Source organism: Oncorhynchus kisutch, linkage group LG2, assembly GCF_002021735.2.
Source record: "Oncorhynchus kisutch isolate 150728-3 linkage group LG2, Okis_V2, whole genome shotgun sequence".
NCBI classification, from domain to species: domain Eukaryota; kingdom Metazoa; phylum Chordata; class Actinopteri; order Salmoniformes; family Salmonidae; genus Oncorhynchus; species Oncorhynchus kisutch.
The window spans coordinates 16,023,793-16,167,971 of record NC_034175.2 but is presented as its reverse complement, the minus strand read 5'-3'; the positions used below and the strand labels follow the sequence as shown (position 1 = coordinate 16,167,971).

At 43.0% G+C, this 144,179-nt stretch overlaps 5 protein-coding genes and 1 pseudogene across 10 annotated transcripts in view; 3 read left to right on the top strand and 3 right to left on the bottom strand.

Annotated features, from left to right (window-relative positions):
* Positions 1 to 43,079, bottom strand: part of LOC109908026 (atrial natriuretic peptide receptor 1) — a 58,915-nt gene extending 15,836 nt beyond the window's left edge. Inside the window, exons 1-5 of the mRNA XM_020506399.2 lie at positions 42,150 to 43,079; positions 40,310 to 41,084; positions 14,494 to 14,681; positions 13,451 to 13,564; positions 11,018 to 11,153 (exon numbers count right to left, since the gene is read on the bottom strand). Of these exons, the coding sequence (XP_020361988.2) occupies positions 11,018 to 11,153; positions 13,451 to 13,564; positions 14,494 to 14,681; positions 40,310 to 41,075 (1,204 nt within the window). The 5' untranslated portion in view covers positions 41,076 to 41,084; positions 42,150 to 43,079. The remainder of the gene's footprint in view (positions 1 to 11,017; positions 11,154 to 13,450; positions 13,565 to 14,493; positions 14,682 to 40,309; positions 41,085 to 42,149) is intronic.
* An 8,194-nt stretch (positions 43,080 to 51,273) lies between these two features.
* LOC109908020 (interleukin enhancer-binding factor 2 homolog) lies at positions 51,274 to 61,113 on the bottom strand. Its single transcript, XM_020506386.2, has 14 exons — positions 60,853 to 61,113; positions 60,320 to 60,484; positions 59,952 to 60,014; positions 59,751 to 59,793; positions 59,401 to 59,505; positions 56,122 to 56,199; positions 55,884 to 55,986; positions 55,517 to 55,582; positions 55,259 to 55,375; positions 54,947 to 55,025; positions 54,696 to 54,783; positions 54,091 to 54,267; positions 53,588 to 53,678; positions 51,274 to 53,487 (listed from the first exon to the last, which is right to left on the bottom strand). The coding sequence occupies exons 1-14, from the start codon at positions 60,864 to 60,866 to the stop codon at positions 53,324 to 53,326; spliced, it is 1,353 nt and encodes a 450-aa protein (XP_020361975.1). The 5' UTR covers positions 60,867 to 61,113; the 3' UTR covers positions 51,274 to 53,323.
* Positions 61,114 to 68,573: 7,460 nt separating this feature from the next.
* On the bottom strand, positions 68,574 to 73,402 carry LOC109908010 (cyclic AMP-responsive element-binding protein 3-like protein 4). Of its 3 annotated transcripts, none has more exons than XM_020506363.2 (10): positions 73,040 to 73,402; positions 72,140 to 72,295; positions 71,709 to 71,973; positions 71,365 to 71,507; positions 70,861 to 70,950; positions 70,540 to 70,646; positions 70,200 to 70,268; positions 70,017 to 70,101; positions 69,838 to 69,934; positions 68,574 to 69,746 (listed from the first exon to the last, which is right to left on the bottom strand). In XM_020506363.2, the coding sequence occupies exons 2-10, from the start codon at positions 72,290 to 72,292 to the stop codon at positions 69,415 to 69,417; spliced, it is 1,341 nt and encodes a 446-aa protein (XP_020361952.1). In that variant the 5' UTR covers positions 72,293 to 72,295; positions 73,040 to 73,402; the 3' UTR covers positions 68,574 to 69,414. The 3 variants fall into 3 exon arrangements, with proteins under 3 accessions (XP_020361952.1, XP_020361962.1, XP_031644539.1); XM_020506373.2 differs by having other exon boundaries at positions 72,155 to 72,295; positions 73,040 to 73,331; XM_031788679.1 differs by having other exon boundaries at positions 71,365 to 71,973; positions 73,040 to 73,331.
* Positions 73,403 to 73,458: 56 nt separating this feature from the next.
* On the top strand, positions 73,459 to 79,359 carry LOC116353413 (zinc transporter ZIP1-like; annotated as a pseudogene).
* A 222-nt stretch (positions 79,360 to 79,581) lies between these two features.
* Positions 79,582 to 100,776, top strand: LOC109907993 (CREB-regulated transcription coactivator 2). 3 transcript variants are annotated; one of them, XM_020506343.2, is made up of 14 exons: positions 79,582 to 79,869; positions 83,404 to 83,505; positions 83,717 to 83,827; positions 84,040 to 84,101; positions 85,204 to 85,272; positions 85,681 to 85,781; positions 85,974 to 86,000; positions 86,146 to 86,275; positions 87,164 to 87,402; positions 89,153 to 89,631; positions 90,329 to 90,847; positions 95,282 to 95,356; positions 95,496 to 95,697; positions 95,951 to 100,776. In XM_020506343.2, the coding sequence occupies exons 1-14, from the start codon at positions 79,696 to 79,698 to the stop codon at positions 96,148 to 96,150; spliced, it is 2,490 nt and encodes an 829-aa protein (XP_020361932.2). In that variant the 5' UTR covers positions 79,582 to 79,695; the 3' UTR covers positions 96,151 to 100,776. The 3 variants fall into 3 exon arrangements, with proteins under 3 accessions (XP_020361932.2, XP_020361923.2, XP_020361939.2); XM_020506334.2 differs by having other exon boundaries at positions 85,974 to 86,024; XM_020506350.2 differs by lacking the exon at positions 85,204 to 85,272 and having other exon boundaries at positions 85,974 to 86,024.
* Positions 100,777 to 100,860: 84 nt separating this feature from the next.
* Positions 100,861 to 135,843, top strand: LOC109907982 (DENN domain-containing protein 4B). Of its 2 annotated transcripts, none has more exons than XM_020506314.2 (27): positions 100,861 to 101,292; positions 115,710 to 116,027; positions 116,542 to 116,794; positions 116,911 to 116,980; positions 117,194 to 117,363; positions 120,802 to 121,043; positions 121,198 to 121,264; positions 121,938 to 121,996; positions 122,182 to 122,326; positions 122,636 to 122,811; positions 122,934 to 123,034; positions 123,331 to 123,546; positions 123,755 to 123,900; positions 124,137 to 124,270; positions 124,468 to 124,582; positions 125,465 to 125,800; positions 125,919 to 126,063; positions 126,309 to 126,461; positions 127,773 to 128,010; positions 128,127 to 128,409; positions 128,569 to 128,849; positions 129,271 to 129,421; positions 129,521 to 129,760; positions 129,877 to 129,976; positions 130,086 to 130,251; positions 132,524 to 132,582; positions 132,684 to 135,843. In XM_020506314.2, exons 2-27 carry the CDS (start codon positions 115,729 to 115,731, stop codon positions 132,827 to 132,829), a joined length of 4,491 nt encoding a protein of 1,496 aa, XP_020361903.2. In that variant the 5' UTR covers positions 100,861 to 101,292; positions 115,710 to 115,728; the 3' UTR covers positions 132,830 to 135,843. The 2 variants fall into 2 exon arrangements, with proteins under 2 accessions (XP_020361903.2, XP_031644514.1); XM_031788654.1 differs by having other exon boundaries at positions 124,134 to 124,270.
* Positions 135,844 to 144,179: the final 8,336 nt, after the last annotated feature.

The following is a 144,179-nucleotide window of genomic DNA, read 5'->3' as shown; positions in this document are numbered from 1 at the left end:
TATCGGCCCTTTCCCCATCTCCAAGATCATTAGCCCCTCTGCTGTCCACCTTCTGTTGCCCCGTACCCATCGTATTCATCCTACAACTCACAGCCCTTTGTCTTCTATTTCCAGGCCCACCCCTCCCCCCCGTGTCATCGCTGGCCTTTCGGTGTACACGGTGAGACGCCTCCTCAGGGTTCGACCACAGGGCAGGGGTTTCCAGTACCTGGTTGACTGGGAAGGTTTTGCCCCGGGGGAGAGGTGCTGGGTCCCCGCTAGAGACATCCTGGACCCATCCCTCATCACCGACTTCCACCGCCGGCACCCCGGTCAACCAGGTATGCGCCCAGGATGCCAGGTGGCGCCCCCGGGGGGGGGGGGGGGGGGGGGGGGTACTGTCACACCCTGATCTGTTTCACCTGTCTTTGTAATTGTCTCTACCCCCTCCAGGTGCCGCCCATCTTCCCCATTATCCCCTGTGTAGTTATACCTGTGTTCTCTGTTTGTCTGTTGCCAGTTCGTCTTGTTTGTCAAGCCAACCAGTGTTTTGTGTCAGCTCCTGCTTTTCCCCAGTCTCTCTTTTCTCATCCCCCTGGTTTTTGACCCTTGTCTGTCCTGACCCTGTACCCACTCGCCTGACCACTCACCCTGCCCCTGACCCTGAGCCTGCCTTCCGTCCTGTACCTTTGCCCCTGTTGCTGTAATAAACATTGTCACTTCAACACTGTCTGCATCTGGGTCTTACCTTGATACCTGATATTAATAAAGAGCAAGACTAAGTATTTAATAATTATTTATCCTTGAATGGAAATGTTGGGGGGGGGGGGGGCTGAATTCAGTGGGCTGCAGTGATGGATGCTCAGTCCACCAGAGCTGTATTAGTCTGGTAGTGCTGCAAAGAACAGAGCAATCAGAGCAGGCATTCAGAGCATGTGGAGAAGAGTGGCACATTGTGAGCTACAGTACAGCTCAGTAGCTTGACAGCTAGTGTGTTAGTTTGGTAAATGGACTGTATTGATGTAACTTCATGAGTGATGCGTATTGGAAGTACAGTATATCAGATGAAGACTGTATTGTCAAAACATGCTGTTTTCAATAATGAAGAAGCAAGTTCTATACATCTTCCACTGCCCTCCTAAAATGTCTGAATCTCTCTCACCCATCCAGGCCCATTAGTTAATGGAACAGAAGCTAGAGAGAAAAGCAGCTGTAACCTGATCCTTCCATCTTGACATCCTCCCCCTCTCTATGTATACGGTCTATACTGGCTGCCTCCCTTCATGTACTGTATCCATCTTTGTACATTATGTAAATTCATATATCATCAACAACAGTAAAACACCTGTATGTCTCATCTTATTCCCCTCACTGTTCAAATCCTTGTAATTACCTAAGCTAAAACGGGAATCAGTTTCCCCACTGCGCCTTTCCAAGTATTTTTGATTTGCACAGCAGTGTGTCCCTGATGGAGGAAGTTCACATCTGATTGAAAGAACATTGCATGACCCGTTCCGTACTGACGGCTAACCTGGTGAAAAGTCACCAGGCACATGCTCCTGGGCTGTCTATTCCTAAATCAGGTGTCAACTCCTTCCATCCAAGACTGCACAACGCACATCACTTTCGTCTGGTCCTCTTTTTGTTGAGGTATAACAAGAAGATCTTGCAGTCAAACAAAGATTCCAGAAACATCTTGACAAGGTAGAAAAAAAGGTCAAGTGTCTGAAAGAAAATGTCCATGAAAAAGCCAGAGGTGAGTCCACATTAGTGGCATGTTGTGTTTTTTAGGGTTCTAGCCAATAAATGCACAAGGCAACTGTCAAGGCATTTGAAAAGGGCACACGGATGGAAGACTAGCAACACAATGCAGGTTGTCGCAGTGCGCCCCTAGACATTCATGAAACCTACAATCAAACACTCCTCTGATTCAGGGCAAAAAGTACTGGAAAGTACTTTGACTTTAAATCTGGGGAAAGCACAGAACACTCTTATGAATAACAATAACCGTTAACAAAGTGCACAGTGCACAGTGGAAGTGTCATGGCACCATTTGATTTTCCACTGAGTCACAGCGTAGTTTATGGATATGTATGGTGCCAACCAGGTGATTACAATCCATAGCTGCTGTGAATCCATGAGAGCAGCTGCTGATAGAGCTCCAATAGAGCCACATAAACGGCCTATGTTCTTATCTAAAGAGTGAACACATGGGAATAGGTGATATTGTGTATTTATTATCACTGCTGCTAAACGTGAAGTGGGAGCACTCCTGTCACATACAGTATATGCAAATATTGACCTTATTGTACACTCACTGTAGTGTGATATGATATTGCAGCTCTACATCAGCTAGACCAGGAGGTTAACTTGCAGGCTGTTTTTTGTTCACTCTACTTAGTCGTCTGATGTCTGAAAACACAGGCTTGGAATTTTGGCCTTGCATTTAACAAGCACCTCTCCTTGAAATAATTGCACTTACTGTGAGAAATAACTAAGGCATTCTTCTACCCAGGCAGCCGTGAAATAGTCTGCAAACCACCTGCGGCTTATGTCCCTGGATCAAAGTGTGTTCTGCATACATAACAGCCCCTGCCTAACTAACTAAGGATGGCACACACCTGTTGTCATGTCCAAAAATCTACAGCAATCTATGTGTTTACTTTGAACCTTATCATATCAGTCAACAACAGTCATCAAATAAACATAGTTGTTTCATCAAATATATAGGTAACTAAGGATGGAAAAAATTTACTATTCTAGGACTTACTTATGAATAATGTATACTATTCATTATTCATCTAGACTTATGTGATTTTCCCCTTAGTCTCTGATGGAGAGATAGGGAGTAAGGGAGGGAGAGAAAGAAAGAGAGATAGAAATAGAGAGCAAGACCTCCAGTTATGAATGACATGAAAGGGTCTCTAACACTAAATGCTATTAGACTAAGATCTGTAGGGTCTCTGTCAATCCTTTTTACAGGCACTCCATTGCCCACTAATAGCATTGACAAGGTTCTCCAGTTACCAACGATTTCTGGGACAATGGGGGCCTACCATGTACCATGGAGCTGTAGAGTTTTAGTACATATGATTAACAAAAGGGCACAAGCACAAGAGTGCTTCATTCTTTCTCTCTGTTCCTATCCCCCTCTGGCCACCTGTCTGCCTGTCTCCTTTCTACAGTGCACTCAGGTGTAAAGGCTTCAGATTCACACAGCTCATTATCAGCTCGACCCAGGCCAGACCTACCGTTGGAAATACCAGCTGCCTAAGTGACCAGGGCCACTGCACAGAAGACAGAGGCAGAGAAAAAGGACAATGAGTGATGGATGGTGGGTAGAGAAAGGGAAAAGAGAAGGAGGTGGAGACAGATGGAAAGAGTGACACGGCCACGGGAGCTCTGGTTTCGCCTAATTAGATTACTATCCTATTTTAGGGATTTCCTCTTTTTTTCCAGGGGGATTTTTTGCAACATGACAGCCAAAAGAGAAATTAGATCTTTCCATGGCAATGGACAGAGAGTTTAGATGAGACAGAGAGGTCATGTAGGAGGAGAGGGTAAAATAAGAGTTTGTTCAGGAGGATAAGACACGTTGAGACAGTAAAAATATGACAGAGATTGACAGAGCAGTGAAGTGAGGAGGAGCACCTTGATAAGACAGTGAAAATATGGACAGATTGGTGGAGGAGGAAGGAAAAAGAGGAAGGCAGATCCCGTGGGATGGAATTAGAGAACTGTTCACAGAGGAGAGGATTGAGAGCAGAGGCGAGGAGCGCTAGACCAGGAAATAATGAGACAAGAAGAAGGTGTGAAGGAATAACACTGAGTAAGGACAACGACTGATAGAAAAGAAAGGGAGACTGGCATTAACAAGCTGGCATACGCAGCAGGACATCCACCTCTGACACTGTAATATTCTTTTCACACATTTTCACAAGTTTACAACGTACAATTACTCATATACTGTAGTTTATCTGCTGAAGTCAAGTTTCAGATGAAAGGTTTGTATTTCACTAGACCAACTTAAAGCTGTCTTCACTTTCGAACAAAATATAACACAGAATAACTAAAAATCACTGAATCGGAAGCATAACAATGAACTAAAGCTACCAAACAGCTTACGTTACAGTATGCACTGGTGTGGGCAAAAATAATAAAATAAGCATTGTCCTCGCATGCAACCAAACAAATCCCTCAGCCTTTCAATGCCTATGTTCGGATGGGCTAACAGAATCAGTGTGAGGAGACTCCACCTGTTCTGGCTGCTGCCCGCTCTGCCCTCCCACTGTCTGTCTGAAGTGTTCATCTCTGTTGTTTGTGTGCTCTGGTCCAACTCATAGTGATTGAGGAGAGAAGGATGCCATTTGTAAAGAGAGGTCAGCCAAGGAGATTAAAGGAAAAAGAGGGAGCAGGCGGACAGTAATGGAGGACAGATGGAGGGAATAAAAGGGAAATGGGGAAGCAGGGTGAAAGAGAGAAGGAGAAAGGAGTGCAGAGTAAACAACCTAGGTACTTACCTGATGAGATGTCTCTGATGACTTATGTCACCTCCTCAAGTATGTGTACTGTTCCAATGATTCAACGTATTTGTTCTTGCCGTTACCTTTGACTTGTTGTCAAGCGCCTTTCACTGTCTCCTGTGACCTCACACATAATCTGACTCTGTAACCGCTTGACTCTGTGACAAACCAAACAAACGTCAGCTCAACAGCCCAACCCATCAAATTCCCCTCAAGTCCCAATAAACAGAGGTTGCTAGGACTTGGCATCTGTCTTCAGGTTTCTCACAAAGGACTGGGACAGAAGGGGTAATGACAACCTGCTACAAGGTTTGAGACCACCATCTTCTATATCGGCCATTAGTAATGTCAAACACTTGTGAAACCCACAAGTCTGGGTAAACACATGTAACCTCAATGCTTAGTCAGTGAGGTGTGTGTGTTTGGGGGGAGGGGGGTACTGGCAGAGGAAACACAATGGAGGCCTTCCTCAGAAAGTAAGATGCTGTGTCTAACTCTTCACCCCAAAAATGTGGTAAAAAGAACAATGTATGTGTTATGAACGATAGATGAGACTGTCTACTCCATGTTGAGCATTATACGACCTCGTCAATCACCTAAGTTGCCACTGAGTTGTGTGTGCTGCGTTTTATGGAAGTTTTACAAACAGAAGATTGGTCATATTCATCAACTTTAGGTGCACAGGAAAAAGGTCACCTTACTGGATCCAGATGTATTTTTCATCCTTAAATCTATACTCTCTTAGGTCAGTGATGAATAAAAGGATGATTAAATACTTGAATTTAGAAATGTGCATGTTCAGCAAGGGGACAACCTCCTCCAGAATGTATAACACAGGGGAAAAAGTCAAAAATATTTTGATGTTTTGTGGTCATAAAGATGTTATTTTATGGATTAATTTGCTTTTAAAAGACAATGATGTCACCTGATTGACACAGCTAGTGACATTCCAAGGACTCTGTGATTTTTTTTACTGAACTGGACACAATTAAATTAATTTGAATGGCTTTGAGGGACACATTCATTTGTGGTGTCCAGGAATGTGTTTGCTCGAAGTCGAACGTGAAGATGAATTTACTTCCGCTACAGACCTTGGCTTGGCTACAAACCAGCTGCCAGCGGAGATGAAAAATGTTGTTCAATAACAATGTTGGCATGTTTTGTTTCTTTTTGACACTCTTTCTTTCTTTTCCAATATCTTCAAAAGGCCAAATGACACAACCATGGCCAGCTAATGTATCTTTTCCATTTAATATTTTCCCTGCTTTGAGGAGATCTCTGTTTTTGGCAAAAGTAAGTCAGTATCTGGTGTGGCCACCAGCTGCATTAAGCACTGTAGTGCATCTCCTCCTCATGGACTGCACCAGATTTGCCAGTTCTTGCTGTGAGATGTTACCCCACTCTTCCAACAAGGTACCTGCAAGTTCCCGGACATTTCTGGGGGGAATGGCCCTAGCCCTCACCCTCCGATCCAACAGGTCCCAGACGTGCTCAATGGGATTGAGATCCGGGCTCTTCGCTGGCCATGGCAGAACACTGACATTCCTGTCTTGCAGGAAATCACACACAGACGAGCAGTATGGCTGGTGGCATTGTCATGCTGGAGGGTCATGTTAGGATGAGCCTGCAGGAAGGGTACCACATGAGGGAGGAGGATGTCTTCCCTGTAATGCACAGTGTTGAGATTGACTGCAATGACAACAAGCTCAGTCCGATGATGCTGTGACACACCGCCCCTGACCATGACGTAACCTCCACCAAATCGATCCCGCTCCAGAGTACATGCCTCGGTGTAACATTCATTCCTTTGACGATAAATGCAAATCCGACCATCACCCCATGAGACAAAACCGCGACTCATCAATGAAGAGCACTTCTTGCCAGTCCTGTCTGGTCCAGCGACGGTGGGTTTGTGCACATAGTCGACATTGTTGCCGGTGATGTCTGGTGAGGTCCTGCCTTACAACAAACAGGCCTACAAGCCCTCAGTCCAGCCTCTCTCAGACCTATTGCGGACAGTCTGAGCACAGATGGAGGGATTGTGCATTCCTGGTGTAACTCGGGCAGTTTTTGTTGCCATCCTGTACCTGCCCCGCAGATGTGATGTTCAGATGTACCGATCCTGTGCAGGTGCAGGTGTTACACGTGGTCTGCCACCGCAAGGACGATCAGCTGTCCGTCCTGTCTCCCTGTAGCACTGTCTTAGGCATCTCACAGTACGGACATAGCAATTTATTGCCCTGGCCACATCTGCAGTCCTCATGCCTCCTTGCAGCATGCCTAAGGCATGTTCACACAGATGAGCAGGGACCCTGGGCATCTTTCTTTTGGTGTTTGTCGTAGCTGAATCAGAATTAGTTGGGTAACATAGATAAGATCAGAATATGCTTGTGAGATACTTGTCATTAGAATGTTTCCCTTTGGACTATAGGGTTGGCAGTTTGCAGTTATCCCTTCTCAGCTAGGCCTTAGTCACTTGGGGCCCAGAGAGGGGAGAGGTCAGACTTGTCTTCATATGTGAATGTATCTGTTAAACCATGTGATGCTATGCAGAATATCAGAAGGGGAGGAGGACAGAATGGAACATTGTCTTCTTATGGGAATGTGTCTGTAACTATTCCTAAACCATGTGAAGGGATGGCGAGTCAGTAGAAAGGCCTCTTTAGTGTCCTAAGTTTTCAAAGCTGTGACTTTAATTGCCTACCATCTGTAAGCTGTTCGTGTCTTAACGACCGCTCCACAGGTGCATGTTCATTAATTGGGAAACAGTTAATGATGGGAAACAGTGTCTAGGTTAACCTGTCTAGGACTTGGGTTCCGCTAGCGGAAGGACACGGAGGACGCATGGCTTTCGACCTTCGTCCTTCTCGAGCCCGTACGGGAGTTGTAGCGATGAGACAAGATAGTAACTACTAACAATGGGATACCACTAAATTTGGGAGAAAAGGAGTTTAAAAAATAATAAATAAATGTTCAATAATGTTCCAACTGGAGAATTCCATTATCTGAAGAAAAGCAATGGAACGCAGGTCGCTCTCATGTGAAATGCTCGTGACCAGCGTGTGGCTCTCTGCCAGACCACTGACTCAAAGAGCTCTCATCCGGTCCCACTTCACAGTAGAAGCCTGAAACAACGTTCTAAAGACGGTTGACATCTGGGTGGAAGCCTTATGAACTGCAATATATCCCATATCCCACAGTGAATTTGATAGGGGCTGAGTTCAAAAGCTACAAACCTCAGATTTTTGCCTGCCATATGAGTTCTGTTATACTCACAGACATCATTCAAACAGTTTTAGAAACTTCAGAGTGTTCTATCCAATACTAATAATAATATGCATATATTAGCATCTGGGACTGAGTAGGAGGCAGTTTACTCTGGGCACGCTATTCATCCAAAAGTGAAAATGCTGCCCCCTATCCCAAGGAAGTTAAACCCTTTACAATGAAGATCTGTGAAGTTATTTAGATTTTTACAAATTATCTTTGAAAGACAGGGCCCTGAAAAAGGGACGTTTCTTTTTTTGCTTAGTTTATATTTGCATGTAACCAAATAATTGATTAAAATACACTGTTTTCCAAGAAGTTCTACAGCACTCTGTAGGACAGCACAGTCATTGGTGTAGAGAGGATTATGAAGGAGGCAGTCCCAGGTTTAGAACTACAGAATTTATTTAAGCACCATAGATCAACGCGGGATGAAACCCCAACGCTGTTGTGCTCAAAATATATCTCCATAAACAAAAAGGCACAGGGTGAACCCAAAGTGAAAAATATAAAGTACTCAGGAAATAGTAGGAGAGTCCTCTCAGGAAAACAAATAACATTTACAATGACGGACAAAGACAAATGGCAGAGGGAGTATATATACAGTGATAGAGTGGGGATTGGAACCAGATGTGTGTTATGATGACGAGACAAGTCCAGGGTTGATGAGTGAAGGCTGTTTGCCAGCAGTAGGTTCGGCAGCAGCTAGAAGAAGGCCGTCGACGCCGAATGCCTGAGCTGGACAGGAGGGGGAGCCAAACCGAAGGCTGGTGTGACATGCACCATGGTGTAGCTGGAGGACAACTAGGTTCCGTCCTCCTCTGGGTACATTTGACTTCAATACAAAACCTAGGAGGCTGGTGGTTCTCACCCGCTTACATAGACGTACACAGAAATGACAACTTCCAGAGGACGTCATCCAACCTATCAGAGGTCTTTCAGCATGAACTGACATGTTGTCCACCCAATTAAAGGATCAGATAATGAATCTAGTACTAAAAGTATAAGCTACAACTAGCTAGCACTGTTGTGCACAAAATGTGGTGAGTAGTTGACTTAAATAGAGAGAAAGACAACAGTTTAAACATTTTGAACAAATTAGTGAGAGAGAGAGCTAGCTATATATATATTTTTTTTTACCTTTCACTTCCTTAGCTAGCTAATGCAGCTAGCTAGTTTAGTCTACTCAAACACCCGGCTCAGAGAGTTATGCTATGTTACCTAGCTGGCTATGGCTATCCTACACTGGAACTCTTCCAGGTCAAGGTAAGCTTTTGGTTTTCTTAATTTATTGCCACCGGGGCCCACCGGTGTAACTGCTAAACTACTTGTTAACTGTACACTGTACTGCATGATTGTAGCAGGTTTACTAAGGCGTTAGTTGTAGTAGCTATGTTTTCTTGACGTTAGCTAATATGGTGACAATGCAGAGTGCTGAAACGCGTAGCGTGTAAAAATCATCTGTCCTCGGTTGCAATACTCACTACCAAGTTGCTTCTGGAAGCAATGTCAGCACAATAACTGTTTGTTGGGAGCTTAATGAAATGGGTTTCCATGGCCGAGAGCCGCACACAAGCTTAAGATCAGCATGCGCAATACCAAGTGTCGGCTGGAGTGGTGTAAAGCTCGCCACCATTGGACTCTGGAGCAATGGAAACGCTTCTCTGGAGTGATGAATCACGCTTCACCATCGGACAGTCTACGGACGAATCTGGGTTTGGCGGATGCCAGGAGAATGCTACCTGCCCCAATGCATAGTGCCAACTGTAAAGTTTGGTGGAGGAGGAATAATGTTCTGGGGCTGTTTTTCATGGTTCGGGCTAGGCCCCTTAGTTCCAGTGAAGGGAAATCAATTTTCTATAAAAAAAAATTACCACGTTTTCTCCCCAATTTCGTGGTATCCAATTGGTAATTACAGTCTTGTCTCATCGCTGCAGCTCCCGTACGGACTCGGGAGAGGCAAAGGTCGAGAGACGTGCATCCTTCGAAACACACGCGACCGTGTCAGCGTGCACTGCGCCCAGCCCGCCACAGGAGTTGCTAGTGCGCGATGGGACAAGGACATCCATTCCGACCAAACCCTCAACTAAACCGGACGACAGTGAGCCAATTGTGCGCCACCCCATGGGTCTCCCAGTCGCGGCTGGCTGCAACAGAGCCTGGACTCGAACCCAGAATCTCTTGTGCCACAGCTAGCACTGCGATGTAGTGCCTTAGACCACTGCACCACTCGGGAGGCAGTGAAGGGAAATCTTAACACTACAGCATACAATGACATTCTAGATGATTCTGTGCTTCCAACTTTGTGGCAATAGTTTGTGGGAGGCCCTTTCCTGTTTCAGCATGACAATGCATGCCCCCGTGCACAAAGCAAGGTCCACACAGAAATGGTTTGTCGAGATTTGTGTGGAAGAACTTGACTGGCCTGCACAAAGCCCTGACCTCAACCCCATCAAACACCTTTGGAATAAACTGGAAGACCGACTGCGAGCCAGACCCAATCGCATAACAGTGCCCAACCTCAATAATGCTCCTGTGGCTGAATGGAACCAATTCTCTGCCACAATGTTCATAATCTATTGGAAAGCCTTCCAAGAACAGTGGAGGTTGTTACAGCAGCAAAGGGAGGACCAACTCTATATTAATGCCTATGATTTTTTTTAAATGTTTGACAAGTAGTTGTCCACATACTTTTGGTAATGTAGTGTACTTGTCCAGCATGCTGTTGAGAGACATATGACTTTTTATGGCCTGCAACTAAATCAATCTCTTGTCTTGAAGAGCTCTTGAAGAGGTGTACATCTCATTTTAAAGGCACAAAGCACCCAATAGAAGAACCCGATAGGGACCCTCTGTCAATGAGAAGTATTGTTACATTGTGCTGGTTCTCTCTCATTCTGCCACAAATCACTCAATAATTAATCTACCGAGAAATTGCAAGGAAGACATTGAATGTGTTGTTGTTGTTACAGAACTACCTCCTCAAATGTGGTAACTGACAAGAGATCGTAAGCCAGAGCTCTGAGTTAATCCAGTGACATGAAACATTTTGTTTTCACGCAAATCTTTTGAAATTGTCTCTGTGACAAAACGCAGACCACTGTAGTTACCAGAGACAGAGCACAGAGCTAGTGCTAGACTGAAAACATGTTCACACATGTTCTAAAAAAAAACTAGAACCTTCCTGACCCCTGATTCAATGGAATAAAGATCCAGGTTATGAACTGAGGTCCGTGGAGTGGACTGACCGTTGTAGGTGCGGTTCCACATCCTCCTGGTTACGGTTTTCCCCACAGGTCTGTCCTCTGGTGAGGTCATGGTCTCATTCAGGGCGTGGGTGTACAGCATCAACCCGTCGTAGAACCCTCCGGAGATTATGTTCATCTGCAGGGAAGCAAAAGGAAATTGTAGAATAGTCATTAAATCTATCACCTATTTTTTTGAGATGGCTTAGATCAACCATACCATACATGTATTAATAGTACATCTATATCCCTCATCCTCATAATTTTCTATCATTAGAAAGCTACTGCGTATGTCTAGCTATATTTGTGCCACTGCCATGGAGAGCAGAACTTATTCTGCTAACTACTTGTCTCTTCTACAAGTTTCTCTACAGTGTTTGATATATTTCAAGTTAATGCCACTTTCCTATTTCTCACAACTATAATTATTTCCTATCATCTCCGTTACCTATTTCTACCCCTTTATTAATTTCACAATTCTGCCTGAGAAACAATTTCCTCTTCCATCTCGTCATCTCTCCAAACAGTGGCCCCAAACCAAAAGAGCTGTCCACGTCAATCACATAATGGAATATGAGGACAATAACCCAGACAGACAATCCACTCAGTTCAGTTGCATCAATTGGAAACGTACAGACACAATGTCCAGACAGGGTGAATGAGGACCAGGTAGACCAGGGCAGAGCTCTCATGCTCTGTGCCTCTCTCTCATCCTCCAGACTCAGACCTGTCTATTTATTACATTAACTGCACTTAGCTGTCTGTTACAAGTGATTCATCGGCTTGTGAGGGGTGCCAGACAGCCCTGTCTGAAACCAGGACCAATGGCGAGTCTCCCTTCCTCCCGGGGATGGAATAGAAGCCCTGACGTACAATTCTGGATTTGTGTGCATCGAAAGGGGAGGGCAGTTAGATGACGTGGCCTGTCAAGCTCTTTATTTTGCTTCCCCTCCTGAAGTGTAAATTGTCAATGACATGAAAGCACACACATGCATGCAAGGACACACACCTCCATCTGGAGTCAGAGATGAACGATGGATTCGAAGGCAGTCAATCTACCATATTGAGGATACATGGATGTATCGTGCCAATCTTTGTGAGTGTGTGTGTGTGTGCACACACACATGTGTCTCCCTCTCATCTCCTAAACAAGACACCAGTGATTCAGCTGCAGAAATGTGTAGAATATCATCATTGTGCACCTTTGTAGGGAACATAATAAGAAGATAAGCTCCACTAACTAAATTAGCTTTTTTCTGCCAAAATAAATAGAATCAAATCGTCCAGGCATTGCACGTGAGCCAATTACGTATAAGCCTACTTATCGCAGCCTCTCCATCTTTCTACGCACAAACACACTCTAAGATGTGCAAACACCAATGAACTAGTACTACTGCTGAATGAACTAATACTACTGCTAAATGAACTAGTACTACTGCTAAATGATCTAGTACTACTGATAGTTCTTTGTATGTGTTGCTTTGCCTGTCAGACGTGGCTCAATCAAATGTTTCATAATGAGATGTTCTCTATAATATGATAGCCCTACACTGAGTGTACAAAACATAAGGAACACCTTCCTAATATTGAGTTGCACCCCTTTTGCCCTCAGAACAGCATCAATTTGTCAGGCATGGACTCTACAAGGTGTCGAAAACGTTCCACAGGGACGCTGGCCCTTCTTGACTCCAATGCTCCCCAAAGTTGTGTCAAGTTGGCTGGATGTCCTTTGGGTGGTGGACCTTTCTTGATACACACAGGAAAATGTTGAGCGTGAAAAACCCAGCAGCGTTGCAGTTCTTGACACACTCAAACCGGTGCACCCGGCACCTAATACCATACCCTGTTCAAAGGCACTTACATATTTTGTCTTGCCCATTCATCCTCTGAATGTCACACATACACAATCCATGTCTCAGTTGTCTCAAGGCTTAAAAATCCTTCTTTAAACTATCTCCTCCCCTTCATTTACACTGATTGAAGTGAATTGAACAAGTGACATCAATAAGGGATCATAGCTTTTACCGAGATTCACCTGGTCAGTCTATGTCAAGTTCATAATGTCTTGTACTCTCAGTGTATAGATTATTATACAGAGCTTTATTCTGTGTAGTAGATCTAAGTCTTCATGCCTTAGCATGTCTTCTCCTTCATATTGCCTCAAGTCTGCCATGTTGAGATCAAGTTGTCTTTTTTAAATAAATACTCCTTTTGATCTCAACTCTCTCTCTCTCTGTCTGTGTGTGTGCAGACACTCCTCCTTTTTCACTGGCTCTTCATCTGCTTTGTTCTCTCTGCATGTTTTTCTCTCCTATTTCCTGCTTATAACCTTTTCTCTCTCTCCTTTCAGTTATTGTCCTCTTGATCACCCACTTTCTTCCTGCAAGAGAGCACGCCCCCACCACACACACACACACACACACTTCAGCCTCTTACCAGTGAGTCCTCCACCGTAAAGTTGAACATTCTCTTGGCATCTGTCTTCAGGTCCCTCACAAAATCTTTATATTCAGGGTTCTGTGGTTCTCTATAGGTCAGGATTTTCACACTCTGAGACAGACAAAGATATTTTTTTATTGTGATTCATAAGACAAAGGTTTCACTGAATTATACAGAATCATACCATATGATGGGGTCAGAAAATCAAGTTATCAATTTCTGCTAATGAATGAATGAGAAACACCATTTCTGTGGTAGAAATTAACAGTAAGTTCCTCTTTCCCAGGCCTGTCGCTTTTATAAACATGCAACTGTTATTAGAGCCTAGTCGCTCTATTATATGTTATCAATGTGACCAGTCATCCAGTAGACATCCTCCAAAACACCTTATAACATTAATCAAACCATCTCATCTCCCATTCCTACAGTCTGTGTAGATACAGGTCCAACCTAATTCAAGCAGAAAACTAAGGTCTGAGAAGGCTAACATGTAAAAACACAGCAGTGAGAGAAGTGTTCATATGTATGGGTTATGGCATTGGTTCCCAGACCATTAGGACCCACTTAAAATCTGTGTCAACCAAAGCGAAATGACCACGACCCACCAGAAGGGCCGTATGTTGTGCACCACTTATGTACAGTATGTGCATCAGTTACATTTTCAAAACTCAGGCCCTATGTTTTGCTCTTTCAGGCTTTGTGAGATGAGACTGATATCAACACATTGATGGGATGTCACGAAACATATAATTATGTTGCCTCTCTCCCCCTCGATGGAGAGTCTGTTACTCACTAGGGAATTGAGAAGAAAATTAAAGTACTTCACAGTGAGAGAATGGAAAATCAACAAGATTAGATTTGTCATCTCATCTACCTGGCAGCACATTTAACAACAATGACAACCATGGGGAAACACAGGGACATCAAAATATGATTGCTTCAGGGCCTGCTGTGTAAGTCAGTGGAGAATACAGCAGATACCTGTTTCCAAGGTAATGATGGGAATGAGATGATACACTCGACTCTGATCCGAGGCTTACCTGGAAGGCCTCCTTGGCGACAAGGTCGTCTTGGTCCCCTCTGGCCCACGGTTGAGCATTCTGGGAGTCCAGGCTGTGTCCAAACATGTCAATGTAGAAGAAAACAAACTCCTCCTGAGGAAGGCCTGCCCGCCGGAAGTGAACCATCAGCTGCCTGAATGTGTCCGGAGAGCAACACACAAACACCACTACGGGGGCAGAGAGAGAGAGAGAAAGGGTTATAAAAGGGTTATAAAAAGAAGAGAGTAAAGACAATAGGAGTGTAATGAGTTTTTGCACATATGGTCAAATATTTTTGTTTCTTGCAAAATACACAACCCACAAAAATCCTGACTTTAAATTATAGACCTGTCTAATTAAGAATAATATTGTAAATGAAGGCGAAATGTAACAAATTCTGAAGCAAAAGCATGTAAGGTAATACAGTGGGGCAAAAAAGTATTTAGTCAGCCACCAATTGTGCAAGTTCTCCCACTTATTAAAAAGATGAGAGAGGCCTGTAATTTTAATCATAGGTACACTTCAACTATGACAGACAAAATGAGAAGAAAACAAATCCAGAAAATCACATTGTAGGATTTTTTATGAATTTATTAGCAAATTATGGTGGAAAATAAGTATTTGGTCAATAACAAAAATGTATCTCAATACTTTGTTATATACCCTTTGTTGGCAATGACAGATGTCAAACGTTTTCTGTAAGTCTTCACAAGGTTTTCACACACTGTTGCTGGTATTTTGGCCCATTCCTCCATGCAGATCTCCTCTAGAGCAGTGATGTTTTGGGGCTGTTGCTGGGCAACACAGACTTTCAACTCCCTCCAAAGATTTTCTATGGGGTTGAGATCTGGAGACTGGCTAGGCCACTCCAGGACGTTTAAATGCTTCTTACGAAGCCACTCCTTCGTTGCCCGGGCGGTGTGTTTGGGATTATTGTCATGCTGAAAGACCCAGCCACGTTTCATCTTCAATGCCCTTGCTGATGGAAGGAGGTTTTCACTCACTGTATCTCACGATACATGGCCCCATTCATTCTTTCCTTTACACGGATCAGTCGTCCTGGTCCCTTTGTAGAAAAACAGCCCCAAAGCATGATGTTTCCACCCCCATGCTTCACAGTACGTATGGTGTTCTTTGGATGCAATTCAGCATTCTTTGTCCTCCAAACACGAGTTGAGTTTTTACCAAAAAGTTACATTTTGGTTTCATCTACCCATGACATTCTCCCAATCTTCTTCTGGGTCATCCAAATGCTCTCTAGCAAACTTCAGACGGGCCTGGACATGTACTGGCTTAAGCAGGGGGACACGTCTGGCACTGCAGTATTTGAGTCCCTGGCGGCGTAGTGTGTTACTGATGGTAGGCTTTGTTACTTTGGTCCCAGCTCTCTGCAGGTCATTCACTAGGTCCCCCCGTGTGGTTCTGGGATTTTTGCTCACCGTTCTTGTGATAATTTTGACCCCACGGGGTGAGATCTTGCGTGGAGCCCCAGATCGAGGGAGATTATCAGTGGTCTTGTAAGGGTTTTCTTGTGGTGAAGGAGAGTCGGACCAAAATGCAGCGTGTAGATTGCGATCCATGTTTAATAAACAAACGTAAAACACGAATCAATTATAAACACTACAAAACAAAGAACGTAATGAAAGTAACGAAAACCGAAACAGCCTATACTTGTGTAAACTAACACAGAGACAGGAACAAGGACACTAAGGACAATCACCCACGACACACTCAAAGAATATGGCTGCCTAAATATGGTTCCCAATCAGAGACAACGATAAACACCTGCCTCTGATTGAGAACCACTTCAGACAGCCATAGACTTAATTAGAACACCCCACTAAGCTACAATCCCAATACATACACACCACATACAAAAACCCATGCCACACCCTGGCCTGACCAAATAAATGAAGATAAACACAAAATACTTCGACCAGGGCGTGACAGGTCTTGTATGTCTTCCATTTCCTAATAATTGCTCCCACAGTTGATTTCTTCAAACCAAGATGCTTACCTATTGCAGATTCAGTCTTCCCAGCCTGGTGCAGGTCTACAATTTTGTTTCTGGTGTCCTTTGACAGCTCTTTGGTCTTGGCCATAGTGGAGCTTGGAGTGTGACTGTTTGAGGTTGTGGACAGGTGTCTTTTATACTGATAGACAGAGGAGCCTCTTAAAGAAGAAGTTACAGGTCTGTGAGAGCCAGAAATCTTGCTTGTTTGTAGGTGACCAAATACTTATTTTCCACCATAATGTGCAAATAAACTCATAAAAAATCCTACAATGTGATTTTCTGGATTGTTTTTCTCATTTTGTCTGTCATAGTTGAAGTGTACCTATGATGAAAAGTACAGGCCTCTCTCATCTTTTTAGGTGGGAGAACTTGCACAATTGGTGGCTGACTAAATACTTTTTTTGCCCCACTGTATGTCACTTTTCTTTCAAGTGTATTCAACAAGCATCCTAAAAAGCATCCTTTAACCAGAGCATATAGTTGTAGGATCTTGATTTGATCACTCTTTTGTTGATGAGAATATTCCTGCGCAGCAGAAAACTTGTAGTGTATTCAAGGTATCAACCCCTACAAAAAAAAAGTCCAATAATTATAATACACATAATAATTCACATTTCCTGTCGCTGCAGGGTTATTTGCCTGCTGTAGCAAACTGGATCAAATTAAGATCCTGCATCTGTAACAATGTGACAGGTCTTCAATGTAGTTCATCCTGCAGGCCAATGTTGTGTGAGCAGAATGAGAAAAGCAAAAACACATGTCTAGCTAAATTGATAAGGTTAAGAATCTCTTAATTGTATTTGAAATGCTTTATTAGTTACTCTGGTTAGCCTAGTCACACTTATCATCTAACAGCAGGAAAATAATCCGGTAGCAACAGGAAATGTTAATTATTATGTGGATTATAATTAATGGACAATTTTGGAGTCGATACATTTATCGTAAAGGAAAATCAAGCCTGAAATTTCAAAGTGGAAATTACAAACTTTAGAATCCTTGTTAAAGCTCAAATACACTACAAGTTCAACATTTCCTGCAACAGGGTGATCAAATTATGATCTTACATGATGAGAAAATAATACACTAAACGCTTCAAATAACTGAATACATTTTTTAATTGGTGAATTTTAAACCAGCAGACACTGCAATCCTTGGGACCAGGAGTTGTGCACCAAGGGCTTATTGTGTCAACCACCCATTTATCATACATCAATATCCTAATCGGATTGACCCAGTACAATGATAGCATAGATGGCCATCTATTTATTTTCCTTACACAACAACCACTGGCCACATGACATCCAGATAAACAGACAAACAAACAGACAAACAAGACAGACCAACACCTAATAGGCACTTCAAATCACACTTTTTCAAAGACACACACACTTCTTCAAGACTGTTGGAAAAGCATTCCAGGTGAAGCTGGTTGAGAGAATGCCAAGTGTGCAAAGCTGTCATCAAGGCACATGAGGGCAACTTTGAAGAATCTCAAATATAAAAGATATTTTGATTTGTTTAACACTTTTGTGGTTACTAAATTATTCCATATGTGCAATTTCATAGTTTTGATGTCTTCACTATTATTCTACAATGTAGAAAATAGTAAAAATAAAAAATAAACCTTGAATTAGTAGGCGTATGCAAACTTTTGACTGGTATTGTATGTGAATGAGATATTTTTGTATTTCATTTTCAATAAGTTTGCTTAAATTTCACAAAACGTGTTCACTTTGTCATTATGGGGTATTTATTGTGTGTAGATTGGGTGAGAGATTTATTTTATTTTATTCATTATAAATCCAGGCTTTAACACAACAAAATATGGAAAAAATCAAGGGGTATGAATACTTTCTGAAGGTACGGTAAATAGGGGTAATGAGAGAAAGGAAGGGGGACAGTCAATGCTAGCCCGCAGGCTAATTGTGCTGGGGTATAGTAGTGCCTGTGGCGGTGTGTCCAAGACAGTGATCTGAAACAGGGCTCTATTAGCTCTATGATCAGCTCTGCTCCCATCCAGAGGTTAACTGTCTCGGTCAGACCCTTCATTAGCCTGGGTAATTACTGCAGGCTGCCAAGTACCTGGCACTGCCATGGCAGCACACGTTAAGTGTGTGTGGATGTCAAACCGTGTTCAGCATTCTCTGTGCGCCATTGTGTTAGTTTTGCCTGGTCCAAAAACAACCCTTAATAAGCTCTATACCCCATAAGCAGGTTGTGCTGCTGTGATCCTGTGTGGCCTGTTCTAGTACAGGTAGGTCTAGGCTTATCTAGTCTAATCTATTCTAACTTGTCATAGTGTATTGTGTTCTGGGCTGGTCAGGTCTGATGGGTTATTGTGTTATGGTCTACTTAGGGTCTTGTACAATGACGGACTGGCTATCTGGAGCACTGGGAGTTTTCCCGGTGGGCCGCTTGATAATTGGGGCCGATGCAAATCAAAATCAAAATAACCCCAACCCCCGCTTAAATAAAAATAACCAAGTGCTCTGTGTCTGACTGGCCCAGGCGAGTGGGCTGCCGGCCCACTGCAGTTGGGTATTACATCTGTCAGCCTCTCTCTCCCAGCCAATTACTTTTGGTCCAGTCCATTCTAACTTTACCTGAGCCTCGCCCCTTTCCCATCTCTGTTAAGTGGTGACATTTGGATAAATAGTGCAGTGGAGCAAGATGGCCAAACAAAAAGAGAAAAACGTAAAGGTGGTGCTAAAAAGCGGAGAGAGAAGAGGTTGAAGTTCCTTGAGGCTGATGCAGCCAAATTTTTTAAAATAACAAATTATTAATTTGGCGCCGTTACCAGTCAATCATCTCAGCCTAGTGAGCCTGAAGGCACTGGCAGCAGAGAAAAGAGAGAGCAGCCCATTGAGCCTAGCGATACCAGTTCAACTGTTAGTCAAGGTTTGCAGCTGAAGCGGTAAAACAGAAGACAATAGGGATAAGATAAGCAATGTTTGGGTTTCGATAGTTGGCTATTTAGCTATATCGGGTGCCTCTTGTTGAAACAAGTGTTCGTCAATGTCACTTTTCGTGAACCGACCAATCACAGCCTGGATGGGGCGGGCCATAAAAAAGGTTGACGTGCAACTGAAAACTTTCAAAATGTTGAACTCATTGATATGCATGAATGGTTAAGATTATTGACAAGTTAGTACTTAGCATTAACAAATTAGAGACTAACCACCAATGAAATGTAGATAATTTGTCTTGCACAAGGATTTAATGATGGAACAAAACCTACAAAAATGATAAATATTGGTTGTGTATTTCTTAAATTGCTGTATTGTCCAATTGGAATTAATATTATACTAGTGGTATATAGTATACTATTACATGAAATTATGAATATACTAACATTATGTAATTAATATTAATATTATACTAACATTATACTATTATATCAACATTATACTTTTTATTTAACATTAAAATATTATACTAATATACTAATTTATACTAATTACTCATCCAGGTTGAGGATAGTGCATCTGCAGTGGACAGATGTAGATTGAGCCAGAGCGAGGGTGCCACTGCCACCCCAATTTTGGATTATTTTAAGAGGCCGAAGTCAGGGGACCTAGATAAGTTTTTTAGTTTCCACCCCCAACAAAAGTGTGAAAAGTCTGTGGTGCAGAAGGTTTTATTTTGTAAAGATGGGATCAACTGGAAGTGGCTGTCATACAGTGAAGAGAACCATGCTTTATTCTGCTTAATTTGTATGGCATTTGCAAAGCCCTTTCATGAATGGAATGTCAGACTGGAAGCATATCCATCAGAGAGACAAAGAGCATTATGCATAGAGATTATGCTGAGGCCAACTTTCTATGGTCCTCCAAAGGTAACATTGAGAGCCTGTTCATCGGCAGTCAGATGTCTTCTCATAGAGAGCAAGTGAACAGAAGAGGGCAAGTGCTAGAGCGCATTATAGATGTTGTTAAAGTCCTAGGCAAGAGGGATCTGAGCTACAGAGGCATGCAGTCTGAAGCAGCTTATACGCTAGATGACAGCAGCATTGACCATGGCAACTTTTTAGAGATGATCATTCGGCTGAGAAAGTACGACCTGTGTATGAAAGAGCATCTCACTGCCTGCATAGAGAAAAGCAAAACACTGCATGAGTCTGGGTCAAGAGGGGGCAGAGGCTCTCTAATCACTCTATTGTCAAAGACTACCATCGATAACGTCAATACCACCATCCAACACACAATACAGGCCACCATAGTAAGTGAAATCCAGGAAGCTGGCATGTTTTCAGTCCATATTGACACTACGCAGGACATTACAACACAAGATCAATGCTCTGTCATAGTCAGATATGTGACGAACATCATCCAAGAGAGTCTTGTGGCTGTGGTGAAATGTGAGGCATCCACTGGACAATACTTTGTCCAGGTACTGAGTGAAGTACTGGAAAACATGAAGCTTGACATCAGCAAGTGCATTGGCAATTCCACTGATGGAGCCTCCAGTATGCAAGGCCAGTATAAAGGCTTATCTGCCTTGCTCTCTGAAAAGTCCACCAATCAAGTGCATGTGTGGTGCTTTGCACACATTTTAAACCTTGTTTTGGCAGGCAGAACAGAGTGTTTTGGCAAGTGGGTCACTTTTTTCTCTCATTAACAACATAGCTGTGTTCTTCAGTGAATCCTACCAGAGGATGAACATTTGGTGCGAAGGAGAGCAAGGATTGGAGAGACACACTGGTGGGATAAAGACAGTGCCTTAAAGAAGGTCTTTGGAGGTTTTGGAAATCCAGATGAGGGCCTCTATGTTGATGTCCTTCTCACTTTTTCAACCATACAAAATCAGAAAGACATCAACACTACTGCACGTGTCACGGCACAAGGATACATTGAGGGGTTGCTGAAGTATGAAACAATACTTACAGCTCAGATATTCCTCAGAATATTTCAGGTCACCTCATCAGTCTGAAAACATCTTCAAACAAGTGGACATTGTGTCTGCGCATCGTATGTGTCATGTCCTGATCTGTTTCACCTGTCCTTGTGCTTGTCTCCACCCCCTCCAGGTGTCGCTTATTATCCCAGGTGTATTTAGCCCTGTGTTTCCTGTCTCTCTGTGCCAGTTCGTCTTGTTTGTCAAGTCAACCACAGTTTTCTCAGCTCCTGCTTTTCCCAGTCTCTCTTTTCTCGCCCTCCTGGTTTTGACTCTTGCCAGTCCTGACTCTGAGCCCGCCTGCCTGACCACTCTGACTGCCCCTGACCTCAAGCCTGCCTATCGCCTGGTACTGTTTGGACTGACCTGGTTTATGAACTCTCGCCTGTACCCGACCTGCCTTTTGCCTACCCCTTTTGCTATAATAAATATCGGAGCTCAACCTTTTGCATCTTGTGTCTGCATTTGGGTCTTGCCTGGTGTCCTTATAGTACAAACTGGCCATGACAGACCCAGCAGACTTTGACCAGCTCTGTCACGTTGTCTCCCTGCAGGGAGCCACCATTGGGAGGCATGACCATTGGGAGGCGGGACCTTTTGGAAGGGCTTCGTTCCCTGACGGAACGCCTACAAGGGTTTCTACACCTGTTTCTACACGTGCTTCTACACCTGCATTGCTTGCTGTTTGGAGTTTTAGGCTGGGTTTCTGTACAGCACTTTGTGACATCAGCGGATGTAAGAAGGGCTTTATAAATACATTTGATTGATTGATTGATTGATTGGTTTAAGGCGATAATGGATCAAATTCCTGAAGCAGCTCATAGGCAGCACGCCACATCTGAGACCTCCCAACCACCCAGTAACCGTTCAACTAGTTGTGGATTGGTTCAATCTACCCCGGCTCCCCGAGAACCTCGCTTACCTCCCCCGGAGCGTTATGCAGGTGATCCTGGTACCTGCCGGGCATTCCTTTCCCAGTTCTCCCTCATTTTCGAACTCCAGCCCTCTTCGTTCATGTCAGACTGATCGAAGATAGCGTATTTAATCATGCTAATGTCCGGAAGGGCCGTCTCCTGGGCGACGGCTGTGTGGGAGGAGCAATCCGCTGTGTGCCATAGCCTGGAGAAATTTAAGGCAGAGATGAGGAAGGTTTTTCATTCTCTGGTGCCTGGGAGGGAGGCGGCTTGAAAACTACTGCAGGTACGTCAGAACTCCTGCAGTGTGGCAGACTACGCATTAGATTTTCGCACATAGGCTGCCGAGACTTCCTGGAATCCGGAGGCTCTGTTCGACACCTTCCTCCACGGACTGTCGGAGGGGATAAAGGATGACCTCGCAGCTTGGGAAATACCACTGGACCTTGATTCCCTCATCGCCTTTTCGAGTAGGATTGATGGGCACCTATTAGAACTCCGGTGTGAGAGGAGGTCGGGCCTCGGGAACACTCGTTCATCTGTTGATGCTGGTGCACGCCCTAAGGAATCCGGAAATCCCCGAAGTGTGTATTTCCGAGGAGAGCCGAAAACACCAGAGGTTCCTCGAGAATCATCGGCGACGGGTGAGTTGGATACTCTAGAGCCCATGCAACTGGGAAGAGCTAGATTATCGGTTGGGAAACGCTCGCGTAGGCTGAGTTCTAACTGTTGTCTGTACTGTGGAGGTGTGGGACATTATATAGTCACCTACCCTGTTAAGAAACCATTTTCTCTAGTGGGTACAAGTACTGGGAGTCCCCTAATTCCCATCACCCATACACCATTTTTTGTGATTCTGCTGTGGGGAGACCAGTCTAAGACCAGTCTAACCCGTATCTGAATGGGCACTGTGCTATGGGTGACTCTTCCAATTGAGCAATGACTCTGGTGCTGATGAAAGTGTTATGGATGCTACCATGGCTTCTGAATTAGGTATTCCCACTCAAACTCAATCTGTCCCCATGGATGCAAGGGCACTGGACGGCCCCTCAATTAGAAGAGTCACCCATAGCACAATGCCCGTTCAGATACGGGTTTCAGGAAACCACAGTGAGACCATACAGTTCCTCCTCATCAATTCAGCACATGTTCCTGTTGTTCTGTGATTTTCTTGGCTCCAAAAACACAACCCTGTTATTGACTGGGTTGGAGCCCGTTTTGTCATTCCCATTGTCTTAAAGCGGCACAGCCGTCCCCGAGAAGTCCTCCTCAGGGCATAAGCAAAGCCTCGGATGTCTCTGCCGTTCCCACTGAGTACCATGACCTACTGGAGGTATTTAGTAAGGCACGTGCTACTTCTCTTCCCCCGCACCGTCCTTATGATTTTGCCATTGATCTCCTCCCCGGCATCACACCACCTCGTGGTCGGCTATATTCTCTATCCGGGCCAGAGACCAAGGCCATGGAAGAGTACATTGAGGATTCTCTGGCTACTGGAGGCATCCGTCCGTCTGCATCTCCTGCCGGTGCAGGGGTTTTCTTTGTGGAGAAGAAGGACAAGACCCTGCATCCGTGCATTGACTACCGGGGTCTTAATGATGACTCCTCTCTTCAGCTTTCGAACCTCTCCAGGGGGCCACCATTTTTTACAAGCTGGACCTTCGGAATGCCTACCACCTGGTTCGGATACGCGAAGGAGATGAGTGGAAGACAGCATTTAACACAGCCAGTGGACATTATGAGTACCAGGTCATGCCGTTTGGACTCACCAACGCCACCGCCGTCTTCCAGGCCCTGGTAAACAATGTGCTCCGGGACATGCAAAATTGTTTTGTGTACGTCTACCTTGACGACATCCTGATTTTTTTTCCGGTCTGCCCAAGAACACGTTCTCCATGTCAGACACGTCCTTCAGTGCCTCCTGGAGAACCAGTTGTTAGTGAAAGCCAGGAAGTTTGAGTTCCACCGCTCTACAATCTCCTTTCTGGGATATGTCATCGCTGGTGGAAATGTCCAAATGGACCAAGAAAAGTTGAAAGCTGTGGTAGATTGGCCTCAACCTACATCCAGAGTGCAGTTACAACGTTTCCTGGGGTTCACTAACTTCTACCACAGTTTCATTCGGGGCTACAGCACCCTGGCGGCCTCCCTCCCTGCACTCACCTCTCCCAAAGTACCGTTCACATGGTCGCCAGCTGTTGACAGAGCCTTTGTGGACCCGAAGCATTGGTTCACCACAGCACCCATCCTCGTCCATCCGGACCCGTCCCATCAATTTGTGGTGGAGGTTGATGCTTCTGATGTTGGAGTGGGGGCCATCCTATCCCAACGATCTGCCCAGGACCAAAAGCTTCACCCCTGTGCCTTCCTGTCTCATCGTCTCAATCCTGCAGAAAGGAACTACGACGTAGGCAACTGAGAACTTCTGGCGGTCAAGATGGCACTGGAAGAGTGGAGGCACTAGCTGGAAGGAGCAGAACATCCATTTTGGTTTGGACCTACCATAAAAATGTGGAATATCTCCGTACAGCCAAGCGCCTTAACTCAATCTTGTTATTTACAAGATTCAACTTCACCATTTCCTACTGCCCAATGTCCAAAAATGTGAAGCCTGACTCCCTCTCCCACCTATACAGTTCCTCCGCCACACCCTCAGTCTCCGAAACCATTCTCCCTACCTCATGCCTTGTCGCTTCTGTGGGTTGGGGTATGGAAACCTTGGTTCGCAAGGCACAACGTTTCCAGCCTGAACCTGAAGGGAGCCTGGCTAACCGGTTGTTTGTCCCAGACTCAGTCTGGTCCCGGGTCCTGGAATGGGCTAATTCCTCCAGGCTGACCTGTCATCCAGGTGCCTGTCGAACCCTAGCCTTCCTCCGACAATGTTTCTGGTGGCCCACAATGGTTCCTGACGTCTCTGCCTTTGTCGCCGCATTCACTGTGTGTGCTCAGAACAAGACGCCACAGCAAGCTCCTTCTGGCCTCCTTCAGCCACTACCTGTTCCTCATCATCCCTGGTCCCATATCTCTCTGGACTTTGTCACTGGGCTTCCTCCGTCTGATGGCAACACCGTCATTCTGACGGTAGTGGATCGCTTCTCCAAGGCTACCCATTTCATCCCTCTCCCCAAACTACCCTCTGCCAAGGAGACGGCCCAGCTCATGGTGCAGCATGTCTTCCAGGTCCATGGACTCCAGGTGGACATTGTCTCCGACCAGGGCCCTCAGTTCTCTTCTCAGTTCTGGAAGGCGTTCCCTAATCTAAAGGCCAGTCAGAGCGAGCTAACCAGGACCTGGAAATCACCCTAAGATGCCTGGTTTCAACAAACCCCACTACCTGAGTATGCCCCGAACACCCTTCCCTGTTCAGCCACGGGACTTCCCAGAGCAAGAGCAGGAAGTCAACGTACCCTCGGCCCAGATGTTCGTCCACTGCTGTCGACGTACCTGGAGAAGAGCTTGGGCGGCACTTCTCAAGACCAATTCCAGGTATGGTCAACAAGCGGATCACTGCGGGACTCCAGCTCCCCGCTACCGCATTGGGCAGGGGGTATGGCTTTCCACACGGGACCTGCCCCTTCGGGTGGAGTCCCGCAGACTGCCCCTCCGTTTCATTGGTCCTTTTCCCATCTCTAGAGTCCTTAGTTCCATTGCTGTCTGTCTCTTGTTATCCCCGTACCCTCCGTATTCACCCTACTGCCCATGTATCTAGGATTAAGCCTGTGCCTCACAGCCCTTTGTTTTCAGGCCCATCTCCAGGCCCACCCCTCCTCCCCGTGTCATCGATGGCCATCCGGCATACACGGTAAAATGCCTGCTGGGTGTTTGACCACGGCGCAAGGGTATCCAGTACCTGCTTGACTGGGAGGGTTATGGCCCGGAGTAGAGGTGCTGAGTTCCTGGATCCAGCCTTCATCGCCAATCGACACCCTGGTCAACCAGGTATGCGCCCACATAGGATGCAAGATGGCGCCCCTAGAGGGTGCGGTACTGTCACACCCTTGTGCTTGTCTCCACCCCCTCCAGGTGTTGCTTATTGACCTGGTGTATTTATCCGTGTGTTTCCTATCTCTCTGTACCAGTTCGTCTTGTTTGTCAAGTCAAACAGCGTTTTTGTGTCTCAGCTCCTGCTTTTCCAGGTCTCTCTTTTCTCGCCCTCCTGGTTTTGACCCTTGCCTGTCCTCACTCTGAGCCCTCCTGCCTGACCACTCTACATGCCCCTGACCTCGAGCCTGCCCATCGCCTGGTACTGTTTGGACTGACCTGGTTTATGAACTCTCAACCATCTGCCTCCTGTGTCTGCATTTGAGTCTCACCTGGTGCCCTGATAGTATCGATGTGTCTACAGAGGAGCAGCTGAAAGGAATGGCAAGAGATTTTGAAAAAGTCAAGGCAGCTGCAGACACATTTGTTCAGTGGGCAAACAGGAAGTCGAAGAAACAGGATGAGGAAACCGAGCTGGAGTTAGAGACCACTCTGCCAACGAAAAGGGCTCGAAATAAGATAACCATGCCTGGAGAGATGGCACAATATGAGACATTTATTGGGGCAGAGAGTGCATACAGGATTGGTGTCCATCTGCGATTTCTGAGTAATGGCACTGTGTATGCCAACATGGCTCTTCTGGACTCTAAAAACTTTAGTCAGCTAACATCCAGTGCCAGTGGCCTTCCACAGACAGCCCTTCAAGAACTAAGCAAATGTTTGATCAAATTTGACAGCAGAGCAACGGTGGCCAATTTACAGAGTGAGCTCATTAGTCTGGCAGAACAGTGGACTAGGTTAAAACAATCGGGATTTGAAGAATACACAATCAGGACTATGGAGGATCATGGACCTGAAGGAAATTAAGACGAGGTGGAGATGGTGAACAAGAGCTGTTCATCTTCCAAGGACTATCCAGTGTGTTGCTACCGTATTCTTAGTCAATACAACTTATTGACGATGCATACCACATCCAGGGTCTTGCTTACATGTTCCTACTTACCCTGTCAGTAACCCAGGTAGCTTGTGAGCGGAGTTTCTCTACTCTGAAATTCATCAAGAGTAGGCTCAGGAGCAATCTATCTCAACAGCACCTGGAGGCTTATATGCTCATGGCTACTGAGCGAGATGTTTTAATGGCCCTGGACAGTAACCTGGTTATAGATGGCCTTGATGAGAGAAGTAAGCTGCTGCAGAAATTACTCATTTAAGGAGGTAGGAAATATGTTTATTTAAATTTTATTCTATGACTTGCCTACTCACCAGTCTTTTCACCAACAAATTTCTTCCTGTATTATTTATTTTACTGGTCAGATGGTTCCAGAGATTCTTGCCACCTTCCTGCCAATATGTGCTCCTTCTAGCCAGCCTTCTCCTAAGAGCAACACATTCCCCTTATTCTGTTTTACATATATTTTACTAAAATTATTGTTATAAATATTGTTCAGTAATCTTGTTTACATAAAGTGTTGCGTATCACTGGGGGGATTTTGGGGGGTTGGTCTGAGTCAAAAAGTCCAGGGCCATTTTTCATTCCTAGTCCGTCCCTGGTCTTATCTAGTTTATTGTGGTCTGGTCTGGCACCGTGTGGCGTGGAAGAGTGGCACAGGAAGTCTCCAGGGGCGTGATGACATTCCTGTAGCACGCACTTCCTGTCCTGGCGGCTCTATTGTTTCAGGGTTTAATGGCCCTGATCAGGAAGTGAGCAGTGGAACCAAACCAACAAACCTAAGGAGACTAAAAGGGATCTTCCGGGTCGCCCTGGGCTCAGGAGACTTACAAAGGTATAAGGAGGGTCTAAGTGCCCTCCTCCTGGTGAGACTCCATCCTCATCCGGATCCCCTCCAAACAATGGCGCCACACTCAACTTTTAGTGGCACCAAGATATATAACATTTGGTGCAAGACAAGCTGTTGACAACATGAGTGGATAGCATAACGGCTAGAGGAGTGTAGAGCGGTACAAGGGGGCAAAGCCCAGGCCTGACCCCTGATCCCGGCACCGGGCGGAGCAAACACTGTGACTTTACATACCTTTCATGCCTGATAAGTGCACAGTCACACACACTTCCACTCTCATCTTCAGGCAGTCTGACACTTCCTTTGAACTTCCAACCTCAGGAAGAATTGATGGTGTAGTGGTTTCACTGTGGACAGCCAGCTCATACCATGACGACTGGGTGAGAGCAAGAGTGAGGCGGAGATAGCAAATAGAATGTCTGTCACACGTCATGGCATACCTATTGGGATCTTTGGATGAAAGCAGGAAGACCAGTGTATGGGCACCCGAAGCTGGAACATTAAATGAGAATCATGTAACAGTATGTACCAGTAAGTACCAGTATGTCACTGTGTACTTCACTCCAAGCGACCGCTCTATGTGTCCATGCAGTCACCATCCCACTGGACAAAAACTGGTTGAATCAACATTGTTTTCACGTCATTTCAACAAACAACTTTGCAAAAACTCATCAACTTAAAAGTATTTTGGGAATGTTTGTCTTTTTTTCACCCAATTTTTCACCCAAATCCAATGACATGGTTCAAATGTTGGTTCATTTCTTGTTAGTTGACAATCCAATCAAATGTAAATCAAAATACTTTGAGCAACACTTGTGCCCAGTGGGATATCTATAAGTGAACACTATTGAGATATTATACTTCTTTTAGACTGTGGCTACTATCAACCCATTCATAATGAATTTCTGTTTTTCTTCACTTGCCATCATAGCCACAGCACACGAAACAACCCAATACGGCTTTCTTGAAAGGTGGGATGAAATCAGCAAGAGCCTCTTGTATCGCAGCTTAGGCCTGCAGGGATCTGACCAGAAATATGGTATTGTTTATCTGATGACTCAAAAGACCATTTCAAAAGCTTTAGATGGATATATACTGACACAAACAAACAACACAACAAACAGGTTGGGGAGCCTTGGGAAATGCCCCAGGGAGAAAAGACATGGTCAATTCAACAGTGGAACTGACTTTCAGATCACAGATGAGATGGTACAAGAGGCCACACCAGAGCTTTGAATTAAAGTTACTCGGAACATTGAGTCCCACAGACTATTGGTTTTATAATAATTTTGCTAATTTCTGTCTGTGGGGGAACCTTGCCTTAGTTCAATATTTCCATCATAGTGTGAACAAACCATTAGGTTTACCCTACCATAAAGACTCCTTATATAAAAGGCTCTGACCACGACAACTATTTATAATTGGTACAAGACTTCACAAACATTTCCTTGATTCCATCCTGAGATGATAACAGGCCTTATCCCTAACATTTCAACATCGAGGTAAACTACTGTACTCTCTAAATGAATTGTGAGTGCTGAAAATGGTGGAAGACAGGCTAAACAGGGTCAGCTTTCAAAATGTAAAATGCTCTATGCTAATTGAGAGATACAAGAGTCTTGAATTTAGTCCTGTGCTATCTCTCTCTAAGAACAAATGTTGAAGGTTGTGTTGTTTTTTATGACACATCAAGTTCTGACATCATGATTTTCCTCAGCAGGAGATGTACTCAGAGAGTCTGCGTGCATGTGCATGTGTGTGTGTGTGTGTGTGCGTGTGTTCATGCTAGACAACTTGGGAGTTAATCATCCCAAAATGTGGTAGAGAAGTTTGTGGATTTGTCCCAGGCATGGAACTACCAGCCATGACTAAACTACAATCCAGTGTCTAGTTTAGAGCATTTATTTTCTAAACACTCTTAGAAAAAGGGTTCCAAAAGGGTTCTTTGGCTGTCCCCATAGGATAACCTTTTCTTGGTTCCATATAGAAAGAAACCTTTCTGGTTTCAAAGATATTCTACCTGGAACCAAAAGGGTTCTTCAAAAGGTTATTCTATTGGGACAACAGAAGAACGCTTTTAGGTTCTAGATAGAACCTTAATTTCAAGAGTGTACATCCAACATAATACAGAAAACATCCAATTATACAATGTCTAACTATAAAAAGCTTTGTTAGATGTTAAACTAGGATGGGAGTGCGTTCAAAGCTGAACCATTACGGCAGAAGCAGCCTCCGTCCCTCCCAGGACTCCAGACTCCACCTGTGATGAACAGCAGGCCTCACGAAGATAACTCAATGTGTGTGTTGACTCATCTGTGTGTAATCATTCAAACCAACAAATCTAAAACCAACCACAACCATCACCACTACCATCTCCCCCAGGCTCGAAGGCAAACTTATAGGCCTACATGTCTGACTCCTCTCCTTCTCCTTGCCTCTCCAGGATTCCAGGATATTAATTTTTAACTAATGCCAGATGGACTGGGCCGAGGGGGCGGAAAGGGAAAGGCAAGGCTGGGTACGGCCTTGTGGGTAGTTTAGTTCAGCATGGCCACCTTTTGCCTCAGCAACCATAGCGACAGGAGGAGGCGAGCTAGAAGAGATGGAAGCTCCAGGGTCTTGCGTCACCCCTTTTGGGAAGTCCAAGCTATGGGGTGAAGGGGTCATGTCGGGGCAAGGGTGATGTCAACAACCCCACAGAGTTACAGGTCCCTCTTAACACTGGGATAACAAGCTCAACTGCCTCAACTCTCTCGCTCATCAACATTTTCTACAATCTCTACAAAGATCTGCCACCATGAAAGGTAATTGAAAAATCACCCCCTCCCTTTCGCAAGTAGTGTGATGTTCTTAACTGTGTATAGACATTTCTTTATAGACAGGTAATCCCATTGGGATGAATTGAGTGCTCTTATCTCGTCAAGCAATTGGGTGCTGTACATTTCCTCAACTAATGATTAACAACCCAAGCGTTGCTTTTGGATATGCAGTGTATAGCTTTTCTACTCGCATACTGTACTCTCACTAACTTATAGAAGTTATGTAATCACTGGGCATGTGGGTATGTGTAGTGAGAAGGAAAATAACTTTTCTTTGGAAGTGATTATCTTTACTGTATGGCTTTGACAGTAGATAGACTTCCTCATCAATAAGATGAATGGGACTGATACTGAACCACCTGTGAAGCTACACCATCCTTGATTAAAACAGCCCGTTCCTAAATATAACTGATTAGCATACCAAGGTGGGGGTGGGGGTGAGGAGAGCAAAGAGAAGGGCAAAAAGAAGGTGGAGAAGAGAGGGGGTGGCAAGGGGAGAGCTGTGTCCACATGGGTTCATCATTTTAGTGATACATTTAAGTGATATATTTGCTAACATCAAAATCACTTTCACACTTTTTCTAAGTCACCCCAGAAATGTTAAATTCAGGTCAGGAATGTGTGTGAATATACAGTTAGTCGGAAGTTTACATACACTTATGTTGGAGTCATTAAAACTGTTTTTTCAACCGCTCCACAAATTTCTTGTTAACAAACTATAGTTTTGGCAAGTCGGTTAGGACATCTACTTCGTGCATGACACAAGTCATTTTTCCAACAATTGTTTACAGACAGATTATTTAACTTATAATTCACTGTATCACAATTCCAGTAGGTCAGAAGTTTACTGTGACTTTAACAGCTTATAAAATTCCAGAAATTATGTCATAGCTTTAGAAGCGTCTGATAGGCTAATTGACATCATTTGAGTCAATTGGAGGTATACCTGTGGATGTATTTCAAGGCCTACCTTCAAACACAGTGCCTCTTTGCTTGACATCATGGGAAGATCAAAAGAAATCAGCCAAGACCTCAGAAAAAAAATTGTGGACCTCCACAAGTCTGCTTCATCTTTGGGAGCAATTTCCAAATGCCTGAAGGTACCACGTTCATCTGTACAAACAATAGTACGCAAGTATAAACAGACCACGCAGCCGTCATACCGCTCAGAAAGGAGACGCGTTCTGTCTCCTCAAGATGAACGTACTTTGGTGTGAAAAGTGCAAATCAATCCCAGAACAACAGCAAAGGACATTGTGAAGATGCTGGAGGAAACAGGTACAAAAGTATCTATATCCACAGTAAAACGAGTCCTATATCGACATAACCTGAAAAGCCGCTCAGCAAGGAAGAAGCTACTGCTCCAAAACCGCCATAAAAAAGCCAGACTACGGATTGCAACTGCACATGGGGACAAATCGTAAATGTCCTCTGGTCTGATGAATTAAAAATAGAACTGTTTGGCCATAATAACCATCGTTATGTGTGGAGGAAAAAGGGGGAAGCTTGCAAGCCGAAGAACACCATCCCAACCGTGAAGCACGGGGGTGGCAGCATCATGTTGTGGGGGTGCTTTGCTGCAGGAAGGACTGGTGCACTTCACAAAATAAATGGCATCATGAGAAAGGAAAATTATGTGGATATATTGAAGCAACCATCTCAAGACATCATTCAGGAAGTTAAAAGCTTGGTCACAAATGGGTCTTCCAAATGGACAATGACCCCAAGCATACTTCCAAAGTTGTGGCAAAATGGCTTAAGGACAACAAAGTCAAGGTATTGGAGTAGCCATCACAATGCTCTGACCTCAATCCTATATGAAAATGTGTGGGCAGAACTGAAAAAGCGTGTGTGAGCAAGGAGGCCTACAAATGTGGCTCAGTTACACCAGCTCTGTCAGGAGGAATGGGCCAAAATTCACCCAAATTATTGTGGGAAGCTTGTGGAAGGCTACCCGAAACGTTTGACCCAAGTTAAACAATTTAATGGCAATGCTACCAAATACTAATTGAGTGTATGTAAACTTCTGACCCACTGGGAATGTGATGAAAGATATAAAAGCTGAAATAAATCATTCTCTCTACTATTATTTTGACATTTCACATTCTTAAAATAAAGTGGTGATCCTAACTGGCCTAAAACAGGGAAGTTTTACTAGGATTAAATGTCAAGAATTGTGAGAAACTGAGTTTAAATGTATTTGGCTAAGGGGTATGTAAACTTCTGACTTCAACTGTAGGTTGATAAACGCCCCATTCACATGATTCCATGGCTTGTGTAATTAACTGATTGAAATTAAACAAGAACCAATCTGGTCTTTCATAATACAAAATATTGTGAAAAAAGGTTACGACATTGATACATTTCTTGTGTTCTGTCCAACCATTTCATCAAAGTATATAAAAAATGTAGACTTTGCCAAATGTTTTTGGCTGTTGCTCTTTTTGTGTGCAGTCAATTGGGTTGCTTGATAGCGACGGCAGACACACACACACACACACACAATATGGGGAAGATTACTACTCCAGATGTTAAAAACAGCTAACCAAACAGAGCCGACCTGAAATAAACGCTGCTCCTTCCACACACAGCATTCATTTATTGATTAGTCTATGTAGGCTTACCTCTTCAGAGGAGAACTACTCCTACTGTAGCCTATGTGAAATGGTGTTTAATTAGTGACGCTACGAGCTCTGAAACCTTGAAGTAGTTGTTTTGCTTGTCCTGCAAGGGCCCACGGCTTTTGTGGAGCGATAGGTAACGATGCTTCCTGGGTGACAGTTGTCGATGTGTTCATAGGGTCCCTGGTTCGAGCCCAGGTTGGGATAAGCAGAGGAACGGAAGCTACACTGTTACACTACTAATACAGAGACAGCGATTTGTTATTCCCAGAAAAACTTTTTCTGACAGGAAATAACATTTACAGGTTCATTTTAAGGAATTAACACCAAAATAATTGACAAGAAGTGCAGTCAACTGTGTGAATCCACTCATAAAATATGTATGAACAGTGGACTAAAGGAAATCCTTCACAAGATTCAACTCTTCCTTTCTTTATAAGATTATCTCATAAAAACATCATGATCAATTATTGTAATTATGGTCATGGTTATTGCATCTGATAAATGCTGTGCTCGTGAAAGAACTTGGGTGAAACAAAAGGCAGATTTTTTGTTGTTGTTGACATTTCAGCAAATGGCCCCTTATTAAATTTCACACACCATGTATACCCACCCAGTCCACCGGGCTTAGCTCTTCTGCAAGTTATATGATGAGTTCTCCAATGTTGAGTTATTTAAACCCTTAAACTTGATCAATATTCAATACACCACCATCTCCATCCTGCTCCCTGCAGTGCAGCAGTGAGGATCCTATTTTGAAAGGAGCTGGAAGAAGGGATCAAAGTGCTCAATCAGCAAATGGGCTTTCCGAGCACATTTGTGGTGATCCTATAAAATCAGTTTTATTTAATTTTTTTGCCCATTTTGTTTTCCCTATTTTCAGCTTTTCGTTTTCATTTTCAAAATATTGTTTTTGTTATACAAAAACAACAACTCCTCATGAGGGGCCACCGGTTGCTCACGGGTCTGCACACCCACATCCATGTGTAACAAGTTGAGATAGCTCGCCGCTAAACTAATTTAGCAATCTAAAATAACTTTAGTTGACATGGCCTAATTGACTGACTATCAGTGACGGACAAATAGGGTTGCAAAGGGTCGGAAACTTTTCGGTACATTTCTGGAAATGTTCCATGGGAGCCCTGTAATTTGGGGAATTTTGATTAAATTCATCAAAAAAGTTAGCTTATAACAGTAAACCTTTTTTGTGGGATAGACAAGGCACGTCTAGGTCTTGTGGCATATTTTTGTTAAACTATCCCCAATTCAATGGAATTGCAACCCTCTGCATGCACAGTGCATTCTTCCATCACATGTACAGCTGATTCTCAAGATCATGCACAATAATGAGATGCTATTGAGCCCACACTACTACACTGTCTGAGCCAAGGACTACATGCTTTCTGGTAAGTTTTGAATCCAATACTGGGTGGGGTGAATATATTTTATATGACATACATAATTTTTTTGTTAACTAGTGAATAGTATCCTACAGCAAAGTGTGTTTAAATAATTTCTAACTTGTTAACAATTTCTGCTAGTTAGTTTTTGCTACCATGTGTGTTTTAGCTTGCAACTTGAGGAGTGTTAATTCACCTGTTTACATATATATTTCATTTTAAAACATTTATCTTACAAAGGAGTTGTTTAATCTAACTGCTTAACTATTTTTGTTTGTTTTACTCATTTTTTTTTCTAATCTTTACGGGAAAATGTGTGGAGACATTTCACTGCAGCTAACATAGAATGAAAAGCTGTGTACATTTTCAAATACTGTGCCAAATCATATGAGAAGAATGCAACGAAGATGCAGAATCATCTGGCCAAGTGCATAAAATATCCTCAGCGTTCACAACAAGCAACCTCTGACAAAGGTCCCTCTACTTCTATTTGAGGTGAAAATGATGAATCAGACAACTTATCCATAGCAACAGCTCATGGTCCTCCTGGAATCAGAAGTATTTTTGACTCAATGGAGGAACGTAGTCAGAGAAATGCTGATGAATGTCTTGCTCGAGCTGTGTACGCAACTGGTTCACCTCTGATGCTCACAGGAAATGTGTATTGGAAGAGATATCTGAATGTTCTTCGCCCAGCATACACCCCTCCAACCAGACATGCTTTATCTTCTCATTTGCTGGATGCAGAGTTCAACAGAGCTCAAGTGAAGGTCAAGCAAATCATAGAGAAAGCAGACTGTATTGCAATCATCTTTGATGGGTGGTTGAATGTTCGTGGGCAAGGAATAATTAACTACATCATCTCCACCCCTCAACGAGTATTCTACAAGAGCACAAACACAAGGGACAACAGACACATGGGTCTCTACATTGCAGATGAGCTGAAGGTAGTCATCAATGACCTTGGACCACAGAAGGTATTTGACAGAATGCACTGGTGACAGAATGCTGTGAACATGAAGGCTGCTTGGTCTAAAGTGGAGGAGTCCTACCCTAACATCACACCCATTGGCTGTGCTGCTCATGCATTGAATCTGCTCCTCAAGAACATCATGGCACTGAAAACAATGAATACACTCTACAAGAGAGCCAATGAAATGGTTAGGTATGTGAAGGGTCATGAAGTTATAGCAACAATCTACCTCACCAAGCAAAGTGAGAAGAATAAGAACACCACATGAAGCTGCCGGGCAACACCTATTGGGGTGGTGTTGTCATCATGTTTGACAGTCTCCTGGAGGACAAGAAGTCTCTCCAAGAAATGGCCATATCACAGTCTGCCAATATGGACAGCCCCATCAAGAGGATCCTCCTGGATGATGCACTTTGGGAGAGAGTGGTAAGCAGCCTGAAACTCCTGAAACCTATAGCAGTAGTCATTGCACGGATTGAGGGAGACAATGCCATCCTGTCTGATGTTCAGACTCTGCTTGCAGATGTAAGAGAAGAAAAAATCCGTACTGCCCTGCCCACTTTACTGTTGCTCCAAGCAGAGGAAACTGCAGTTCTGAAATACATCAAAAAGCGTGAAGACTTCTGCCTGAAGCCCATACATGCCACAGTGTACATGTTGGACCCCAAGTATGCTGGCAAGAGCATCCTGTCTGGTGCAGAGATCAACAAGGCCTATGGTGTCATCACTACCGTCTCTCGCCACCTTGGCCTGGATGAGGGCAAGGTTCTTGGCGGTCTGGCGAAGTACACTTCCAAGCAAGGGCTTTGGGATGGAGATGCAATATGGCAGTCGTGCCAACATATCTCATCAGCCACCTGGTGGAAGGGACTTTGTGGATCTGAGGCTCTTTCCCCTGTTGCCTTAATCATCCTCCAAATCCCACCAACATCAGCCGCCTCAGAACGCAACTGGTCCTTGTTTGGGAACACACACACCAAAAGCACGCAATAGGCGGACCAATACAAGGGTTGAAAAATTGGTGGCCATCCGGGCAAATGTGGGGCTTTTTGAGCCTGACAACGAGCCATCCTCAACAGGGTTGGAAAGTGACAGTGAAGATGAGGCCTCAGAGTCTGATGTTCAAGAGGTGAACATTGAGGGGGTCCAGGGAGAAGACACGGAAGCCTGAGAGGAAGACAACCAAAGCTTTAGTTTCCAGATTATCATTTGACAGAATAGTCAACTAATTTAATTAAAGTTCAATACGTAACTAAATTGTTTTTAAAATGTCTATTTGAAGGATTCAATCATTTGCAATTATGTCTACTTATGATAAGGTAAATTGTTTATGTTTCTGTCTCCATATGATATGGTAAATATATCCAATGCAAAAAACATCTACATTTAAATGGTATTTATATTAATATCGTTAATTCCCATATATTCCCAATACATCCCACGGAAAATTTACACCTCTGAATATTATGTACTACCCTACTAACAAAACAAGAGAAAAACTGCTGATCCACAACCATATTTTGAAATTGCACCTTGTATATTCTAGTATTCTAACTCACAACAGAAAGTTGAGACCTCGACCTATCCCTGTTCTAAAACCACAACAATGCTTAAACCACATGAGGAGACCACTAAGACATTTTCATTTTTGGGTGTAGACACACACACACACACACAAGGAGATATGAGAGACCACACTTTCAGTCTTTTCTCCTGGATTATTGTTCAGGCCCCTGAAGCAATAATGAAACCAGTCCAAAACAATACAAGCCATGTTCTTTTTCAGTAAAAGGGGCAATTGGGTGAAGCAACAGTTGTTGAGACAATGAATGCACCCAAACAACAGACTGAGGTCCCTGCAGCACGCAAACCGTCTCTGGTGTCATTTCCTCATCATAATTGTGTGCATATTTATTTATTGCTCCCTAGGGATGGCGGCAGGGGGTGGTGAGGTGGGGGAACATATTGTGAAAGGCTTCCTCTCTCTTGATGAGTGCTGAGGAAAAGGTCACAGCACTGCTGGTGAGTGTGACAGATGTGTGTCTATGTGTTACGGTGGGCTGGGGAGGCTGTTACAATATATTTTCGCACCACACACACATTTTTTTTTTTGCACATTGAGCACTCCTGACCCTCACTCTCTCCAACCATAGCGTGAGATCGGTGTTGGTGTTGTTGCGGTATTACTTGTCTCTGAGCTGAGAAGAGCAATGCATAAAATCTGAATATAAAGCATGTCTGTCTGATCCTCAAACCATCTTCTGTTCTGAAACAAACTGACAACCACCACAACACCATGTAAATCAACTGCTGATTGTGTGCTCTGACAGAATAGAGTTACAATCAGGAACATAATCAGAAGTATTTTTGTACTCTCATATACTGTGTAGGCTAACCCAAATGTTCCACTTGCTACTTTTCTTAAGTCATATTTCCACTATAAATCGTCCATGGATATTCTTTTAAATGGAGTTGTACAAATGGCTGTTTCAAGCATTGAAGATTTGCTGATAAATAAATGGGAGTTTAGTTTATTTTGATTCCTAACTGGGCCATGGCAGAGGTTATATTCAGGAAACAGCCTTTTTACCAAATTATTATTTATATATTACACCGGTCCCAATCTAATGAAACATTGCATCCCTTACGATGGATTTTCCCAGGCAGGTGTATGAGCAATAAAAAACATATGTCTACGAAGGTTTTTGGGTTAAACATTTCCCGAATGTTAATGCTAAATAGACACTTTAAAGTGGGAATCAGTAGTTTAAAAAATAAAGTAATCTCTGTTTCGGTAAAAATCTGAGGGATGGGCCTGGAGAAATGTAACCACTCTCAAATTCATAGACAGAGCTATGGATGCCAGGACTGACCATCCATGATATTAAAATAATAGATTTAACCATGTTTTACAGCTATATAGTTTATATTGACTTTGTTTACAAACACTGGAGTAAAACAAGCTTGTATTTTGGGTTCTGATGGGGTATGGCAGTTGGACTAAGCTCATGAGGCATTTATAAGTTATATTCTTCAAGAATCAATGGGTACATATAATTAATGTATAATTCCAAACATGGATGTAGCAACTGCAGATTGCCCCTTTAACCTAAATACATTAAACAACTCATAAGTTATGCGCACACAGGTCAACTGCACTCCATCAAAATGCATGGCTTAGTGTGGCCATTCTACCAGATCTCAGTTATAAAACCTTAACTAAAAGCCATAATCAATCACACCATGATGCCTGTGAATTTGGAATAAGCCAAAGACAACAGTCTTCTGGCGATCCATGTAACCAAAACAACGAAGTTCACAGTGTGAAAACAAAAAGAAACATGGTAAGTCACGCATGCGTTCTTGTTGAACAGAAATACTCATATTTAGTACTTGTTCCAGGACATGGATTACCTCTGTTTTGTTTGAACAAATCCCTAATTTGACTAAGTCCATAATTTGCTCACCTCTGGTTAGATATGATGAACTGCAGACCAACAAAAAGCAAAGGGCCAGGGTAATTAGCCCAATGACAGAGTCTGTTTAGCAGGAAATACCTACAGATCTGATATGTTGACTGCAGCTCCCTTATAATGTCGCTCTTGACCTCTGTTAATATATGTCTTCTCTGGAGATGTTTTTATACCCGTGTGGGAACGGGAGAGGGAAGCTCATAGAGAACCAATCGAGAGGCTTATCTATCTATTTGTTGACTCACTTGACTTTGCAAAGAAAGTGATAGATTGGAGTAGCAATGGATTATATTTGCTTTGTACTCACTGTGTCCATTTCCTCAAAGGCAGCAGAAGGGTAAACTGAACCAAAATACAGTGAAAACAATTTGAGGGGTTTCATAAAACTGCTGTATCATCTAATGACGCCGATCTTATTATCTCTGTCTGTCCTGAGGACAGGCCATTTGCAGCAGTGAGTTGTCTGATCTGCACAGCATCGATTGAGCTCATAATTCTTGCTTAGGCTGCCAGGGCATCCATGCCCTGCAGCAAGGATCAAAAGCTAATATCCACGCTTAACAAGCCCTGCTGCTAAGAATCATTCAGAGGGCAGGAGCCATCAAATATCATAGGTAATAAGTGAAACACATACACACACACAATCTTAAATATGAAAACAAGCACATACAGTTTAGCTATTTTTGTACAGCTGTGTCAACAAAGAAATCTATGTCATGAGGGCTTAGGCTGAATAAATAACATGCTCCAAGAAGGTTCTTTTCAGGCTGTTCTTAGGCTGACAAGCCTAAGCATAATGAAATAAGTTCCAGACAGAAATTAAAACGAAAAGACACCGTGCCAACCCACTGAACATTAACAGATTTGCTCTCACAATAGTGAGAGTATACAAAGCTGTGAATAAAGTGTAGTGAATATAGGGGACCCACCTCGGCCATCTTGCTTGATGTTGTGGAGCAGGTCAGAGTAGTTGACTGGTCCAGTGTTCTCCTCAAATACCAGGTCCACCGAGGTGATGTTGTTCAAGTGCAGCTCTGTGTAGAGGCCCTCCACAGCGAAGTAGCACGGTCGGTCGTCCTTCTTGTTGTCACTGAACATGAGCAGCACCTGCTCCTTCCACTCAAAGTGCTTGCAGATATGGAGGCCGAACTTGCCCAGCTTCTTGTGCGTGGGGCCCGTGTTGGTGATGGACGGGTACATGTTGATTCCGTTGAAGCCCACGGCTGGGGCGCCCGCCGTTACCATGGGGATGTCCCAGTGGGTGGTGAAGAGGCCCACTGGGGAGGAGGTGTAGTCACAGCCCGGCCCAATGAAAGCCCAGGGGTCGTGGGCGAACTTGAGGTCAACAGCCATGAGTGGGGCGATGGACTCAGAGCAGATGCCCTCCTCGTTCTCGCTGTTCTCAAACACGTAACCCAGGTGGTGGCCAGGGAGGAGCGCTGGGTCAGTGTTGATGGTGTCAATGGCTCGTTCCAGAGCCGGACCCACACGGGGCCAGGCCCAGGGGTAGGCAGTGTTTCTCTGTGGTAGGATGATGGCCAGCGTGATGTTCCGGTGCTGCCGATGGTCCCGGTGCTCTCTGGGGCGTCGGTGTGAATCACGGTGCCGGGAGGACCTGCCAGACTGGACCCACTGGAGACAGGCACCCAGCAGCAGAAGAAAAACCAGCAACAGTTTCTCTCCCTGCATCCTCATCCTGTTAGGCTGTTGAATAATGTCCTTGTGAATTATTTATCCTGTTGAGCTTAAGAGTGAGACATAGGGAGACTATTGTACACACACACACAGACACACACACACAGTTTGAAGTCTCTTCATGTCTGTTCAACTCTGTTCAAAGAGCTGTTTTTCTTCGTCACAGCTGAATTCCCTCAAACTATTTTTCTTCATGTCACGTTTGAGTGGCCTTTGCACTACCATGTTATAGAACATATATGAGAGGGTGACTCCCTTATACCAGACTGGAGTTACTGAGTTACTGGGCAGTTCTGTCCCCTCAAATCAGATTTATACTCAGGAGTTGAGCATATAAACGGAATAATTAACCATGCATCAAAGAATGTCAACGTGTGTGACAAAATACTTGTCATAGCTCCCTTTAGTAAGTTATGGTGAAGGTGAACTTTCCTAGACAACTACATGGTTGTTAATTGCCTCTATCAAACTGGTAGACCATTAAGCTTGCACCTGACAGGATATGCAGTGATTTAATTGTTTAACTGCACTGTTTGGCATCAAAGCCCGGTACACCAACAAATAACTAAACAATGGAGCAATAATCGAAAGTGCTTTGCATGGCATTTTCAAATGCATGTAGGCTAGATAGAGCAGTGTTCAGTCTGAGGGCAATTACTTTTATTCATTTGAAGCTATAGGCTAACGTTACATCTTGTTTATAAAGTATTTTATCAAAAACAAAAACAATTGAGTCATAGGGCGTTTAGGGTTATGATAATCTCATGTCTGAAATCAGATAAAGGATTTTTCTAGTAGATAACAAACATTTAGAACTTCTAAATGTATACATAACAAAACCTTAAAACGTTATAAGGAGGGTATACCTGTTTGTTTGTTTTCCAGCTAACGTTATTAGCCTTATATTAGGCCTAAAGATTTGTTCTCACATCATAGCCTAACGTTACACTCAAAAGTCATTTTGGAGTACATGTGGTGCACTGTCTGGCTGTAGGCGATATAATTTAACATGGATTAAAATGTGTTGCAGCTCCAAAAACACATTTGACATTTGCCTAAATATAATACAATTACCTTAAATTGAGTTTACTCCCTCCATGTCAAGCTCCGGTTTATGCCGACGTCTGTGACTGTCAGTGACTGAGGTGAAATATCAGCTGGGAGGCTCGAGCTGTGTGTGGGCAGAGGAGCTGATGGGTAAGCGAAACCCGCGAAAAGGCAACGCGTGGTTCACGAAAGCGGGGGATATCGGCAAAAAAAAACATCAATGAAGTTTTTCCTTTTAGTGCGCACAAAGAAACCAGAATAAAATAAATAGGAGAATCAACAGAATGAATGCACAGCCACAGTCAGTAATTTGAGAGGTACTAGCTCCCACCTCTTTTATCAAAGAAAACAGACTGGACAAAGTTGGCGTTGGCTTTCCTGATTCAATTATTTTAGGCTAAGCAAAGACAGTCCTTGATTATTTGCTGTGTCAGACAAAGTAGCATATCTCTGCAGAAAATGTGCCTGTTGTTTCATAGTTGTAGCATGAGAACTTTTTGCCTGAATTAGAACATATTCCATGGAAAGGCTAGCAAAGTACCAGCACTGCTCAGCACCTTTAGCTGTGTTCCAGGTCCACAACTCAGGGAAGCTGATTCTATGCCTGCATGGGTCAGCTGTTGAACTCCAGGGTCAGGAAATCCCACGGCATCAGGTAAAGAACACGAGATGACAACTGCCGTCACACACCAAGAAAATGCTCTACAGCCACAGGTCAAAGAAACACGCACACACACACTCGGCCTCCCTTCGTCTGGTCTGACGGTGTGTCCGGCTCCTCACACAGCTGTATATCCCTGTGTCTGTGTGTGTATGTCTGGTTTCATGCCAGTATCCCTTGTACTCTGTATATTTCAGTGTTACGCTGGATAGCTTGAGGCTATCCATATGAGGCTAAGTTCCATATGAGGCAGCCTTGGCCAGTCGGAGTAGAGACTGACTGCCTGGCGCTGGAACAGTGTGTATGTGCTTGTATGAAAGTGTGTGTGTTCACCTCGTGGTGGCGTCTTACTCATTCATGCACAGGCGTAGGCTTTCGTTTCCACTGGAGCGGGAGGGAAGGAGAGAGAATGCGAGAAATGAGGACTGGATCTAATACAAATATTTATTCTCAAGCAATTAGCACAGTGGTAAATAATTCTACCACAGAGGAGCTGTATTTAAAAGCATGTCCAACAGTCTATGTTGAGAGAAATGTTACCAGTTGTTGAGTGCATGCATCTTTATCATAAAATATCGGGGGTTGAACATGTATATCAGGTTACACACACACACACACAGTAGGTTTACGTGGACAGTAATACTTCTATATTGAACTGATTATGGCAGTAGGCAGATTATGCAATAGTCATTTAAACACATTACTCTGTTTATCTTAATCGGCGTAAAATCAAAACCTAAGTAAGCATACACCAATTAAAACACCAGCAATCTTTCGAATTATGTAGGCCTAAACACCGACGTTCCAGCTGTGTATTTGATCTGCGGATGTGCTAGCACCAACCGAGAGAGCCTCCCTCTTTGAAATGAGTTCGAAACAACTGAATGTATGCGTTTAGTAGTTTTCACAAACAAACGTTATATGCCCGAACTCAGAATCAAAAATGCTTTCCAAAAATAGCACAGTCACAATGGTAGAACATTTCTTTTGATTGCCGATCTTCTGCATTTATCAGAGTGTCATCAGGTAGCCTGATTTCAGATGTGTCCATGTAAATAGGATTATTAGGGAAAATCGTTCTTCTTGCAAAGCATATAGGTTAATTAACCTAACGTTTTAATCGAACTGTTATATAATCTGACTATCCACAATAATGTCATTATTGTGTGCAGGTAACCATACTCATAAAGTGAGCGAATATTTTTTTCAGATTCAATTGTTTGTGACATGTGAAGGGGGGCCCACAGAGAGGGTCAGGAAATCAGATAACTTCCTGCATTTCAACACATATTGCCATGGTGCAGAGATATTTGTTTTGTTTTAAAGCACTTTTTCTGTAATTCTACCCCGTTGCCACGGGGCAGGAGGAAAATTTGCTGTTTTACAACTCATCTCAAGCTTTTGTTTACATTTTGCCTTTAGGCTGAGGCAAAATGTTGCAATTTTAAAGCTAATTTCCTGCAATGCTACACATTTTTCAATCATATGCTATCTGGGGGCCCCTGACACTGGAGGCCGGGCTCCCCGGGGTACGTGCTCAGCACGCCCGTTCGGTAATCCGGCCCTGATCTTTGGAGGCATGATCTATTCGTGGTCAAACTGCCACTGAGCTGAATCCCTCACCTTGGGATCATTGCGGCTATTAGCTTTAAAACTGAAACATGTTCTCTCAGCCTCAGGTAGCCTAGCAGGTTAAGACATTGGGCCAGACGCTGGTTCCAATCCCTGAGCCGGTAAAGTGGGAAAATCTGCTGTTCTGCCCTTGAGCAAGGCAGTTAACTGCTCCATGGGTGCCGATGAAGTGGATGTCGATTAAGAACGCCCCTCGCACCTCTCTGATTCAGAGGGGTTGGGTTAAGTGCAGAAGACACATTTCGGTTAAATGCATTCACTTGTGCAACTAACTACCTATCCCCCTTTCCCTATTTTGTGCATGTCAAGTCATAACTCTCACTCGTGTAAAATGTATGATTGTCATATCTTTTCAAAAATGCTTTCCACCCATCTTCATTGTATCAAGACAGAATCGTTGCTTTGTGACTGACTGACAACCTACTGCCATTTCTTCATCATCAGGCATATGTAATAGCAGAGAGACATTTCTTGAGACTTGGTGTGGGAAGATTATAATAGTCATTGCCTTCCGATATTATATTTAAAATAAAGCTAGGGCACCATACATTATAAGCAAGCTGTGTAGGTGAAGCAAAATGCTTGAGTGAAAAATGCATTCTGTACATTTCCATGTGAATGCCATGAACATTGTGGCCCCCTTAATCCTTCCTCTGTTCCCTGAAGAGCTGTAGAATCCTAGTCTTTTCCTCACCCTGTCTTCCTTCCCCCTCACATTTTTGTGGTATTCTTTCTCTAGGGCTTATCTTTCCTCTCACCCAACAGCAGTTTACAGAGCAATAAACTCAAAAAATCCATTTGACAAAGAAAAAAATTATTATAGGAGAAAAACAAGGAAGGGAGACGCCCCTCGTAAATCACATTTGCCAGTGAACTGGCTTTCAACCAATCCGTTTATCTCCCTTGTGGCCAATGTGGTAAACCGTGGGGTGTTGGGTTGAGCGTGCAGAGATGAACACAGAGACAGGGAGGTTCTAGTCAGCAAACACGATTTTACTAGGCAATAAAATAAACATAACAACGAAATCACGTAGATTTGGCTTGTCCTTCTTCTTAGCTTCTGCTTTGTGTCGGTCTCTCTGTTATCCCCGCGGTGTGCCACAGTGCTCCTTTTATGGCCTCCATGGCTCCCTAATTACCTCTGCTTGGAGCCATGCGTGTCGGGGTGCCCAACCCGTGTACTGCCAGCAGAGGGAGCCAAGTCCCCTTTTTCCCTCCAAACATAACAATGGTCATTATGGCCAAACAGTTCTATTTTTGTTTCATCAGACCAGAGGACATTTACGATTTGTCCCCATGTGCAGTTGCAAACCAAATCTGGCTTTTTATGGCGGTTTTGGAGCAGTGGCTTTTTCCTTGCTGAGTGGCCTTTCAGGTTATGTCGATATAGGACTCATTTTACTGTGGATATAGGTACTTTTGTACCTGTTTCCTCCAGCATCTTCACAATGTCCTTTGCTGTTGTTCTGTGTCCTTTTCGCACTAAAGTACGTTCATCTTGCTCAGCGGCAGGACAACATTTTTTTTTACCTTGTCAGCTCAGGGATTCGATCCAGCAACCTTCCAGTTACTGGCCCAACGCTCTAACCACTAGGCTACCTGCCGCCCCTAGGTGCACCTTGTGCTGGGGACAATGAAAGGCCACTAAAATGTGCAGTTTTGTCAGTCAATACAATGCCACAGATGTCTCAAGTTTTGGCATGCCGACTGCACGAATTGAATGTTAATTTCTCCATCGTCGTTTTAGAGAACTTGGCAGTATGTCCAACCAGCCTCAAAACCACAGACCACGTGTAACCACGCCAGCTCAGGACCTTCAAATGCAGCTTCTTCACCTGCGGGATCGTCTGAGACCATCCACCCAGACAGTTGATGAAACTGAGGAGTATTTCTGTCTGTAATAAAGCCCCTTTGTGGGGAAAAACTCCTTCTGATTGGCTGGGCCTGGCTCCCAAGTGGGTGGGCCTATGTATGTTGCATATTGTGTTTATATTTTTGTTCAGTATAGTTCCACTTTGACATTATGGTTTATTGTGTGTAGGCCAGTGACAAACAATCTCTATTTAATCCATTTTAATTTCAGGCTGTAACACAAAATGTGGAAAAAGTCAAAGGGTGTGAATGATTTCTGAAGGCACTGTATTTTGTGCTAGCACAGACTAGCAGATGCTTCTATATATCCTTTTCACTTGCTTGATCACTGAATATTTCATATTTAACCATGACCTTTACATCAAACCCAACGGGTAACAAGAAAACCTTGTCTTGTTCCACTACAGACTAGGGAAATCATGTTGCGCTCTGGCACTGTGCCACCATAGCATTGGATTGTATTTCCTCTGTCTATCTTAGCACGTTTCATTCCACAATTTTTATGTGAGTAAAGTCACATAAGTTTCGGTACAATTTTACAAATGTCGACAGATAATTTGCTCATTCGACATGGTGGGATCTTTTTGTGTCTGTAAAATGAAGTATGCAATAAATGATGCTGGAAACTCCTTTATGTGCAAATATTGAATAATCATGATATCGAAGCAAACTTATAGTCACTCATTGATATGGCGGTTGGTCTATGACTTGGTAAACTATGCCATTTATTAAGCTAAAGATTAAATACATTCTGATGAACTTCACAGGGTGGTGAAACTGGACGATGATGTGCTTGATGCTCCTTTCCAACAAATATCGAGGGTCTTGACATGAACGGTGCTTGACTGCCATTTAACAAATAAAACTATTCTTGCTCTTATCCATAATAATCTCATTATGTAGACTAGCCTACCTGCACTGTATATGCAAGCTGTTGGCTAGAGTGCACTCTAAGACCAGAGTAGGTACATTTGCCATTTAAAGCAACAGTTCTTGTGACAAAACTATCAGTAGCATTGAAAATGCGATGGAAACACATTGAACTTTACATTTTTATTCAGTACATGAAAACGTTAGTGAAAAAGTACATTTTGTGTGCACTATGTCATCACGTACTGATTTTTATCCGCAACAATTCAGTTTGTTGGAAACACCATTGGTGGGAAAATATGCAGATTTTCTTTATGCAGATTTTGGAATATTTGCATGAAAATCTGTCACCAATTGAATGGAAACCTAGCTATGTATACACACTATTTCATTTTCATCTATGGTTAATACTGTTGATTTTCATCACAACTTTTATCAACCTGTTCCTGCATTATATTTCCTTCCTCAGTTTTACTAAAACAGTCCATGAAAGGGAGGGGTAAGTGGTGGGGAGGGAGGTCCGTCCATTAGTGGGTTAACAAAGTGTGAGAGTCTGTCATGTCAGCTTCCTCTCTGGTGACCTCTAGCCCTGCACCCCTCTCAAGTACAGATTACTGCACCACTCCTCAGGGCTCCATGCTAAGCAATACTAAGTGTGGCTTTGGCATTTATTAATGTACTGTTGTTTCCAGTATTGGGCTATTTTAGGATAAATAGGAGTACCCCCCAGTACAGTCAAGATATATATAGGATATATGTCGTTAATTAGATTTATATCAATGACCATATCAGTAAAGATGTCATGTTACAATAGTTATGGGTGGCTGTTTTCCAGAATATCACCACATAAGAAGCTCATATACGGTGCATTTTGTGCAGCATGAACAGATCACTTGGTTGGCAAAATGAACATGGCATTGGAACAGCAGTATACCCTGCTGCAAATTAGGTTTCTGTTATGTCTCACTGTTGTTCCCATGAGATGCTGACTGGGAGGGAAGAAGAGTTCCTGAGTGAAAGAACAACTCAGATTGAGTAAACTGAGTCAGCATACTTGCGTACTATTGTGTGTACAGATGAACGTGGTACATTCAGGCATTTGGAAATTGTTCCCAAGGATGAACCAGACTTGTGGGAGGTCAATTTCTTTTCCTGAGGTCTCGTCTGATTTCTTTTCCCATGATGTCAAGCAAAGAGGCACTGAGTTTGAAGGTAGGCCTTGAAATACATCCACAGGTACACCTCCAATTGACTCAAAGGATGTCAATTAGCCTATCGGAAGCTTCTAAAACCACGACATAATTTTCTGGAATTTTCCAAGCAGTTTAAAGGCACAGTCAAGTTAGTGTTTGTAAACTTCTGACCCACTGGAATAGTGATAGTGAATTATAAGGGAAATAATCTGTCTGTAAATAATTGCTGGGAAAATTACTTGTGTCATGGCACAAAGTAGATGTCCTAACCAACACACCAAAACTATAGTTTGTTAACAAAAAGATTTGTGGGGTGTTTCAAAAAATTGTTCTGCCTCCAGTCATTTTACTTTTTTCTATTCTTATCAGAATGGCCCTGCTACAGCATTTTAATTTTTTTATTTCACCTTTATTTAACCAGGTAGGCTAGTTGAGAACAAGTTCTCATTTGCAACTGCGACCTGGCCAAGATAAAGCATAGCAGTGTGAGCAGACAACACAGAGTTACACATGGAGTAAACAATTTACAAGTCAATAACACAGTAGAAAACAAAGGGGGAGCCTATATACAATGTGTGCAAAAGGCATGAGGAGGTAGGCGAATAATAACAATTTTGCAGATTAACACTGGAGTGATAAATGATCAGATGGTCATGTACAGGTAGATATTGGTGTGCAAAAGAGCAGAAAAGTAAATAAATAAAAACAGTATGGGGATGAGGTAGGTGGAAATGGGTGGGCTATTTACCAATAGACTATGTACAGCTGCAGCGATCGGTTAGCTGCTCAGATAGCTGATGTTTGAAGTTGGTGAGGCAGATAAAAGTCTCCAACTTCAGCGATTTTTGCAATTCGTTCCAGTCACAGGCAGCAGAGTACTGGAACGAAAGGCGGCCAAATGAGGTGTTTGCTTTAGGGATGATCAGTGAGATACACCTGCTGGAGCGCGTGCTACGGATGGGTGTTGCCATCGTGACCAGTGAGCTGAGATAAGGCGGAGCTTTACCTAGCATGGACTTGTAGATGACCTGGAGCCAGTGGGTCTGGCGACGAATATGTAGCGAGGGCCTGCCGACTAGAGCATACAAGTCGCAGTGGTGGGTGGTATAAGGTGCTTTAGTGACAAAACGGATGTCACTGTGATAGACTGCATCCAGTTTGCTGAGTAGAGTGTTGGAAGCCATTTTGTAGATGACATCGCCGAAGTCGAGGATCGGTAGGATAGTCAGTTTTACTAGGGTAAGCTTGGCGGCGTGAGTGAAGGAGGCTTTGTTGCGGAATAGAAAGCCGACTCTTGATTTGATTTTCGATTGGAGATGTTTGATGAGTCTGGAAGGAGAGTTTGCAGTCTAGCCAGACACCTAGGTACTTATAGATGTCCACATATTCTAGGTCGGAACCATCCAGGGTGGTGATGCTAGTCGGGCGTGCGGGTGCAGGCAGCGATCGGTTGAAAAGCATGCATTTGGTTTTACTAGCGTTTAAGAGCAGTTGGAGGCCACGGAAGGAGTGTTGTATGGCATTGAAGCTTGTTTGGAGGTTAGATAGCACAGTGTCCAATGAAGGGCCGAAAGTATACAGAATGGTGTCGTCTGCGTAGAGGTGGATCAGGGAATCGCCCGCAGCAAGAGCAACATCATTGATATATACAGAGAAAAGAGTCGGCCCGAGAATTGAACCCTGTGGCACCCCCATAGAGACTGCCAGAGGACCGGACAGCATGCCCTCCGATTTGGCACACTGAACTCTGTCTGCAAAGTAATTGGTGAACCAGGCAAGGCAGTCATCCGAAAAACCGAGGCTACTGAGTCTGCCGATAAGAATATGGTGATTGACAGAGTCGAAAGCCTTGGCAAGGTCGATGAAGACGGCTGCACAGTACTGTCTTTTATCGATGGCGGTTATGATATCGTTTAGTACCTTGAGTGTGGCTGAGGTGGACCCGTGACCGGCTCGGAAACCAGATTGCACAGCGGAGAAGGTACGGTGGGATTCGAGATGGTCAGTGACCTGTTTGTTGACTTGGCTTTCGAAGACCTTAGATAGGCAGGGCAGGATGGATATAGGTCTGTAACAGTTTGGGTCCAGGGTGTCTCCCCCTTTGAAGAGGGGGATGACTGCGGCAGCTTTCCAATCCTTGGGGATCTCAGACAATATGAAAGAGAGGTTGAACAGGCTGGTAATAGGGGTTGCGACAATGGTGGCAGATAGTTTCAGAAATAGAGGGTCCAGATTGTCAAGCCCAGGTGATTTGTACGGGTCCAGGTTTTGCAGCTCTTTCAGAACATCTGCTATCTGGATTTGGGTAAAGGAGAACCTGGAGAGGCTTGGGCGAGGAACTGCGGGGGGGGGGGCGGAGCTGTTGGCCGAGGTTGAAGTAGCCAGGCGGAAGGCATGGCCAGCCGTTGAGAAATGCTTATTGAAGTTTTCGATAATCATGGATTTATCGGTGGTGACCGTGTTACCTAGCCTCAGTGCAGTGGGAGGAGGTGCTCTTGTTCTCCATGGACTTCAGTGTCCCAGAACTTTTTGGAGTTGGAGCTACAGGATGCAAACTTCTGCCTGAAGAAGCCGGCCTTAGCTTTCCTGACTGACTGCGTGTATTGGTTCCGGACTTCCCTGAACAGTTGCATATCACGGGGACTATTCGATGCTATTGCAGGCCGCCACAGCATAGCCTCTGCTGAAGGCCAAATTCTATCATGCAGATGTAATTACATTGTCCCCAGTCACTGAATTTCAAAGACATAAATTGCTTAATTACATGTGTGGAAATTGGCCTATATGGACAGGGATAAATTGAAATGTTTCTTACAGAAATATGGAAATCATATGCATACCCATGGTAGCAATTAAAAGGGAACAGTTGAGGTTATGTGGAAATTAATAGACTAAAAGGACAACAGTTCACCTGACAAGACAATCCAAACAGTTGATTTTATGTGCATTATACATTTACTGTACTTTGCCACATTTGTTGGTAATGAAATCTAAAAATACACTGGATACATTCAGTAACATAAGAAATGTATTGGAAAATTTGGGGTAGGTGCAACATAAGACAAATATGGGGTTGAGTGAGAGGACTAACTGATGTCTCCAACTGGCCACACCTCTACAAAGTGTGCACAGTTCCGAAATCATTTCAATACACTTATGACTAAAAGACGAGTCTTCAACTATAAGGTGATTTGAGTCTCCTATCTCTGCCATTGAGGAACTAGAGCAAGAACTCTTGTTTGGAACACAACCCTGCATCCCCGCCTTTACACAAGCAAAAAACAGCCCATTATAAATCACAATCTGGGTCAGGTGGGTATAATTTGAAAGCTTGTTCTATTGCCAACATGACTATCAAAAAGATCAAATATGATCTTACAGTGCTAGGCTTTCTCAAGACATTTCAGAGCAGGTCATAATTGGTGAGCATAGAATGGAGTCATGAGTGCATTCAGATGTGTGGTAGACTGCAAATCTTCACAATACAAACATGTTCTCATTCTGTTCAGTACAACCCAGGGTATAACGCCATAACATCTAGTAACTGTACATCAAACAGTGATTATAAACAGTGACACTATATTACAAGTTTCATATGGTAATGTGAAGTACCCATTTGTACTCACCGGTGTTTGGCTTGCTTGTATGACATCAAAGTTGTATTTATTACCCTCATCGTCTCATCTTTGAAATACAGAGTACCGGTAATCCTAATTTACAGCAAAAATATAATTTTAAAGATGCCCAATTAGGGGGAGGGATGGGGCACCTTCTTGTCCTACGCGGTGCAAGTTCAGAACGGCTCCCATACGGAGCTGTGAAGCGCAGAGCCAGAGCTCATGTATAGCATGTTACTGTACAGAGGTCCAATTTAGATACCTGTGTCCAAATCTGCCCTTTTCAACCAGTATACAGATACTTCAAATCAACAACCCAATGAAAAGCTAACCATTGTCAAGGTCCAAGAGCCAATTAACAATTTGTACCACTGACAAGACAATTAAAGCAAGCACTTTTGTTATTGACACAACAGCATTTTTTTCTCAGATTGATTGAAACACTTTGAAGGATGCAAAAGTTTAAACCTCTGCCATCTGAGGACAAGTACTCCAATACCACAGTTGCAACATTCCATTTGAAGGGGGATGTGGTTAGTCAGCTGGAGAATCAACAATAACTACGGCATGTTTATTCAGCTTTATTATTCAAAAAAAGGTTAACACATTGAAAAAGCTCTGTTCACTGTGCAGGGCAGAATAAATCCTTGAGTTTAAGGGCCAATAGCATTGTATTTTGTGCACTTATATCAAACAAAATAGATGATATTCTATCAGCCATGGATCGATCAAGAACTCCATCTAGCCAGAGAAAACCTCAATAAGCCAGCCTTGGGTTTTAATTGCTGAGCGCTAGCAGCCTCTCCCTCCCTTCACAGCTCCTCTAACGATTATGACTGTTTCCAGGTCTGCCGTCAAAGGACTACGCAATTAGGTTCATTGATTAAAGCCCAGTTATTACTGACAACACCACCTCTGTATGTAATAGTCCAGACGACATTATAAACAGAGACGTCTCCACTGGCTGCTCAGTAACTTCAGACACCACCAAACTGACATGATCTATCCATTTTTGACAGCCAGCTCAGTGAGAAACTGTACACTGGAGCACCGTCATTTGGGAGTGGACCATAGAAATCAGAATTTTCAATAAGTTTTTTTTTAATCAAAATCTTTGCCATACAATAAGCCAAGAGAAAATAGTTCAATTTCTGTTTAGACTTGATATAAATTGAAACATAAAAAACATTGGAAGCCACACCTTGTTTCCCTAGTATCAGGGATGTCTGAAAACAAAACAAGCCCTTAAACTAGGCGCGGGTAGGAGACAGTACAAAAAGAAAAAAGAAATCCCCATCCCTCAGAATGGGACCTTTCAAAACAGTTGAATGACAAACTGAAAGTCTGTCACCACAATCACTCTTTAGTGTCCATAACCTCTTTAGCATCCATGCTCTCCATTTCTGCATCATCATCATCATCATCATCCACCTCCAATTCCACCTCCGGCATCTTCTCATATGCCTTCTCAGAAGGCTTCACTGTCACTCCATCCCACGTGGATGTCTCCACCACTAGATCTGACCAGAGAGGACAGAACAGGTAAACACGTGTGGGGGAGAAAGTTAAATCACTAATAAAAGTGCTGTAAATGCCTCAAGTTCAGGTGAGTTGACTTACGGCTAGCGTCTCCATCCAGACCCAGAATCTTCATGTAGCCGCCATGAGACAGCAACCTCACCAGGGTCTGAGCAGTGAGGCACACCATGTCCTAGACAGAGCAAATATTATGTCAGCATCTTGGTATAGTGAAGACACTGAAAATGTATTGTTTGATACACTAGTATTAGAAATTAGGCCACGACTACTGTCTTGCAGACTACGGTTTAGACAAGCTAAAAAAATGGAATTCAAACAGAATAATTCAAGATTACATTCAGAAAGTTCAGGTTTACACTCTTACAAGATAAGAGACGGGCCGGCAGGTAGCCTAGCGCTTAAGAGTGCTGAGCCAGTAACCGAAAGGTTGCTGGTTTGAATCCCTGAGCAGACTACCTGAAAAAATCTGTCAATGTGCCCTTGAGCAAGGCACTTAACTCTAATTGCTCCTGTTAAGTCACACTGGATAAGAACATCTGCTAAATGACCAAAAATGTAATGGAGAGAGGCCAGCAGGCAAGTACCTGTTGCTCCAGGTTCATGACAGTGAATACACGGTAGTGTCCATTCTCACAGGGGTCTGCAATTCCAGCTGAACCAGGCAAGAAAAGCCCTGATGACAGCATCTGCAAGCTCCGCCTGAAGGCCACATTGAGGGCTAGCGGCTGTCTGCTGGGGTTGTTCATGACTGCAGAGTGACCCTGGACAGAGAGCGAGAGAAACTGAAAATCTTCACCACGGAAAAACAGACTATTCAGGCAGCGTTATTGATGATTTCGTTTCAACGCTAAAATAGCAGGGCCGGCCATTTCTTCTGCCCCGCAAAGTGCATTTCGCGTGGGTAATAAATGACACCTAGAGACCCTTGAGTACGTCTCCAACTGCTGAGCAGACCAAAACCTCTGCTCTAAATTAAGCTCGTCAGGAGCAGGCCCACTACATGAGGTTCAGGAAATTAGAATTAGGCCAACACTGAAGTCTAATGAGCACATTAACATATGAGAGTGCTTTTTACACCTCTTCAGGTTAAACAATCTTTCCAACGACGACAACTAGTTTGCTTAAATAGGGTCAGGACAGACATACACTCAATTTATGTTGTATGCAGACAGTTGTGCATAGGGCTCACCAGTAAGTCCAACATCCAGGGGGTAAGGGGTTCAAACCCAGGGAAGCGGATCCTCAGGTCCTTCAGCAAACGGACCAGGACCTTCACCCTGATAGGGCAGAACCAGACACACACAAATTGACGTGTTTGGATAGGTATATTTAACATCAACAACATTTCCATTCTCTATTCAATCCAAAATTGACCGTTAAAAAAATAAACCACTGATGAAGCCATAGGTGGGTGGGTGAGAGTTCGCATTGGCAGCTCACGTGGAGTGGGAGGCATTTTCTTCAAACCAGCGAGCGTGGCGAACAGCAGCCAGGGAGTTCTGCAGGAGCTTCATATCGACTGTGGAGAAGGGAGACAGACAGAATCACTCAATATGTCTGGCTAAACCTGATGACATTGATGTTTTAGTCCCTCATGTCAGCTATAACAGCAATATTTCTTCGATCAGAGGATACACCGTAGAAGAGAAAGGTTAACAGCTAAACCATCTCCATATCTCTGGTTGCTTCCATCCACCCTTCATCCCCCCCATCCATTGTAAGAATGCGACTGTTAATCCTTGCTATACGTACTGTGCACATCAGGCTCCAGCTTGCGCATGTTGTGGGGCACGGTGGCAATGAGGATCTTCACTGTGGCGTCGGCCGAACTGATCTCAAAGCCCGTCTCGTTGGGCAGCATGGAGAGTACTGGGGAAACATATTCAAACACATACTGTAGATTACCAATATAATCTCAGAAAACCAGACCTAAAAGCATGCATAATTTCACCAGATACTTGATTAGGTTCTAAGACCGATGAGAACATAAAGAAAAGTGATGTGCATTACCTTCCGAAGGGTCCTGTGTGCGTAGGGTCTCCACCACCTTGGTTCCCAGAGCGGTCACGGTCTCCACTGGGAGAAACAGACATATTAGTGGTCAGTTGACCATGTTCCATCCACTACCCCATTTCCTCTGAGTAGTGATTAGGTATTTGTAATAGTGACATTAGCAATGCATATAGCCTGGTTCCTCTCTAGGTTTCTTCCTAGGTTTTGGCCTTTCTAGGGAGTTTTTCCTAGCCACCGTGCTTCTACACCTGCATTGCTTGCTGTTTTGAGTTTTAGGCTAGGTTTCTGTACAGCACTTTGAGATATCAGCTGATGTACGAAGGGCTATATAAATAAATTTGATTTGATTTAGGTAAAAACGTACCAGAAGGCAATATCTTCAGAATGACAGCAAGGTCTGCAACATTGTGTCCCGTTGTCATGGTGCCTTTCTTGTAGGAGCCTACCTGTCTCATTTCCTCAATTTCCTAGAGTTAGAAAAGTATGAAAACAATTTGTCACATTCAACTCAACTAACTGGTTTGAAATTCCCTCATCCCTGCATTTGAGGATTCACCAAACTATATTTCTCTGGCGAGATGAAATCTGACACTAGTACGTACCACCTCATCAGCCCCAGCTGAAACGATGAAGTTGTCAATGACGTTGGTAATTTTGGTGACCAGTGACAAGATGGATGACTAGAAGAAAGAGAGAAAAGGTCAAACTACTGTCTGACGGCTGTTCTAACGTGCTAGTTCTAACTGGAGCCATCTTGGACACTGGTTCAAAATGGTTTAAGAAAAACTGGTCTATGAAGCAGACAGCTGGAGTGAAGTAACACATTGGGCGCCACTAAACTATGGAGTAGGCTGCCACCAAGTGTCTGAAATCAAACTGCCATAAACACACAACTTGTTGAGCACTTGAAATCCACATCCCTGCCACAACAGTTCTTGCCTGAGAACATTGCAGACATGCCAGATCTTACAACGTATTAGGTATTTGTAATGGGAAATTATAGTAAATATTTTCCTGTATTTGAGTTACTGTGGATAGGTAAATAAATAAATGTTTATTACCTAACTAGACAAGTCAGTTAAGAACAAATTCTTATTTACAATGACGGCCTACCAAAAGGCCTCCTGCGGAGACAGGGAATGGGATTAAAAATGTATTAAATACAAATAAGACAAAACACAACACTACATAAAGGGAGACATAAGACATCATAGCATGGCAGCAACATGCCAAACATTATTTGGCACAGACAACAGCACAAAGGGCAAGAAAGTAGTGCAAAGCAGCCACAACTGTCAGTAAGAGTGTCCATGATTGAGTCTTTGAATGAAGAAATTGAGATAAAACTGTCCAGTTTGAGTGTTTGTTGCAGCTCGTTCCTGTTGCTCGCTGCAGCGAACTGAAAAGACGAGCGACCCAGGGATGTGCGCTTTGGGGACCTTTAACAGAATGTGACTGGCAGAACTGGTGTTGTGTGTGGAGGGGGAGGGCTGCAGTAGATAGTAACATGACTGTATCTGTGGGGAGATCCAGCCAGAATCATTCCCTTGGGGAAGGGAAAAGGGAGTTAACCATGAATATTTAAGTACCATATTTAATGAAGCAGTTTGGTGCCTGTTTATCATTATCTGATGTAACTATGTACTGATGATCTTACCTGTGATCTGTATCAAATGTCTGCCAAGTGTTGAATGTTGTGGATTTAGTTTACTGACAGTAGCTAGGCTTCCATCCAATTGGTGACACATTTTCATGTGAATGTTCTAAAATCAGCATAAAAACTAAATCCATTTTCTCACCAGAGATGTTTTTCAATCAAATTACAGTGTGCGCAATGACGTAGAGCACATAATAACTGTAGCGGTTAAATTCCCATGTACTGAACACAAAAATACAAGTTAAATGGGTTTCTATTAGAATTTGGTTGAGGTTTTTCCTTTCTGTAATGAAGTAGCCCTGTTCAAAACGAGGGTAACTTCGCAAGTGTACTGTTTGTTAGAAGCGCGTGACCAGAAAGGTAGCATCAGTTTGTTTTCTTCCTGTATAGAACACAGATCCAGTCTTCAATTGTATATATTATTTACTTTAAATAATACTTAAAGTTGTATTACAAAAGTAGTTTGAAAGGTTGTAGCAAAATTTACAGGTAACTTTTGAGATATTTTGTATGCACGTTGCACAAGTTGGAACCGGTGTTTTTCTGGATCAAACACACCAAATAAATTGACATTTTGATATTAATCAAACAAAAGGACAATTTGTGATGTTTATGGAACATATTGGAGTACCAACAAAAGAAGCCTGTCAAAGGTAAGGCATGATTTATATTTTTAGTTCTGCGTTGTGTTTTTTTTTTTCTTCACCTTTATTTAACCAGGTAGGCTAGTTGAGAACAAGTTCTCATTTGCAACTGCGACCTGGCCAAGATAAAGCATAGCAGTGTGAGCATACAACAAAGAGTTACACATGGAGTAAACAATTAACAAGTCAATAACACAGTAGAAAACAAAGGGGGGGGTCTATATACAATGTGTGCAAAAGGCATGAGGAGGTAGGCAAATAATTACAATTTTGCAGATTAACACTGGAGTGATAAATGATCAGATGGTCATGTACAGGTAGAGATATTGGTGTGCAGAAGAGCAGAAAAGTAAATAAATAAAAACAGTATGGGGATGAGGTAGGTGAAAAGGGTGGGCTATTTACCAATAGACTATGTACAGCTGCAGCGATCGGTTAGCTGCTCAGATAGCTGATGTTTGAAGTTGGTGAGGGAGATAAAAGTCTCCAACTTCAGCGATTTTTGCAATTCGTTCTAGTCACAGGCAGCAGAGTACTGGAACGAAAGGCGGCCAAATGAGGTGTTGGCTTTAGGGATGATCAGTGAGATACACCTGCTGGAGCGCGTGCTACGGATGGGTGTTGCCATCGTGACCAGTGAGCTGAGATAAGGCGGAGCTTTACCTAGCATAGACTTGTAGATGACCTGGAGCCAGTGGGTCTGGCGACGAATATGTAGCGAGGGCCAGCCGACTAGAGCATACAAGTCGCTGTGGTGGGTGGTATAAGGTGCTTTAGTGACAAAACGGATGGCACTGTGATAGACTGCATCCAGTTTGCTGAGTAGAGTGTTGGAAGCCATTTTGTAGATGACATCGCCGAAGTCGAGGATCGGTAGGATAGTCAGTTTTACTAGGGTAAGCTTGGCGGCGTGAGTGAAGGAGGCTTTGTTGCGGAATAGAAAGCCGACTCTTGATTTGATTTTCGATTGGAGATGTTTGATATGAGTCTGGAAGGAGAGTTTGCAGTCTAGCCAGACACCTAGGTACTTATAGACGTCCACATATTCTAGGTCGGAACCATCCAGGGTGGTGATGCTAGTCGGGCATGCAGGTGCAGGCAGCGACCGGTTGAAAAGCATGCATTTATGCACCCCCATAGAGACTGCCAGAGGACCGGACAGCATGCCCTCCGATTTGACACACTGAACTCTGTCTGCAAAGTAATTGGTGAACCAGGCAAGGCAGTCATCCGAAAAACCGAGGCTACTGAGTCTGCCGATAAGAATATGGTGATTGACAGAGTGGAAAGCCTTGGCAAGGCTGAAGTTTGATTTTTATAGTATTATATTTGAATTTGGCGCTCTTCATTTTCTCTGGCTTTTGGGCCAGGTGGGCCGCTAGCGTCCCAGAGAGGTTATCAACATAAATGGATACTATTCCCAGCTTATATTACAGACACAGAACTAAAAAGGGCACTTGCTGCTGTAGTGTCTCATCAGACCACCTCACTTGAATTACTCCAGTTGTAAGGTCTGCTGCATGTGAACATGTTTAAAATAGTAAATGGTCATGTGTGCACATGTGTGTTTAGTCACAGACCTGTTCAACAGAGGTGGGGCCAAGGTCCTGGTTCCTCTTCAGTAGGGCCTCACTGAAGGCTGTCTCATCGGGGGCAGGCTTCAGACGAGGGAAGGCTATTTCACACTGATGGGAAAATTGATATTTCTTAACACATAATGGTACAAATATAATCTCAGTCATGTTGTATTATGTAAGTAGCAACATCTTCCCATCGGTCATCTCTAGTAGAAGGAAACTCTGCATCTAAAGGGAAACTCTGCATCTAAAGAGTGCTGTGAAGCAGGGTCTTGAGAAGAAATGTGGAAGCTCAAGGATGGAAATATTAACCATAACTTGTCATTTCTTTGAAACTGAACAAGAATACTCACCACGTAGAGGTCAAAGGGGATGTGAGGGACAAATGGGCGAAATCTACAAACGGACAGGGCAATTTCACAGATTAATTTTATAAATGCATTTGAATTTCAATGCATTTCCTGAGATGGTTTGAGTTTAAATATAATTTACCTCAAACATTACTAAGGGCGCACACTTTGCAATGTTCAGTGTGGTGCTCAGAAGGTGCTTACCCTGGCACAGGTCCTCCCCCCCGAACCCCAAAACGGCCACCACGGCCTCGACCCCTCTCGCCTCTGGCAAATGAACACATTCATAAACTTGATTCAAAGTATTGAACACAAAGCAACATTAAACGACGTTCAAAGTTATGTATTAATAAACAAGTAAGGGGCGTGCTCTACTACAATAGCTAGCTAGCGAGTTCCCTGAACTCTGTACACAACACGAGGTAACGTTACGCTTACGACGCTAACATTAGCTAGCTAGCTAGAACACCTCGAGCGAAGTTTTAACTAGTGTTTAAGCATGGTGAAATGCGTTTGGTAATTTATTATTGAAAGCCATCTAAATCACATACGTGTAAATATATATAATTTACCTCATTATGTGAGACGTTGTGGAAACTTCCTTGAAATCGATATGGAAAATGTGCACTGCTAGGAGTGTTCGAACCGGCTGCGTTGGCTTGTTAGTGGGTGTGGATTCTTCTTCTTTTATGAGGTTTAATGGCAGACTACAACCTACTGTGTATTGCCGCCACCTACTGTTAGAGGTAGTGAAACAAAAAATGTATATTGCGGTTAAACTGTGAGGGGGGGGGGGGGGGGGGGGACAACACTGACATCATACAAAATACAGTAACTAAATCAAACACATTAGAATGGATAGAGTGGGCTTCCTCACTCTATCAACCACGTGGGTCAGATGGTGAGCACCAACCACTTGATCCAATTCTTCACATATATCCTTTGCTTCTAGCACCACCCCAGACATACCACCCCCCCTTGATAGGCACACTGCTTCAAAGATCCACACACCAAAATCCAATATCTTATTGAAGCGCAGAGTATGCTCTGTCTGTTCTACTGATAGACAGAAAACCAAAATAAATCCACTTCTTGTTACGCTCACCTTCTCCAACGCATCCACGATTTTCAGACTTAAAATGAATCTCCCAGGTAACTCCAACAATTCAAAACTCTCACCCCAAAAAATATCAGAACTAGGCTTGGATTTACCAACTTCAACTACCACGTTACTTCACTTATTTCCTTTCGTATTCGCCACTGATTCCAATACTTCTCATCTCCACTCGACGCGCCATCTGATTCAAACAGAACATGTAAGTCCACCATCTTCCCATTAGTATTTTCCTGTTGACGGTGTCTTCTTCTTCTTTGGATTTTATGGCAGACTATATCCTATAAGGTGTATTGCCGCCACCTACTGTACGGGTTAGTGAACGATATGTGGGCTTGGCTAAAGTGTGAGAGAGTTAGCATGCAGCAATGACTGGTCCACCATGAGAATGCTGGCACTTCCGTCTCCTTGTCGTTTCACTTAACGCCTCATTTACATTACAAAAGGCACATCTCAATAGGGCTTCAGGTAAGTCATGAAAGCACAAGTGATAGCACTTATTTTTTCAGCAAATCAATACATTAAGAACATGGGGAAACATAAATATATATAAATAACATACAAGGAATAATTGGGCTAGGGGGTACAATATCACATATATTTAATTGTCTTAAAATATAGTTAAATTTATTTTTGTAAGGTAAGAAAATGTGGTGTTTTGTTTGTAAATTTGCATTTGTGAATATGAAATTTGGCCAAAAGAATAATGAAATTAATTACATAAAATTGTTTCAACTTATTTCTATCATAGGTAAAGAATCCAAGCAGTACATCTCTCCACAATAGTGTAAAATCTTCATAAATGTGTTCAATTATAAATCTACTGATGTCTTGCCACAGTTTCATTACATGAATACAATGCCAAAAAAGATGCAACACCGTTTCTGGGTGCTCATTACAAGGTACAATTTGAGTTTATGTTTTTCTTAAACTTCATCATATAGTGGTTGGCAGGATAATATTTATGAATAATTTTAAAGGAAACTTCCTTAATTTTAGTAGATACGTGTGTGGCAACATCCAAACCTTTTTCCAACAGATATTAGCAATAAAACCGTTTCAATAAGGCATGACTTAAGGTACAACATCCTGCTGAAACAAGGTTCGTATCGCTCTGTTGTTGAATGGACCAAAGGAGAAACAAATCTTTCCTACTAATGAGTCAACAGGGTTAATGGAAGGTAGGTTCTGAGGGTCAGGTCTTGACACGTTCCTGAATAATAAAGCAACACCTGAGGGAATGGCATCTAAAACAACTGCAAAATCTTTGGGTGTTAAGGTAGTAAAGTGTTAAGGTAGTAAAGGGTGTTAAGGTAGTAAAGTCCAGAAAATTCAGCCCACCATACTCATAAGTGTTCATTACAACAGTTTTCCTAATGTAATGGGTATGGTTTCTCCACGGAAAGTTGAAAAGCATCTGGTCTATCTCCTTGCTTATTTTACCATCAAGATATAAAGATAGAGCGCCATATGTTAGTCTAGAGATACCTTCAGCCTTGGTTATTAGGATTCTTCCTTTTAAAGATAAGATCCTTAGTAATGGTTATGCCTAAATATGTAAGTTCTTCTTTCATTGGAATACCATAATATGAAGGTATCACACAATCTTCAACAGCCATGAGTTCACATTTATTAATGTTAAGATGTAGACCAGACGCTTTGGAGAAGGATTGTATCACATTGATCGATATGGGAATTTGGTTGGCATCTTTCAGAAAAAGTGTAGTATCGTCAGCCAGCTGGTTTATAATAATTTCTTTACCAGCTATGGAAATACCTTGTACAGGACTATTATTTAAAGAATTTGTAAAGAAGTTGGGTGATTAATAAAAACAGATTCTGTAATCGCCGATCGAGTGAACATTATTTAGTGAGTCAAAAAACATATTTACGGATTCCTGAGAGTACGTAGAGCTATACAATTTCCTGTAAAAATTACTACAGTATTTAGCGATTCATTTTTGGTCATCTGTAATAACACCATCAATGTGTAACTTATGGATAGTGTTATTTGTAGAATGAAATTTCTCAAATCTAAAAGAAATAGGATGAATTCTGTTCTCTCTCCTCAAGTCATTTTTTCCTAGATCTAATAAAGGCTCCTTCTGCTTTTAATCTATATACAGTTGAAGTCAGAAGTTTACATACACCTTAGCCAAATACATTTAAATTCAGTTTTTCACAATTCCTGACATTTAATCCAGGAAAAAAATCCCTGTTTTAGGTCAGTTAGGATCACCACTTTATTTTAAGAATGTGAAATGTCAGAATAATAGTAGAGATAATGATTTATTACAGCTTTTATTTATTTCATCACATTCCCAGTGGGTCAGAAGTTTACATACACTCTATTAGTATTTGGTAGCATTTGACCCAAGTTAAATTGTTTAACTTGGGTCAAACGTTTCGGATAGCCTTCCACAAGCTTCCCATAATAAGTTGGGTGAATTTTGGCCCATTCCCCCTGACAGAGCTGATGTAACTGAGGCAAGTTTGTAGGCCTTTGCTCATACAAGCTTTTTCAGTTCTGCCCACACATTTTCATATAGGATTGAGGTCAGGGCTTTGTGATGGCCACTTCAATACCTTGACTTTGTTGTCCTTAAGCCATTTTGCCACATCTTTGGAAGTATGCTTGGGGTCATTGTACATTTGGAAGACCCATTTACGACTAAGCTTTAACTTCCTGACTGATGTCTTGAGATGTTGCTTCAATATATCCACATAATTTTCCGTTCTCATGATGCCATCTATTTTGTGAAGTGCACCAGTCCCTCCTGCAGCAAAGCACCCCCACCACATGATGCTGCCACCCGCGTGCTTCACGGTTGGGATGGTGTTCTTCGGCTTGCAAGCCTTCCTCTTTTTTCTCCAAACATAACGATGGTCATTATGGCCAAACAGTTCTATTTTTGTTTCATCAGACCAGAGGACATTTCTCCAAAAAGTACGATATTTGTCCCCATGTGCAGTTGCAAAGCACAGTCTGGCTTTTTTATGGCAGTTTTGGAGCAGTGGCTTCTTCCTTGATGAGCAATAATCTATATATACACTGCTCAAAAAAATAAAGGGAACACTTAAACAACACAATGTAACTCCAAGTCAATCACACTTCTGTGAAATCAAACTGTCCACTTAGGAAGCAACACTGATTGACAATAAATTTCACATGCTGTTGTGCAAATGGAATAGACAACAGGTGGAAATTATAGGCAATTAGCAAGACACCCCCAATAAAGGAGTGGTTCTGCAGGTGGTGACCACAGACCACTTCTCAGTTCTTATGCTTCCTGGCTGATGTTTTGGTCACTTTTGAATGCTGGCGGTGCTTTCACTCTAGTGGTAGCATGAGACGGAGTCTACAACCCACACAAGTGGCTCAGGTAGTGCAGCTCATCCAGGATGGCACATCAATGCGAGCTGTGGCAAGAAGCTTTGCTGTGTCTGTCAGCGTAGTGTCCAGAGCATGGAGGTGCTACCAGGAGACAGGCCAGTACATCAGGAGACGTGGAGGAGGCCGTAGGAGGGCAACAACCCAGCAGCAGGACCACTACCTCTGCCTTTGTGCAAGGAGGAGCACTGCCAGAGCCCTGCAAAATGACCTCCAGCAGGCCATAAATGTGCATGTGTCTGCTCAAACGGTCAGAAATAGAGGGAGAGGGTGGTATGAGGGCCCGACGTCCACAGGTGGGGGTTGTGCTTACAGGCCAACACCGTGCCGGACGTTTGGCATTTGCCAGAGAACACCAAGATTGGCAAATTCGCCACTGGCGCCTTGTGCTCTTCACAGATGAAAGCAGGTTCACACTGAGCACATGTGACAGACGTGACAGAGTCTGGAGACGCCATGGAGAACGTTCTGATGCCTGCAACATCCTCCAGCATGACCGGTTTGGCGGTGGGTCAGTCATGGTGTGGGGTGGCATTTCTTTGGGGGGCCGCACAGCCCTCCATGTGCTCGCCAGAGGTAGCCTGACTGCCATTAGGTACCGAAATGAGATCCTCAGACCCCTTGTGAGACCATATGCTGGTGCGGTTGGCCCTGGGTTCCTTCTAATGCAAGACAATGCTAGACCTCATGTGGCTGGAGTGTGTCAGCAGTTCCTGCAAGAGGAAGGCATTGATGATATGGACTGGCCCGCCCGTTCCCCAGACCTGAATCCAATTGAGCACATCTGGGACATCATGTCTCGCTCCATCCACAAACGCCACGTTGCACCACAGACTGTCCAGGAGTTGGCGGATGCTTTAGTCCAGGTCTGGGAGGAGATCCCTCAGGAGACCATTCGCCACCTCATCAGGAGCATGCCCAGGCGTTGTAGGGAGGTCATACAGGCACGTGGAGGCCACACACACTACTGAGCCTCATTTTGACTTGTTTTAAGGACATTACATCAAAGTTGGATCAGCCTGTAGTGTGGTTTTCCACTTTAATTTTGAGTGTGACCCCAAATCCAGACCTCCATGGGTTGATAAATTTGATTTCCATTGATAATGTTTGTGTGGTTTTGTTGTCAGCACATTCAACTATGTAAAGAAAAAAGTATTTAATAAGAATATTTCATTCATTTATTCAGATCTAGGATGTGTTATTTTAGTGTTCCCTTTATTTTTTTGAGCAGTGTATATTATCAAGTTGATTTAATCTATATTTATTATCCAGTTGATTTAATCTATATATATTATCCAGTTTATTTCATCTTTATTTATTATCCAGTTGATTTAATCCATATATATATTATCCAGTTTATATTAATCTATATATATTGTCCAGTTTTTTTTGTAACTCAATCAGTTCCATCTTCTCCTCCCCCAAGTGGCCGGCTGAGGACCTCTGAGAAAGGGAAGTTATCTTAATGATCACCTTGTCCTCCTCAGCTCTTCTGGTCTTAGCAAGATTACTACCATATTTTCTAAGGAGTTTGGACACCTCAAAATTAAAGAGCTCACAGTTCTTGCAATAAGATTTTTATTCACAAGCCCTTTCCCAAAAGTGTGAGAGCAGACCTTTAACCCCAAACTTAACTATATCATTATTTAATAACAAGCTATTTAGCTTCCAGTAGGATGCTCTACCAAGGTTATTATCAGGGGTAAATATTTTGATATCAATGTAAATGGCCCGTTGCTCTGTGAGGGGAGTAGTACAAATATTTGTATTAACACACTCACTATCATTACATTTGGATATAAGCCACAAATCTATTCTGGATTGTCTGGAACTTGTTTTGTTACTCCAAGTGAACGATCTGTCGGCCGGAAACCTCTCCATCCATATATCAGTAAGATCAAACTTTTCCATAAAAATTATTAAACCCAAATTCTGACTGTTTGGCCTACCTGGGGGCTATCTATCAGATGAGTTATCTTTTGTAATGTTAAAGTCCCCTACTATCAATAATAACGAATTAGGAAATTTAGATAATCATTGAAGTACATGTTTCTCTTTAGGTTCAAGCAACTCATAATTTTCATGTTTGGTGTTATACCCGTAGAATTTTACAGTAATGAGCGTAATGTCATTGTAACTGATCACAAGACAAATAAAGTGACCAAAAGGGTCACATTCCGAGTGTAGAATATTACCACCAAAGGTGTTTTTCATTGTAGTGACACCAGCGGAGCGTTCAGATCCATGGGAAAGCCAAATATCGTTGCCTTCAGAAGTTGGCATCAGCAGAAATTGAGTGAGACTCTTGAAAAAAAGCAAAAATCTGTTTGTAATTTTTCTGCAAATAAAAATAAGGCCTTGCGCTTCACATTGTTTCGTAACACCCTAGCATTAAGATCAAGTATAGACAAAGACAAAACAACAAAGATAATATAAAAGTATAAATTGTAGGATGAGTCAAAAATGTAGGAGCAGTGAACATAAGCGATAAGGAACCAAGATCTGCACCATTTAAGTCAACTTAAAGTGAAAATAGCTTATACCATGAACTTTGAGCTAGTTGTTATCCGGCTTTTTAAATTCAACTCAACAGAAAATTATGTTCAAGACCAAACCAAGGGTTCTCTGTAGTAAAAGATAATAAAAACCCTCTTTATGTCACGACTTCTGCTGAAGTCGGGTCCTCTCCATGTTCGGGCGGCACTCAGCGTCGCTGGTCTTCTAGCCATCATCAATCCACTTTTAATTTTCCATGTATTTTGTCTTGTTTTTCCTCACACCTGGTTTCAATTCCCTCAATCACTTGTTGTGTATTTAACCCTCTGTTCCCCCCATGTCTTTGTGTGGGATTGTTTATTGTAAGTGCTTGTGCACGTGTTTATTGGTGGGCGACGGGTTTTTGTACCCAATATATTGTTATTTTTATGGCGTTGGTTTTGTTATTAAACTGCTCCGGCTATTACCAAGTTCTGCTCTCCTGCGTCTGACTTCCCTGCCACCGGTTACGCACCCCTTACACTTTAGTGTAATCAGGGACTATTCTAAGAAATAATAATAAAATATATATATATATATATATTTTTTTTAAAGGGTACTATTTTAAATAAATATGAAAACTGATCATTAAAAAAATTAAGAGTAAAAATGTTTTACATATACACATTCAAAGACCCATTTTACTTGGAAATAAGTATTAATAACTAAATAGAACAATAACTGTGTAAAGTCAGAGCAGAGCTGTATGCCCCTTTAAAACAGTATCTTAGTTACTGTATACATAAAAAAAAATACAACTTTCAGTCTTCTTTGTGAGTTTGTAAACACAATAGGCTTTCTTCTGGTCCAGTCATACAAGAACAAGCTAATAAATTATTGAGGTACCTGAGTGTTCTGAAAAAATAGTCACCTGAGGCTTGTTAGGTAATGTTAATCAGTACAAGGAAAATGAGAATACCATGGCTGAAACCATCAATCTGTTCTCTCTGGTGAGATTCTAGGGAGGAATATCAATTTTCGAACCGTTGATGAAGCCTCGTCCTCCGACAAAGTAAGCAGCCTTTCCCTCATTTCGTGCTTTCTTGAATGTTGGCCATAACTTGTTCCTTCTTTCTATGTCCTCCGGGCTGAGATGCTCGGCGAAACGCAGACTATGACTCTGAAGGAACGCATTCTTCCTAGCAGCTTTCCAGATAGCATCCCTGTATAATCTGTTCTTGGTCTTGAATCGTTTTGCTGTTCCTTCTTGCCGAGACGATGCACAACATTGATGGTATCACCAACTTCGTTCCTCTCTGCAGGCATAACTTCTTGGCAGATGCGGATAGCCTCTCGTCGCACATCTTCATTCTCCACCTCTGGCAAGCCGTAGTCTCAGGTTCCATCTTCTTGTGTATTGTTCCAGATCAGTGAGACGTCTATGGTAGACATTGTTATTCTGTTCCACCTTTAACACACGTTTTTAACTTTAGCCACTCTCATTTTCCCATCCTTGATTACACCACAAGCAAACTCTAGTCTTTTTCAAGCCTTCGATAACCATGGTGTTCGCACCTACCATTTTCTCAATGGCGTCAGACCTGGAGTTCATGAGTAAGGAGAGGGTAGTCACGATGTCAGAGTCCATGTTTGGTTTTTTGGAGGGTGAAGGTTTGTACGGAGTAACCGGTAAAGACGGGAACTAGTCATCTTCAACAGTATTCGAAAGCATGAGATTATCCATAGGGCAAGCGTAGTTATGGCAGTCAATACATTATTTAATGGATTCCTTCAATGCTCTGAATAATCGATCTTCAGGTCGGCTATTTAATTACCATAAAGCAAAAACAGTATTGTTCCCATTTAATAAATATAAAGCACATAAAATAGGACACCAGCAACCACTAAAATTAGGATAGCAAGTTCTGTGAAGAGTATACATTTGGACCACAATGTCATGCTTAAGATAAGGATATGTTTGGATTGTACACACTGTTTATCTCTTAACCGAATGAGGGCCAAAGGACATTTTTAAGTACACGCAAAAGATATGACAGTTTGCTTACAGTGCAAAATGAGTCTCTCAGCATTCAGTTATGGGAGCTGCAAACTACATTGAGCACAGATGCCAGTCAGAAACTAGCTAGGCAGTTTCACAAACATGTTAATGTACACACGAGTAAGGTAGTTAGTCAAAAACATAATCCATCGGTGTAGGCTCACATTCAAGGAGTGTGTGTGTGTGTGGTGTACACTGAGACTTGCTTAAAGAATGCATAGCCAAAACAATATATTCATATCTCTTTTCCAGCTACAATCTAACAACCTTCATCCTTCCCACAGGATGTACTAACTAACTCCTCGGAGTTCAAAGTTAGAAACCTTTTCCATACAAACATTAAGAAGTGGTACTTAAATAGAAAAGTCAAACATTTTTAACCCATTTTGAAGACCATTCCACCGAATCCCAGATTGAACCTTGTTTGCACCACAGCACCAAAAAAGAGTAAGGCAATGGTTAGGCATTGAAGGCACCCAAAGGGGTCTGGTTGAAAACCAATGTGGTAATGGGACAGCATATTGGACTGCCCCAGCATATTCCTCCCATTGTCCATAATGAAGGCAAGGAGCTTTGAAGAGCTCTATAAAGCAAATGGAATGCAGTCAAACTAGTTCATCAACACTGTCTACATCTCATCAGCGTGGGCTGGTTTGGTGGGATCAAGGCTTGTGCTCCCTTTTCCTGTTGCTGACACCAGGCCCAGGGCCAGAGGTTCAGTCTGCCCGTCAACCAGAGTCGAGCTGTTCCCTGGTTGGCTCTCCTCCAGGGCCACACCCTCAATGTTAGTGATTTCGGGACTTTCTATTGGTTGCTTTAGTATTCTGGAAGCATCCGGGGGATCTGATTGACTGAGGTCACGGGAAACGGGTAGGGAATCTGGCTGAATGATATGGTTATCCACATCCTCAGCAGCTTGCAAGGATGAAGCAGGATCTGTGAGGATGTTTCTGGAGATAACTGAAACGGTAAAGAAGAGGGAAGGCTATTTAACTTTCATAGTTTTCATAAGAGAAATAATCCATTATTAATTCCTAAATGGATAACTAACCCCCTTTTGGTGTATAGTCCTCTTCTATGGATGAGGAGCCCCAGTTGAAGGGGCTGTAACTTGGGAAGATGATGAGGCCCAGAGAGAAGAGGATAATCTGATGGGAAACAACAGACACACGTTCAATTAACTTTTTTTTAAGATCACCCTGAAAGTACACAAAGGCATGGAGGTCTCACCATGACGCAGGTGCTGGTCTGTGCTGCTTTAGTGACCGTCTGCTTGATCAGTGACTGTAGTCTGCGCAGCTGAGCCAGGAGAGACCTGTGCATGGAGATATTATAAAAAGACCATAACTAACAAGACACACACATCATCATTGAGCATCATCAGTGCAAAAAGGTGATAGCCAATTTACTTACATGTTGTGTTTCTCCAGCTGTTCCACGGTCCTCTGCAACTCTTTGTTTTGCGCTGAGCAAGCCGCTGCCCTGAGACACAGAAAATACCTAGGGTCACTGACAGAAAAGCAATCCTACTGTCCAACAGTGTTGGCCCATTGGGCAGAGAGTCAACAATAACTCAGTGGCAGAATAGAACATAAGGACCCATTGTCAGGACTTCCTACTGCATATGCCTCGCTGTTGTAACACAAATGAAAATGCTAAGGAAATGCAAGTGACTTGTTCATAGAGGTTATCCACCATGAACTTCAAAGTGGGTCCAATTTTCATGGAGCCAAATAGAAGCCTCAGGCCTCACCTGCTCTCAAGCCCATCCACATAGTCCTTCTTCCTGCGACGGCTGTCTTGGGCTGACTGTTTGTTGCGTATTTTGCGTCTCACTTTTTTCAGAATCCGTTCCTCAGCCTAGAAGGGAATTCAGTCCAGTACATTTAGATGCAATTCAAATCAGAGCTAAACTATTTCAGTCAATTTCAGTCAAATCATAAAAAATATACAACAAAGTCATTTGTCATTTCAAAGTTGTTATGCAAAAGTAATGTAATCCAATTGCATGCAGGGGAGTAATGGATTTGGGTACATTGAATAGTGGAACATCTACTGTGTGTGTGTGTCTGACCTTGGTGAGGGGCAGGTTGTTGGGCAGAGAGATCCCCTCTTGGTTCAGCAGTTTCTGCTCCTCCTCAGTCAGCGTGAGATCAGGGTAAAGCTGATCAGGAGAAGAGGGTATTGTGTTGATAATCCTCACCACCATAATCCCATAGAGAGACACTTGAACAATCACCTGGGGTCTCAGACTAACTATCCCCCTCCCCCACTATCTTCATATTGTGCCTATCTTTTCCATTCATTAGGGACTGAGGCCTATGGATTTCACCACATCTTTACAATACATTTGCAGGCCTCAATTATAAGTAAGCAGGAAAGATTGTCACTGTTTACATCTAATTAATTCCCTATTCATTTGGGACTGAGCCCTGCAACTTTGTCCTAATGCATATGGCGGGATCTTCACAACAGATGCCATTGAATATGGACTTATCTTGGCATTAGATCACTTTTGTGGTGTGAAAATATCTGAAAATTCTGATTTTTGAGTCAACTTGCCCCTTTTAAGTCTCACCAGTGGGCTGTCTGGACTGGTGGGGCCTGAGGTGGAAGCAGAGTGGGTAGAAAGGTGACCATGGTCAAATCTCCCAGCGGATACTTGAGGTAACTCGTTGACAATACAGGACTCAGAGATCAACATCTGAGAACGCCACTCATCTGACATAGGAAAAGAGAGTAAACTCCCACCCAACACACATGGACTCACACACACACACATATGCACGTGCGCAAGCGTACACACACACACACACACACACACACACACACACACACACACACACACACACACACACACACACACACACACACACACACACACACACACACACACACACACACACACACACACACACACACCGAGTTCTATGGAAATGACATCGACACTATGCTGCTCTGGCTCCGTCTTGATGTTGGCCAGGGTGCTGATGTCATAGACCACCTGATAGATAGTTGTGGGGGCCTGAGAGGGGTCCACCGTGGTAGCTAGAGGGCTCTCGGAGCAAGGTTCCTCAGAGATGCCACTGTCGCTCTCTGAGGAGGTCTCCACTGGGGCTCTGGTAGGGAAGACATCATTTGGGTTGATGGCATAAAGCACATCCTCTGGCTCGCTGTCATTTAGACCCTGTAACAAATGAAGAGGAATTTGGTAATACTTTAAGCAAATGGTATAATACATTATTGCATGTTAATAATGTGTTAAGAAATAAAGTTGAGTAAATATAGCCCCAGATCTTTGCAAATTTGCTCACTATATTGTACAACTAGTTATAATGGGAAACATTCCGCACACTTTGGGGGTCTACCGTGCATTCATCCAGGGTTTTTTCAGAGCCAGCATAGATGACATCAGAGCAAGAAAATGGCCCTTCCAGTCCCCAACTCTCCTCTGTCATACTGTCCTCCTTGTGTCCAAAAAACAGCTCTCCATTCTCTACATCCATGTCCTAGAAGAAACAAAACAGCAGTTAGAAGTACTACAAAATATTTAGCAATTCAGTTCACTTTTGTGTACTTCTCTTATTGCACTGTCAATGTTACAACTCTTTGTTATTAAAGTATTTGTAACTCATATCTATGTTGTTGTAAATTAAGATTTATAAAGCATGAAGAAGGTGTGGCAACTGCTCATTGAGCTGTTAAAGGGTGGAGCTATATATATTATTACTGTTTAATCAGTGGGAGTCCTTTCGCAAGCGGATATCAGCATCCTGGTACACGCACGCACGCGCACGCACACACACACAGTTGCATTAAAAAACGGATAGGCTTTCTCAATAGCAATTGTACCCCTCATAAAATCACAACCATTAGACTTTTTTGACCTCAAATGTAATATGTAGACCTACAAGTTAGGCTAGCAGAAATAATAATATCACGTGACCCACACCAGTATTCTTTAATAAACTATAGTCTGTCTATACGTATGTTTTCTATATTGTAGGCTATTGTCGGCATATTTCTGCCAAGTGTTAAGATAATGATCTCAAACTATTAAATTGCGGAACTTGAATGAAGTTGATCCATTAAAATTCAACATTCGTAAACGATTGCCTTATTGGTTCGAATTAGATGTTGAGTTTGACACTATACCTCGGTCAAGTGTAGGATTCCCTTCCCTGTCAAGCAGGATAAACAAGAGTTACATTGTACTCCCCGACTATAGCCTCATGTCACCACAAACAACTTACTTGTCTGCTGCTGTTTTCAGAAGCGATGTTGTTCAGAATATATATGTAGATCTACTTCAAGAGCATTACAACAATAGTAGGCCCAACCAGAGGAGAAAAATGCAGACGCGTAGTATTTAAAGATCAACCAGTGTAAGACGCATTTCTCCCAAAAATCCAGCTGGCAATTCTTATGTCAATCATCCCGTAGGGCGAATAACCATACTAACACGGCGGATGTGCGTCGCCTAAGCGCAACCTGTTGGCTCTAAAATCACTAACTGATAGAGTATATGGATTTCTCTCTATTTCTTACTTATGCCATAATGCAAAAACATGTCTCTTTTATAAATCAGTACATTTACACCGACGTAGTCCAGTTCATAATCGTCAAATAACCCCGAAGTCCCTCCCACTTTACGCATTTGATTGGCCAGGGCAATTTACCAATAAAAAAACAGAAGAGGGTGTGAATACTTTGGAGGCAAAATGTAGCAGTGTGTTAGAGATGATACTGGACATACTGGAAAGGATCAGTTACAGTGTCGTATTGAGTTCTGAAGTAAGCAAAGGCCTATAATTTTGCCAACACTCTCTATTGAGGCGTTTTTGCAGTAGGACAGTTAGAGCAAAATCAGGGGATCATGGCAAAATCTAAAAGTGCGTCACACCATCTGGAGTTCTGACTTTGAACAGGTCATGGATATCTCAAAGCAGTTTTGATGGTTTGGACTACATGCCTGGCACATCAATGATGGCTGGAAGAGCCTGGTCTGTTGGTGTTCCTTGCAAAAATGGATAGCAGGGTGGTGAGTCAATCTTTGTATGTGCTCACTGCTCTCTTTGCACTTATCTATTTACAATAGACACGGATCTTTTTGTCTCACTTTTCTTTGTAGTTGATTGACTGATCAACAATGGAAAAGGCAGCCAAATGTCGCGATCTTGAATGCAACTTCGTGAAATTGTATCATTCCCTTTACCCTGTAGGTGGCGTTAAAGTCTGTCCTGCTGGTGGATGGTGGGGAGACCATTTGGGTGCAAGCGCTGGGGGTGACTCCTAGTGTGCTTGGCCAGGCAATTACTGGTGCCATCCAGAGACATGTGACAGAGTATGCCTGCAGTCACTTTCCACAGCTCACTTGCCTGAAAACTGTGCCCAGGACAGGACACGACCCATCATCTGAAAAATGGTCTATCACCTGTTGGCCAAAGAGGTAGGCCTACATAGCTTACATGCCAGTGTGGTTTTTATTGAGCAGGGATGTGCACAACTGCAGTCCTTGATGGCCACAGTTCTGAGGTCCAGTCATTTGACATAGAACATTCTCTAGTTGTGTTATTTATAATTATATGTATGGACATGCATCATGCAATGTATCTTGAGCTGAAATAGCCTACTCTCTTCAATCACCTATTGTGTCTGTGTTAGGGAATTCTTTCTTTGTGTTGTGAGGTAGGTGACATAGGATCTTTCGTTGAGGAACTACAACAGAGACTCGACCAAAAGTACAAGGCTGAGGCCTTTAACCCAGTGTCCCTGAGCAAAGCAGGCAGAAGAAGCAGTGCTGAGCACACGTGGTTGAAAACCTCTCTCTTGTGTGGCACCATTATCAATGACAGGGAGCCACTGAAGCTAATGGAGGCTAATCTGGAAGTGCTTCGCAGGAGGGGGCTGAACTGGGTAGCAGACTGCCCACTCAGGCCCAATGTCTCTGCACCATACCCAGTGCCCTATTGCCCTCCATTTAAACATCAACATTTTTGATCACAGCCTTGATTCAGTCTGTGCTCTGTTCCTGGCACAGCTTAGAAACCCACTCTGATGCTTGGTACTTACAGTACCAGTCAAAAGTTTGGAAACACCTACTCATTCAAGGGTTTTTCTTTATCTTGAGTAGGAACGAGGCTGGGCACATCCTCATCAACAGAGCCACAAATCTACAAGTTCCTCAGCTTACACATCTCCAAGGAGTTAAAATGGTCAAACCACATGGACACTGTGGTGAAGGCACTACAGTGACTCTTCAACCTCAGGAGGCTGAAGAAATGTGTCCTGTCCCATCAGTTTCTACAGGAGCACCATTGAGAGCATACTGTCGGGCTGCATCCCAGCCTGGTACGGCAACTCCACTGCCGCTGACCGCAAGGCTCTACAGGGAGTGGTACGCTCAGCCAGTATGATTAGGTTTAAACATCACATTAGAGTATGGCAGTTTAGTACAGTAGAGCACAGTATGGCACGGTACAGGACAGTCAAGTTTTATTCAGTAGAGTAAAAGTAGAATATAGTTTAGTAGAGTATATTAGAGTAAAGTAGGGTACAATACAGAGCCCTATTAAAATAAAATAAAATATCCAAAAGACATCAATGTCGGTAAATTCTAAATGGGAAGTGTTGGCCTACACTCGTTCACTACAGTACTTCCCACAAATCTAAGAAGGAGATTCCAGCATTTTGCTAAGGCTACTCATAATAATGTTTCATGGTCATTGCTGCCATCCCATTTCTGACACCAGTGTAGTGAACAACATACTCAGTTCTTGGTGTGAAAGGCAAACACCCTACCGGAAGTCTATATGTGGCCAAATCAACTCCAGCCTGGACCTGACCAAATCTAAACCAATCATAGACGTCTGTTGACGTTGAAATCAAGGCCAGTCCGGACCGCAGCAAAAAAAAAAGAAAAAAAAAAGATCACTGCGCCACACAGGACCAGAAACGAATAAGTCCAAATTACGTTGCCTGACTGTGTAACGGTTCTCTTCCACTGAAGGAGAGGAGGACCAAAATGCAGCGTGGTTAGAGTTCAACATGTTTAATCAAGACCATACACGAGAACACTACAAAATAACAAATGTAAAAACCAAAACAGTCCTATCTGGTGCAATGACACAAAGACAGAAGACAATCACCCACAAAATACCCAAAGAACATGGCTGCCTAAATATGGTTCCCAATCAGAGACAACGACAGACAGCTGCCTCTAATTGAGAACCAATCTAGGCAACCATAGACATACTAAAAACTACCTAGAAAGGAAACAGCCCCATAAACATACAAAACCCCTACACCAGACAAAACACATAAATCCCCTATGTCAGACCCTGACCTAACCAAAATAATAAAGAAAACAAAGATAACTAAGGCCAGGGCGTGACAGACTGGCTATACATGCTTAGCGGGTATGTATCCTACTAGATTAGAGAATGCAGCAGAGGTGTGGTACTGGTACTCATGACATTGTCATATTTTGCACATTTACTGGACTGATACAAAGTCTGGAGATGGCTCATGATGTCCTCTCAATCCTTCATCTGTTGCAATTGTGTGCGATTTAATGAGTGATACAATGTACAGTATCTTGTCTCAAAAGTCCACGAATGAATAGACCGCGAATGTAAGAAGTTGCTCCGAAACAACTGATAAATGATCTGTTTAGCGGACCCCCAATCTTGAGATGAACTATCGACAGCTAAAACGCAGATCTGACTTGAGATCAGATTTCACTGAGCGTTGATGAAACAGTGATATGCCCCTCCCTCGAGGTCGTCCCAGCCTCATTCTGATCAGCTGACTCATCACTTCCCATACGGAGTGCAATTTTTTGGAATAGCAGTAATGTAATTTTGCTGCCTTTTTTCCCACTTCTTATTAAGTCTGTGCTAACCAGCTATACATGATATTATCACAGGCCCAGTAAAGCATTGTAATGTTATCTGATGTTAGATCAGTCACATGCTTTCTATGCACCCCTTTCCTACACTAACTTTACATTCCAGATCCTTTCACATACTGTATCTGGGAATTCATATTATTTGTTTGCTAAGATCCTAGAGCAGATGTTACAATGTGACATTTTCACAGATGTCTCTCACCCTAAACCATGGGCACTATGAAAATGTATGCAATAAATGTAAAACTGCGTTTATTTGTATTGACTTGATTTGAATGTAGGCAAATGTTCCTCAAACTTCTCTGGTGTAGGTGGTCTCCGCTCCCCATTCGACTGTAAGCCAATGTCTGAGAGCTGAGAGCTACACTTTGCTGTTTCACTCAGACTTGAGAGAGAAGCAGGTTGTGCAGACATGGCTCTCAGAAAAGGATCTTCTTCTGTTGCCCTCTCCGGGTGGTCATCTGAAGTGCAGATGAACCCAGCTGATGTCCCTGGCCTGGAGGTAAAGCTGGGAGCATTGGTTGTGCTTTTCTCCATCACACTGGTTGTGGCTTCGCCCCTTTGTGCTTAGTCAGGGGGGCAGGGAGGTGCAATGTAGACCCAGGTAAGTGGCACTTCAGATCAAAATTCATTTAGAGAATGTGACTTAAAGGTAAAGCCATTTGTATTAAATCACTTTTTGACAGCACCCCTTTTCAATTGAATAGAACCTTCCTTACATATTTTCCCATTGTAAAAGTGCTCAGAAAGTTACTTTTTGGACCTGAATGCCAAAATAGTCAAAAGATAAAAGTCCTCAAAGTTGACCTATTTTGCATACACACCATATACCATGAGACATACATCTCTTCATCACTGGAAAATATAAACAGTTGAGATGTATATATTTAAAAGCTTATGAACAGGGTTTTAATATTATTTCATAATTTCTTTAAAAATATGTTTTTGAATTAAAAAAACTTTTTTTCTTAAATGTCAATTACACACAATGTTGACTTGTATGGGAATATCAGTTGTTTAATATTATACTGTCAATTCTCCATAGGAAACCTATTGAAATCATAGAAATATAGATCATAGAATATACATGACCATTTAAGTTGACATTCGACAATGGGTGGACCAGCGGCAATTTTCTGTTAGTAATTAGAAGCAAAAATGTCAATTCAATTAAAATGTCAATGGTGTACCAGCTAAATTGGAGAGGTCTGAAGGGATAGGTCCATTCTATGAATTATATTTATATGATTAAAATGACACCCACCCTGTATTCAAGAGCATGTTGTGTTTCAAGATACTCCCACCACTCCCATGGTAGGGAGGAACTAGGGGGAGAGGATTCCCACTTTCATGTGGACTTTAACTCCACCTCGGCCATCCGGGCCTTCATTCTAGTATTTTCTTTATCTCTGCACTCAGTGTTCGAGGGCCTGGCTGTGGGGTTACAGGAGGACAGTCAATAGGTGCTGGAGATCTGTGTTGCTCTACTCCTCCACAAGAGCATCATCTCTTTCAGTCTAGCCCTAAAGCTGGCCCAGGGCAAGCTGCGGCAGGCAGCCGTGGTAGGTTGCCTCCTGCTCTTTGCTCTCATGTCCCAGTTGGGCATTGCCGTCACCAAGACCAAGTCGTCCCCCCAGCACCAGCTGGCCAGGTCCACCTTAGAAGGCCTGGCGTCTGGCACCTTTATGTATATCAGTTTCATGGAGATCCTGCTCCATGAGCTAAGCTCCCCGCAGAACCCCAAGGTGGCCATGATTCTCACTGGTTTCGCAGTGGTCACTGGGGTGCTGTTCATCAAAATGTAAATATTCTGTAGATCAATCCTTAGGGTCTGATTCTTTGAAAAACTGACAACCCTTCTGGGATATAATACAAAAACAAATTTCCTTTTGCGCCGTGAGAATGCAATTTGGACTGATAAGCATTAAACAATGTTTACAGCATGAGCCCAAAAGATACTCAACTGTATCATTAATTAAAACATGTTTCCTTAAGGTGCAGGAGAATGCTGGTTACACTGGAAACTTTTGATTCAGTAGAGGTCATTTAGTTTTATTATGTAGATGAATGTTATTTTTAAAAAGGGATATATGCTAATCCTGCCTAGCTTTTAAATTATCATCATATAACATTTTCTATTTTAGATATTTAAAAATGTTAATGTATCTATATTTTTTACATAAACAATGACATACTTCACAAAGAGCTTTCTGTATACCGTGATGATGTGGTCAGAATTACCGAATTAAAAAAGGAAATATTAGCACTTTGAGTAATTTATAACTCCTGGATTGATATTATAGCAATCCTAATGTTGTTCTGGCTGTGAAATATGACTAGCAGTGTCCTGAATTGTACACAGAATATTTGTTTGTTCAGTAGTATGACTGCCTAACCCCTGCATAAACATAATAAGAGCATATACAGCTGGCTATTACTTTAAATCCTTAAAAAGCTAAATGGAGTGTTTGCTCTTTGTCAGAGCCTTACATTGAGATCAACATATAGGCCCTTATTTCACTGCCATGTGGTGAGAAAGCTTTGAGATATAGTCCTCTATTATCTTGTAAAACTTGAGTTTGAATAATTGAAATGGCTGCTCTTGTTTTTATGTTCACTTTTAAACCAGGACTGTAATTTCTGTATTGATCTAGCCTTATATATAAAAAATAAATACAAATAAACTACACGTCCCAGATTGCGTTTGGGCGCTCTGACTTTCTCCTCCCCTCTTGTCCTCCCACAAGTCAGATGGTTTCGACTAGCTAGTTACCACAGACATAAAGTAAAAATGGGCGTTATCGTACAAATTCATGAAAACAAAAAATAGCTTTTTGGTCTTCGTTTAAGGTTAACTGTGTTGTTCATGTTAGGTTTAAAATAACATTTTAAGAAGATCAATTGTAGAAATAGGCGGCCCTTATCACTTTGTGGCTATGGTAACTAACGTTCGTGACGACCAAGTCAGATCATCCCACTGCGTGAAGTCGTTCGGCAAAGATGTCTGCTACGGATGTAGGCGGTTGTGGACCCGGAGCAGGACCCAGTTCGGGTGCTGGGTCCGGGGCATCAAACCCTCGAAAATTTAGCGAGAAAATAGCTCTACATACCCAACGTCAGGCTGAAGAGACTGCCGCTTTTCAGGAGGTTATGATGGACATCACCTCTACCAGGGTAAGTCGGAGGGGGGAGGCAAGAGAGGAAAGCTGGAGTAAGTACAGGCCCGGGGCTTGTCAAGAGTGTAAACAAAAAAATACGAACGTTATAAACCAATATAACGTTAGCTAACTAACTCTAGCCAAGAATGAACGTTATCCACGATTTGCCTTTTATCTGTTGGAGTTTGAATGTCTAGTTATTTCACCTAACGTTAACTAGCTAACTACGATGTTGATTGCTATCTTATCTAACTTGTCAAAAGTGTCATGCGAACCAGCTAGCTAGTTAACTAACGTTAGCGTAAATAAACGAGTTAGCTAGCCCTGAGTTAGCCACCAGTGGCTAAATAGTATTTCAAATTCAGTAGCTAACGTTAACTAGTTCGTTACGTTACTTAACGTTAGCTAGCTAACTACTTAGCAAGCTAATGTTAACGAGACATTGTAGTTATAAACAACTTTTTAATATATTTTCGTTTCTCCTACATTTACAAACCAAACTACGTAAGAACTGCTGAATTGTGTGACTGGTTGATAACGTTAGTTACCAGCCATGTTTTGGCATAACGTTAGCTTTTCAGTGCTGAGTTAGCTAGTTTGTCAAATAAGACTGTACATCAAGTGAAGTGGTTCATAGTGGCTGCTGTCAACCAGAACAGATTGCAAACTCTTGGCATACTGCAACCAACTCAATTATTTTTCCACTGAGTTTAACGTTCACAAAATGGTGTGTTTATAGGAACTCCACGGCTGTATTAATTACGCCGATTCTGATGCAAGCCGTTTACTCCAAACATTTTTTTTTAACGAAAACGAGAGTTTCTATTAGACAAATTCCGGTAGGTCTTCCCCGGTTTTTCATCGTTTGCTCTGTTTGGTTCTTAAACAGGTTTCCGTTGCAAGACAATGTATACACCCCAGAGTTTATTCTAAGGATCTTTCAATTTGAAGTAAATACGCTTGAACTGATTTTCAAACAGATAAAAATGATTCATTTGGTTATTAATACATTTATGAACATCTTTTTTTGAACATTCAATCTTTTAGAAACATGTTAATGCCCACAATTTCCCCCCTCTATGAATAGCCTATACATTTTGAGGTGAATGTGATGGAGACTGAGGAGGAATAGAAAGGAGAAGAGGGCAAATCAAAATCAATGATTCAAAAAAAATTTTAAACCTTTATTTAACTAGACAAGTGAGTTAATTAAGAACAAATTCTTATTTATAATGACTGCCTACCCCAGCCAAACCCGGATGACGCTGGGCCAATTATGCGCTGTCCAATGGGACTCCCAATCATGACCAGATGTGATGCAGCCTAGATTCAAACCAGGGACTGTAGTGATGCAGTGCCTTAGACCGCTGCGCCACTCTGGAGCCCAAAGACTCACCCTCTCATAAATTGCATTGTTGATCAGCACATTCAATGGCTCAAGTCTTGGCTCATCCCAACCGCTCATAACACCCTACTTCCTTAATTCACGGTAAATCCCCATTGCCATCTCAACCACTGCCTTTTCTGGGAATTCCATTGAGTCTTGTCCTTTACAACCTCCCCATCTAATATACTTTTTGTCAGGGTGGTCCAATCAGCCTAATAGCAAGGCAGGGGCACAGTTACCGGTAAATGGAGACGGAGTATGCTGCGAAACGTGTGTGTGAGAGAGTGAGCAGGCACGAATTATGCAGTAAAGTAGTACAGAATTACGCTGAGACTTCACTGTAAAATGTATGTCAAACAAAAACAATTGATTTCAAAGTTTAACAAACCATGCAATTCTATGTGCACAATGACTACTTTGAACAATTTACTCAGTAAATTAAAAACATCTACTGGAAAAACTGTGCAGGTGCAAAGTTTGAAAACAGAATTTCGGTAAATTCTCACTCAGTTTCATTCTGTTTCCAGACTTTGTATCTGCACAGTTCATCCTGTAAATGTGCTTTTGTAAAATGTTCAATGGAAATTGTTAAAACTAGTACTTGTGAATAGAGTTCTATGGTTTGTTAAACTTATAAATCAATGTTTTTTTTGTTTGGTATTAATCTGAGTCTGTGCGAATCTGTTACCATGGATTTGCCCACTTCCATTCATTTATTGTATTTATTCATCAGTTTGGTTGTACAGCCTGTATATGTGTGGAGAATTCATATTGTCACCAGTGTGATGAATACTGAAAGCTCTAGCTACTGTAATCCTATTCACCTGTGGCTAGGCCTATGTAAAAGAGAGGGGATTGAATCTGCAGTAGGGGAAACAGCTTCACCTTCCGCCCCATGGTCGTTGTTATTGCATTTGTTTTGTTGACGAAGTGAAGGTGAGGAGCGTCACCTATCATAGTAAAAATTGTAGCACATACTCTGCTGTTCTATCACTGGTGCAGTGATGTCAGAGGGGAAAGAAACTGTGTTTGTTAACTTCTTTGTTGTTGTAATATCGCAGTTTCTCAATTAAGGATTCCAGCTTTAATGCTTTTGGGCATTTTTAGATGGGTTTGTAAAATATGACACAGTAGGTCTATCTAATCTCTATTCTGGAACAGTAGTGGTTCATATTAATCAATTTCAGAAGGGAAGGGAACGTTGTAAGAGCAGATTTAATCTTATGTCCTATGAAGACCTTGTCTCAAATTGTTTTGCTGTCATAATGTTTTACACTGCCAATGTCCACAAAGGTACACAAAGCAGTATTTTCTCACTGTCACCTCGCTGGAAATGTTTTGTCCAACTTGAAATGTATTAGTTAACTCCTGGGTGTTATTATCAATATCCAATATTCTGGTGGGGTTGTTGTTGCTTTGTGACTGTTTTCAAAGTTCTTATTTTTCTTAGAAATAATAATTTAACAGCTTTTCCTCAGTACGTGTGGTTTTCCCTGTGAATGATTGTCCATATCTTTTACAATGTGATGAACTCACTGCCCTCTGTTTTAAAGGTTGAGAGACTGCATGAAAGATGTCAGAGGCAGGACAGCACGTTATAACATGTTAAGTTCTTACTCAAAAGAACAAGGTCTGAAAAGACACCAAGATGTTTGCCTGTGTCATTAATGAAAATGGCCAGACAGTGTCTTACTAAATGAACGGGCCAGCTCATTTCAAACATTCTATTGTGACATAGGACAACCACAGCTTTGCAGGTGATAAAGCACACAACAACAAACTCTTGATGATCTTGTTACCCATTTGATTATCTCAATCCACTGATGTGGCATCTGTCTCTGTGTAGGCTATGCAGCAATCCAGCAGTGAAATATTTCAAGGACACAAGTATTGCAGTTTGTCTTCCAGAAGACATAAGACACAATGCGGCAGCGGCAGCGTAGCCTAGTGGTTAGAGCGTTGGACTAGTAACCGGAAGGTTGCAAGTTCAAACCCCCGAGCTGACAAGGTACAAATCTGTCGTTCTGCCCCTGAACAGGCAGTTAACCCACTGTTCCTAGGCCGTCATTGAAAATAAGAATTTGTTCTTAACTGACTTGCCTAGTAAAATAAAGGTAAAAAAAAAAAAAAAAATAAAGTCTCCATTGCCTCTTTGTTCTCCAGATCCAGGCTCAGAAAGTGCGTCTGGCTAGAACCCAGGGCCCGTACTATGGGGGCTCCCTACCCAATGTTAATCAGATCGGCAGGAACCCAGGCGACTTTCAGGTGAGAGAGGCTCACCTTTTTTTTTTTAAATCCTCAGTGTGTGTGTAGGTCCACATTAATATATAGCCTAAAAATCTATCCATACAATCACTTGACACCAATTTAAACACCATGGCATCTCTCCCTCTTCTCTTGCACCCCTCTTTATCCTCTATCCCTTTCTGTTTCTCTGTTCTCCTACTTGTTTCTCTCATCTTTCCCCCTCTCTTAGGGTTTATTCCACTCTAACTTGGACTCCAGTCGCTCCACACGGCACCACGGGCTGGTAGAGCGGGTCCAGAGGGACAGACGCTTCATCTCCCCAGTGCGCCCCTACAGGAGAGTAAGTATTCTTCACAATACCTCTTAGACCAGAGTCTGGGAGGTATTCCACAAAGCACAATCTAGGGGCTAATCCAGAGTTTTGCTCTATGTAGGCAAAGGACTGCTTTGATAATATATTATTTTGTGATTTTCTATGTTGTGCTGACCAAATCCCTGATTGTGGATGAGAAGAGTAGATTTAGTTGTTGCCTTGACTTGTGTGCTCCTCAGGTGGACAGCTCTCCATACAACTCAGCCTATCTGTCCCCACCTCCGGACACCAGTTGGAGAAGGTAATGTTCTGGAGTGGACCCCAATCTGCAGAGACATGGGTATCCCCAGGGAAGCCTGTTCATTTTTTATGTATCGTGCTTAGTTGTTTTTCTCTGCAGCATTATAGCTTGCTCTCAAGGTAACAATGCATACTAACGCAATTGGGACTGACTAACAAGATGCCTGATTTTAGCTTTCCTTCATAGCCTCGAATTCAGTTGCTTTTCAGAACTTTTAGTTGTTTAATTTTCTCCACTTTCCTCCCTTTTTTCTGGCATCTGAATACACTTACTCTTTTTTTTTTCTTCAAGTTTTGGAAAGAAACTCTGCTTTTCTCTTGCCAGTCCTCTTCTTTCTTTTCTTTTCTTTCTTTCTCTGCTAAATGGAAAAGGACATACTCTTTGAGAAAGGGAAGCTGGCTTTGACATGAAATGATGACTCTTACACACCTCCCAACAGTTCCACTTATCTTAATCTCTGCAAAAAGTAAAGGCATGTCGAGTAGACATATACATTTGCTTTGACACATGAATAAAATGAAGGCCGCTCTAAACCAGCGTTTCTCATCCCTGTTCGCTTGGATGCTGCAGTTTGGGGAACGGCCTCCATTAATCAGGTGAATGGAGGGAGCTGCTCCTGAAGTTTGTTTATGGTGCAGTCGGCACAAGTCTGTCCGATTCTTTCCAGATCAGCACTGGGGTCTGGAAACACTGATAAACAGCCTCGTAAGCTCTACTGATGTGAACCAATCGCTGCGAGACCCCATTTTTAGCAGAGAATTTAAGAACCTCTTTCATAATAGCCATTCTTTACAGAAGCACATGAGCACACACACGCATGAGCGCAAGCTCACTCTTGTGAATGCATACATTTGTGCACATGAGCATGCAGTAAGACACACCCACAAATGCACTCAATATTCTCTGTATCCACCAACATGAGTGAAAAGTATCTATGGGATGGGCCATGTGTTCTGTAGAATGTCAATCTCCTTCTTTTCCTCCCTCTGTCTCTGCATCTCCTATGCTCGCGGTTTGTCCCAAGCCTTCTATCTTTACATTTTTAAAAATGTATTATCCTTCTTTGGAGAATAATGGCAATTTTTGTTGTTGATCATGAAAGGAACTGTTCGGGCAACTTCCCAGGAGACAAAAGCCAGTTATTTCGCCTCCCCACCATGGCACTCAACAGGTGAATCCCGCCCTCTCCATCTATCTTCTCTTCTCCCCCTCAACATAGGGCATCAACTTACTGTCCTGGGGAAGACATTAACAGATGATTGTGCCAGTGCGAGATGGCCATTCAAAGATCTTCCAAGAGCTTGTATATTTTATTTGTTGATCCTTTTTTATATTGAATGAATTTATATTTAAGACTGAGTTCCAACATATCATGGATGGAGTTAGTTTGTGGCTGAGTAGAAGTAAAAGTCAAGTGGTGATTGTCATGATGTGGTTACCGGAGGACTTTTCTAATGAGTCATGGATTGACTTGAGTAGTTGGTTCCTGTTTGGAGAATGTGTTTGTGGTTGTTGTGGCAATGGAAAGAGACCCCCTGGATATATCTTTCTCCTCTCCTGATGCCTTTTCTCTATGCAGGACCAACTCAGACTCTGCCCTCCACACCAGTGTGATGAACCCCCCTGCAGGAGACTCCTTCAGTGCTGGACACACACTCACCCCTCAGGGCAGACTCACAGGTGAGGACTCACTAAAGACTAAAACAAGAGGATATGTTTTTAGTTAACAAATCGGAGTGGGAGTTGAGGGTTTGCAACTTAGATAAGTGTCTGCTAAATGACTATATTGTTATAATTGCTTAAGTGTGATTGTGCCTTAATCCATTCCCAGTTTGCCCCAGTGCTCTGACTTGTCTCTCTGTGCTCCTCTAGGTCAGAGTGAAGGAGAGGGGAGAAGAAGTGAGCCTAAAAGTCCCACTCGCTGTACACTAACAATTCTGTCCTACTTTAAACACACCACAAATAATCTTGACAATTGAAAGAAATCCTTGTGACCAGGAGACAGTGAATTGATTTCCTCAATAATGTTGTTTGTCACCCACAGTGTTTCCGTACCCAGTTCCCCCCATTGAGGAGAATGTTCTGGATCAGGGCATACTGCTCAAGCCCTGGGACACCAAGAAGTTGCCCCTGCTGTCTTCTCGACCCAAGTCCTGTGAAGTTCCCGGTATTAAGTAAGTCAATCCTTCTAAAACACATCCAAGTAATTTCTACAGCTTTTCTCACAGGATAGAATAACTTATGTGGAAATGTCTGTGGCTTTTGAAGTTTGAACACAATTATCTACAGTAATCTGTTTCAGTGGAGACACACAGTTATGAAAACCTGCGATGTTGTGCATTAATGTAGACCTAATGTAATTTGTCGTTGCTGCTTACATTTAATGTAATTTGTATAATTTAATGTGAATCAGCGATATATGGAGGGGAGTCTGATAGGAGACACAGTATTGTACTATGGCTGGCGTGTGCCCTCAGGTATGACCAATTAATCCATGGCCGATTTTCTGTTGAACACTATCTGTTGCTGTAAAAGCCTCAGCTCAATCTCCATTTGTTCTCCATTGAAACAGCCATTTGAAATATCTTCCTCTGTTTTCAGCCTCTGTCTATCCTCCTCTTCTTGGTCATGACTAGCAGTCGGTGTAATCAGGGATGCAGAGGGTTGTTTGACATGACGTTACACTCCCCCGTAGCCTTTCCGTTGCACATTATTTTATCTTATAGCTGGGGTTTAGATTGGAATGTGTGGAGTGGACTTTCTCTTTCTTATTCCCTCCCATGTCTTTTTTCCCTCTTGTTCTCTCTCCTCTGTAATTTATTCTCTCGTTCGCTTTCTCCCCTCGGTCTATTCTTCTGTTCTTTTTCTCTCTCTGTTTTCTCTTTCTTGCTGTGTGTGTCTGGAGGCTGATGTTAGGTGTGAGTCAGTTTAGTTCTTGGACACTGAGGTCACCCTATCTGTCTGGAAATCACACGCACCACAGTGTCTAATTCTTGCCGAATGTGAGAGACCACTGTGGTTTCTCTTGTCTTTCTAAATAGTTTCTCCATCTCCTCCTCCAGTATCTTCCCCTCCCCGGACCAGCACTCCAGCACCCCCCATGCCCCCTCAGCCCTGAACACGGGGGGCTCCCTGCCCGACCTCTCCAGCCTGCACTTTCCGTCGCCGCTGCCCACCCCGCTGGACCCAGACGAGCCGGGCTACCCCTCGTCCCTGAGTGGGGGCAGCAGCACTGGCAACCTGGCCACCACCCTCACCCAGCTGGGCATTAATGCCAGCAACGCCTTCCGCCACTCGCCAGGTACAGGGAGGGGCGGTTGGACAGAGGCTGAAGAGTGTGTGTGCTATTGTATCCCATGTTGATCTTCAGCACCTCTCTCTTGCGTGTATGTTCGTGTGTACACTCATGCAGGCATGCTAGGAACAATACAACCCTTTCTGTCACACAAGCTAAAATATCTTAAGTTGTGAATCAAACGGAGGAAGCTAGTGGGTGTTGGTGCAAGAGGGAGACAGGCCGATATTCATTTAGGTGGGTGCGTGTAAGATTTATTTAGAAAGTGAAACTGGAGGGTAAGTGCAGAGCTGTGCACTCGGAGAAGTAGCTGTCCTAGGGCCCTAAAAAATCCCTGATGCAGAGAACGTGGACAGAATCAGATAATCTAGACAATAAAATGTAATTCAACAATGTAAAAAAAAAAATGTATTGAACTTAGTAGGAAGTCAATGAAATGTAGTGAAAATTTATGAATTTGCCCAGGTTTATCATAAGACATGACCAGAATGCATCACTGATTTGTATTTCCTGCAACTTTCTGAAGAGGCAACGAGAATTCCCCCGTCTGTATATGTGCGGTGCACACAGTTACCACTTTGTGTAAGCTGTTAGCGATGATGCTAATGAAAACAGTCTTCTGGTAGATGGAAAGACTTTCCCAAAAACCTTCTAAATTAAATGTTAACTGCAAAGCCTATGCCTACCTGGCAGAATGATATCATGATTATTTGCATCAATCCAGTGGGTGTTTGTTTTGCAAAATCTATCATAACAAGAACACAGCTGAACAGCCTCTTGCTAGGTGTGCGCTGGATTTAAAGGGTAACTACACTCAAAAGTTCCCAAACAATTCCCAGACCTCAAAAGTGGTCTCCTTATGTGGTTTAAGCATTGTTGTGGGGAAAACGGAGACCTGGAAAAACTCTATGGAAATTGGGTAAATAAAACTAACTGTAATCGGGCAAGAAATTAAACAGATTTTATACGGCCCTACTGACCTTAGCTGTGTTGAGGTGATTTGACCGACCACACACTTCAGTCTAGAGGCAAGGCCTAGGGTGCATGTCAATAGTCTGAGGTGGCTTGCTCTTCTCGTCTTCTCTTCGTCACTGATGGAAACAGGTGAAAACAGTATGGTGAATGCTTACCAGATATTTGCTGTTATTATTCTATTTCTTTCACATCAGTACAAATTAAGGATAGGAGACAATGAAAGGAAACCTAGTTTGACTCTTGAGATGCACCCTGCAGCTCAGGGCCTCTTCAGGGGACTGAGCTAGCGTTATACCTCCTGATATGATCGCCAGGATTTTAGTTACAGTTCATATAAGGAAACCAGGCAATAGGAATTTATTTCAATCAATGGATTTTACATGACTGAGAATATAGATATGCATCTGTTCCTCACAGATAGTCCCTTTTAAAAAAGGGTTGGGGCGTGTAACAGAACCCAGTCAGTATCCGGTGTGACCACCATTTCCCACATCTCCTTCGCATAGAGTTGATCAGCCTGTTGATTGTGGCCTGTACAATTTTTGTCCCACTCCTTTTCAATGGCAAACAAATTTGTTCCCAAAGTTTGAGAGACAAGCTTTTTGTGCATATGGAACATTTCTGTGATCTTTTATTTCAGCTCATGAAACATGGGACCAAAACTTTACATATTCTTGTCCAGTGTTATGTACGCATTACCACAACTTTTCACACCAGGCCTGAAAACGCATGTTTTATTTAGTTATATATTCTGATCTGTTTATTTGTCTTATTTGAACAGGTCTCCTGGCATCTCTTCAGGGCACTCTCAGTAACCCCTCCTTGCAGTCCTCGCTAAGCAACCCCAACATCCAATCATCTCTCAGTAGCCACTCCTTCCCCAACTCCCTCAGCTCCACCTCCTTGCACTCGTCGCTTAGCAACCCGTCCCTGCAGTCCTCCCTTAGTTCCTCCCCCTCCCTTCAGTCTTCCCTCAGCAACCAATCCCTGCACTCCTGCCTCAGCAACTCCTCCCTGAGTGGCCAGTCCCTCCAGACCGCAGTCAGTAACCCTAGTTACAGTAGCGGGGTGGGAGGGTCCGGCTCGTGTGCCTCTTATTCGCCATTGTTAACTAGCCAGGGGCAGTCGCCTCTCAGCACGTCGCCACGGAGACGAGCTCAGCTCTCCCCTCTGATCCTACCCATGGGAGGGGAGTCTCGCCGGCACCACTCCAAACAGTTCTCCCCCACCATCTCTCCTAACTTGTCCTCCATAACACAGGTAATGTCTACCTACGTTCTCCTTTTACCATGACTTAATCACAGGCCAGAATAAGCACTGCCCTGGGGTTGGGCGGTATCCAGATGTTTGTACCTTCATGCCGTTCCTGTGCTGCACACAAAACAAATAGTAGATGTCAGGGATCTTGACCCAGCAGGGGATTTGTCTCTGCTGTAACCAATAAGATTGATCTTGCAAGCTAGCCACTTAGTTAGCCAAAAGAGCCTGACTAGATGTTAATTGCTTCTCTCTCTGGTTGGAACTGTGCTATGCCATAATGTGGACGCCACGGAGCCGGCGTGAGATATGGCTCGGAAAACGTACCTCAATCCAGGGATGGGAGATGGCGCTGTACTTCTAATTATGATGAATCGAGAAGATTGAAATACTGCTAGTTTTTAAGTAAACTGCCCTTTTCGTCAGCATGCAAGGGTAGCTAATGCTGTTTTATCTATTAACCTAGTGCACAAGTTGACTGTAGGTGTTTATTTAAAAATAACAAGTATTCAAATTGATGAAAAAACGAACTCAATTGTTTTGACGTATTGAAAATCATGCCATGGGTATTTCAAAAATACCCCAGTATATAGTTTATACTGTATCCAGCTCAAGCCTACATGGCACCATAACATTGGCTGACCTGCATGCCAATTGAGTTTGTATTCCATTTCCAATCAATGTGTTTATCTCCTCCCAGGGCGTCCCTCTGGACACTAGCAAACTGCCCATGGACCAGAGGCTCCCTCCCTACCCCTTCAGCCAACCCCAGCAGCAGCTTCATCAGCCAGGTCCTCCAACATCCCAGCAGGCCTCTCAGGCAGGACAACAGCTCTCCCAGCCGTCTGTGGTACTACAACAACAACAGCAGCATCAACACCAACACCATCAGCTGCATTTGCAATACCAGCTGCACCAGCAGCAACGTGCCCAGTCTCAGCAGGCCCTCCAGCAGCTGCACCTGCAAAACCTGCGCAATGTCCAGAACCAGCAGCAGCAGCATAGGGTGTCAGTCAAAATTGAGAAGCAGGGTGAGCATGGCCAGAACTCCCAGTGCCTGCAGACGCAAGACCTCCAGTCGACCCAGCAACAGCAGCAGCAACAACAACAGGACCAGCAAGACCAACAGCAGCAGATGGAGCAGCAAAGGCAGCAGGGAAGTCTTCCCCAGCTGCAGCACATCAGCCACTCCCTGGCCACAGACCTGGGCTTCTACAACGTGAGTGGAGTCAGTGCCAGCCCATACACACAACACACTCCTGCCAATTGGCCGAAATAAAGCCACAATTTCCTCTGTCCTCCTACTATCGGTCCGTCACGGTTAACCTACCTCACCACTCTGGGACAGAGGGGCATGACAGCCAGCGTGGGCTTGATGTCTTTGTAAACGCATGGTTTTAAAGCAAGCACAATGTTGTGATAGAAACTGAGGTCAACTAGAATGATCCGGATGATGTAATCATCTGCACATCTATTATGAAGACCATAACAAGTGTCAGCCTGATGGCTTCTGGTCACACCAGGACATATTTTAAGAGTTCACTCTGTCATCTAACTAGAATTAGCTCACTATTTTGTATTGTATATTTATATAATCAGCTGATTTATTTATACATTTGGCCATGCAAATTAGTGTGTGACATCCTCAAGTATCAAATAGTATATCTCTTTACATATGACACATTACTCTGCTGTCATGGGATATACAGTACCAGTCAAAAGTTTGGATTTTTTCTTCATTTTGACTATTTTCTACATTGTAGAATAAAAATTGTAAAAAAATCTAAATCTATTTTATATTTAAGATTCTTCAAAGTAGCCACCCTTTGCCTTGATGACAGCTTTGCACACTCTTGACATTCTCTCAACCAGATTCATGAATGTATTTCAATTTGTTAAAAGTGAATTTGTGGAATTTCTTTTCTTAATGCATTTGAGCCAGTCAGTTGTGTTGTGACAAGGTAGGGTGGTATACAGAACATAGCCCTATCTGGTAAAAGACCAAGTCCATATTATGGCAAGAACCGCAAGTAAGCAAAGAGAAACGACAGTCCATTACTTTAAGACATGAAGGTCAGTCAATATGGTAACTTTTTTAAAGTTTCTTCAAGTGCAGTCACAAAAAACGTCAAGCTTTATGATGAAGCTGGCTCTCATGAGGACCGCCACAGGAAAGGAAGACCGAGTTACCTCTGCTGCAGAGGATACTAAAGGATATCAATAATAAGAAGAGACTTGCTTGGGCCAAGAAACACGAGCAATGGACAATAGACCGGTGGAAATCTACTTTGGTCTGATGAGTCCAAATTTGAGATTTCTGGTTCCAACCGCTGTGTCTTTGTGGGACGCAGAGTAGGTGGAAAGATTATCTCTGCAAGTGTGGTTCCCACCGTGAAGCATGGAGGAGGAGGTGTGGGGGTGCTTTGTTGGTGACACTGTCTGTGATTTTAGAATTCAAGGCACACTTAACCAGCATGGCTACCATAGCATTCTGCAGCAATATGCCATCCCATCTGGTTTGCACTTGGGAAAAGGGGATATCTAGTGAGTTGTAAAACTAAATGCATTCAACCAAAATGTGTCTTCCGCATTTAACCCAACCCCTCTGAATCAGAGATGTGCGTGGGGGCTGCCATAACCGACATCCATGTCTTCGGTGCCCGGGGAACAGTGGGTTAACTGCCTTGCTCAGTGCCAGAACGACAGATTTTTACCTTGTCAACTCAGGCTTAGTGGGACTATCATTTGTTTTTCAACAGTACAGTGACCCAAAACACACCTCCAGGCTGTGTAAGATATATTTCACCACAAAGGAGAGAGATGGAGTGCTGCACCAGATGATCTGGCCTCCACAATCACCCAAACTCAACCCAATTGAGATGGTTTGGAATGAGTTAGACCGCAGAATGAAGGAAAAGAAGCCAACAAGTGCTCAGCACACAGTTGAATTCGGAAGTTTACATACACCTTAGACAAATACATTTAAACTCAGTTTTTCACAATTCCTGACATTTAATCCAGGAAAGAAATCCCTGTTTTAGGTCAGTTAGGATCACCACTTTATTTTAAGAATGTGAAATGTCAGAATAATAGTAGAGATTTATTTCAGCTTTTATTTCTTTCATCACATTCCCAGTGGGTCAGAAGTTGACATACACTCAATTAGTATTTAGTAGCATTGCCTTTAAATTGTTTAACTTGTTATAGCTGCAATCCCGATTATCGGGATAAGTGTCATCAACAACCGCTGAATAGCATAGCGCTACATACAATAAATATGACTATAAATATTTATATTCATGCTTTACAGCGAAAGCAATCCAAGCGAAAGCAATCCAAGCGTTTAAGTTTATTGATCGCACAATAAAACATTGAGTACACTTAGCATCAGGTAGCTCAGTCACGAAAATCATAAAAGCAATCAAATTAATCGTTTACCTTTGATCTTCGGATGTTTTCACTCACGAGACTCTCAGTTACACAACAAATGTTCCTTTTGTTCCATAAAGATTATTTTTAGAACCAAAATACTTCCGTTTGTCACGTTAGGTTCAGAAATCCACAGGAAAGAGTGGTCACGACAACGCAGACACAAATTCCAAATAGTTTCCATAATGTCCACAGAAACATGTCAAACGTTTTTTATAATCATTCCTCAGGTTGTTTTTAAAATATATAATCGATAATATATCAACCGCAAATGTCTTTCACAGTAGGAGAGGGGGAAACAATGGCTGTCCAAATTCTGTTGCACGAGCAAAACTCATGTGACCACTTGACACGATGTAGACCTCTACTGATGTCTTGAGATGTTGCTTCAATATATCCACATACTTTTCCTACCTCATGATGCCATCTATTTTGTGAAGTGCACCAGTCCCTCCTGCAACAAAGCACCCCCACAACATGATGCTGCCACCCCCGTGCTCTACGGTCGGGATGGTGTTCTTTGGCTTGCAAGCCTCCCCCTTTTTCCTCCAAACATAACGATGGTCATTATGGCCAAACAGTTCTATTTTTGTTTCATCAGACCAGAGGCCATTTCTCCAAAAAAGTAAGATTTTTGTCCCCATGTGCAGTTGCAAACCGTAGTCTGGCATTTTTATTGCGGTTTTGGAGCAGTGGCATTTTCCTTGCTGAGCAGCCTTTCAGGTTTTGTCTCTATAGGGCTCCTTTTACTGTGGATATAGATACTTTTGTACCGGTTTCCTCCAGCATCTTGACAAGGTCCTTTTGCTGTTTTTCTGGGATTGATTTGCACATTTCGCACCAAAGTACGTTCATTTCTAGGAGACCAAATGCATCTCCTTCCTGAGCGGTATGACGGCTGCGTGGTCCCATGCTGTTTATACTTGCATACTATTGTTTGTACAGATGAACGTGGTACCTTCAGGCATTTGGAAATTGCTCCCAAGGATGAATCAGACTTGTGGAGGTCTACAATTATTTTTATGAGGTCTTGGCTGATTTCTTTTGATTTTTCCCATGATGTCAAGCAAAAAGGAGTTTGAAGTTAGGCCTTGAAATACATCCACAGGTACACCTCCAATTGACTCAAATTATGTCAATTACCCTATCAGACGCGTCTAAAGCCATGACATAATTTTCTGGAATTTTCCAAGCTGTTTAAAGGCACAGTCAACTTCTGACACACTGGAATTGTAATACAGTGAATTATATGTGAAATCTGTCTGTAAACAATTGTTGGAAAAATTACTTGTCATGCACAAAGTAGATGTCCTAACCGACTTGCCAAAACTATAGTTTGTTAAGAAATTTGTGGAGTGGTTGAAACACTTAAGTTGGAGTCAATAAAACTTGTTTATGTAAACTTCCGCCATCAACTGTATGTGGGAACTCCTTCCAGACTGTTGGAAAACCATTCCAGGAAAACCTCATGAAGCTATTTGAGAGAATACAAAGCTGTCATCAAGGCAAAGGGTGGCTACTTTGAAGAATCTCAAATATAAAATATATTTTAATTTAACACTTTTTTTGGTTACTACATGATTTCTTATTTCATAGTTTTGTGTTCACTGTCTACAATGCAGAAAATAGTAAAAAATATAGAAAAACCCATGAATGAGTAGGTGTTCTAAAAAGAAATTGACTGGTACTGTATTTATTAAACAGAACTTGGGCTATTCAGGAGGCCTTTATTATTATTATTATTATTATTATTATTATTATAACCTCGGCTCAATCATTTCCTTCTTGATGCTTCACATTTCCTGGACCTGTATAGTTTCTCAATACATTTCCAATGCTCACTCAAGTCTGCTCCATAACTAGCCACTGGAGATTGTTTCACAACTTCCTTCTGACAGATGATGTCATTGAACATGCGCACAAGTTTATTTCGCTGCAGAATGTGCTGGGTGGAACTTGAGAGGGGACGCTGATGTCATGCCCAAGTGAGGTGAAATGGATCCTGGGCTCTGTTGTTGAATGGCTCTATTAATAGCAGTCCAGAGAGCAGACTATCTTTGTGTGCTAGGGGGTTGTGACATTGGCACCACAGTGAAATTGGCCTGTAGGATGTAGCATCAATGAAGCCCCACTTCATTACTACAATACATATTGTAGGTGATGTTACTCAACATAACTTGGTATGTTCTGTCTTTACACTAAAGTACCTGTGTTTGTGTTGTAGGACACATTACTGTTAAACTCTCTGTTGAATGATCCCTACCTGGGCCTGCAGATCGCCTCCAGACAGAACCAGCAGGTATACTATTTCTGCAGACACTTTATTTCTCTCTGGCTCATATTTATATTGACTACTACACCTCTGCTTTCATTGCTGAGTTCTGTTATACTGTATTTGTTTGCCTGTGTTCACGTTTGGTGTTTTGTTCCCGTCTCAGTTCAACATGGAGACTCCGGGAGACAGCCTGTCATTCAACCATGGTGGCTTGGGCTGTGGGAGTGGTGGAAAGGACCAGGAGGAATTCTACCACTCCAACCATGGCTTCCTGGAGCTCCACGATTCAGGGGATAGGCAGCACCTTAACAACCAGAACTTTGGGGGAGAGGGATGCCACAACGTCCCTAACATCATCCTCACAGGTGAGATATGGGCTACCACTTCGGCTATTTCTCCCTTGTAGGAGAGAAATGCTTTCCTACAACTAACACTAATCCTGAGTGGCTCAGTGGGTAGAGTATGGCACTTACAATGTCAAGGGTTGTGGATTCGGTTCCTGCTGGGGCCACCCATTCGAAAATGTATGCGCACATGACTGTAAGTCCCTTTGGATAAAAGCGTCTGCAAAATGGAACATTTATTATTATGTATTACTAGCCCTCCTTTCTTCACCAGGAGACAGTTCGTTGGGCCTCTCCAAGGAGATCGCCAGCGCACTGTCCCATGTGCCAGGGTTTGAGATGGACTCCTTTGCCCTGGATGACCCCCTCAGGATGGACCCTCTGGCCCTTGAAGGGCTGGGCATGCTGGATGGGGACCTCATGCTGACCGACCCCGCCGTGGAAGACTCCTTCCGCTCCGACCGCCTCAAGTGACCCCCCCCCCCCCCCCCCCCCCCCCGGCCTGGAGTGGATACTGTGGAGGGAAGGGGCTTGGAACAACCCCGGGCTGAAGCAGAACAGGTGGGGTTGAGCCCTGCTTTGCTTCCCCCTCCTTGGCGATTGACCCAACCACAGGATCTGCGAATACGAGGTCAGGTGGGAGGTTTTGGACAGTCTAGTGCAGGGTTCTCTGACTGGTCCCGGAGAGAAACTGGAGAGCAGGCTTTTGATCCACCATAGTACTAATATACCTGTCAAATAATCAGCTAATCACAGTCTTCAATCTGGACCTTGATTATTTGAATCGTGTGTGTTAGTCCTGGGCTTGAATAGAATTGTACATGCTCTCCAGGACCAGAGTTGGAGGCACCTGGTCTAGTGGGGACCTCTCCACATGCTTTTTGTGAGGTGATGTGGTGGTGGGGAAGGTTGGAGGACAGGACTGACATGTCAGTGGTGGAGCAAGTTTATCGAAAGCGCACTTATGATGCTGAAGAGAAAAAAAGAAAATATCGGCATTAGCTTGTACGAGTCTTATCTGCATGTAAACAAATGCACTTCGGATAATGCATAAATGCAGGGATCACGCATGAGGTCAGTTACACTTGAAAATGCCGTCTTGAAAACCATATAATATGCATTCTATAAGACAGGACTTTTCCGACTGGTATTTCGGCTTTGTCTGTCGGTGTTCCATCATTCCAACGCCAGTATGGGGAGGCTGGAATATCAGCTATGTTTGCCATCATTCTACTGCAAGAACACACAGTAGATCTGGGGTATTTTCTGGATTACATCAACCCAACCAGAGACTGTTCAACCAATAGTGGCCAATTGACATGTCATTAAGTGTTTCCATTTTATTTAAGTTTGGTGAAGGTAATTCAATGGCGGACCTTGCTAGCTATAGTTCAGATAGAGTTCAGTGTTTCAACGGACAAAGAGAAGAAAGTTTGTTTTTGGAGAGGTGACTTTCTCAGTCCCTTGGGACAAGTTGGCACTTACGGGGCCATTTTAGTGTCTGGACAGCATATTCGCCTGTAAGATTATCACTGTCTGTGTTCTAGACCCAGCTAAATTGACCTTTCTCATTTGACGTCTGTTAACTCGAATCGTCTTGATCGTTCCAAATCTAAAAAATAACTAAATCGATTGTCTAAGGATATTGTCCTCATATTGAATCAAGTAGTCCTTAGAGTCCATTATCCTGTCTATTAAAAACAACACATAAAATAACACATTTCACTGCACCTATCTGGTGTATGTGACAAACATTTGTGTATATATATATTTTTTATATATGTCCCAACATGGCAGCTGTTGCCATTCTGCCAGCCTGCTTCTATACCATGGAACTTCTCTGTAAGTTTAAGCCGTGGACCTTTTGCTATGTACCACCTCTGTGTGCCTGCTATCCTGCTAGCTCCCCCTTAGATCTTAGACCTACCCTCTTCTACACATTCCCTTTGAAGCAACTAGGGACTGTTTGTTTTTAAATGTGTACTATTCACAAAGTGTCTGCCTTCCATCAAGAGAATTGGCATTGTTGACATGAAAAAGAAAGAGGACAAAAGCCCTCAATACATTTCAATGACATGAGTTGTATGTTTTATCATTTAGTAATTGGGAAACGACAAGGTCAAAACCATGTGAATGCATAGCAACATTTTTGCCATAGTATGTATTGTAACTGTTACTACTAACCTAAGGCCTTGGAGCTTTAGTGTCTGTTTTAGTCAGGTAATCCTAGCCACTGTGATTGACACCTCTAACCCCTCCCACCTGCTGCACCTGTCTTGCCACAGCAAAGGCCATAGCCAGATTATAGTAACATATTTTTATGTAACAAAGTAGTTATTACTATGAAGTTGTATTTTTTAATTAAAGGTGGTCTTTGTATATAAATGTATAAATAACTGAATATATTTAAGAAGAGAAGCCGTTTGGTTCCGCAACACCCTGAAACCGGTTGCATGATTTGAAAAGCAACAGATTCTGAACAATGTAGTCCATTTGCTATGCAAAATGTTCTTGTGCATGTCTTGTGACTGTCTGGGAGTTGTCAAATACAATTTTTCAGATAGTACATTTGCATCATACTATTGTAGCGAAAATACATTTTTTGTAAAATATTTTTTTTGGCGTTTTTAAATGGTCATTTTGCTTTGGTGACAATTTGATATTGGTGTCTAAAGACTACTGTAAGTTTGACATTGTGTGGCAGCAACAGGAAGTTAGAGCGCTTGAGATAATATCGTTTAACTTTCATAATGACAAAGATTATGGAAATCAGCCCTTCTTTCCAGTGTGGACTGAAAGAGGCCATGTTTGACAGACTTAATAAAACACAAGCATTGCAATTTGGATATAGAAAGCTGTATGCAACTGTTACATCATAGATTTGTGGTAACATCCATCCTAAAATGAAGTAGTGCTGTTCTGAAGTTGTGCTAACATGGAGTTTAACCCCCTTATTGACAAATAATGAAGTACCTCTAATTACCGGTATGCTTTATTTCAACCATATTGCTTTTACACTGATCATATGAGCCAAATGCAAATCTGTTTTGACAGGGAGTGGAGGTTGAAGTGGTTTGAGTATCAAACCTATGGTAAAACCCATTCACTACGGCCTCCTATCCAACAGTAATAGTGTGGGTTTGCAAAGTCCCCTTTTACCACTGTGTGCCAACGTTGTGCCTTGGTGTATATCTTGCTTCTTACTAGGCTGGTGGTATTGGCAAGCCCACAAGTCGTTTTGAAGAGCCATAATAATGCATTTCCAATTTAGCCATTAATGAGGGGAGGTATAAAAATAAAGTTAGCGTGAAAATCATATTTGAAAGTGTTTCTGCATTGCTTAGTCCTGTGTTCCCTATTTTCTGTGGCAGGTTTCCTGTATTTTCTGATTTTGTTTAGTACTGCACTGTGGACCATTCCCAACCAAAACTGAAAATATTATTTTGAAGTGATATTTGAATTGATAGGTTATATAATGGAGATTTGAATGAGGTTTTTTAAATTGGACTGAAGAGTGGATTAAATGTCTTGTCTGTTTAGAAGGAATCATGTAAGTGTGGGTAGTATATTTGGGATTTGGTCTGAAGGGTATTCTGATGAAGTACCATTTAATTTCAGTGTCAGCGCTGGCAGTTGACTCGAGAGGTGTGATGATTATATGATCTCCATCTTCACCTGGTGTGAGAACAGACCTGAAATGCAGAGAAAGTCATTTTACTGTTATTCTGCACATTGTCATTTGAAAACCCAAGAGCACGCCCGCCATTGGTACTCCTGCTTGATTAGTCCAGGGTGAAGCATGTTTGCTCTACCAGTTGTTTGATTTAGAATCTGTGACAATGTTACGCAATGCCTCAGAGAAATATCAGTCACTTTTCTTCAGGTTATTATTATATATATTTTTAAAAACTTGTTTATTTAACTAGGCAAGTCATTTAAGAACAAATTCTTATTTACAATGACTGCTTAACCCGGCCAAACCCTGACGACGCTGGGCCAATTGTGTGCCGCCCTAAGGGACTCCCCATCACGGCCGGTTATGATACAGCCTGGAATCAAACCAGGGTCTGTAGTGACGCCTCAAGCACTGTGATGTAGTGCCTTAGACCGCTGTGCCACACCCAAAATTATCATGTGTATCCAAAAGTTTGATTATGTACACTGCAGTTTTTTTTACTGTGAAAAGGAGCAATAATTGCTCATGGGTTTCCCCCTCTGCATTAGTTAGTTATACCAAGTGAATTTGTCTCACATCTTGGCAATTCTTCACAGCTGCAATTTTATGCTTCAGCTGTCATGCCTTTAGAAAGCAATAATAATGTGGTCGTTTTGTAGGCACTAACAGAGCTAGGCTATGGATAAATCATTTTTGGGTTTGTTTTGATAAACACATCAGGTCTGTGTGGAGAACAACAGGCTTGGTCGATCTTATGTTTTGTTCTATGAGATCATCTATCACCAAGTAATTTTTTGGGGTAAATTTTGAAGCATTTATGTAATCAAAATAGGCTTCATAGTTCATAAAGGTTGTGTTCATAGACATATCTCATTGAACGAAACATAGAAAATCATCAAAGCATGTGTTAACCTCGGACCTTATTTCCGGCGTTTATCCCCAAACCACATTCATTTCCTCCATAGGAACGGCTGAACGAACCTGAGGATTAATTTCCCGATTTTTAAGACTACAAGGAGGCTGCGCTAACAACTTCATTGATATCTCAGCATCTGTGTTATGCAGTAACAGTTGAAGACCATGCACGGCAATAACATTGCCAGTAGGGGTTGCTGTTGAACAGTGAAGCTATGTGTGATAGGGATCAGTCAGATGGCCATATTAATTGCTGTGTTATTGTTCAGCGAATTCTACGGTTGTAGTTAACGTTTTTGCTTCATGTTTAGGGTCAAAACCATATGTATTTTGCGTTTTCAGAGTAATTACATTTAAATGTTTATTTTAAACTTGTAATATCCAGGGAACCCATCGATGTTGTAAATAATGTTCCTAAATGTTCCTAAACCACTGCATCTTAAACCTAACAAGAAAATATTTGTACCTTTCACATTATTTTACAAAAAAATAAAGCATATAAAAAATCCTGTCAAAGGCTGGTTTTATATTTTATTATTATCCGCGTTGTCATAACAGATTCACTGGTCTCCAGTACAGTGACAGCTGCATGCACGCGGGTGTCCACCAAAATGTTTTTACTCTCGCAATTTCCTTTCCTCTAGTTTTATAATGCATATTACCACAGCAAACATGTTTTTAAATGCATAACAATAGACTGCAGGGAGTTTCACAAATTAATAACTAGTTTGTATGTATTATTGAAATAGTAGCGCAAGTGTCTGTTCTGAGAGCTCTTTCGGTCTGTGGCACTGGAAGTACGACAGTGTTTTAGTTTCCCATCTCGACCGCAGGAGCTGTTGGCAGCTAACCTCCCGACCAGCCAGCAAGAAGCGGTCTGATACGACAGACATCTACACTGGCTCTAATTAGAAACCGACTCCATGGTACACACGACCTCCAACATGGACGCTAAATGTCTAAATATGACCTAAGCAGGATGATATCCAAAGTGAGCAATCGGACCTGCCAGCAAGGATTACAAGGTAAATAGATTGCTAGTTAAATAGTGGTAGTGTCCCCACAATATTTTGTTAGCTAGCTAGGAGGCTAAGTAACGTTAGCTAGCTAATGCTTGCAACTGCTTTGGATTAATGTCACACAATTCAGGTATGGTGCGCCAGCGGTGACAACTCAAACCCAAATCCCCTCTCGATTTGTTTTATTCGAAACCCACAATAATAGTTGTTAGCCATTATACCAACGTATCTGTGGCCGTAGTGCTGCGCTAACCGGCTAATGTGCGAAGCGATACAACAGTAACGTCAGTGTGTAACGTTATTTCTGGGTGTAACGTTATTGTCGTGATCCAATGAGTGGTACCAAGCATTGACCCAAATGTATATGGTATATGGATTTTAAAGCAATTAAAGGTTGGTAGTTAAACTACATCGCCTGGTGCTCCCTGCCCCTAGTCCAAAATGTAAAAATATGTTGCCAGCGCGGACATTAATCAATTTCACGTTGTACTGCGCGTGCATCACGTTTTGCATTGGAACGCATTTCTCTACATTTGCCATCTCATATACTGTGTTGTCCATTCATGGTACTTTGTGGATTATGAAAATGCATTATGTGCATTTATCGTGTTTCTGCTTGAGTATTCAGCATACATAAATCCTGCAAACGCCTCATATTCCACGACGATTTGGGAATACCAGTTGCGTAGCGCAGTTTCCTGGGCCCCTCAAGGTTCGAGCAATATTTATTCCGAATATTGACTTCAATCATTGACGGAGTTGACAACAGATACTCAAGACAGACATACTTGTTCATCTTAACTTTTTGAAACATAAAAAAATATATATATAAATACATTTGTGAAATATAGAAAATGATTCATTTGAAAATACCCTATTCAACCATTCTATCAGATCTTCAGGCATTCTGATGGAATTTGTTTTACGGAGTTAACAAAAATAGTAAATTTTTCGTCTTTATTCAAGTGGTATACACAGACAGTATCACAAAAAAAAATCAACAGTTGCTTTATGATTCTAGAACCTAACTAAGTATAGTGTATTTGAACAAGGAATATGATGTCTTTGTCTCAAGGCAAAAAAATTATTCCTTAAATCTGTCTCCTCCCCTTCATCTACATTGATTGAAGTGGATTTAACAAGTGACATCATAGCTTTCACCTGGTCAGTCTATGTCATGGAATGTTTTGTACACTCAGTGTATAGTGTCGGTCTCATGGCATGGTCTCACTATCTGTTCCTGATGTTTAAACATTGCTGTGTTACAAACCCCTGTTGTTAAAATAACAATTTGCACATGTCATATTTTTATTTGATTTAACCTTCATTTAACTAGGCAAGTCAGTTAAGAACAAATTCTTATTTACAATGACGGCCTAGGAACAGTGGGTTAACTGACTTGTTCAGGGGCAGAACGACAGATTTTTACTTTGTCAGCTCAGGGATTCAATCTAGCAACCTTTCGGTTACTGGCCCAACGCTCTTACCACTAGGCTACCTGCTGCCCCTGAGCTCAATTTCGACATGCTGTCAGTAATCCTCACCATCTATTCTTGCCCTTTCATTCCTTACAGATTACTCAATTCCAGACAAAATATAATAAATACGATTTCAACTTGACACACTTAGATTTTCATGTAGGGGAAAATAAGCTGTAGATGTGTGGGCCTACTTTGTTGTGGTGTACTGAGCTGGCATAGAGAAGCACCCTGTCTAAATGTATCTAGATGTTGTGGGCACAGGTTTGGACAGATGGTTCAGACGATACGTTTCTTTACACTAATTTCTAAAATGGAGATTAGCTATTCTAAGTAGTAGAGGAACTGAGCCTACCTGACATGAAATTAGTAATATTGCAACTGCTATTTGCTGCTGGCTGGCCTACTTAGCTGCAACTCTGCATAGACAACGTAGGCTTGCATTGTTGATTGTTCCATATCTTCGTCACTCATTTTCCACTAGTGTAAGGTTAGATTAACCATGCGCCAACTAATTAATCAGCATTGATTTAGCAAAACGCATTTGGTACAGTACCATCTTAATTCCTCTACCTAGTTTGGGATCTTCATAAAGAATAGCCTCTAACGACTTTGTAACACAAAAGCTTACCCATACATTTATGAACAAGGTCATGCAGGATAATGTGTGTTTCTTTGGGGAAGTCTTTTTGTGACACAACTAAAAGTCTACTGACTATGTTTCCACCCATCGTCACAAAACCCATAAGGCATAGTGACAACTTTCTCAAAAACCCCATGCATCTAAAGCACTCAATGTAGCCCAGTAGTAGAATTTGGGACATAGTTTCCGGAGGGTACTCTCAGTCCTCATTTAGGCCTACCTATCAGCATTTGATAAATATACCTCTCCATGGCTCTCCAGTGTTGTTTCACAGACTCCTCCTCCTCATGTCAGACAGTAGTCTGTCTGCATGATACCTGAGATTGTGATCACACCTGGGACCTGTCACCTCTTGTTAGGGGTTTGTTACAGCTGGGGAATGTTTCTTGAAGAAAGGCACCTCAAAGCAACACATTGTCAGAGTTTATAACTTTCCGCCCACTAGGGTTGGGGGTCAATTACATTTAAATTCAGTCAAGAAATTCAAATTCCAGAATTGAAGGTTGCTTTTGACTTTGAATTATGATTTTTCAATTTCTGAATAGAATCTGAATGCTCAAAGTATAGTCTGATCATGAAGTGTTAGAGCCTAGTCTCCAACAGTCTGTGCCTCACTTCTTACCTACTCTCCTCAGCATTCCACCTTTAGTGTTTACACTACCTCCCAGGACTCCCAGTTCCCTTTCACATTATATCTCATTGCAGAGGAAGGCTATGCTTTGTGCAATGGGGATTGCGTATGTTTCTGCTTAACCTTTCACATTAGTGCTACATTTACATAAAAAGCCTGTAAATTAATGCAAAATATAATGGTCCATGTCGAATGTCATAACAATGAAGTGGAAACGGAATGGTTAGAAGGAGGAACCAGGGTTTGTCTTGAGACATGTTCAGTTGGCTAATACAGGGAGGGTGTCAATATGATGTCATCGTACCAGCCAGCAGTCATATTTCATCTCAATAGTGAAATTTGGCATCATTCCTCACCAAGTTTATCAAACCACTGACCCTTGCTTTATGACCCAGTGTCACACAGATTCTCCCTCGCCCTCCATTTGGAAAATCTGACCATGATTATATCCTCCTGATTCCTGCTTACAAGCAAAAACTAAAGCAGGAAGCACCAGTGACTCGCTCAATACGGAAGTGGTCAGATGACGCGGATTCTACGCTACAGGACTGTTTTGCTAGCACAGACTGGAATATGTTTCGGGGTTCATCCAATAGCATTGAGGAGTATACCACCTCAGTCACCTGCTTCATCAATCATCGACGATGTCGTCCCAGCAGTGACCGTACATACATCTCCAAACCAGAAGCCATGGATTACAGGCAACATCCACACCGAGCTAAAGGCTAGAGCTGCTGCTATCAATGAGCAGGACACTAATCCAGACGCTAATCCCACTATGCCCTCAGACAAACCATCAAACAGGCAAAGCGTCAATACTGGACTAAAATTTAATCATACTACACCGGCTCTGACGCTTGTCAGAAGTCTTGAAAAAACGTACTGATTACAAATGGAAACCCAGCTGTGAGCAGTGACGCGGGCCTACCAGACGAGCTAAATACCTTTTATGCTCGCTTCGAGGCAAGCAACACTGAAGCATGCATGAGAGCACCAGCTGCTCCAGACGACTGTATGATCACACTCTCCGTAGCTGATGTGAGCCAGTCCTTTATACAGGTCAACATTCACAAAGCCACGGGGCCAGACGGATTAAGACGTGTACTCAAGGCATGCACGGACCAACTGCCAAGTGTCTTCACTGACATTTTCAACCTCTCCCTGACCGAGTCTGTAATTCCTACATGTTTCAAACAGACCACCATTGTCCCTGTACCCAAGAAAGCAAAGGTAACCTGCCTAAATTATTACTGCCCCGTAGCACTCACATCAGTAGCCATGAAATGCTTTGAAAGACAGGTCATGGCTCCTATCAACACAATCATGCCAGAAACCCTAGACCCACTCCTATTCGCATACTGCCCCAACAAATCCACAGATGACACAATCTCAATTGCACTCTGCACTGCCATTTCCCTCCTGGACAAAAGGAACACCTATGTGAGAATGCTCTTCATTGACTACAGCTCAGCGTTCAACACCATAGTTCCCACAAATGTCATCACTAAGCTAAGGACCCTGGGATTAAACACCTCCCTCTTGATCTTGTAATTCCTGACGGGCTGCCCCCAGGTGGTAAGGGTAGGCAACAACACATCTGCCATGCTGATTCAACACTGGGGCCCCTCAGGGGTGCGTGCTTAGTCCCTTCCTGTACTCCCTGTTCACCCACAACTGCGTGGCCAAACACGACTCCAACACCATCACGTTTGCTGACGATACAACAGTGGTAGGCCTGATCTCTGACAACGATGAGATAGCCTATAGGGAGGAGATCAGAAACCTGGCAGTGTGGTGCCAGGTCAACAACCTCTTTCTCAATGTGAGCAAGACAAAGGAGCTCCCGGACTATAGGAATAGGAGGGCCGAACAGGACCCCATTCACGTTGACGGGACTGAAGTGGAGCGGGTTGAGAGCTTCAATTACCTTAGTATCCACATCACCAACAAACTATCATGGTTTGTTAAATGTTAAAAAATCTCTCATATAAATATATAAATAAATATACATATATATATATTTATCTGTCGTTCTGCCTCTGAACAAGGCAGTTAACCCACTGTTCCTAGGCCGTCATTGAAAGTAAGAATATGTTCTTAAATGACTTGCCTAGTTAAATAATGGTAACATTAAAAAAATTCACGGTGATGCTTGTTGTATTTGGCACGTGACAAATAAAATTTGATTCTGAGGAAAGGCTAGAGTCCTTCCCAGATGTGTATGGCCCTCCCTCGTCATCATAAGAGAAGAGGAACGAGGTCTTACATTTGCGTGTTGAAAGTGCTTAGGCAGCTGCCAGAAAGAAATAATACAATCTGAGGAAGTGGCATGTCATCCAACTACTGAATATCAGATTAGGAAGTGGGGGTAGTGTTGGGAGAATATGATGTGAGTAGGTTTGTGGGATGATGCAGGTTGGGTCTACTTCTGGTGGAGTCCAGGTGCAGCCTATTTGTTATTTCTATCTCCATACTCCACAATGAAGTCAGGTTGGGAGGCCGTTGAAACTCATGCAACTCCTCTGTAAGCCTGAAACTGTGTGTCGTGTCAGCCCCTCTCCTCTCATACAGGGTCACTCCTAAAAGCAAACCTGATGTTGTTGAAGAAACAGACTTAGTAACAGTCAGCCAGTCTGTCACCTGTCCAAGAATCTCTCCTTTGTACTGCTGTAACAGCAGCATTATACACTGTGCTTTAGGGCCTGGTTCACAATGCCTAGCCCTGTATTGCAACTGTTGGGTCGTCTGCACTCGCATACACTCTGATTAGCTCTGAGAACAGCTCTATAGCCTTCAGCTCCATTGGCAAACGGCCAATGTCAAGATTATGTAACCATTTGCGATGGATGTCTCCTCTTTTCACTTGCATCCTGTATGGCTAACGCAGTACAAATGACTGTTTTCAAAACAGAGCAACACTTAAGACTCATACTGTGTGTAATATGTTGGACTACTGTATGCTGCGTTATGCAACACAAAGAGGATAAATTATGTTTTAGTAGGGAAATAGTAGGGAAATGCATGAATATCAGTTATATGCACACACTCAAACAGCCTCAAACAGCCTCAAACACTGCACCAGCCAGCCACTTTTATAGTCCACCTCGTTCAACGTCAGGGATTATATTGTCCACTGTAATGTAATGATCATCCCACTTGTGCTTGCTAAATCAAACCTGGCGACGCCTCAAAATAAACCTCTCTCTACACTTCCTTCCTCTCCTTTTCTCTTTCTGTCTATCATGCTCTCTGCCACTGCCCTGTCATCTGTCCCTTCAATACTCTCTTCCTCTGCTCATACTTTCTGTCAGCCCTAGCTGAATATGGCAACCGTCAGTGTGTCACCTACACAAATACGCACACACACTTTGCGCCTATCCCCCCTGTCGTACACACAGAAATCCAGTTCTCTTGCTACAGCCTGTAGTTCATTCCTCCTCCTTCTTCCTTTCTCTTTCCAAACTCCATCTCTGCCAGCTAAAGGCACGGTCTGTCCCTCCTTCTATCCACTAAGCTAGCATAAACACTTTAGCCACATTACCATAGGGGTTAGGTAAAAGCCCAGTGCATCACAACAAGGAAAAGATAGGTCTTGGAAGACCTATCACAATTATTGGCAATTGCCCACACCAAAATCTCTAACATTGTCTAGTACCCTACCTACTGCTAAATGTGGATGGATACATCTTGGTTCTAGCGTCTAAAAAAATTACGGACACTTTTTATTTTCATGGATAATATACAAAATCGAGATAATGAGACAGTTGGTTGGTGCATCATATTGTAAACTTAAGCCAGCATTGACTGAAGTGCCTTTTCATGATGCTCTCAGCCTCTCCCAGTAGGGAGTCTTGGATATTTATAACTTTAGATATCTTAATCTCCTTCAAGTGTCTGTCATTTCTCTCCCATTTCAACAGTTAGGTCTGTCGTCTTTTCCCATGTTGTTTGGCAATAGGCTAATCCTTAAAATGTTGACGTGGCCCACGGGAGACAGTTTTCCAGAAATCCTGAGAAGCTGCTGTTTGTTGAAGTGCTACTCAGTTATCACACCAATACCTGGAGACGTTTGAATTTGAATTCTAATACTTCAGCAACAACAGAGAGCGAAGACGAGAGCTGCTGAAGCTGTCTGAAGCAGGTCTCTTTATTAAAGGCAGAACCGACTCTGAGCAGGCTTTAAATAGAAGCGTCGTTTGAAATAATCAAATCAAAGTTTATATGTCACGTGTCCCGAATACAACGGGCGTAGACCTTACAGTGAAATGCTTACTTTCAGGCTCTAACCAATAGTGAGAAAAAAAGGTGTGTGTAGGTAAGTAAAATAAATAAAACGACAGTGAAAAGACATTTGAAAATAAGAGTAACAAGGCTATATACAGACACCGGTTAGTCAGGCTTATTGAGGTAGTATGTGCATGTAGGTATTGTTAAAGTGACTTTGCATATATGATTAACAGAGAGTAGCAGTAGCGTAAAGAGAGGGGTTGGCAGGTGGTGGGACACAATGCAGATAGCCCGGTTAGCCAATGTGCGGGAGCACTGGTTGGTCGGGCCAATTGAGGTAGTATGTACATGAACGTATAGTTAAAGTGACTATGCATATAAGATAAACAGAGAGTAGCAGCAGCGTAAAATAGGGGGGGGGGGGGGGGACAATGCAAATAGTCCGGGTAACCATTTGGTTACCTGTTCAGGAGTCTTATGGCTTGGGGGTAAAAACTGTTGAGAAGCCTTTTTGTCCTAGACTTGGCACTCCGGTACCACTTGCCATGCGGTAGTAGAGAGAACAGTCTATGACAATTTTTAGGGCCTTCCTCTGGCATCGCCTGGTGTAGAGGTCCTGGATGGCAGGCAGGCAGCTTTGCCCCAGTGATGTACTGGGCCGTAAGCACTACCCTCTGAAGTGCCGAGCAATTGCCATACCAGGCAGTGATACAACCGGTCAGGATGCTCTCGATGTTGCAGCTGTTGAACCTTTTGAGGATCTCAAAGGATCTCTTGTGGCATGAACCCTGGTGTTGGGGCCACCGAGACCTCGGAATCTGTTTGGCTCTATGACTTTGGGTTAACCAACCAGAACTGTTATTAGAATCTTCTGTGGTCTTTAGAGTGGTATGTCTTCCTTGCCCTGAGGTATTACCGGGGTGAATTCAGACACCCTGGACAATGTTGCGTTTTGATGTGGTCAGGGGACCATGCCACCTGAGAGGCTCTCTGTGTTAGTTTTTGTTCTCGAACCCTTTTAGTTTATGGCCTAGGAAAGTTAGTAGGAGGAGAGTGACTAGCAGAGGAATACATTTTGTTTGAGGTTGAGAATTGAGACCAAGTAGGCCTAGTCGTGCTTTTTTGGAGTAAGTGAAATGACTAACCTTTCCCACTGAAATGACTAACCTTTCCCACTGAAATGACTAACCTTTCCCACTGTAGTTGCATGTATCAAGTTTCCTGAATTGAATTGTGGATGGCATTTAGATTGATCAAAGCATTATCAAGGATCAACTCTGGAAGTTATCCACATCGAAGACACTCTTGCTCCCTGATCCTTAAGTTCTGCCAGTCTGTGTTGCAACATCAGCAAGACAATGTTTAAGAACTACTTTGAAAATCCCAGAGTCAAATATAGAACAACACGTGGTGCATGCTGTTTACTATTGATTTGCTGAATACAAAGTGATTAATTAAAAATTAAACAGTGTCCACATGAAGCTTTTGTAGGTAGGCCTAATCTGTATCAACCTTATGCCGATTCCTCAGGTAGAATGTCTCAGCCAGGTCATGTTTAGGTTGGATTGTTGACCTATTTTGTCTACTATCCCCAGCCTGCTATTTTCGACCCCTGCCCCCCTTTGCTGAGTCATGACTCGTGTCATCTAGAGAGGTGTCAATAAGTGTTTCCAACCCCTGGACTGTGGACTGGCACTGGCCCATGAGATGTCACTTACTCGTAAATCCGATGATCTCACACCAATTTTAGTCTACCCTCTAGTGCTAGTTTTAGTTAAGAAGTACTTACTCCGAGAAGGAGAAGCATAGCTTGTCGAATCCTGATAACTTCCAAAAACACTGGTGTAGGTCATGCCTTCTCTTCAGTGGTCTAATGGGCCAAGATCACCTTCATAACAACATGCTGACTGGACAGAGAAGGATTTGTCCCCCCACCACCCTACAGTATTTAATCATCATACCCTTCAAGTTAAGTTCACACTAATGGAAGGCTCCACTATTGCTCTTCTAGGCCTACATTTTGCTCCAGGCAGCTCTGTTAAGTCAGAGTTGTGGTCTTTGATAATGTACTTTTCCCACTGTCAACGCTTTGGATAATGCTATTTATCGTGGTGAGCTTGTGAAATTATCATTGTGGTGCAGTACTCCCCTCTGGGCCTCACTCTGTTCACTGTGTGTGTGTGTGAATGTATTTCCCCTCTTAACATCATCACGTGCTTGCCCCGTGCACACAAAAGGAGCATTGTGGGCCGTCCGGGCCTCCATTTTAGGGTGGTATTGTGGTGATGCCCCTGAGTTGGTGTGGGCGTGGTTGTACCAGCTACCAGGCATCTCTCTCCCCGTCGCTGACTTCCAGCATCATCTCGCTGGGAAGAGCGACCCTGAATACCTCCTCTGTCACTAGCTGTGGCTCTGGTTGAAGGCCAGCTATGGGCAGCAGCATTCTGACAAGCACAAAGGCACTGCCTCTGGGCAGCATTCATCCCTAACAACTTTATCTTAAGCATTGTTTAGACGGGTAAATCATCTGGCAAGCATATTTTGAGGAAGAATGTTTTGCATTAAGTTGCAAGATACAAGTATATGTAACAGCTGTTAGCACTGTACATTTCTGCTGTATTTAAAATACATTTTGTGAGTGCTGTGGTGAGTATTTGAAATGATCTGGGAGTTTTTTGTTTTTTAAGATCTCCACAATTTTGTAATGTCAAAATGTTGGCCCAGCTATTGCATAACACAAAGTAAAAATCAGTACTTTCGAGGGTGTTATTGACAAATCCATGAAGGAATGTTGACGTGTGAAATGATGCGTGTAGCCCCTCTTCACACACACAATTTCAAACATTCTGTCAGGAGTTTGAGAACCTGCTGTATAGGAAGAGTGAGAGGGCCAGTCTGCCAGTTCGGGGGCAGGATTTCTAGCTGCCAAGCCTGAACAGAGCTCTCCTTGTCCGTTTGGGGTGTTCTTATCACAAGCTCACACCTGGAGAGATGTGGGGGCGCGGGTTGAGTGTTGTCACTCCACTGGCTCAGAAATAACTCTTCTCAATCCGTTGGAGGCAAGGCTACTCTGTAATTCACACACACATACACAGTGAGCTATAAGTAACTGCTATATTTGACTGATATGGAGATTTAACCTACGTAAGGTAGGGAATATCTCCTTTCCTCAAACATTCATTGAGATGACTCATTCCTCAGTAGCTTGCGTTAGAGGTTTATAATCGTGTGGAAATATATATTCAAGCCTTTCCTGGCTGGTGCTCAACAAAAGCAGGTGAATTAAAAGAAGAACCAAACCCACGACCTGTTTTAAATATCTTGTGGCTCTTTTTATTTCCTGCTTGTTTGAAGCTACTGTTCTGAGGAGGTTGAGGTATGATGCGAGTTGCTGGAAGGCTTTCAATTGAGTTTAGTTTCTGAGCATTAGCTTGCCTATTTTGACAAATTGCGTAAGCCACTGTTTCTCAATGAATTCTTGGTGAACCCTCAGGCAGCACACAACACACTTTGTTTTCTATGTTTAAGTATTGTATCACCCCACTGAATAATCACATCAGTAAATTATTATCTGGAAAAACAGCTGGCTGATAAGTTCAAGATGCAGTACAGACTAGATGAAGAAGTGGGTAGCGACCTGAATTCATGTGCTCAACTTGTTTGAATCTTATGTCATTTCTGTGGATGTTATTTATGAGTCAGAAACTCTTGACATTAGTTCCACCAAGCAGGGATGCTTAACTCTAGTCCTTGATGTCCGCACTTGGTCTGATTTATCACTGATCAGTCTGATTTATCAGTGAAGTGCCAGGGAGGAAAGAACTAGCAGAATGACAGACTAAAACAACCCCTCTTCTTAGCTCCACTTCTCCCGTTCCATAGTAGGCCATGGTCCAATACTTCACATTCAGCTCGTGTGATCATGGTGGTGGTGGTCCACTGCTTCCAGGACACTGAAGGGCACTGTCAGACACGGCGTCATTCTGGGGAATAAGACCTTTACTGCTCTCTCGTTGCTTGTCTAAATATGGCGTATTCATTTCTATATCTATGATGCACTGGGTTTCATACGAATGGGACTTCAAAAGCCTCTTGTCAGGATGTGGGCGCTCTAGTTCCAGAGCTCGCTCTCTCTTGCTCTCGCTTGCTGTCTCGCTCAAACCACTGACAATTTTAATGAATTCCTTTCTCAGTTATGTTGACAAGGATATTGAAATGACTTGCAGTTGCAAGGATTGTGACCAATATTAAGACATGTTGGTCATTGGGGCAATTCAGTAGTCAAAAGGGGTTTTCCAGTGTGTGTGTTTTGTGTGTACATTCGCGAGCGCAAGCGTGTGTGTCAGAGAGAGACAGTGCACGTTACCATGTACGTAGGGTATTATGAAAAGGGAACCAACAATTATTAGCCCACATCAGCAATTTCTGGAAAACCCTGAGGTTCAGTGTCCTTGATAAGTTCCCAGCAGGGCGACACCCTTTTATTATAGTACCATTGTAGGCCTTAGGGCCTAACAGATCCGTTATACTGGTGTGGTTGTTTTGCAATCAAATTCTGCACTGAAATATTCATTTTCATAAGATAATAATACAATGAGCTCAAACCTTTGACAGTAATACATTTTTTGCTGTTTTGGTTCTGATACAATGACACTGAGGTTAAAGTGCAGACTGAGGCTATTTTAATACATATCGGGAGAACCGTTTAGTAATTGGATGAAATTTGGACGCTAGCATGATTACGGACAATCCTGAATGAATTGTGAATAATGTTGAGAGAGAAAGTTAGACGCACAAATATCATACCCCGAAGATGTGCTACCCTGTCAACATTACAATAACAGGAGAGGTTAGCATAATTGGGGGGTATTATATTTGTGCGTCTAACTTTCTCTCTCAACATTATTCACAATTCATTCAGGATTTTCCGTAATCATGCTAGCATCCACATTAATGTAGAAGTGTTCAGAAATATGTTCTATTCTTATTTACAATAAAAGTGACTCCAAAATGACACACTACATTATTTAACATTCATTTCTATTGGGCACAAAATGATCTGAAACACAACCAAAACAAAGAGCAAATACATCCATCAAATATCTATCTACAGTTAAACAACAAAAAATAGTCATTTTGTCATCACTGTATGTTACCACCTCCTGTGTCCTGTCATAATTTCCCCCCTGAAGAAGTGTCACCGTGCTCCAGTGTCACTAGGAAGCTACTAATGAACTCTTGGAATATAACAGGAAACAGGCTGCCAGTGGCCACTTCCTGTTTGCCAGTTAACCTTTGGAACCCAACCTGCATCGATTTCCTCTACTCTCACTTTTTCAAGGCCCTTTTAGTCATTCTCTTACTCTCTAGGCATGTATAGTACTCTTTCATGTTAGATGTGCTAACTACAGTAGGCAACTAGTCTCAAGCGTACTTGGTAGCAGGCTACAACTTTCGTTAGCCTAATCTCTGTTCATTCTAATGACTCTGCTCTCTCGTTCTGGGAATTCCTGAAAAGCAGTTCTATCAGTGCTTTATCAGAGAGCAACAGATTGACAGCGCAAAGCAAACCCCCAGTCATCCCAAGCCTATTACGACTAGAAAGAACAAGAGAAAAACGTTGGGCTGGAAAGAGAGAGGGGGAGTGCCTAGGTTACATAAGAGGGGTTTACTGGTACAGTTTCTACTGACTGTGACACAACAGCATCCTATTTTTATGCCCTCCAACTCTCCCCTCCACGCTCAGTGCACTTTTAGTTTAATCACACATTCATTTTGTAACTAAGCACAGTTAGAGACTTATCTCCCTCACCAACTTTAAACATCTGCTATCTGAGCAGCTAACTGATCGCTGCAGCTGTACATAGTCCATCGGAAAATAGCCCACCCAATTTACCTACCTCATCCCCATACTGTTTTTATTTATTTACTTTTCTGCTCTTTTGCACACCAGTATCTCTACCTGTACATGACCATCTGATCATTTATCACTCCAGTGTTAATCTGCTAAATTGTAATTATTCGCCTACCTCCTCATGACTTTTGCACACAATGTATATAGACTCCCCTTTTTTTCTACTGTGTTATTGACTTGTTTATTGTTTACTCCATGTGTAACTCTGTGTTGTCTGTTCACACTGCTATGCTTTATCTTGGCCTGGTCGCAGTTGTAAATGAGAACTTCTTCTCAACTAGCCTACCTGGTTAAATAAAGGTGAAATAAAAAAATAAAAACAGTGGAAATAAAAAGGCAACACACTGTCCTGTCTTCCTAACAGTCGAGACTAAACGACTCATCCGCTCTGTGAGGATGGCCTATCCATCCTGTATAAATGCTGTTCTAGACTAATGCTCCCTCTGAAATGATTGGAGAGGGAAACCAGAGGGGAAAATTACATTCATGTGAATGGCCCCTTATGATCAATTTTGTTATTGACTTTTCATCCACATTATTTGTTTCTAATAATTTGCTCAATCGCTTTATCAGTTTTTAATTAGATTTGACGTATCGGTTGGTTGGTTGGTTTGGTTTACCAAACTATCAATGTTAACTAGCTAGCTAGCTTTAAATAGCTAGCTTTGAATACCGCAACACTGCAGAAGAAAATACGACTGCATTAGCAGAGATGGCTTGCAGTAGTGAAGGTTGTCCACTACTCTGACTGGCACAAAATGTATGGTGAGCCTGTGCGCCAGTGGCAGGAGTGGCATCTACAAAGGGTTAGGCTTATCTACGAAGCCCAATGAACGGAGAGGAAGTTGGTAATGGAGGGGTGTGCGCTATGCTGCTGAGGCTACGGACTTCCACTGACCATCCGAAGTGCAACAACAAGCCGGATCCCATCCATGACTTCTGAACTTTCTTGATTTGCCAACTGTATCAAATGTATTGTTTTGTTTTCTTGTTGTATTTCCTGATGCATATGAAATCCAACTTTTAGTTGCCATGTATACTGAAATAAACTAACTAAACTAATGGGTGAGTGGTAATTGGTGGGATCTCCCCTCTCAGCAGAACTCAGCAGGTTATTGTTGACCTCAGACTGGTCAGATCTGTATGAAATGAGAATGACTAAAGGCCTTTGAGTCAAAAATAAATATTTGTGTGTGGGACTGTGTGTGCATCCACATGCAGTGATATTGTTATCACTGTCCTAGTTGTTGATCTACTGCCAATGATGAGAACCAAATATTGTCTGTCTGGATAATAAGGTTATGTTTCTATAAGACTGTCGGAAGGAAGAAATCCATTATTCATCAACTGTTCAGCCAGTTGTATGTTTACATAAACGAGATTGCACAATCTCACCTTGGTTCCCCCTCCCTCTACTTCTCCTCCTCTTTTTCTCCCTCCCTCCCTCCCTCCCTCCCTCCCTCCCTCCCTCCCTCCCTCCCTCCCTCCCTCCCTCCCTCCCTCCCTCCCTCCCTCCCTCTCTCTCCACAGAAGTTGGCAGACAGGCGGCATGACGGAGGAGAAATGCCCCCAGCTAGTGGACTACTTTGTGGTGGCAGGGCTGGCTCCAGGGGGCTCGGCCCCACTGGACGAAGAGGGCCAGCAGAGAGGGGGCCGGGTGGTGGAGCCGGTCATCGACCTGGCGGTGATCGCCCGGGGCTTGGGGGAGGAGGTGCCCGAGGGCTTCACCTGCATCGAGAAGACCCAGGGGGGCCACCCGGCCGGGCTAAGTGCCGGACTCATCAACAACCCCCACATGTACCTGTGTTACCGCCGTGGGCATGACAAGCCACCCATCCTCGACCTCGGGTGAGACACTCCAGCAGTGATGAAAAAAATGATCATTCTATTCTGTGTGCTGGAGTCAGACATTAGCCACAACATCAATTTAAAGCTATGCATGGTTCTTGGAGTTCACCGACTGGAGTTCACATACTATAGCTAATGCATAACATAGGTTTGAGCTTGCATTATGCAATTATTGACATACTGCATGCTGTAACCATGTACGTGTGACCACAAAGCTTTTATTGTATGCTATTGCTATGTAGCCCTAAACTGCCATAGTCATTCAATTAAGTATGTCCACCCAAGCCATACATGACTGCAAAATGTAATTGTATATATACCCATTGATTATTTAATGAAAGAGCTATGCAAGTCACATGATACATTAATTCTGGACAAAGTGTGGGATGTCTTCTTAAACATGAAAAGAAAAGCTTTCCTTGATTGAGTGATAGAAATTGGTTTCTGTGAACTGGGTAACTAGTGACATTGACTGACTCATTGTCCTGACTCTGCCCCCTCCCCCGGTCCCCAGGGTGCTGTACGAGGGCAAAGAGGTGGTGAAGCAGGGCTGGAATGTGATCGAGACCACCCCCTACAGCCGCTCAGCCAGCCTGAGCTCCGGGGGGCCTGCCACCCACCGCACCTTCCTGACCTACCGCCGGGCCCCAGAGTCCCAGGCCCTCCACACCCTAGGGGTCACAGACATCTCCCTCCTGCTGCCCAGCAAGGGGGAGGTGGCCCCCCACACCTTCTGCCGGGTGGAGAAGAACCTCAACACTGGCATAGTGCGTTTGAAGCACTCTGTTTTTCTACTCTATTTTTTAAAACGTAATTCTTAATCTCTCTCGCTCTCCCTCCATCCCTCTCTCTCTCACTGTGCTTTGTTGTTTTGGCTCCACAGTGGGGTCCAGCCTTATACCTGTGCTACAAGAGAGCTGTAGCCAAAGCCAATGCCCTAGTCTATGAAGCAGGTGAGTGTAGACTGTTCCATTCTGATGGTATCACAGCACTCATTCTGCTGCGTCGCCATATGTGACATTCTAAACAGAGTCATATTGACCTACTTCTTCATAATTAAAGACATTTAGAAATATAAAGATCTACTAAAAATTAAAGTATCTCTGTCATCACTAATCAAAATGGTACTTTTATTAACCGTCTGTCTCTGTGTGTGTGTTTCCCAGGTCTGATCAGTCGGTATCCTGAAGCGGACGTGGAGTCCTTCCCCCTGCCAGAGTCTGTGCCTATGTTCTGTCTGCCCATGGGTGTGACGGTGGAGAGCTGGCCCCTCAACACCAAGTACCAGCTCCCTGTCTTCTCTACCTTCGTCCTCACCAGCGCCTGTGGCGACAAGGTGGGTCCACCTGCCTGCCTCCCTCTCACACACACTCTAACACTGCACAGTGGCTGAGCTGTTAAATCCATTGGGTGATGCGCTAAGCTGTGTAGGAAGGTTCTCTATATGCAAGTCACTGGTTCAGTCAATTTCAACAAATGACAGTAACTTAAGATGCCATTATTTGTCAGACATTGAAATACTTCACTCCATCCATGATGCCTGCAGTAACAGTGATAATCATAATGGTAATAGTAAAGTTTCCTAATTCATATTAAATCCAGACAACAAGCAAAACATTTTATAATAAAAGCTCAGTTTATTCCCGAAAAGTAAATCATATCATCCTAGTAGGATGTGCCCAGGATGAACCTGACCCCTTTCTTCAACCGTTTCCAGACCCTCCTCAGACCTATATCAAGCCAAACCACCCCTTTATTCTTTCCCTGCGCAATCATCATCTCCATCACCTCCCTCCTCCCCTTTCATTTTCCTTTCTCTGTTCCCTATCCTTCCTTTTCTGCTCTTCCCAGCCTTGTTCTCAAGCCGTGTTTTCTTATCCCCTGCCTTGTACTGTCCTGTCACCAAAGGGACCTGGCCATTCTTCTAAGAAGGATGACAAGTATTGTTTAACTGCAATAACTAAATACTAGTATACCTACTGAACCATGTTTAGTTGTACTACTGCTTCTACTGTATTTGTTGAAAATATGATAGTTTACTCAACAGAAGGATAGTAGAATCAACATTATAGTGCTGAAATAGTCACTAAAGCTCACCTTTGATTGACCACTCTTTGTTTCTCCATCTTTCTCTGTGAACAAATCCAATGCCTGGACTCGCCAAGCCATGTCCTCTAGCAATCCCTCAATCTTGGCTAGGTATCTTCCCTCGACATCCAGTTTTCTCTGTCTCCATAGGATCTCCCTGCTCTTGTCCTCCAACCACCCCCTCTCGCTCTTTAACATTCTGTTACATTTCTGTTCAAAAGGGGTTAGGTCCTGTTTTTTCCTCATGTGATCTCCCCCTGCTTTCTGAGGGTGCTCTACTGTTTGGGAGTCAGTGGGCGTCAGTGCAGGTTCCACTGTTTGGGAGTCCGTGCCATCTCTCTCCTTTGTATGGATCTGTTAAGACGAAATGAAACGACTATGAGCCTATATGGAAATTTAGCCGAGACCACTTTCACATTTGCCTTCACTTGAAACAGAGCAGAAAAGTGAATCAGAAAATCCCAGTGTTTACCGGGCAGCGACATCTGGTCCTGGATCTGCCTCTCTCACGGCAGACAGTTTTCTCGTCTTCCTGAAAAAATAAAAGGTTTCCATATAATCATGACATTGATCGAGAATGGTTAGCATATGGCATCAGAAAATCTGACAATAGGCTGCAGTGTTTTGACAATATTTCTGAGTAAAAAATTTTGCTCACAGTTATTGACCTTCTTGGGCGGATAGACACACTGCGTCCGCGATTCATTACATTCCCCTCTGCCTTCTGTGGGTGTTCCACTGTTTGGTTCACAGAGTCAGTGGCGTCTCTCTCCTGTGTACGGATCTGTTAGGGCAAATGGAACAACACTTAGCCTATATGGAGAGTTTAGCCAAGGCCACTCTCACATTTGCCTTCACTTGAAACATATCTGAAAATAAATGTAAATGCCAGTGTGAATATATGGGCTGGTTTACCGAAGTTGGGTAGTGACGTCTGGTCCTGGATCTGCCTCTCTCACGGCAGACAGTTTTCTCGTCTTCCTGAAAAAAGAAAAGGTTTCAATTATCATTATGACAAGAACATGACATGGTTCAAGATTGATTGGCATATGTCATGATATTAAGAATTTGAGATTTAGTGTAGTATGTTTTTAAAGCTTTTTTGTATGTTTTTTTAACTCACATTTTTTGCTATTTTTTGAGGGATAGATGGCACACTCCATCCGTGAGTCATTACGTCCCTCTCTGCGTTCTGAGAGTAGTCCACTGTTTGGGACTCAGAGTCAGTGCTGTCTCTCTTTGTATGGATCTTTTAAGACAATGAAATAACTTTTAGCCTACTTTGAAAGTTGAGGCGGAAACGGGTATAAAAACATTTTTTTTTACTTTTCAGAAAATGTCTGTTCCTCCATACTGTATTAACCGATGAATAGAAGGGCTGGTTTACCAAAATTGGACAGTGGCGTCTGATCCTGAATCTGCCTCTCTCACGGCAAACACATTTCTCGTCCTGCTGAAAATAGAACATGTTTTATCAACATGAACATGACATGGATCAAGAATGATTAGTATATGGCATCAGATTAAGAAATCTGAGATTTAGCTATCGTATTAAAACAACATTTTCATATGATTTCTTTAAATTTACAGATCTTGCTCTTCTTCGAGGGACAGACGCACTCCGTCCACGATTCATTACGTCCTTCTCTGCCTTCTGAGGGTGTTTCACTATTTGGGTCACAGAGTCAGGGCCTTCTCTCTCCTTTGTATGGACAAAATTAAACAACTCTCAGCCAAGACTATTCTCAAATTTGCATTCATTTGAAACAAAACAGTGTTATTAATAATTACAGTCTTATATATTGGCTGGTTTACCGAAGCAGGGCAGTGGCATCTAGCCCTCGATCGGACTCTCCCACGGCTGACAATTTTCTCATCATCAGAAACTGCACTCCTTCGGGTCATGGACACACTTAGTCGTCGATTCATTGCTTTGTTGAACAGAGGGTCCAATGAATGTGTGATATCAGCTTGATAAAATCTGCAGAAATAGCAAGTTTGTCTCTTCAAAGGATTTTTCACAGACTGACGATTTTGGAATATGATGTTCCATTGATTTTGTTTGATGATATAGTAATCATCACTATGGTAACTCAGAACTCATCTGATTATGATCAGGGAATCAGCATCGTGAGTGATGTCATCACAGTGACACGCCAGTGAGGAGTATGTTGCTAATTCTATGGTTGCTACAACAAAATCTAATTCTAGAACCAAATGAGCTGAAATATTTCTAATTCCACAAAATGCCTATGACCTACGGTGGCTGACAAGGTTCAGAAATACACACTCACAAAGAAATGTATATCAAGTGTGAGATATGAAGATTGCCAAATCCAAATGTTCTAATGTTGATAAATACCAACTATTTGTTGCTTGACTTGTGTGTAGTTATTTACCAAAGCAGCTATTCAATATCATGCTTGCCTACCTCAATTACAAGTTTTAAATTGGCCCACTGTATAGACTTTATCTGTGACAGCAGCAAGAAGCTATAAAAACAACAACATTGAGATGCAAATTACTTCAGTATGAACTCGCTCACAGTTTAATAAAAAAAATGTAACTCTACTATTTCTCACAGTATCTAGCATTTGCTAAATGCTAACTGGTTACCCAGTTCAAAGTATCTAGCGTTGAATCCTGAATCCTTACTTCTTAACACTCCCGTGTCTCCTCTTCCCAGGTTTACGGTGCTGCCATCCAGTTCTATGAGGCGTTCCCACGGGAGAGCCTCTCGGAGCGGCAGAGCGTCCGTCTGGGCCTGGTGAGCGTGGTGGACCGGCGGCCTATCACCAACCGCACCCTGCAAGTGAAGAAGAGCGTGTGTGTTCTCTCCCACTGGCCCTTCTTCACCGTCTTCCAGAAGTTCCTCACCTTCGTCTACCGATACTCCATCTCTGGACCCCACGTGCTGCCCCTCGAGAAGTCAGTGGTCCTTCATGGCAAATATCAGCTATGTGTCTTTATGAACCTAAACTGGCTGATCTAGTGGCTAACATACCTTCAGCCTATTGGCCATTGATTCATGTTATGGTTGGTTGTTTGGTTGATTTATTAACATGAACTCTGCTCTCTCCAGGCACATCTCCAGCTTCATGCACAACGTCCCGTTCCCCTCCCCTCAGCGACCTCGCATCCTAGTGCAGGTAGGGACACCTGTCTTTAACTCAATTCACATTCTCCTTGTTATCTTTATTCCTTATTAACACATCAAAGCACTTTAAAGCATCAGACGGGTGGAGTGAAAAACCTTGCTAAGCATTGGTTTAGCTCAGGGCTAAGGCATGACTGTGATTATTAGCTGAATCAGGTGTTTTAGTGCTAGTTTAGAACAAAATCTTGCTCTGTGTGCATTACAAGCGGAACCTCAGCTTGAGTTCTATTTGAGCTTGACACCAGTAGCATTGTGTTGTTTCTCACTAAAGATTTGACTTCCTCCCCCACAGGAAATGGGCGTTTAATGAATTGATGGTTTCACTGGTTAGTGTGTGCAGATGGACAGGGTAAAAATAACACCCAATCAAAACAATCAATAATTTACTGTGGATTTAAAATAATTTAACATCACTGAATGATCCTTCTGGCTCTAGAAAGTAGAGACGATTGTTTAAGTTGTTTGGAGATTTCTAGAAAACTCTAATTGAGTCTCATGGGGCTTTTCAAACTTGATTCCTAATGGCTTGTTTCAAATCAACAGATATCAATTTGGTGAATGGTGGTCTATGAAATTGAAGCATGGCTAAACTTTCTTCCTTAGACCTATAGATTATTGTCCACCATTTTGGTTTGTTAATGAAAAATGTTTGTGTGTCATTTCAGCTCTCCCCCTATGACAACCTTCTCCTCTGTCAGCCTGTCTCCTCCCCCTTACTACTCAGGTCAGTACAGTAAATCTGCATTAGGTCGAGTCGCAATAAACTGTAGTGGGATGCATTCTTCTGCGCTAGGCTCTATTGTTCCAAACATGCCTTAGTTTCCCCTGAGGGATTTCTATTATCATATTGAAGTGAATCCATTAAAACAATAATTAATTGATAAAGAGGCTGTTCTTTTCTGTCTGTAGTGGTGCCAGCTTTGTGAAGCTGCTGCAGAACCTGGGCCCTGAGAACGCCTGTGTCCTGCTGCTGGCTGTGCTGACGGAGCACAAACTACTGCTACACTCCCTCCGCCCCGACGTCCTCACCTCCGTCAGCGAGGCCCTGGTATCTGTGAGTCACACACACGCCAAACCTACACACACACACACACTGCCATACACACATACAAAGACATATACGTACACACACACTCATTCCAAGGGGACGGCAGGTAGCCTAGTCATTGGTGCGTTGGGCCAGTAACCGAAAGGCTGCTAGATCGAATCCCCAAGCCGATAAGGTAAAGATCTGTCGTTCTGCCCCTGAACAAGGCAGTTAACCCACTGTTCCTAGGCCGTCATTGTAAATAAGAATTTGTTCTTAACGGACTTGCCTAGTTAAATAATGTAAAAAATAAAAGAATGCACTCTATCCCTCTAGATGACGTTCCCTCTGCGTTGGCACTGCCCGTACATCCCCCTGTGCCCGCTGCGGCTGGCAGACGTACTGTGTGCCCCCATGCCCTTCATTGTGGGCGTCCACTCCAGCTACTTTGACCTCTATGACCCCCCTACTGACGTGGTGTGTGTTGACCTGGACACCAACACCATCTTTCAGTGAGTTACATGACCTTGAAGTCCTGGACCAGAATGCAACTGATGGAAGAGGAAGCAACAAACCAAACATATGCACGTTTGAAAGGATGAAATCCATAGTTTTGTTTTCTCTTCTCCTGCAGAGCAGAGGACAAGAAGCCGTTGTCATGGCGATCACTACCAAGGAAGCAAGGCAAGATGCTGGTGAATACCCTCACCAACTTGATGAAGACACTGGAGAAAAGTGAGTGATGGCCGGAGACCATGCATGACATGCATTCTCTTCTCATCCCCCTTCTTTCAACCATTTTACATAATCTAGCCTACTTATTCTGAAGCCCATCTAGGGACTGATGCTGGAAAATTAGTACAAGCTAAAACATATTGGTGCAATACATCTGACTCTTGATAATTCTATGTGCCAATGCTTTGTATCTTCATAATTTTCTCTCTGTGCCTCTCCACCACTACCCCCATTTCCATCACTTTCCCTCTCCCACAAACCAACCCCCCCCCCCCCCCCACATTCCCCTCCATCAGTCTACACCAGTGGCCAAGAGGAGGCCACCCTGGAGTTCCTGCTGACGGACTATGACCTGATCTACGGGCGTCAGAAGCAGCTGGAGCTGGAGATCCAGGAGGCATTCCTGCGTTTCATGAGCTGCCTGCTCAGGGGCTACCGCGCCTACCTGCTGCCCATCACCCAGGCCCCTTCAGACAGGACTACCGACTGCAGCTCCCTCTTCAACCTGCAGGGTCAGTGTGGGTGGGAGGGGGTGGTTGCCTGTGTGTGTGACTCATATTTTTTTTAGATGTACACAAATATTATATAACATTCTAGCTGAGTATGTGTGTGTGTGTGTGGGTGTTTTACTTCACCTACTTACTGTGTCCATAAGCAACACCCCTGTGAAGCTAGTGTTTTAATGTGTGTCTGAAGTTAACCCCTCCCTGGCTCTTGCAGGCTTCCTGAAGTCTCGTGAACGCACCCACCAGAAGTTCTACACCCAGCTGACCAGGACCCAGATGTTCACTCAGTTTATCGAGGAGTGCTCCTTCGTCAGTGATCGCCATGCCTGTCTGGAGTTCTTCGACGAGTGTGTCCAGAAGGTCAGAATCACATCTTCTTGTTTTACAGGATGTTTAGTGACGCACCATATCTTATGGAAGCTTTTAGTGTGTTGATTCTAATACTGAAACCGGATGAGCCTTTTTGGATTTGCACAACTAATAGAAATGTGTGTGATCCCATTCCTGCCCTCTATGTTGTCAATGTTTGTGTATTTCTGTGTATGTGACCTGTGTTTGCGGCGTATGTGTATATATATATGCGTGTGTGTAAGCAGTCGGATGTGGAGAAGCCTGAGGAGGTGCGTCTGATAGACCTGGATGAGGCCCACAGTGGGGAGCACACGGTCTTCATCATGCCCCCAGAGGAACCCCAGGAGCCAGACGGTTCAGAGTGCCCCACTCACTACAGGTAACACAGGCTCTACATATAGTAGAGTTCGTGTTCACTAATCTTCTCAAAGTAGGGCTGGGACTAGGATCAGTTTAGTCTTTTAAATTATAACGAATAAGAGGGTTGATCTGATTCTAGATGAGCACAAATAAGGGCCCCGGCACTTTATTCTGTCTGATGCTGTGACCAGTGACGGCGTGTTTGTCTGTTTACAGCTATGAGACGTTCCCTGTGCTCTGCATGGATCTTTTTGACCGGCCTCAGGACCAGCTACGTGTCCCTACGAAGGGGAGTGCCCCCAGCAGCCCTGCCCCGCGACGGACTAAACAGGTACAGACCCCAACATGCTGCGCCAGAGCCCCTTAAAACACACTGCAACCCCGTTGAAAGCCAACACAACTATACAATAATATTAAGAGGCTGACTCACGCAGTTTAATTTCAATTTTTATTATTTTATTAAGGGCATTACCCTGCCTGCAAATCAAAACAAGTGATGTACTGGGCCATACGCACTACCCTCTGTAGTGCCTTGTGGTCGGAGGCCGAGCAATTGCCATACCAAGTAGTGATGCAACCAGTCAGGATGCTCTCGATGTTGCAGCTGTTGAACCTTTTGAGGACTATTTGTGTTGTGTGCCTCCCCCCAACCCCTCTTTTACGCTGCAGCTGCTCTCTATTTATCATATCTGCATAGTCACTTTAACTATACATTCATGTACATACTAATTCAATAGGCCTGACTAACTGGTGCCTGTATGTAGCCTCGCTACTGTTATTTTTCACTGTTTTTTACTTTGGTTTTTATTTCTTTACCTACCTATTGTTCACCTAATACCTTTTTTGCACTGTTGGTTAGAGCCTGTAAGTAAGCATTTCACTGTAAGGTCTTACACATGTTGTATTCAGCGCACGTGACAAACTTTGATTTGATTTGTATTAGCATCAATCAACTTGATCTGTTCAAGACTCCCCAGTTAGCTTTATGATAACCCAATTTTCCACAGCTAAAGAGAGAGCATTCATATTTCATCCTTCATTCAATATTTAAAAGCAGAAGCACAGTGGCGGCTGTGTATTTTGGGTGAATACCCCAAGCACCCTTCAGGGTTGTTAAGTTCTCCTACTAGGACACATAGGAACCACATTATTACGGCTTTAGTAAATCTAGATTGGATGACCTAACTCCTCTGTATCCCTCTCTCTCCTTTAGGAGATTAAGCTGGCACAGAAGCGGGCACAGATATACTCGGCAGTGCCCGACATGTGGTCCAAATGCCTGCTGGGCCACTGCTATGGGCTGTGGTTCATATATCTGCCCACCTTTGTGCGGGCGGAGAGTGCCAAGGTGCGTGCCTTGCAAACGGCATACGAGGTGCTCAAGCACATGGAGACCAGGAAGGTGGTACTACCAGATGAGGTGTGTTACAGGATCCTGATGCAGCTGTGTGGGCAGTACGGGCAGCCTGTGCTCGCTGTTAGGGTACTTCTGGAGATGAAGAAAGCTGGGATCACACCCAACACCATCACCTATGCATACTACAACAAGGTGAGACATTATTTACTTCAATTAAAAATAGAGTTGAATCCCGTCTGTGATCCCATCTGAAGTGTTGTCTTTTTTCTCTCCATATTGACTCACCTCTGGCTCGGCCCTCTCTCCTCAGGCAGTGCTGGAGAGCAAGTGGCCCTCCACCAATCAGGGTGGCCGTCTGCGCTGGGCCAAGTTGCGTAACGTTCTGATGGCCGTGGCGCAGTTCAGACAGCCAATCAAACAACGGCTGAAGAGTGGTTCAGTACGCTCGCGGACAGGTCAGGACATATTTACATGTTATTTGTTTTTTACTATTGTTTGTAACTATCAAATCAAATCAAATTTATTTATATAGCCCTTCGTACATCAGCTGATATCTCAAAGTGCTGTACAGAAACCCAGCCTAAAACCCCAAACTGACGATCAATAGTCATTGGTTTTAGAGTGGCCTTTTTAATGGTTTTAATTCAAATCATTATATGTTAAAACATAGAGGTGAAACATGTTTTGTCTTTTTAAAAAGATACAATGGACAGTAACCAACGGTCCCGCCCACAATCTAACCTGATTCGTCAGTCCAGCTGGAGCGGCCTGAGTGAAAGCTCCAGCCACGAATCGCTGACTGGGTCTATGGTGAAGAGCAACAGCCTGAACAGCATGAGAGGCTCAACAGACAGTGAGTGACGGATATCTATTTTATAGAAATAGCACAGTCATTGGAATGTTATATGGCATTGAGGAGTACACCAACTCAGTCACCGGTTTCATCAATAAGTGCATTGACGACGTCGTCCCAACAGTGACCGTACGTACATATCCCAACCAGAAGCCATGGATTACAAGCAACATTTGCACCGAGTTAAATGCTGCCGCCTTCAAGGAGCAGGACACTCATCCGGACGCTTATATTAAATCTTGCTATGCCCTCAGACGAACCATCAAACAGGCAAAGCGTCAATACAGGACTAAGATTGAATCCTACTACACCAGCTCTGACGCTCGTCGGATGTGGCAGGGCTTGCAAACTGTTACGGACTACAAAGGGAAACCCAGCCGTGAGTTGCTCCCTCAATGTGAGCAAGACAAAGAAGCTGATCGTGGACTATAGGAAAAGGAGGGCCGAACACGCCTCCATTGACATCGACGGGGCTGTAGTGGAGCGGGTAAAGTTTCAAGTTCATTGGTGTCCACATCGCCAACAAACTATCATGGTCCAATCACACCAAGACAGTCGTGAAGAGGGCACAACAACACCTTTTCCCCCTAAGTAGACTGAAGATTTGACCAAAAGTTTTACAGCTGCACCCATCCAGAGCATCCTGACCGGTTGCATCACCGCCTGGTATGGCAACTGCTCGGAATCCAACTTGAAGGCGCTACAGAGGGTAGAGCGTGTGGCCCAGTACATCAATGGGGCCAAACTTTCTGCCATCGACACTGCCACTAGGCAGTGTCAGAGGAAAGCCCAAAAAATGGTCAGACTCCAGTTACCTAAGTCATAGACTGTTCTCTCTGCTACCACACGGCAAGTGGTACCGGAGTGCCAAGTCTAGGTCCAAAAGGCTCCTTAACAGCTTCTACCCCCAAGCCATAAGACTGCTGAACAATTAATCAAATGGCCACCCGGACTATTTCCATTTTTACACTGCTGCTACTCACTATTTATTATCAACGCATAGTCACTTTACCAGTACCTACATGTACAAATGACCTTGACTAACCTATACCTCCACACATTGACTCGGTACCGGTACCCCCAGTATTTTCACTTTATTTAGTAGATATTTTCTTAACTCTATTTCTTTAACTACATTGTTGGTTAAGGGCTTGTGAGAAGCATTTCCCGGTAAGGTCTACTCCTGTTGTTATTGCCGCATATGAGAAATAAAATGTGATTTGACTTAAGGTTTAATGTAACATAACAGTCTCATCAAACAACTGTGTCTAATGTTTGGGAACCACCCTCCTAACAATTTCCACCCCACAGAGTCTAAGCTCTCAATGAAGGCGGTGCTCCGGAACCCAGGTGCCAATGGCTGCAGCAATCCTGCCTCCCGTAAGCCCCCCGTGGGGCCACGAGACACCACCACCCCTTCTCCCTGTCCCCCTGGTGGTGTCCTGGTGCGCCGCGACCAGGTGTGCCTGTCCACCTTCTACAAAGACTGTGCCGAGACGGCCGTCTCTGACCCCGACTGCAGCTGCCAGCCTGAGGACAGAGACGGCAGGTGAGGGGGTGGAGAAGCTGGGACTGATATGTTCTGGTATGTTTTTGGATTACAGTTTGAGTATCACTCAGATATACTATAAGAATATGTCTCCCATTCCTCTGTTCTCAATGTAGGCCACCTGGGCCTAGAGACACTGTGAGCCGCAAGGCCGTGGACGAGAACTACAATAATGTGTCACCGCCGAGTCGGGGAAGCCTGGCAGGGAAACTACAGCAGCTGCTCACACCTACTCGCCATCGAGTCTCGGGGCGGCGGGCCACAAGTGTAGACGCTCGGCGCTCGGGGGGTGAAAACGGGCCGGTGCGCAGGGTGTCGGAACAGAGGCTGTCCCGAAAAGCCCAGGTGGCTGAGAGCCTGCTGAAGGCTAAGGAGAGGCTCTACACTGCTACCTCTGAGGTGAGGGGACAACATGTGGGTTGTTGTAGCTTATAGTCTTACTCTACTGTATTGCCCAAATTATTTAGTTTACTGTGGTAAAATGCATTTGCAGATGTAGGGAGAGTTATCAAACCTGTCAAAACGTGCTTAATGTTTCTCCATCCTTTCCCTCTGTAGAGTTCTCTGTCGGTGGGGAGTGACGTCGACCTCCCTGAAACCACCAATTTGGCCTTTCCTCTCCGCAAGTCCTGGGACACCAATCAAGAGGGAGCGGGACTAGAGGTGTTGATGTCGAGCTGCTCCCTGTGTCGGAGCTGTAACTCCCTGGTCTATGATGAGGAGATAATGGCCGGGTGGACGTCTGACGACTCCAACCTCAACTCCAGCTGTCCCTTCTGCTCGACCACCTTCGTCCCCCTTCTCAACGCTGAGATCTGTGACCTAGGACCCATCAGCAGGTAGGACTACTCCTCTCATCACCCTAACATTTATGTGTGTCTCAATTGACACCCTATTCCCTATATAGTGCACTACTTTTGACCAGGACCCGTAGAAGTCAAAATCCCTTCATTTTGACTCCTATTCTTATTCAATCTGTCTATTCAGGGCCATGTGCAGTTCTCACCATATGTATTTGGAAAGTGAAGCTACGTTTTTACTTTCTAAATACATATGGTGAGGACTGTGTAATGTATGGTGAGGACTGTGTAATGTATGGTGAGGACTGTGTAATGTATGGTGAGGACTGTGTAATGTATGGTGAGGACTGTGTAATGTATGGTGAGGACTGTGTAATGTATGGTGAGGACTGTGTAATGTATGGTGAGGACTGTATGATTCTTAAACATATTTCTTTTTTAAACAAAACGCTCACCACAGCCTGGAACGTACCAATTGGAATATGGACGAGGAGGTGGAAAGCGCAGCCAAGTCCCCTGGTGACCAGGAGACCATCCTGGGTCACAACGGTGTGAGTGAGGACTCCAGCTCTGAGACCAGCAGTTATTCTGAGAGCAGTAGCGCTACCATGGTACTCTACCAACACTGGTTTATTTCTCATCTTTATCTGTTGGCTTCTGGGAAATATTCAGTCTAGCTATACCCACAGTTAACGTGTTATTGACTCCAGGGATCATCGGTGGGCGGGTCGCCCCAGGTGACGGTGGCCTACCTGAGCCCATTGGTGCTGCGCAAGGAGCTTGAGAGCCTGCTGGAGAACGAGGGTGAGGCGGTGCTGTCGCAGGGCCAGCTCCTGGACAGCCACTCCATCATCTTCTGGAACATGGTTTGGTACTTCCATCGCCTGGGCCTGCCCAGCAATCTGCTACAGCTGGTTCGCTCCTCACCGCTGGCCAACCAACTAGCACAGGTAACTCCACTCCCAGGCTTTTCTTGGGGCCTAGTGGGGCCTATTAATTATTAGCATTAGTGTATTACAATACATAATGTCCTCATACTAATGTTGACCTCCTATCTGTGTGTCAGACTTCAGAGAACTCAGCAGTGAGGGTGAGGCTGCTGTGGGACACACTGACCCCTGACACAGACTACTGGCCCCCCCTCTACATCCTGTGGAGGATACACAGTAAGATAAACACGTTATTCACTTGGAAATAGTCAGATGATACAGGTTCAGATCCTTTCATGAATTACATCTCTCGCTCTCTCTCGCTCTCACTCTCTCACTCACTCAGGTGGCGTACCCATGCGGAACCACAGCTGGCGGAGGCACAACCACCCCTTCACCCTGGCCTTCCTGGAGGAAGTGCTGCGCTGGGTCGGCATGAACGAGGTACACAAGGGAATCACTCTCTTCCTGGAAACCATTGCCAAGCAACCAGGCACGCCCAAGATACAAAGGTGAGTGCAGGAAATTGCTTCTGAATCATCAATTGTTGATAGCATTTTTTGTTTGTGTAAGTAACAGTGTCTTCAGAAAGTATTCACACCCCTTGACTTTTTTCACATTTTGTTGTTACACTCGGAATTTAAGATGGATTAAAAAAATAACAAATTGTCACTGGCCTACACACTCATTAATTAAAAATGAAAAGCTGAAATGTCTTCAGTCAATAAGTAATAAACCCCTTTGTTATGGCAAACCTAAATATATTGAAAAAATATATAAATGCATGTAAAGTGTTAGTCCCTTGTTTCATTAGCTGAAATAAAACATCCTAGAAATGTTACATACGCACAAAAGCAAATTTCTCTAAAATGTTGTACACAAATGTGTTTACATCCCTGTTAGTGAGCATGTCTCCTCTATCCACCTGACAGGTGTGACATATCAAGAAGCAGATTAAACAGCATAATAACTACACAGGTGCACCTTGTGCCTGGGACAATAAATGGCCACTATAAAATGTGCCGTTGTCACACAACACAATGCCACAGATGCGCAGTTGGTTGACTGCAGGAATTTCCATTGTTACTAGAGAATTTGATGTTAATTCCTCTACTATAAGCTCTAAAAGCTTATAAAAACTCAATTCAACGTCGTTTTAGAGAATTTGGCAGTACATCCAACCGGCCTCACAACCGCAGACCACATGTAACCACGCCTGCCCAGGACCTCCACACCCGACTTCTGAGGAGTATTTCTGTATGAAAGCCCTTTTGTGGGGGAAAAACTCATTCTGATTAGAGGCGGGCAGAGGCGCCCCTGCCCAGTCATGTGAAATCTATAGATTAGGGCCTAATTTATTCATTTAAATTGACTGATTTACTTATATGAACTGTAACTCAGTGAAATCATTCAAATTATTGCATGTTGCATTTTATATAGTTCATGCGTAGAAAATGGCTTAACAAGTCACAAGTTTCATGAATAGTGTTTAACATGATTTTTAGTACTTAATCTCTGTACCCGACACATACAATTATCTGATAGGTCCCTCAGTTGAGCAGTGATTTTCAAACACAGATTCAACCACGAAGACCAGGGAGGTTTTGCAATGCCTCGCAAAGAAGGGCACCTATTGGTAGATGGGTAAAAAAAAAAAATATTATGACATTGAATATCCTTGATGAAGTGATTAATTACAATTTGGATGGTGTATCAATAAACCCAGTCACAACAAAGATGCAGGCGTCGTTCCTAACTCGGTTGTCGGAGAGAAAGGAAACCGCTCCGGGATTTCCCTATGAGGCCAATGGTGACTTTAAAACAGTTACAGAGTTTAATGGCTGTGATAGGAGAACAATGAGAATGGATCAACAACATTGTAGTTAGTGCGCAATACTAACCTAATTGACAGAATGAAAAGGAAGCCTATACATAATAAAAATATTCCAAAACATGCATCCTGTTTGCAACAAGGCATTAAAGTAATACTGCAAAAAATGATGTGGCAAAGCAATTCACTTTTTGTATTGAATACAAAGTGTTAGGTTTGGGGAAAATCCAATACAACATATTACTTGAGTACCACTCTCCATATTTTCAAGCGTAGTGGTGGCTGCATCATGTTATGGGAATGCTTGTAATCATTAAGGACTGGGGAGTTTTTCAGGATAAAAAAGAAACAGAATGGAGCTAAGCACAGAGGAATACCTGACTGTCTGCTTTTCACCAGCAGCATAATAACCTAAAGCAGAAGGTCAAATCTACACTGGAGTTGCTTACCAAGAAGACAGTGAATGTTCCTGAGTGTCCCGAGTTAGAGTTTTGACTTAAATCTACTTGAAGTCTATGGCAAGACCGATGAAAATGGTTGTCTAGCAATGATCAACAACAAACTTGACAGATCTTGAAGAGTTTTGAAAAGAATAATGGGCAAATGTTTCACAATCCAGGTGTGGAAAGCTCTTAGAGACTTACCCAGAAAGACTCACAGCTGTAATTGCTGCCAAAAGTGCGTCTTCAAAGTATTGACTCAGGGGTATGAATACTTATGTAAATGAGATATTTCATTTTCAATTCAATTTCTAAACATGTTTTTACTTTGTCATTTTGGGGCATTGTGTGTAAATGGGTGAGGAAAAAATCAATTTAATCCATTTTGAATTCAGGGTGTAACACAACAATGTGGAATAAGTCAAGGGGTATGATACTGTATTTCCTCAAGGCACTGTTTTGGTTATATGATTGCACAATTGTGATCGATAGTACTTTGTGTTGTGTGTCCAGGAGTCTCTACAGAGAGATGCTCTTCCTCACGCTGGCTGCCATGGGTAGAGATCACGTTGGTAAGCAGCCTCTGACACTTTAAACACACTTGGAATACTAGAACTTCACTATAGTTTCAAACCAACCAGGCTTATTGTTTACAGCACTTTCTGTCTTTTAGCTGCGTTTGATAAGAAATACAAGGCTGCGTACCAACGGCTGAGTGGCTCCTTGGGCCGCGAGGAGCTCCGCAGGAAGCGAGCCCAGCCACCTAGCCCCAAGGCTGTGGACTGCAGACGGAGCTTCCTTCTGCCCCTCGAGTGCTAATACCACCTGCAGGCTCCACCCACTCCAATCCAGATCCGCCCCCATCGCTGCTGCCTCCGCTCCCTAGAACACTGATACCCAGCTGCCAAGAAGAAGGGATTGGAGAAGTTAGACCGAAAACAACAGACAGAAAATTCTGCCTTCACTTTGGACTTCTCCGCTGTGCTGCCACCTAGCACAGCTTGGCCACACTATAAAAGCCCCCTGACTGTGTAACCACACCTCACTATCCTTGTTTATGTGAACCCGATATCTACATTTGACCTTCATTAATTTCCATTGTGTAACTGGCCTTTGGACAGCTTCCTCAATAACTAAACACAACCCTCTCGTCCTATAGTTTGGCTACAGGGATTATTGGACCTGGTACATGCAGCCCAGCCCCCTTGGACTTTGCTCATTGCTCATATATACATGGCCTCTGCCTCACCAATATAACTCATACTGGTTTGTAGGTCATAAATCATGCATTTAATTCGTATGCAACATGTAAGGCATATTACCGACCTGCGATCTATGCATTCAATGTGAATATATTCTATAATTTGCATTGCTTTCAGACAGAAAATCTAATCAGTGGGAGATGTCTAGTGATCCTTGATGTGATGGGAAGTGTCTATCATCGAACTGTAACATACATTACATTGCAAGGGTACATACCAATCACTCACCGTCACAGTCAAAACCTTTAGATTAGATTGCATTTCATGCCTCTCTTGCTCTTTTTCACCCTCTGGAATGAATTCTGTCAACTGGACATTGGTGGTAAAGTCTATCACTTTGGGATGAAACTGCTTCAGCAAGCCAATCCAAACGAGGATGTTTACTCTGGGAGAGGATGATATTGAATATCGACTTCGGGTGAGGATATCTTCGGGAGGATTATGTCAACTCAGGTGTCGAATCTGGGAGAGAATTATGTCAACTAAGAAAGGATGATGTTGACTGGGAAAGGATGATGTCAAATCTGGGAGATGATGTCAACTCTGGTAAAGGAGGATGTTGACTGGGAAAGGATGATGTTTCCTATTGATTTTGGGAGAGTATGATGTTAACTATCGGTTTTGGGAGCAGATGGTGAGCTGTGGGGATCAGCAATGTAATGGTTTGATCACTATCACTATGGTTTCCTTAGTGTGTGTGTTTTCCAGCTCATGGTGTGGAATGGGGCTATGGTCAAACTTTGGGTATGGCAGGAAATAGCCTATGCAGAGTTGCCAGAAATGCTAACATCCGGTTTTCAAGGATACAGTATTTTCAACCTGACGGAAGTGGGAACTCTGCTCAGGCGTCTTTCTATGCCTGCAACATTAGGTTAGGCAGGAAGTGGAGGGGGGTGTGACTGGGAACAGACACTGACAGTCAAGGAGAATCCACGAGTCCTATAAAAAAAACAGTCCTGCACCCCTACATCACAACCAGGAAGGACTTTTCATGGACACACATACATATTGCATACAGGATTTATCAGTTGTATTGTGTTTTTTAATTCCCTGTACTGTTCTTGTGAATTTGAAGTGTGATTGGGGGTTCTCAGTTCAAGAACTGATTCTCAGTGATTGAGGCATTTGTTGCAGAAAGTGGCTGACAGAAGAATAAAAGAAAAACGTGTAGAAGGGGGGTTGATTATGGTATGTATGATGTGTTTTCTCATGTTTTACGCGTATTTACCTCATCTCATACCTCTTTTTCCGTGTTAAACGGGAGTGATTTGTCTGGGAGGATGGTCCACAAGGAAATGACTGTGATGGACCTTTAGTAGTAGTAGACTGTGATGGAACTTGAGTCACACATCACCAGTTTTTCATTCACCACACATTGAGGCCAGTAGTGGGTTAAGAATCTTTGGCAGAGATCAAAGTTCAGAAGATCCAGTTGAGTGGAAGGGTTTAAGGAGAGGAAGGTACTTCACTGTGGAGCACATACTTACCTACTAGGTTCTTGTTTTCATGTACAGTACCTGTGAGGCCTTTTCCCCTCTTAGTTTAACACTTTATTTGTTGTTCGACTTTGTATATGAAAACAAATTAATTGCACAATGGACTTTTCATTTTCTTTCAATTTCATATGATGTTGCCACACTGTTAAATGCCTCTGTTACCGTCATACCTTGTTTTTGATCTTGCAGTGTTATATAGCAGAGTCACGAGAGAACGCCTTGTGTTCTGCCTTTGAAGATTGTGTGAGTGACAGAAATTATTGTCCCACCTGGGAAGTAAAGCTGTATTTACAACTAGGGATGTGAAGTTGTAGCGAGAACAATTTTCAGATCTCATATTTTAGTCCTGAGGGTGAGATATATTTCAGATGGCACTGATATCATTGTGAGTCTACCCATATATCATTAAAGTACAAGGGAGACATTGTTTGCACACAGCCATCCAGTCAACAGGGATATACAGACTGGAGCAAAGCATTGAGCATTCTCAGCCAGTAGAGGGCAGTAGGGCATACAGAGTCCAGTTCTAGCCATTGGTAGGGTGAATTGGGCTTGATCATGCTAAGGCAACCCTGGTCTTGGAATTGACACGTCTTTAGTAATAACATGGTGGGAACCTGTTTATTCAAATTGCCTATCAGTGGTCATGACGTAAAGGAGACCCAAGAGGGAATGCTGTTTAAAAGTTAAGACTTGAGTTATCGTCAGCGTCTCTAATTACACCCTATTTGGCTCTTGGTCAAAAGTAGTGAACCGTATGGATAGTAGGTTGATAAAATTGTGTATATTTTGAGATTTCCCAGCCTGACGTTAGATTGTAAAAATAAGGTTGGTAGATTTGTTCCCCAACGTAGGCAATATTACATTTATGGCCACTATTTCAATGCACCGGACTGCAAGTGAATACAAGGGACATTTATATTGTCTGTTCCTTTATTGGTCAAGTGAGCAAAGAAATGAAGAGAGGATATCTGTATTTAAAATATATTGTGTTTGCTGTTGTAATTTATATGGATGTGACTTCAGTTGTAAATGTCTTGTTTTATAGAAGGAAAATACAAACAGATTCCCCAAAGTTCTGTTTTCTTGTGTGATTTAATGTATGATTTTCTCTCTGCCTAACAATAGTATTAGAGCAGCTCTAAATTACATCCTAAAATAGTTTTCTTTGACCCGTCTTTGTTCTGAAGTATTGAAAAGTTTTCAGGCCAGATAAAGCAACAAATATTGTTCAATTGTGTGTGTGTATATATACAGTACCAGTCAAAAGTTTGGACACCTACTTATTCTATGGTTTTTCTTTATTTTTACTATTTTCTACATTGTAGAATTAATAGTGAAGACATCAGAACTATGAAATAACACATATGGAATCATGTAGTAACCAAAAAACTGTTAAACAAATGTAAATATATTTTATATTTCAGATTCTTCAAAGTAGCCACCATTTGCCTTGATGACAGCTTTGCACAATTATCTTTGTAACAGCTTACAGACGGTAGGAAATTGAGGTCACAGTTATGAAAACTTAGGACACTAAAGAGGCCTTTCTACTGACTCTGAAAACCCCCAAAAGAAAGATGCCCAGGGTCCCTGCTCATCTGCGTGAACGTGCCTTAGGCATGCTGCAAAGAGTCATGAGGACTGCAGATGTGGTCAGGGCAATAAATTGCAATATCCGTACTGAGACACCTAAGACAGCGCTACAGGGAGACAAGGCGGACAGCTTATAGTCATCGCAGTGGCAGACCACGTGTAACAACACCTGCACAGGATTGGTACATCCGAACATCACACCTGCGGGACAGGTACAGGATGGCAGCAACAACTGCCCGAGTTACACCAGGAACGCACAATCCCTCCATCAGTGCTCAGACTGTCCGCTGAGAGAGGCTGGACCGAGGGCTTGTAGGCCTGTTGTAAGGCAGGTCCTCACCAGACATCACCGGCAACAACCGCGCCTATGTGCACAAACACATGGTCGGATTCGCGTTTATTGCCAAAGGAATGAGTGTTACACCGAAGCCTGTACTCTGGAGCGGGATTGATTTGGTGTTTGAGGGTCCGTCATGGTCTGGGGCGGTGTTTCACAGCATCATCTGACTGAGCTTGTTATCATTGCAAGCAATCTCAACGCTGTGCGTTACAGGGAAGATATCCTCCTCCCTCACGTGGTACCCTTCCTGCAGGCTCATCCTGACATGGCCCTCCAGCATGACAATGCCACCAGCCATACTGCTCGTTCTGTGTGTGATTTCCTGCAAAACAGGAATGTCAGTGTTCTGCCACGGCCAGCGAAGAGTCCGGATCTCAATCCCATTGAGCACGTCTGGGACCTGTTGGATCGGAGGGTGAGGGCTAGGGCCATTCCCCCCAGAAATGTCTGGGAAGTTGCAGGTGCCTTGGTGGAAGAGTAGGGTAACATCTCACAGCAAGAACTGGGAAATCTGGTGCAGTCCATGAGGAGGAGATGCACTGCAGTACTTAATGCAACTGGTGGCCGCACCAGATACTGATTGTTACTTTTGATTTTGACCCCCCCTTTGTTCAGGGACACATTATTCCTTTTCTGTTAGTCACATACAGTGGGGCAAAAAAGTATTTAGTCAGCCACCAATTGTGCAAGTTCTCCCACTTAAAAAGACGAGAGAGGCCTGTAATTCTCATCATAGGTACACTTCAACTATGATAGACAAAATTAGAAAGAAAAATCAGAAAATCACATTGTAGGATTTTTAATGAATTTATTTGCAAATTATGGTGGAAATTAAGTATTTGGTCACCTACAAACAAGCAAGATTTCTGCCTCTCACAGACCTGTAACTTCTTCTTTAAGAGGCTCCTCTGTCCTCCACTCTTTACCTGTATTAATGGCACCTGTTTGAACTTGTTATCACTATAAAAGACACCTGTCCACAACCTCAAACAGTCACACTCCAAACTCCACTATGGCCAAGACCAAAAAGCTGTCAAAGGACACCAGAAACAAAATTGTAGACCTGCACCAGGCTGGGAAGACTGAATCTGCAATAGGTAAGCAGCTTGGTTTGAAGAAATCAACTGTGGGAGCAATTATTAGGAAATGGAAGACATACAAGACCCCTGATAATCTCCCTCGATCTGGAGCTCCACGCAAGACCTCACCCCGTGGGGTCAAAATGATCACAAGAACCACACAGGGGGACCTAGTGAATGACCTGCAGAGAGCTGGGACCAAAGTAACAAAGCCTACCATCAGTAACACACTACGCCGCCAGGGACTCAAATCCTGCAGTGCCAGACGTGTCCCCCTGCTTAAGCCAGTACATGTCCAGGCCCGTCTGAAGTTTGCAGAGAGCATTTGGATGATCCAGAAGAAGATTGGGAGAATGTCATATGGTCAGATGAAACCAAAATATAACTTTTTGGTAAAAACTCAACTCGTCGTGTTAGGAGGACAAAGAATGCTGAGTTGCATCCAAAGAACACCATACCTACTGTGAAGCATGGGGGTGGAAACATCATGCTTTGGGGCTGTTTTTCTGCAAAGGGACCAGGACGACTGATCCGTGTAAAGGAAAGAATGAATGGGGCCATGTATTGTGAGATTTTGAGTGAAAACCTCCTTCCATCAGCAAGGGCATTGAAGATGAAACGTGGCTGGGTCTTTCAGCATGACAATGATCCCAAACACACCGTCCGGGCAACGAAGGAGTGGCTTCGTAAGAAGCATTTCAAGGTCCTGGAGTGGCCTACCCAGTCTCCAGATCTCAACCCCATAGAAAATCTTTCGAGGGAGTTGAAAGTCTGTGTTGCCCAGCAACAGCCCCAAAACATAATTGCTCTAGAGGAGATCTGCATGGAGGAATGGGCCAAAATACCAGCAACAGTGTGTGAAAACCTTGTGAAGACTTACAGAAAACGTTTGACCTCTGTCATTGCCAACAAAGGGTATATAACAAAGTATTGAGATAAACTTCTGTTATTGACCAAATACTTATTTTCCACCATAATTTGCAAATAAATAAATAAAAAATCCTACAATGTGATTTTCGGGATTTTTTTCCCCTCCTTTTGTCTGTCATAGTTGAAGTGTACCTATGATGAAAATTACAGGCCTCTCTCATCTTTTTGAGTGGGAGAACTTGCACAATTGGTGGCTGACTAAATACTTTTTGCCCCACTGTATCTGTGGAAATTGTTCAGTTTACGTCTCAGTTGTTGAATCTGGTTATGTTCATACAAATATTTACATGTTAAGTTTGCTGAAAATAAATGCAGTTGACAGTGAGAGGATGTTTCTTTTTTTTGCTGTGTGTGTGTGTGTGTGTGTGTGTATATATATATATACACTCATAATATACTCATAATCAGTATGAGACCATTGTATCCTGCATAAGGTTATGTAGCAGTGTCATCTTACACTAAAGCTCTGTCTGATCTACATTGTACAGTAGTTGTATCAGCCCAGTGGGATATACGTTCCAAACCAGTTCATCTGGTCCAGTTGCCATGGACCTTTTTATTCCACTGTCAGTACATGACACCTTTATTTCAAGAACATATATCAAAGTGGTCTTTTTTCACTGGCGGTTGAGCAGGGTGTTGGGTGTTGGGTTGTTTTGCCCCCTGTTTTTTGGTCTTCTTTATACGCCTCAGCCTGTTTATTTTCTGACGACTTACTATTCAATGAAATGGAATGTAGTTCCTGATGTAGTCTGCTGCAGGAAATATTGATTTTCTAAAATGTAAACAGGGAAATGTCAAAGGTGGGGAAGCAAATAATCTTCATCTTTATCTCTACTCTTTTCCTCCGTCCTATTTCCTCCATGACCACAAGCCTTGTAGAGAGGAATGGTGTAAAAATCTGAGCCGTATGCATGCAGTGAGAGGAGGTCTTGCCAGGCCAGCTCAGATTAGACCACTGTGATCGTCGCTATGTGAAACCCTAAACCCCATTATGTGGCTAACAGGATAAAGCTTTGCTACTGCTGGGCGGACAATGAGCTACAAAGGGCTCTCAATACAGCCATGCTTACTACTCACTGTTTAACCACAGAGGCCTGGGAATAACTCTATTAGTCTCTGTATGCATACTATGGAGGATAAAGTGCTCCTATCGATTGAAATGCCCTTTGCCATTTCCTCTTGGGTGAAATATCATAGGCTATTATAAGCTGATGTACCTGCAGGGTAAAAGTACTGATTCATATCGTCTGATGCATTACAGGTTGAAGGTTCATGTCAGTTTGTTGAGTGTTGAGCATCCCTGTAATTTGAATGTTGAATCCAAACTAACTTCATTCTGAAGACCTGAATTCCTTTCAATTGTGATACAATAATTTTTTGTTATGTGCTACAAAATATGAATTTGACCGATTTGAGTAAATGAACATACTCCAAACAGACAATACTAGTTTATCTTCTCTTCTATAAAGTCCTGAAACACTCTGAAATGTATGATGTTGCCCTTCAAGACATAATAACCTCACTGATCGATAAGATCAGACCTGTAATACCATAGCAACAACCATCTTCAAGCCATCTGCTCTCTCTGATCTGATCTCTGAGACACCAACCTTTACTGGCTAGATTAGGACAATATATGAGGTTAGATGTTTTGTTCTTAAACCTACTGCATCATACAGAGGTTTATTGTCAACGAGGGATATTTGAGTGATGTTGCACAGTAAAGCCTGACCGGCTTCACGACGAGTCTACAAAACATTATGTACACATTGACAACATATGATACTTGCAATATGTAGATTTAAACATACTGGGCTCAGCAGATGAAGGTACATTTTCAGTAGGAACTGATTTAATGGTGGTGAAAAGAACCAGGATGATTATGAGAAATCACAAAAGCTGCGCTTAGACAGGCAGCGCAATTCTGATATTTATTTTCCACTAATTGGTCTTTTGACCAATCAGATCAGCTCTGAAAAAGAGCTGATGTGAAACATCTGATGTGATTGGTCAAAAGACTAAATAGTGGGAAAAATATCAGAATTGGGCTGCCTAATGAGTTCGCTAAGAAAATCACAAAGGGGTGTGGGCTGCGGGGTGACTGTCTATACCTTTTTTTAAAAATGGAATGTGTAGACATGTTTTGTGTCTGTTTCTCTCTGACTCTTTGCATGTATATATCTCTGGACATTCCCAGTTGGACCAGACCCCTAATTATATATATATTTTCATGTCCTTTCTATCTCCCTAGCAACTTTAATGGCCAGATTAGGAGAAAATATGATATGAGATGCTGATACAGCTGTAGTATATTTTTAACGAGCCCATGGGGGACAGTTGATTGATGTTGTCCAGTAAAACTGGCAAGCATGACCACCTTCACTCCCTTACCAGACTGTGTAAAACATTATATTTGGTGTTCAAGATGTGTAAAACATTTTTTAAGAGGGAGTACATTGTACGGTGAGTTTAATAAAAGTTGTACTGTGGGTGGGGAGCATGGGACAGTAAGCTTGGTTTTAGATCAGGATGAGTGACCAGATGATCTGTCTAAGTATTATTGCGCAATATTATTATATTTGAAATGCTATTCTAAAGACCGTATACGTTTGATATATCTAAAGCAATTCTATAGATACTCATTCATTCACTTGATAAAAGATGCTAAATGTAACTTTCATTAAATCAAATCAAATTTATTTATATAGCCCTTCGTACATCAGCTGATATCTCAAAGTGCTGTACAGAAACCCAGCCTAAAACCCCAAACAGCAAGCAATGCAGGTGTAGAAGCACGTAAAAAAGCACCATTACATAGAAGAAGAAAACGGTCCTCTTCCTCGGATGATGAGGATCAGATTTAATGATGGTGAGAACCAGGGGGATTAGGATAGGAACAGTCAATGAGCTACTTACTAATGAGCGTGTTAAGAAGATACAAAACAACTGTGTGTAGGTAGGATCTATGCCTCTTCCCTCAGATGGCTAAAAAAAACATGCCTCATTCTCCTCCCAGATCCTTGTTTTGCATGTTGATATCTCCCTCATAATAGACCAGGCCATTCCCACTTGGAACGATCCCCAATTAGATCCCTTTATATGAACAGAAGACCACCTAATGAATAGCACGCTGCTACTAGCCTGTTGTTCTCCCTTAAGAGGGGTGCGTATTGTGTGTGTTAGGGGGGCTGATGCCTGTTAATTGGCTGGTCTGTCCTACTGTGAGCCGCACTGCATTCCATTCCAACAGCTTTGGTAATGGAGCCATAGTGAGGACCGTTGGGGCAGAGGGTGGCTGAATGTGTTTTTCTTTTTAAACATTCGTTATTGTACCCAAGGTTGAGAACTTCTTTGAGGCTGGTGGAGTTGAGATGATGAGATGATTTGAGTTGGTGAATGGTCTTCATTGAACAGACCTTCAACTTGCTTGTAGCTACTATGACTGTGTTTTTAGTAAAGCTGCAGTACAATATGCTTCCCCTTCTCATCATCAAGAATCCACTTTTTTAGGAGAGAAAAAAAAACACCAAAGAGGAACAACATGATTGAGTGGCTGCTGCCAACACACTGACAATGACACTGACTCAACTCCAGCCACTTTAATAATGGGAATTGATGGGAAATGATGTAAATATATCACTAGCCACTTTAAACAATGCTACCTTATATAATGTTACTTACCCTACATTATTCATCTCATATGCATACGTATATACTGTACTCTATATCATCGACTGCATCCTTATGTAATACATGTATCACTAGCCACTTTAACTATGCCACTTTGTTTACATACTCATCTCATATGTATATACTGTACTCGATATCATCTACTGTATCTTGCCTATGCTGCTCTGTACCATCACTCATTCATATATCCTTATGTACATATTCTTTATCCCCTTACACTGTGTATAAGACAGTAGTTTTGGAATTGTTAGTTAGATTACTTGTTGGTTATTACTGCATTGTCGGAACTAGAAGCACAAGCATTTCGCTACACTCGCATTAACATCTGCTAACCATGTGTATGTGACAAATAAAATTTGATTTGATTTGATGACTTTATTCAAATGAGTTTATCCCCTGCTAAGAAGTTTCCTTTCATTTGAAAATTTGTTTCTTAAATCCTTTGTTGTTGTTGTTGTAATGAATTCTTTACAGTGATGTTTTTTCATCGTATTTTAAATAACTTGTAGAAAATACACTTTATGGCACTGTCATGAAGCATTATGACTATCCTGTGCCACTTTACTTTGACCAAGAAAATAGACTTTATGGCACCTTCAAGAATCATTATGACCATCATAATGCCAGATAGGTCTATCACGTACAATACATGCCCTTATGTCAGTCATCAATCAAAAAGAGGGTGCCTTGTCCTGCTCCTGAAGGATAACAACCTCTAACTCAACGTGAGCAAGACAAAGGAGACGATCGTGGACTACAGGAAAAGGAGGACCGAGCACACCCCCATTCTCATTGATGAGGCTGTAGTGGATCCAGTTGAGAGCTTCAAGTTCCTTGGTGTCCACATCACCAACAAACTATCATGGTCCAAACACACCAGGACAGTCATGAAGAGGGCACGACAATGCCTATTCCCCCCTCAGGAGACTGAAAAGATTTGGCATTGGTCCTCAGATTCTCAAAAAAGTTATACAGCTGCACCATCAAGAGCATGGTTGCATCACCGCCTGGTATGGCAACTTCTCAGCCTCCGACCGCAATGCACTACAGAGGGTAGTGCGTACAGCCCAATACATCACTAGGGCCAAAGCTTCCTGCCATCCAGCCACTTTAGTCATATACTGTTCTCTCTGCTACTGCACAGAAAGCGGTACCTGAGCACCAAGTCTAGGTCCAAAAGTCTTCTTAACAGCTTCTACCCACAAGCCATAAGACTGCTGAACAATTAATCAAATGGCAACCCGGACTATTTGCATTGACCCCCCCCCCCCCCCCCCCCCCCCCCCAAACACACACACACAATTTTACACTGCTGCTACTCTCTGTTTATTATCTATGCACAGTCACTTTACCTACATGTACATATTACCTTAATTACCTCGACTAAGCTGTGCCCCCGCACATTGACTCGGTACCGATACCCCCAGTATATAGCCTCGCTACTGTTATTTTATTGTTGCTCTTTAATTATCTGTTATTTTTCTTTATTATCTGTTATTTTTTCTTTATTTCTTTTTTACTTCAGTTTATTTTAGTAAATACTTTAACACTTATTTTTCCTGTGTTGTTGGTTAAGGTCTTTTAAGTAAGCATTTCCCTGTATGGTCTACACCTGTTGTATTTGGCACATGTGACAAATAAAATTTGATTTGATATGTCATGACAGTGTTATGACTATATTATAACAGGTTTTGTCAGCTGTTAAGACATGACATGGTTATGCCCGTGTCATAACATGTTATGATGCTGGGTGTCAAGTTAAGTGTTAACATA

Coding starts and splice junctions, on each gene's coding strand:
- LOC109907993 (XM_020506334.2), top strand. CDS start 79,696: ATGTCTGCTACGGATGTAGGCGGTTGTGGACCCGGAGCAGGACCCAGT. Junction 89,632..90,328: donor ACTTGTCCTCCATAACACAG/GTAATGTCTACC, acceptor ATCTCCTCCCAG/GGCGTCCCTCTGGACACTAG. Junction 95,357..95,495: donor CCTCCAGACAGAACCAGCAG/GTATACTATTTC, acceptor TTCCCGTCTCAG/TTCAACATGGAGACTCCGGG.
- LOC109908020 (XM_020506386.2), bottom strand. Junction 55,987..56,121: donor CAGCTGGGGCTGATGAGGTG/GTACGTACTAGT, acceptor TTCTAACTCTAG/GAAATTGAGGAAATGAGACA. Junction 54,268..54,695: donor CCTGGATGTTGGACTTACTG/GTGAGCCCTATG, acceptor CTCTCTGTCCAG/GGTCACTCTGCAGTCATGAA.
- LOC109908010 (XM_031788679.1), bottom strand. CDS start 72,292: ATGGATGTAGAGAATGGAGAGCTGTTTTTTGGACACAAGGAGGACAGT. Junction 70,951..71,364: donor CCAGTCCAGACAGCCCACTG/GTGAGACTTAAA, acceptor TCTCCTGATCAG/CTTTACCCTGATCTCACGCT. Junction 70,102..70,199: donor CAGCTGGAGAAACACAACAT/GTAAGTAAATTG, acceptor CTCCATGCACAG/GTCTCTCCTGGCTCAGCTGC.
- LOC109907982 (XM_031788654.1), top strand. CDS start 115,729: ATGACGGAGGAGAAATGCCCCCAGCTAGTGGACTACTTTGTGGTGGCA. Junction 125,801..125,918: donor CCTATGCATACTACAACAAG/GTGAGACATTAT, acceptor CTCTCTCCTCAG/GCAGTGCTGGAGAGCAAGTG. Junction 126,462..127,772: donor CATGAGAGGCTCAACAGACA/GTGAGTGACGGA, acceptor TCCACCCCACAG/AGTCTAAGCTCTCAATGAAG.